This window comes from Lepisma saccharinum, chromosome 1 (assembly GCF_977018435.1).
Source record: "Lepisma saccharinum chromosome 1, izLepSacc3.1, whole genome shotgun sequence".
Classification (NCBI taxonomy): Eukaryota; Metazoa; Arthropoda; class Insecta; order Zygentoma; family Lepismatidae; genus Lepisma; species Lepisma saccharinum.
In genome coordinates this window covers 148,344,351-148,466,246 of record NC_139229.1, presented here as the reverse complement: position 1 = coordinate 148,466,246, position 121,896 = coordinate 148,344,351, and the positions used below count along the sequence as shown (strand labels likewise).

The 121,896-nt window shown below is 36.5% G+C and overlaps 4 protein-coding genes across 5 annotated transcripts; 2 read left to right on the top strand and 2 right to left on the bottom strand.

The window, feature by feature from the left end:
* Positions 1 to 239: 239 nt before the first annotated feature.
* Positions 240 to 20,517, bottom strand: LOC145989471 (uncharacterized). Its single transcript, XM_083124822.1, has 7 exons — positions 20,413 to 20,517; positions 13,857 to 13,943; positions 10,944 to 11,014; positions 9,530 to 9,782; positions 4,140 to 4,303; positions 3,162 to 3,401; positions 240 to 917 (listed from the first exon to the last, which is right to left on the bottom strand). The coding sequence occupies exons 1-7, from the start codon at positions 20,465 to 20,467 to the stop codon at positions 429 to 431; spliced, it is 1,359 nt and encodes a 452-aa protein (XP_082980948.1). The 5' UTR covers positions 20,468 to 20,517; the 3' UTR covers positions 240 to 428.
* A 244-nt stretch (positions 20,518 to 20,761) lies between these two features.
* On the top strand, positions 20,762 to 39,754 carry LOC146002452 (pentatricopeptide repeat-containing protein 2, mitochondrial-like). Its single transcript, XM_083140299.1, has 8 exons — positions 20,762 to 20,917; positions 22,021 to 22,252; positions 22,457 to 22,559; positions 27,094 to 27,288; positions 32,445 to 32,633; positions 34,427 to 34,537; positions 38,763 to 38,870; positions 39,040 to 39,754. Exons 1-8 carry the CDS (start codon positions 20,833 to 20,835, stop codon positions 39,268 to 39,270), a joined length of 1,254 nt encoding a protein of 417 aa, XP_082996425.1. The 5' UTR covers positions 20,762 to 20,832; the 3' UTR covers positions 39,271 to 39,754.
* A 2,816-nt stretch (positions 39,755 to 42,570) lies between these two features.
* Positions 42,571 to 88,860, bottom strand: Gbeta5 (guanine nucleotide-binding protein subunit beta-5). The gene is made up of 9 exons (XM_083140286.1): positions 88,117 to 88,860; positions 54,935 to 55,071; positions 52,638 to 52,756; positions 49,488 to 49,614; positions 48,951 to 49,094; positions 47,734 to 47,874; positions 46,541 to 46,637; positions 46,009 to 46,175; positions 42,571 to 45,249 (listed from the first exon to the last, which is right to left on the bottom strand). The coding sequence occupies exons 1-9, from the start codon at positions 88,238 to 88,240 to the stop codon at positions 45,238 to 45,240; spliced, it is 1,068 nt and encodes a 355-aa protein (XP_082996412.1). The 5' UTR covers positions 88,241 to 88,860; the 3' UTR covers positions 42,571 to 45,237.
* On the top strand, positions 88,753 to 118,748 carry Bsg (immunoglobulin domain-containing protein Bsg). 2 transcript variants are annotated; one of them, XM_083140264.1, is made up of 8 exons: positions 88,753 to 89,147; positions 92,618 to 92,908; positions 96,107 to 96,233; positions 98,184 to 98,356; positions 103,016 to 103,126; positions 103,945 to 104,121; positions 107,965 to 108,100; positions 113,395 to 113,493. In XM_083140264.1, the coding sequence occupies exons 1-8, from the start codon at positions 89,084 to 89,086 to the stop codon at positions 113,462 to 113,464; spliced, it is 1,149 nt and encodes a 382-aa protein (XP_082996390.1). In that variant the 5' UTR covers positions 88,753 to 89,083; the 3' UTR covers positions 113,465 to 113,493. The 2 variants fall into 2 exon arrangements, with proteins under 2 accessions (XP_082996390.1, XP_082996400.1); XM_083140274.1 differs by lacking the exon at positions 113,395 to 113,493 and adding an exon at positions 115,206 to 118,748 and having other exon boundaries at positions 88,785 to 89,147.
* The last annotated feature ends 3,148 nt before the right edge of the window (positions 118,749 to 121,896 follow it).

The window sequence follows — 121,896 nt, the reverse complement described above, 5'->3', positions numbered from 1 at the left end:
ACATTTAAAAAATTAAGTAAATGTGTCAAGGTGTTAACAATATGATCTGTCTGCATGGTTGCCTTATGTGAGTTTGTAAATTCATCTTCGATGCCCCTCGTATTTTAAAATGTGCTTCACAAAGCCCTGACAAAAGTTTGGAGACTAACCTAAATACTGGCATTTTTTCTTTCTTTTTTTAATAACTGATCATGGTATTCTGTAAGATAATCATTGCCAAGCATTACCTGAAACCACAATTAATATTCTAGTAAAGTTTAATACAACATACAAGCATTACAGCAGTTGAAGTAAATCTGCATGTGTACAGAAGATGTAAAAAAAAAACATCAACATAACTATTATATCTACAAAAAATGAGTCTGCTTTTTATAAAAAAAATCACAAGGGCTCTTACTACACATATTAAAAAAAATCACGGATCTTATTTAACTACTAGCACTCCTTCTAACATCTGGTGGCACATATGACAAATCGTCTTGAGTCTGTTTCTTTCCTTTGGTACTAGTACCCTGTTTCCTGGTACGTTTCTCTTGCTTCATCACCTTCAGTTTCAACTCTTCTTCATGATCAAAGAAGAACAAGTGCTCTTCTCTTTCAACCAATTCTTTCTTCTTCTCTTCAATCAACTTTAACTTTTCTTGTCTCTGGTATTCCTCAACCTCTTTCTTTAATTCATCTTCTCGCTGTTTCTCCCACAATGAATAAAGTTCAATTTGGCTCTCAATGTCCTTCTGCTCGTGTGCAGTAATACTCTGTTTCAACTTATTTATCAAAGCTTCGCGCAGGTCCTCTTCCTTAACAAGTCCACCATCTTCTAACTTCTTCATCAGAGATGAAAATTCTTCCTGTAGCTTTTCTTTTTGGTTATCTTCTTGGTTAGGTAGTTTGTTAAGGGCATCTTGAAAGATTGTCACCTGCAAGAGAAAAACAGTTTGCACTTCTTGTACTCAAATAAGAACAATATCAACTATTCTACGAGGGCCATTTGAAAAGTTCTAAGAATGACCCACAGATGGCTGCAGTAGTTTAGAACAATGCATGGCACTGGAAGATCCCACCATCCAAGGGAACGGTATCACCAGAGTGTCTTCCTTTGTTTGCATCGAAAGGCAGGAACAGCAGACCAGTAGTGCAGAATGGAGAAGATTGAGCACCATGCAGTGATAATGTATTTATTGAAAAAGGGAAATGTGGGCGACAGAAATTTATGCCGATAAGAAGGACACTTCAGAGACTCTGCTTCTTATTTGCCACTGTGTCAAAGTGGAATACAGAGTTTAAATGTGTCTGTGAGAGCTTAGAAGATGATGCACAAAGCACAAGCACAAAATCAGCAACAAAAATAGGAAAGATTGAAAAGACGTGATATGATGATGGAGAACCATCATCTGAAGGTGAATATATGTGAAATTGCTGAAGCTACAGGCAACTCAGGTGATTGGGTGTTTCATATTTTGATGGAAGAATTGTGGCTGAGAAAAATGTCTGCAAGATGGGTGTCGCGTCTTGACAGTCGATCATAAGTGAATGTGGATGCAAGTGTACAATGAATGTCTGGCTTGTTTAAGAACACAACAGAATTTTGTTTGCAGATTCAGAACTCCAGATGAAACGTAGATGCACTACCACGGCAGAGACAAAAGAACAATCAAAACAGTGAACAATCGTGATTCACCACCATCAAAGAAAGTGAAGATGGTCAAACCAGCAGAACAAAATCAATATTTTGATAAATTATCTCCCAACCGGACACAAATATTTGTGCAGAGACCAGAATTGAAGAAGGAAGAAAATCATCCTGTATCAGGACAAGCACGCCCACACATGTGTGTTGTTGCGATGACAAAAATCAAACAATTGAAGTATGTTTTGATGCCACATCCCCCTTATTCTCCTGATCTGGCACCCTCAGACTTTTATCTCTTCCCATAGCTTAAAAAAATTCCTTGGTGGAAAGAGATTTTCATCAGATGAAGATGTGAAAGCAGCAGGGGAGGAGAGGACTATTTGGCAAGCCTTTAGGAATCTGGGTTTCATGATGGGGTCATGGCGCTGGATGAAGTACATTGTTCTCAATGGAGACTATGTAGAAAAATAAAATCTAATTCATCAGGTAACTGTGTTTTTTCTTTGTCATTCTTAAAAGTCTTCAAACAACCCTCGTAGTTTGAAATCTTGATACGAATGCATAACTTTAGTGATAAAACAAGTTTTGAAAGTTACTGCATAGCCACCTGTTTCAAACTAAATTGATTTCTTTGTCACGACAGGTAATTAATACTTAGAACCGTGATTCTTAATTTTACAAATGCTGCAGACCTCTACAAATATCTTTTGTTGCCAAAGATCGCAGAAGTAAACAAAGTCCTATACACATCAATCAATGTTAATGAAGGCAGTGGTCATTCAAAATAAATCTGGCAACAAAAGCAGCAACAGTGGAAATACAGAACTAGATCTATACAATACTTTCACCATGTTTACTGCAGAAAACCATCCACATTATAAGTCCTAAAGTGCATCAAAAATTCATTTAAACTTGCTCATCAAGGCTTTTTTTTGTTATTATTTCATAATTTATTACAACTACTGTATTAATAATAATGAACAGTAAATCATAACCTAAAATTATTTTAGTGATATCAGGCTTAATACATTGACTTGTTTTATTGATGATGTGGACCTTCGTGAACTACATGAAGGGTTTTTCAGGGGTCTGTGAACTATAGGTTAAGTACTACTAACTTAGAACACGAATAAATACAGGTAACTGTTTTTGTTGTTGATCCATTAATTTTGGTGGCCGCTGCCCCCATCCTCATTGGAACTAACACCGGGGAATAGCAGACGACATGGGTGCAGGTAAGACAGATGACAACAGCACACTTAGTAATAGGCAGTGAACGAAAAAAGAAACAGAAGCATGCCAAATAACAGTGCAGAAAGTTTCAATGAGGATGTTGATGGTGACCACTGAAATTAATAGAACAACAACAAATACCAGTTTCGCGGATAAGTGAGTACATAAGTCCCCTTGCATTTATTTACTGCCGTGCCCCATTTCCAAAATTATGACTTAGAACATTAACTAACTAACTTAACATAACTAACCTATTAGAATTTTATGAATGAAATTAGGTATTAAAAAAATCTCTTACTCCTTCTTTGAATATGGGCTCCTTCTCCGAACTTGAAATGGCTTTTTCCAACACGGCCATTGCTTTATCCCATTTGTTGTAAAGACCCCATCCAGCAAGCTCATACGTCCTTCCGATGTCACATTTTTTCAGTGACCTTCCACCTGTGGCTAAAGTTTTCCCAATCAAATGCTGAGGATCTCTGAGGTCAAAGTGGTCATCAAAATATGGATTTCTAAGGAATTGCACCCTCACACGTACCTGATACGAAATAAATTTGCTAACAAGGATATTTGCATCATTTGGTCACCAATCTTGTAAAACTAAAGAGTGCACGCATAGCAGCATTTCATGATTACTTGGAAATGAATTTCTCCCTGCATGCAGAAGCATTAGCTACTTTCTTTTTGTTGAGTGATAAAGTTTGAACATTTCATTTTTCATTTTTCTGCTTTTAAAAATTCAACAAGTAATTTAATTTTCTGACAACACATAATTTAATTTTCTTAAATTTGATAATGCTCCTTCTCTGGTACAAATTCTCATCATCTCAATGCTACAAAGGTGTCTTGCTAAATTATTTTAACAATATCTACAGGTTTAAAAATCAAATATCATGGAGGCAACAATCAAGGTCCCTACAATCAGTTAACAAACAAAAACCTCTAAAATACAGTTACGACAGAACTTCATTCTAAATGCAGGAAAATATAAAATCAGGATTCTATTATTAAATTTAATTTTAATTTATTTTTCTCTTCCATCCTTATTTTATGTATACATTCTAAATACATTTACATATCATGGCTGGGATATATGCTTAACTCTTCATCTGTTTCTTGATTATTTTAGTTTTTAATTAAATTTGAATTGAAGAATTTTAAAAGTTAATATTGTGAAAAATTATTAGATTACAAGTGAACAACTAATATAAAAAAATGTACCACACAAAGTGCTGTGGGAAATTGTTTACTACCTGCTACATAGCAATTCTCCTACCTCTTCACCTGAATCTTCTTCTTCCGGACTCTCCTCTTCTTTCTCCCAGGGCTGTGGCTCTGGGTGAAGATGATACATATGGCAAGAGTAGAGAGAAAGATGTGTTGTGATTGGATGTTCCCAGTCTTCTTGTAGCATTTGGAGAATTCCAACCTTTGCTGCATCTGCAAGGTGAAAATGATTATTAAAATTAAGTCAAAATGCACATATTATGACAACACAAATATAACACAATAACATTTCATAGTTTTGAAAGATTATTGCAGGAAAATAAAACATCCAGTCAATTTTAAAGAAGATAAATTGAAGATTATAATTTTAAAGAAGATAAAGTGAAGATTATGGTTCAATCAAATATCTGTCTATATTTAGCCTCTTTGCCTTTTAAGCAAACACGAGATCTCCCTACCACTTTTGCAGTTTCCCCTATGAACATGCTACCGACAGAACAGAGTGGTTCTGTCACCCTGTGGACGAATATTCACTGATGATTGATATCATCTCGCTCCCCGTTGCTTAGACTCACTTCATGATAAATAAAAGTCATTAAGTACAACAAAGAACGATGATAACACCTGTTTTTAATTGTAAAAACTAGCACATAATATATCACAATAAAAACGTATTCATGTATACATTTACTCCATGTTCGTACATCCATATAACAAGGTCTTGTGGTCATGGTAACCCACACAGATTACAAACTTGGTTACCTTCTCTTTATAATTTGTATCCATCATCTTTCTCCCAGACTAAAAAAAAGAAAACAATAAAAATAAAAATTTGAACACTCCACAGACATATTTAATTACATAAATATCTATCGGGAGGTTTCCAATGTCGAGTATACCTCCTAAGTGTTCTGGGAGTATCTGTACCATCGTTGGACGGAGCAGAAGTAGTGTTTCTGCCTTCTGCCTGGACAAAAGGCGAAGAGTGTTACTGAACATCTGCGGAAGATAAACCATCACTCCAGCTTATGTCTTCTTTGGAAGAGTTGTCGCATCTATGACACATCCATCGAATGTGCACAATTTGAGTACCATCCAACATCTGTACTTCGTATAGACAAATAGCACCTATTCTGCGGTGTGCCACTCCCGGTGAAAAGGCAGTTCTCACAAATTTAGGGGATTGTACCCAGACTAAATCATTTTCTCTGTACTCTTCTTCTGGTTGCCTTCCCGGCTTCCTAGCCTTCAGAAATGGGAGCTTTATCACCTCGTATAATGTCTCCGCAACTATCCTCCATTGTCCACCAAGTTCTAGAGGTAAAAGCTAATACAGAAGCTGATGGAAGAGTTCTTTCTTCACCTAATCTTGAACTACACAACATCAGCAACAGTTCTGAAATTTTTATATCAAGTTGCAAGGGCATTAAGTGAGGATGTTGCTGAAGTATCTTGTAAAGATGATCCTTGACCGTTCTGACGTATCTCTCTGCCAACCCATTACTTGGACTGGGGTATGGGGGACTAGTCAAATGTTGTATGTCATACTGTTGACAGAAAGTCTGGAACTTAAGACTATTAAATGCAGGTCCACTGTCAAACGTCAATGTAGTATCCACCTTATAGTTTCAGAAGAATCGAGAGAATGCACGAGCCAAACATTCAAACAACGACTGGAAGCATCAACAATAATTAAGAATTTATGACCAGCTAAGAAGAAATTATCCACGTGTAGTCTTTCTCCTACAGAAGATGTGCTTTTCCATTTATTGTTCGGTCCCTTCCAAACCTTAGATTTGCAAGCCTGGCAGATATCACATTTCTGCATGAAAACAAATAAATCTCTGGACATTTTTGGCCACCAAAACTGTGAAGTGAGCATCTTTTTCATTGCATTTACTCCAGGATGATGTTTGTGGAATAGCTGTAATATAGTATTTCTAAGAGAACACGGAATTACTGGTTTGCCCATCGACATCACACAATTGGATTCATAGGAAAGAAACTGCCTTCTTTCATAAAAGGGTGCCAAACCTTCCTGTGCCAGTCCTAATGTTAATCGTTGAGGCCATCCATTCTGAATAAATGTAATTACTTGGTTGAGTAGAGAATCTTTACTCGTGTGTTTTGCTATTTCCTCTACTGAGATTGGTCCTCTTCTCTCGTCTATTTGCAAAACACTGAACAGCATCAATATCAATTGAAGAGTCTCTACTTAACATGTCCGCTACTGGAACTTTAGATGAGGATATAATGTTGTACTTGAATGCTGACAACAATAAAGACCAACGAACAAGTCTATTGGACGTATGTTTTAATACAGCTTTGTCTGGAGAAAATATGTATTTTATTGCAGTGGCATCAGATATTATGTCAAACTTCTGACCCAGTAGAAATTTATAAAACTTCTTGATACCAAATACTACACTCATTGCCTCACGTTCAACTTGAGCATATTTCTTCTCTGTTTCATTAAAGATAGAAGATGCACATGCAATAGTCTGCAGTTTACCATTAACTCGATGGCATAGATGAGCTCCACATCCATATGGTGATCCATCGAAAATAAGAACAATCTCTTTATTCGGATCAAATGGTACGATTGGTTCAATCTTCTTTATTCCCGAAATTATGTTGTGGAATTCATCTGAACAATCCTTTGACCAGTTAAATGTGACATTCTTCTTCAACAAATTAGTAATGTTAAATAATTTTGAGGCTAGGTTTCGAATAAATCTTTGACGAACATTTACCATACCCATAAATGATCTAACTTGAATCACATCCTTTGCTTCTGCATACTAAAGCTGTCTTAGGAGAGGGATTGATTCCTTTTTCACTTATTAAATATCCCAAATATTCAACATGTTGAGAAACAAAGATATATTCCTCTAAATTAGCTTTCAAATTGTGTGCTTGTAGTCTAGAGAGCACTAAACAAGATCTCTCGTAACATTCATTTTTCGTTCTTCCACCAATTATGACATGTTGAAGTAGAAAGCAACTCCTGGTGTTTCTCCAAGGATCTTTGCCAATGTCATTTGAAAAATATCTCCACTTATAGATATACCAATGCATAACCTTTAGATTCTAAATAAACAAATATGTGTGTTGACAATCGTAAGTTTCTGTGCTGAGTCTGATAACAGTAACTGAAGATAAGCCATCTTCAAATCAATGACTGAAAAATATGTACATCTGACAAGTTTAATGAAAATATCATCAGGCGTGCTGCAATAAAACTTTACATTCTCTGTCATTTTATTAATCGTAGAGGAATAGTCAACACATAATCTCAGCGAACCGTCCTTCTTCATTATTGTAACTAGTGGTGAAGCCCAATCCGAGTACGCAATTGGTTCCCACAATCCTGATTTAACTAATGCTCAGATTCGACTTTGGAACGTAAACCATAGGGAATATCATAAGCTTTTCTGAAGACAGCAACAGCTCCTCGTTTCAATGGAATGTCCGCTTTGAATGGTGTTATTGGCTTGGACATATCTCCGTCAAATAGTGAACTAAAATCTTGTTTGATTTGTATGCGTAATTCATCTGGCTTATCTAACTGTGTCGGGTTCATCTTATAACTCTGATAACTACTGATTAATTGATTTCTACACAAAGGATCAAATACATTCCACCACGATTGTCCGATTAAACGATTTTGTAGTTTTTCTGAACAAACGATAATTGGTAGGTGGTAAGTGCTGCCACCATACTCGACATCTAGGAATGCTTGACTGCAAACAGATAACATATTATTGCCTACACCTTTAATCATGATATTAGTAGTCTGAATAGGTATATTTGGAAAACATTTGTTGTACAAATCTGAATTAAAAGGCGTAACAGCCGATCCTGTATAATACAGCCATTAATGTTCAAATTTACCAAATAAGGCTTTGCAGTAACTACATGTACAGTGTTAGAAGATGAGTTACGATTGTTAGGACAAGGCCTAACCGGACCTAAATGATATAACAATAAAACATCTATGTTGCTTTGCGTTTTCTCTAATAACGAGTTATCATTACAAGCATTATCCTTTTGTAATAAGAAATCAAAAATTTTTTTCAATATTTTTATAAAACATATTTCTTTCATATAAATTGTAGAATTGTTTCCTGATATTTTCTTGTGAATACATTATAATCAGGGCTGAGCCGATACCGATACAGCCAGTGATATCGGTAAGTATTGGTTGAATTAGCTTCACAGATACCATCCGATACTAATGATCTTGATTGGCTAGAAAAACGGCCAAGAGAAACAACTCATTTGTCCTTTTCAAAGGTTTATTCACCCTTCCTTGTGACTTGGGTTCCAACACAAGAAGTTCCATGTAGATTTCAGAGAAATGTTGTACCCTTCTGGGAAGAAGATGACAAGATCAAAGGCAGGACTAAAGTGCTGCAACCAAACGTGACACTGAAGGTATGTAATCGCCTTGTGGTCAACGCTATGTGGAAATAGAAGAAGCAAATGATATCCAATTCTTGCTCACAAAGCTGTGGGGTAAGAATGTGGATGCTTTCAAAACCAGCATTATCATCATGCTGGGCTGATTCTGGAGTTATTGGGAAAGGGATGAATGTTACTGTAGGGAGGAAGGGTTGTGGAGTCCAACCCTTCTGTGTAAGTCTTTTGTGTGACTTCTGGCCAGTACCAACACTGCAGCGACTTGTTTCTATTGCAAATGACAGAGGGCATAAACAGAGCCAGCGAAATGAGTATTGTTATATATCTGTATTTGTATATATTTTTACGTCATTTTTCTCCCACTCCAGGTCAACCCAAACAAAGGAATGATGTTTACATGAAATTGATGCAGTAATAATCCACCCATATTTCAATGTAACTGCAACACTTTAAAAAGGCTGCCATATATCAATTTTTTTTTATTTTTTTTTTTTGTATCGTCTTGGTTTAGAAAGAAGTTTACATAAAATGTCGGAAGACATTTGAAAGTGGAATAATGCTACATGAGAATAATTTGGAAGTTATTTAATGTCATTAATGGAATGATGTGATGAGTCGTTATGACTCAGAAACTAACCTTTGTTATTTTAAAATGGTATTATACAAGTATCGGCATCGGCAAATGGTGATTATTGGTTCAGCCTTAATTATAATATTTATAACTATTCATTTTGTTTACATTAACTATATTCTTGAAGTGGATGGAAAATAAGTTGTCTGTTTTAGCACATAAATGTTATGCATTGATTCATAGATGGGATTAGATGGAATTGATGAAAGGACATGGACAAAGGAAAACCCATGCCCATGCTAAGACATGGACACACAACTTATGTTGGTTAGTTCTCATGAGTTGACTCGGCCACCAAATCAGTGAGTAAAACTCTATATACGTACAATAACAACATCAAATTAAATAAATAATATATAGTATCACATGAACACATTGTAATTTACCTCTGTAATTATTATTCTTTAAGAATGTGTCAATGAGGAGATTTGCACAATAATAGTCTGGGAATATTCCATAATTCAGTCTGTCATTGAGTATTCTCATCAGATCATCTGTGTAATCCAGATTCAGCATAGTTCGTATCACAGCATGAGGAGTGGAAGGCAGCATTTTCCCTGTGTTTTCACTCACCCTCAGCCGGTGCAATAGGTCATCCAATTCATCCATGTGGGTAAGGTCAGTTACTGCATTTGCAAACTGTAATTCAGTAAAAAACATAAACTTTGTAATCTGTGACTGTGAATTGTCGTATGCAAAACCTAATGAAAATCATTTTGAACAGTCTTGAAACAATTTTGCAATAGGCTGTAAGTATGTATCAGTATCAGAAAGTAACAGTTGAAATTTATTTACCGGTACCTGCCAATACTTTCCTGGCATTCTGGTCTTTCACAGACTCCGCAAAAATGACGTAGAAGCCTAATTATCCTGAAAATTTTGCAAAATTCAAAGTTTCTCTTTATTTTGCACCAGTTTTGTGTGAAAAAACTGAATTTTGTGATAACGTAACATGTACTTTCATATTTTCATGTAAATCATTTAAAGTTTCATTTAAAGTAAAAATCCTGATAAGTTGATGCATACATTATACACTAGTATTAATCTATATTTTGAACAACTTTTAATTATTACAATTTCCAAGCATCAGTGGGAATTGGTTAGAGTATCGTCATCGGTATTGGTTCAACCCTAGTTTGCAACTAAAATAAGCAAGGAACAAATATTCAATGCAGTTGTGTAGAGGACTGTTTAATTTTTGCATTCTAGCTGTGAATTTATCAGTTAACTTATATATAAGTAAGGGAAGGTATCAAGTTACATCTATATTAATATATTAATAGAGGTATCATCCTCAGTCAGTGATATTAAACTTGCTGGCGAGATTGCAAGTCCACCACTCAATATGCTCAGCCACTGAGGTGGTTATTTCATTTTCTTACACTCATGGAAACTGTAATACACTTCTTACCCATTCATTCAAATAATCTTGATTTACAATTAACATCTAACTTAATATTCTCTATTCACCACTTTCCCAAGTCTAGTTATTAAAAGAGTTCAAAATTGGACCTGCTAAGTCATTGAATATGCATTCATGCAGTGCCATTGAAATTTTATGAAATCAATTTTCGATTTTAATTACTGTAATCTCTTCTTTAGTTACAGTCTCAACCAGTACATGTGTGTGAACAACTGGTTTTAGTTAAGGGTCTCTAAATCCTAAATTTGCAAAATTTCAGAAAAAAGTACCAAATGCTGGATTCAATTCTTGTTGTCTGAATTCAAGTCTTGTATGCATTTTCTCTTATCAAAATTATAATTCAACATGTATAGTATACAATGATATTGAATACTCACCAAATCAATATCAATTGCACTTGGATTTCTTGTATCATTAATCTTACGATCCAGTTCATAATACATGTCATCTGAAAAGGAAACAATCAGCATTATTTAAAATCTCAAGGACAGCACTAAAAAACAGCAAACTCATTAAAGGGTACCATAAATATGCATAATAATAAACACTGTTCCACAAGCATGTATAAACATTGCATATGGGTTGATTGCAGAATAAAGACAATTAAAACAGCACACTATTTTTTTTGTGTTGTTCTGATTTTATGTAGCTTTTCTGCCCCTTTAGATTAATTGCAGCAGAGGAGAAGAATGATGTTTAGAATTGTATATGGTCTGACTTTCATACGCTGAATGTTTTTCACAAGGTGTACACAGGGCCGGCTCTACCGTACGTGCAACAACGTGCATTTGTACGGGGCGGTAAAATGCATAAAAAATAGAAGCTGCATTATTTGAGGAAGTATGGTCTTCTTGGGGTGGAGATAATTCAAATAAAATCTATTTGCATATGCAATATAAAGCAGAAACAGATAAGAAAAGCAAAGAGTAACTGCGAAAGAATGCGGTGCTGAAAGTTTATATTAGTTGTCCTCTTACAAAAGCAGCTATTATTTTTTTGTCTGTGAAAAAGGTGAGTGTGCGGTGCCAAGTTACAATGCTATCTATTGTTTGATCACGCACCAGTCTGCCGTCCCCGCCCCCTTTTATCGAGGTTTGAGTCAAACTGACGTGTCGCATTCGGTGGTCGGAAATGTATTGTTCTTTGACGTGTTGATTGCGAAAGGTGGTGATGATAGGTATTGCCGAATCATGTAAGATGGAATAGTAAGTACAAATATCCGCTGTTTTTGTCGTTGCTGGTTGCACCTCATTTACGATCTTGATGGTGTAATGATATTGCAGTTACTGTATGTCGTGTGTGAGAACGTGCGCACGTTTGAGTGTGACAGTGTATTGAGAGACGACTTATATATTTGTGCTGTCATTAAAACAACTGGTTTGTCAAGTCATCGTAAGAGATTTAAAAATTATTTGTTGCATTTGTAATTGTAAACTAAGGTATGTCTGATAAAAGGAAAAAAGTGGATTTTTTTTTCTTTCTCATTATTGATGTTGCAGTGAATTCTATTCAAGAAAGATTTCAACAACTGAAAGTTCACATTTCTCATTTTTATGTAATATAGCTAAATTAAAAAACTATGGACACAAGTGAGATTTTAAGAAAATGTTAAAAATTGGAGAAACGTTTAACACATGAGGAACACCGAGACATTGATGCCACTGAGTTATGCGATGAACTGAAGGTACTTCAGTGTTGCACTACATTATTGACAATTGTTTCGCTCCAAATGTAGCTGTAGCTTTCAGAATGCTGCTTACTCTGCCGGTAACAGTTGCAAGTAGTAACAGGTGAAAGTAGTTTTCGAAACTGAAGCTAATTAAAACTTATTTACGTTCCACAAAGGGCAAATCACAGTTAGAAGGACTTGCCATGATCTCAATTGAACATGAAATTGGCCAAAAATTAGACTATGGTTCTGTTAATCACGACTTTGCAAATAGAAAAGCTAGTAGAGTTCATTTGTAAGCTTTCCAACTTAAGGGGGGAAAAGGTACAAAGTGAATAGTGTAATCATGAAGAAATCGTGGTTTACGAGGCATACATAATTTTACATATATAGTTTATTGTAAACAGTGATGAAGTGAAGATATGTTACTTCATGTACAGTATAAATAGTCATGAAGAATAGTGAAACAAAACAGAAGAGCTGAGAGTTCTGCACGTCGGCAGAAACTATGGTGAGTAAATGCAACAGATATTTTATTATTATTAGGCTTATATACCGTATTTTTTTTATAAATAACTTATCTTCTTACATTATATATTACTTCATTTTATTACATTATATATTACTTTATTTTATTACATTATATATTACTTCATTTTATTATGTTAAAAATTGGTTATACCATGTGAAATTGCCACGGATAACAAGCTTAGTTGTTCATACATTACGTTTTCTTTGTACATATATTGGGGTGGTGGCGGCAAGTAAAATTGCTCGGGTTGGCAAAATTCCTAGGGCCAGGGCTGGGTGTACACAATACAATGTTAAATAAACTTGTGAGACTCTGAGAACATAATGTAGGCTCTTGCAGGTCATAGAAATGATTAATCTTTAAGATATTTTAATCACACAGTAGGTTGTGAAAATTATCATGCTTTAGTTTTTATGTTAAAAAAACATTGTACACAAAAGTGCAGCATTGAGGGCTTCTTAATATGGATTGTGAAGTGAAAGATGTAGTGAAATTGAAACTTAAGTGAATATAGGCCTCATCTTCATGTTAAAATGTAGTCCATCTTACCTATCTATATTTTCCCATCTGATAGCACTGGATTTTCCCATTGCATGTGGTAAGTTTTAAAAGTGTGGCAGCAGTTTTGAAACAAAGTTGTAAGGTGTATCATATATCCACATAAAGGTGACGTTTCGGAGAATACATCAATATATTACACCTTATGTAAGAATAACTGGAGTAACGAAATCATGCATTTTTAAAGAAAATCGAGTCATTTCTGACGCTCATATGCTGTGATGCTGCTGCAATGGCAGATGGGAGTTCAGCAGCCTCATGTGACTACAGCAGATCCATCCATTGGCTGCTGTTCCAGATTGGAATCAGAATCCAGTCGAATTAAACATATGCTGAAATTACTGCAATTATATCCTTAAGCTGACAACATTGCATAGCATACAACCACTCTATTTTTAACACTATTCATATTATCAGAAAGAAAAAGGTACAAGGGACTTGATGTATTTCAATACACAAGAATGACCAAAACACATTTAGAAAGTTTCAAAATTTCAAATATCTCGGAAATTATTTTCAACTACCACTTACTTAGGTTTAATTTCTGAAGAATAGGATTTTGCAAACGTTTCTCCCATACCTCTTGACATCTGTAGGCTTCAGATAAGAAATTTCTTCCTGAATGGACGAGAGAGAAAATAACATGTTAATCACAGCAAGTTGTAAAAAATTAGTCAAGTACTGCAGTTTCTTGAAGAGAAATAAAGAAAGTAAAGCAGTGCTCAACATTTCCAACCAAGTAGCAACTACAAACAGATCTCAGGGGAGGAGGGGTATATCTTAACAAATATGTTCATGAAGTTTCTTTGTAAAATTACATACTGTATTTCTTCCAATTCAAGATACTATTGAATGTAAGATGCACCTTATTTATTGCTTCAACTTTTGAAAAAAAATAATTTTCAATTTAAGGTGCACAGATGCACATAATACACCACTTTATTAGAAAAATACTGTAGTATTACATTTACCATTAGTATTTACATTTACCATTGGAACAATAACAGCACATTCATTATTGATCCGTCTCTTTTCCAAATTTTGCAAACGTTTCTCCCATACCTCTTGACATCTGTAGGCTTCAGATAAGAAATGGAAGTGGCCGCGGTGGCTCAGTCGGTAACGCGTCTGACTACCATGCTCAAGGTCCCGGGTTCGATCCCCGGGCGGTTCAAATCCGGGAACTTTTCTAACGGTGAAAGCGGCCCCGGCGCCCACCCAGCGTTGAATAACATGGGTACCTGGGGGAAACCCTGGGGGGTAAAGGCGGTCAGGGGCATGATGCTGATCACATCACCCTCACTCACGACCGGATCAAGTAAGTATGGGGCATTACCCCCACACCCCCTATACGCCTTCATGGCATGGTGCTATGCACAGGGGAAAACTTTACCTTTTTTTTTTTTTTTTACCTTTTCCAATATCACTACTGGTACTTTTAACATCGTTAGAATATCTGATTTGGGGAAGAGGTCAATCAACTTCACGGTTTCCAAATTCCTCAGCAGACAAAATACTTTTACGTTAAACGACATTATTCAAAATATGTAATGGTAAGGATATATGCTCACTTATTAAATTTAACACAATTGCATTCAAATTAGGATAAAAATATTCAACAATTTCTTCTGATTGTGAGATATACATTTAAGCCACATAATTACATATGTGACTGAATTGTTTATAAAAATCTGCCACGGTGGCTCAGTCGATAACGCATCTGACTAACATGCTAAAGGTCTCGGGTTCGATCCCCGGCCCGTTCAAATCTGGGAACTTTTCTAACGTTGGAAGCGGCCCCGGTGCCCACCCAGCGTCGAATGACATGGGTACCTGGGGGAAACCCTGGGGGGTAAAGGTGGTCAGGGGCGTGATGCTGATCACATCACCTCCCATTCACAACCGGATCAAGAAAGTGTGGGGTGTTACCCCCAAACCCCCTATATGCCTTCATGGTGTGGTGCTAAAGCACAATGGAACACTTTACCTTTCCTCTTTACCTATCAAAACTAGATAGTTTCACACTGGACCTACCACCACGTCAAATATTTTATTTAATATCAATGTAATTGCCCTGAAAATTGAGTTACATGTAGGTGCAAATTAAATTCATTTGCACATGATAGTGTATAGTACTGATGAGGGTAACGGTTCCGAATGTTTAATGATTTTGTCAAAGATTCATAGGAGAAAGATGGAAGTATTGTAGGAATGCCTGTTAAGTAAATTTAAACCTTGGTGAAATTAATTACCACTGCTTGGAGTTCTGAAAAGTCCTATTCATCGGCAAAAAGATTAGAAGATACCTTACGCCAGGGGTTCCCAAACTTTTTCGTTTCACAGTGCCCTTAGTGTTTCAAGATTTTGCCGGATTGCCAAGTCAAAATGTATGCCTATCTAATACTTGCAATGCTCAATTAGTGTGGCTAGGTTGCTTACCTTAAGTTGAAAAATAAACACATATTTCAAATTCAGAAACATTTTATGTGTAAAAAGTACTAAAAAAAATAAGTTTGGAACAATCATATCTAAAAACCATGTGTAGACTAAGAAGTAAGCGTCATTTCAGTGAAACTATTGGAACATAATGCAGCGTTTCTGTAAGCCAGCCGTGGCGCAGTGCACACTTTGGGAACCACTGTGTAATATATCAGTTTCCCCTCCACAAGGCATTCCACAGACATACGCCGACAGGAAGCTCAAATGTGTGTCGTGCTTGAGACCAGCACAAACATGATGAGATGATGAAAGCATTTAGGGAAATTATTGTAATGCTAAGAGTTTTTTTCTTTCTAAAACTGGCCTGCCTAACCTAACGACGAAATCCCTTCGCACCACTCACGTGACATAAATGACAGCAGCAGACCACAACCAAGACGACAGACAGTCGTCGCCAGCCGTGGCGCAGTGCACACTTTGGGAACCACTGTGTAATATATCAGTTTCCCCTCCACAAGGCATTCCACAGACATACGCCGACAGGAAGCTCAAATGTGTGTCGTGCTTGAGACCAGCACAAACATGATGAGATGTTGAAAGCATTTAGGGAAATTATTGTAATGCTAAGAGTTTTTTTCTTTCTAAAACTGGCCTGCCTAACCTAACGACGAAATCCCTTCGCACCACTCACGTGACATAAATGACAGCAGCAGACCACAACCAAGACGACAGACAGTAAATGAATGGCTGGTTGGAAGAGAACCATATAGGAGTATACGGATGTGAAAAACCATTCTCAAGCAGAGGCGCAACTATGATTTTTTGTCTGGGGGGGGGGGGGGGAGTACCAGGATGAACATACCAATAATAATAATAATAATAATAGTCATAATATGGTAGTAGTAGTAGTGGTGGTGGTAGTACTAGTAGTAACAAATACGTTATTACACTCGTAAATTATGCAAAAAGGGGGTAGAAGTTGATGCTAAAGCATTTGTGTTCGAACAAACGATATGAATTATTTTTTCAACACATTCAATTTCACATTAATAATGGAAAACAAACACACAAACTATTTTTGAAAGACAGAAAATGCTTGATAAATGCATTCCAAATATAATTCTTTTTTACATTAACATGTATAACTTTCATGCACGATATATGTTTCACATATATGCAACATGGAGAGACATGGACACTAAATTGTGTACATATTCAAAAGTTTCTTTAATAGGCCTACATATTATATACAACATATATTATGTAAATACATTACACAACAAATTAATCTATCTCACAATAAACCAACAGCAAAAGTTATATAAATTGTCTTTCAAATGTGCACGCTCCCTTTCCTTAAAACAATTGTCCATGCATTTAAAAGAAAATCAATTAAGACAAGTGTTATTTCTCTGTCGGCAAATTTACAATGCATTACAGAGAACATCGCTCGCAAGAAGATTTTTGCATACAATTTTTTTGCAGGCTGAAATCAATATTGATTTAATAGGACGCAAATAATCTCACAGGATGCCAATGCCTTCTCTTTTACAACTTTTGTGCCTCCCCAGTGGTATAGTGGTAATATCGTCGTCTTGTAATCAAGATGTCCCGAGTTCAATACCCGGTGGAGGCACATGACACAGTGGTTCGGATCCTACTTTAAACTGTAGGTCCAGTCCCGATTAGCCTTTCTGTGCATAAAGTGGACTTAAAACCAAAAATCAATCAATCAATCTTACAACTTATTTTCATTTAGACTGTTCAGTGCCCAGGGCTGACTCCAGCTACCCCCTAGCTATGGTCCTGAACTTGATAAGAGTGAGAAAAGGAGGCAATGCAAGCGAAACGAGCAAAAAATTTTTACGAAAAGTATTTTTATTTGCATTAAATTTGAAGTTGTGGGCGGTAATTTCCCCCTGCAGGTACACTCGGCCGTCAATGTTTGCCCCCCTAGAACTTATTTCAGTCCAAGGTTGGGGGGCAATGTCCCCCCTGTGGTTGCGCAACTGTTCTCAAGGAAACATGCACTAAGTAATCGATTGTTTTATGGTTCTTTTTAAATTCTCCTAGCAGGAAGACTAATTATCGTAGAATTTTGGCAATCACTGTCACACGAAATTAGAACCTTCCTTAAAGTAATGAGCACTGTTTGGATTTCGCAAAAAAGTTATTTATGTTGGAAAAAAACAACTTATAAATTATTTTATACAAGCATGCGCGCCTCCCATGGACAATGTATTTTCCGGGTAACACTTGCATCTCCAAACAACGCATTTCTTCATTTTTACAGGAGAAACTACTTACGGAAATGAGTTTCTGTAGCATTCTAAAAGTTCGTGGAGGTATTTTCTGTCATCGTTGAATCTGTTCGACCGGTAATTCATGCATTTTTGAAGAGAAATATATCTGCAATGCAGAATTGCCGTTGCTTTTGTTAGCTTCCTCTACGTAGATGACGTAGCCTCCTGCAGTGTTTCCAACCACACCATTGTTTCGCCAGAAGATGGTGAAACGAAATATACATTCCTGATCCGAAATTTTAACTATGTTTGCCTAACCTAACCTTGCCGTGAATGGTTTGTGGGGCTATGGGTGAATGATTTTTGGGGCTATGCAGTAATGGTGTGTGGGGCATTTTTCGGTTATAACCCCAAATTTTAACTATGTTTACCTAACCTAACTGTACCTAACCTAACCTTACCGTGAATGGGGTAACAGTTCGTTATATCGGAGACACATTTCTTCATTTTTACACAACAAACTACTTACGGAAATGAGTTTCTCTAACATTCGTCGAGGTATTTTCTTTCATCGTGGAATCTATTTGAACGGGGAATCATGTATTTTACAAGAGAAATATGTCACCGACACACAATTGCCATTGCTTTCCTATGTGAACCAGATGCTCCATACGTTTCATGACGTAACCTCCTGTCAGTGTTTCCAACTCCCCCTTTTTTTAAAATTATGCTTGCCTAACCTAATCAAACCTAACCTTATCGGAAATGGTTTGTGGGGCTATCCGTCAGCATTGGTAACACTGCATCCCGAAATTGGTAGTCAACGTGTGACCACCATATTGTGTGCTAAGGAAGCGAAAGAAGGAATAACAAAAACTACTCTCTATGTGTGTTTGTTTTCATGCAAAAAGCATAATGGCACCTTGAACTATGTTCCGCAATACACAATTCGGTAAATATGTGATATCGCCCGAACGAATTTCTTCAAATTTACAGGAGAAACTACTTACTGAAATCAGTTTTTGTAGCATTGTCGAAGTTCTTTGAGGTATTTTCTTTCGCGGAAGCTGAAAACTTCACCATAGAATGTTGCAGAACAAGAAATAATCACTTTTTATGTAAGGAACTTGCATTTTCTGACATTATGCCGTTGTTTCCATTATGTACCTGCAGATGGCGCAAGCGTTGAAAGTCACGGGGTCTTGCCAGTGTTTTAAAACGTGCCTTTTTCTTACGAGATTTTTTTTTTTTTTAACTATGCTTACCTAACCCAACCTTGCCGGAAATGGTCCGTGGGGCTATGGTGAATGTTTTTTGGGGCTATTGAGAATATTTTTGGGGGCTATCCGTCAATGGTTTGTGATGACATAATGAACACGAAAGTAGGTATTTTTAGGTGAAGAAGGTTGGAACACTGCATACACATTCCAAATTTACAAAACACAAGCACGATGCGTGATGATCCATGGCGAGTGCACGCCATATTGTCTGTTACCCAAGCGGAACAAGGACAAATAATGACTCGTAATATGAAAAGTTGACACTATTTTATGGAAAAAGGAATAACTTCACCTTAAAGAATCTTCCGCAATGCAGAATAGGTAAGTATCAATGCTAAAATGGTAAATGCTTACTATCCTTCGGACACCTGTGGGGCTATGCGTCAATGGTTTGTGGGGCTATGCGAGAATGGTGTGTGGGGCTACAAATATTTTTTTCGAAACCAATTTTTAACTATTGTAACCTATGCGTGGCCCTACCTAACCTAACCTTACCGGAAATAGTTCGTGGGGCTATGTACGAAATCTGTCCAAAGGATAGTAAACAAGTACCGCTAAAATTAACGAAATAATCGAGTGAGAGGTGTTCGGGCGATATCGCATATTTACCACCAATTTTTCACTATTGTAACCTATACGTGACCTACCTAACCTAACCTTACCGGAAATGGTTCGTGGGGCTATGTATGAATGGTTCGTGGGGCTATGCGTCAATGGTTTGTGGGGCTACGTAGGTATTTTTGGGTGCAGTGGGGTGGAAACACTGCATGCCGAGTACGATAGTGAAACTGTGACCGACATTTTGCGTGTTACCGAAGGCAAAACGAAACTAAGAAAACTTACTCGATATGTCGCAAATGGAGCTTATTTCCGTGAAATAATCGAAATGCCACCTTCAGCAATGTTTCTCAATGGAGAATACGTAAGTACGAATATTCAAATTAAATGAACTAGCAAATTTCAGCCGTTTGTCCGATACGAGAAATTTACCAAGTCCTCCCAGTTCGCGAAATGGTACTTGCACGAAACATGTTTTTTTTAATGTAGCTATATTCTTCTACGAAAATTTTCTAGCTGTGAACCAAACACAATATAAAAATCTTTTGGTTAACAATATAGACTTACTAATTACTAAACTTCCAACACATCTCTTCAAAACATAACGCGAGAACGAATACATTTCTCCTTCATTATCAGTTGCAGGCACGGGTCAATAATAGTGCTGTACAAAATACGAAGTCTTTCAATTTTGCTCAACGACTATGCTGTAAATATTACAAATACATTATATTCTTTTTTAAATGCAAATATCTCGGAATTATAATCTAATCTCTTCACACTCCGTATGCAGTTTATCTGTATACAGTCAAAGTCAACCAGTAACTATATTAGTTTTCTGAATGCAAAGTTTGTCAGAAACGACGAATGGAAAAGTATCGTCACAGTTATCGTCGTGACTGGTTTTGTAATCTGTGCTCTGCTGTACATAATCTGTAATACACCTTCCTTCACGATTCACGAAACAGCGAAACCGGTAAAGATAAGATGTTCGCACATGCGGTAAGGACTGAAATGTTTATACTTTCGCGTTGTGCAGCTAGTGGATATATCCGGTCAGGATTACAACAAGGTGAGGAAATCCCATGTCTTAATTTCGGAAAAGAAATCCTAGTAGCATGTAGATGACGGGTGGCCTAATCATGTTACCATGTACAGTGGATAAAAAAAATGAGCATGCGGCGGCCCAAATTTCGGTTGTTTAATTCCGAACTTATCCTTGGTTTGGACACACTGTACTTCTAACATAGATAGATTCGTAATCGTGTCTCTTCGCGAAGACTTTAAAATGGATAATCCATTATTAAAGTATCATCAGAGGTCGGTTTTAAATATTTAAATTCGCGGGTTCGAATCCCGGCCTGAGCATGGATGTTTACGAGTGTCCATTTATCAATTTCACTCATCCCCTTCGCAGAAAAGTGGCACAAGAGGCGAAGTAAAATAAAGCAAATCCATCAAATAAATAGTCAAACAATTATTTTACCATTTTATCTTACCTAAATCATATTTCCACAACCTTATTCTTCTATAATATTTCTTATTATGTTATTTATGTTTTCTGGTTATTTATTCGGTAAAATTTTGAAAGCCGGGAAACGGATTTCTTCAAATTTACAGGACAAAGTTCTTACGTAATTGAGTTTCTGTAGACTTGTGATAGGTCGTACAAGTGTTCTCTCTCATCAGTCAAGTTATTTCACCGTTCATTCATGTTTGTGAGTGTTAATGGAACCTAACCTAACAGGACTAACCAAACCTCATAGGCATACCTCGTCCCTGTGATGGTTCGTGAGGCTATCGTGAATTTTTGGGACTAAACATCAATGGTTTTTGGGGCTACACGTGGATGGTTGACGTTAGCCCCACGAACCATCACGGGGACGAGGTATGCCTACGCGGTTAAGTTATATTCCATTAGCACTCATTTTCACAGAAAAATTCCTACGGAAGGGGAAAAACAAGGAAGATTAATTATTTTCGTTGAAATAACTAAATCCCTTGTTAAACAATCTTTCGCAGTACAGAATAGGTAAGTACGAATGTCAACAATTACAAAATAAACGAGTTACAGAAGTTTCCAGTCTTTGAAAATTTTACCTAAACAGTAAATGTGTATTTGTATGTCAGTGTTGTTTTGAATTTCAAAAAATTTAGTTTTTGCTTACATTTCAGGAGTTCGAACACTGTTTAGCCAGGCAGCACTAGGAATTGAAAATTATGTTAAGACCCGGGAGAGAGTTCAAACCCAGTTCTTATCAATGGCAGAAAAGTTTCGCAACAAGATGAGTGAGTATGCAGAGGACAGCTCCAAAAACATGATTTTTACAGAGGACCTTAAGAATATGCTTCACATAGTCGAGTCCACAGATGAGGATATGGATTTAATAATGAGAATGATGAAAAGGTATGGTTATTATTACTGATGTTGAGGTTGGTTATGTGCTGTTCTGCATGAAATAGTAATTGTTATAGCCTTGATTCTTCATCAAAAGGAATAATAGAAAACAGAATTTTCAGGTTTTGTTGTGGAAATTGACATCTAATGGAAGCATTTAATACTTTTATTTTCATCACAATCTCTTCTGTAACAGTGTTTCTCTAATTACAGGTTCAGCCAACAGAACAAACAAGTGAGATTTGGGAGCTTTATTTTTGGTCCAGTTGTAATGAGGATGTTTCATTACCTCAACAAAGCAGATATTGCTCTTGAGGTTAGTGTTGAGTCTGTGATTTTTAGGAACTCATTCGGTTACTTCTTGCATTTTCTAAATCAGGGTGTGTACCAGTCAAGAATGTCAAGAAATGTTGCTTTTGGCCAATAATTTCACAGTATAGTGATTTTACATTGTACTGTGGTTTGATAAAATTGTATATTTGGAAATCTAAAATTGTATGGATTTGTGGTTAAAATTTTGGAGCGAATTTGCAATACCGGAACACTCCACGATTTTTGTAATATTTCGCATACTCACTAATTGAGGCCTCCTAATCACGAATTTGAAGTTAAAATTTGTGGGTCACGTGCAGAAATTGCAAAATAAGTGAAATTGAGTGGTCTGCGATCGGATTCTACCCTGGATTTCTCCACGAAAACAATGGTTATTGCAATATTTTGTTTTATAATGAAATGTATATATTCCTGATATTACTACGACCCCATATTTTAACTATGCTTCCCTAACCTAACCTAACCTAACCATGAATGGTTTGTGGGGCTTCCCTGTGCATTGTTCTACGACCCCAAATTTTAACTATGTTTGCCTGACCTTACCTTACCGGGAATGGTTCGTGGGGCTATTCATGAATAGTTTGTGGGCCAATTGCGATCACGGACCGATAAAAATGTTAGTTTCGTAGTACTGTAACGGCAAAATTTCCTCACTCAATTTAGCTTATTTTGCAATTTCTATACATGACCCCCAAATTTTAACTTCAAATTTGTGATCAGGAGGCCTCAATTAGTAAGTATGCGAAATATTACAAAAATCGAGGAGGGGTCTGGTATTGTAAATTCTTACCAAAATTTGTATGCTTTGTTTCTTCTATGCGTGAAGTTTTGTAAAAAATATTAGTCTAAATCTCTTGTTAAAGTATACCTTCAGTTTTCATCGTAACCGGCCTTGTGGTAGGGGATTTTCATTGAATAAAAATATCAATTTTCTTCATTTTGCAACTATACTTAAGTAGGGGTGATCAAATAAATGTTGAGAATGAAGAAGAAGAAAAAAGGCCACGAAAAATTCAAGAATTTTGCATGTTATTTTGGTAAATTTCCGTGGATGAGTTTAGTTCGTGCCTCACATAAATGGAACTCTTATCTGTGGGGTGAGGTGATGGAAATGTGTGTGTGTGATAACTGGGTCATCCATCTTCCTTGTGTAGATTTTGAAGTTGAAATTCCTAGCTGGGGGATACTTGATTGAGTTTAGAGATAGAAGTGGTGATTATACGGGGAATGCTTATGCAAATTATCCTAGCTGTTTTTCTGAAGAGGTTATCATCCCGCTGCGTTTCACCCTCCACACTTTGGGAGCTGAGCTTGTGTGTATGTAGGTGATATTTTTTCTGTCAGATTACATATTAAAGACGTCAGTATTCTATGGAAACGGGGTCATGCTAGCAGACAGGATGAAACCCCTCAATATTATCCCTTTCTCTTAATTCGTGCATAACTTTGCAGGGGGATGGGGGCAAATCCCCAGGTTTATTAAAATGTACACACATGCTTTGAAATGTAAAACCTTTTTATACGTTTGGAAACCTAAGGTATGCTGCTGCTTATCGTTACTTTAAAGACCTAAGTTTTATTCATATTTATATCCTGAGGTCCATCCTTTCCGGTACGCAGCGGACTAAAATTTTGTCTTCTGACATGAAAATTGGTACTATCGTAGTAACTCTGAATGTGATGCCTGGCCACAAGCATACAGAATTTTAAAAAAAATGCTATTTTTGAGGGCTGAAGCAGAAATGAAACGCCAAGGAAAGTTGTTCGCATTGACGTCCTCTGCACGCTGTGAAAGTTTCTCTAGTCCATAATGTCACCTTGTTGTTTAGCATCTCTTTTTTTTTTTTGCCACTTTTGGCTAATCATGACGATGAAGATAAATGACAAGATAAAATTCATGAAGTGACGCTCACAAAGAACACCCATGCCAAATCTGGGATTCGAACCCGGGAGCCCTGGTGTTGTAGCATGCTGTAATAACAACTAACACGGAGGGTGGAGACTGTATATGTGTATATACATGTAATTACTCCATAAAGTGTTATGCAGTCTTCACACATTGGTATTGTAAAATTATGAACATTCCATTTGGTTTTAGAAAATATCGTAGGGGACATTAATTTAGAAAATATATAGAATACAATGAAGGCAAAAATCGTATAGTTTACTTTTCATGCTCACAATCTCTCGCCTTTTGTGTGTCAAAGTCTTCAGTCACGTTATCGAAGTCAAATTTTGACACGTGGTGACTGTGGTGAGTGCTCTTAAAGATACATGTTGGTTCTCAAATCAGGGCCACCCGCAGGAGCCATTCTCAGGAGGACAGCAGCGGTCAGTGGGAGGAATGTGGGGTAACATTATCACTCCCGGTTAAGGAAATTCTCAAGAAAGCATTCCACACTAGGATAATTTGCATAGACATCCCCCAACCCATTGGATATTGGGCAATCTTGTCTCAAATACGTCTTGATTGATTTCAAAGAACAGAAGCCCCTTTCGCCACTCACTACTTTTATCGATGTTGTTAGACGATTTTTTTCTTTATTTTAAACTGCAAATGAATTATTTGATTAAAGCCACTTGCACTACTGCTTCAAACGATAATGACTTGAAACTTGTTAGCCCAGTGGCATAGTGGTAAAATCTGTAAACGTTCCTTCTCTAGGAGGGGTTTTGAGGAATGAAAATAAAGGATCTCCAGATCTTTATTTCGATTTCAGCTGTGGATGTGTTTCACACAAGAGGGAATATCGACCCAGGACAACTTTCCCTGTCACAGTCAGTTCTCTTCTTTTCTCAATTTAACACATCGTAAAACCCAAGTGCATGAGCCCAAACATGTGTACCCTAAAATTTGGGGTCTCCGTTTCACAGTGAATCACGTTATAGTTTCTGTACTCTCTCGGGCAATAGTTTATGGCAGGAAATCAGTTGAACGTTGTGGTCACACAAGAAATTCAACTGTGTTCCGTGGGACACAGCAGGCTTGCACCTTGCAGTCCACGTTTGACCATTCTGTTTCCTTTTTTCTGTACTTCGTAAGCTTATTTGAATCAAACTATCGCTAATATAGGTTTATCTTCTTTTCTTACGCAATCACGTTTGCACAAAAAATGAATGCAAATGAAAAATTCAATAGTACTTCTTTTGGAAGTGCGGTGACATGCATCGCTCACCCCTAACAGCAGGGGGATGTGGATTTTTATGTTCTTAGAAACAAACAAGAAAAAAAAAAAAGATAATCTGTGTGTGATTTGTTTCAGAAGAAGCTTTTTAACAAACACTGTATAAGGTTGTTCCTTAACTGGAAAACTGCAAAGTTCCGCAAGCCTGAATTCAGTTGGTGAAAAGATCTTGCCACACAGCATTGCTTAGGTATCATCAGCTTTTGTGGTTGTTTACTTAGATTTAGGCAGAATTCGGGCAGATGGATCTAGTAAAAATCGCTACTTTGCCACTGGCAACACTGCAACCAAACCACTGTTTGAAGGAGAATTAGACAGAAAAGAGAGATATTGTTCAGAAGGGGATTTAGAATAGGGTGGACAGATTTCCAAAATGCAATAAAAGACAGACTGGTTGCAAGCTGGTACAATTCGACAATATATTTAGGTATATTTTTCTATTTATTTCCTTACATCATACTAGTTAGTGACAAGTGTCCAGTTTTATTGAAATAAAAATGTTACACATTAGAAGTACTTATTTATTTATCACATAGGTATTTAAAACAAAAGTAATATCATACATTTGGAAACTGAAGGAACACACTAGCTTGTAGGGATGGGACCGATTAATCGGTACTCTGTCGGTATCGGCCGATACAGGCATATCGGTTTATTGGTAAAATTGCCGATTATTTTAATGATCCGATATATCGATAAATATCTTATAATTTAGTGCAAAATTCTGCCATTTTGTTGCAATTTTTATGGATAATCTCGATGCCTTAATTTTTAAAAAAGTAATTGTCTAAATATTCAACTTCTTTTGCATTGCAGTCACCTCGAAAGACACATTTATTAAGGAGATCACCATTTCTAATTTTATATCTGATCGGTATCGGTAAATGTTATATCGGTATTTCTTATCGGCCCATACCTACTAGCTTGTAGCTGCTAGAATCCAGAAGAAAAACTCTCTGCTAACTGGTGGAATCTACATGAAAATGTAATTTTCAAGTTCCAAGCGAGATAGCAAACATAAAAATCTGGAATGTATTGCTATCTGTACAAAGTTCACATTCAGTTAAAGGCAAAATTTTTTTTTTTTTCAAACATCAAAATCTGGAATATATTGCTATCTGTACAAAGTTCTTCATATTCAGTTAAAGGCAAAAATGTTTTTTTAAGATTTTTTTTTATTGGGTCATGTGGCATCTCGTTAGGCTAGAAGCATGACTTTGAGCTGCCACTGCTCACATAACTGTCGGGTACTCTGTGCACCACAGAGGAAAAATCTTTATCGTACTTACCTTCTATTTCCAGTACTATAATGAAGATGTCACTTTCTTTCAGGCATTCAAAGACCCCGAGTTGGATGGATTTTTTGACCAACTCAATAGTTTCCAGATTCTTCTAGATCTGCTCTACAGAAACGGGAGATACGATGACCTGTTGGATGTGTTTGAAGTAATCAAGGAGAAGCAACTACAAGGAACAAAGTATCCCAAGAATTCTGTGGTGCTGGCTGTAGCAGCTTGCTACAAAAAGGTTAGGTTACTTTTTGTGAGAAGAGTATTCTAATGTACAATAATATCCTGCATGTTCAATTGAACACACAAATCATTATTGAAATCTCTTACTAGGGACGTTCAATATATACGTTTCCCGTGCTATGAAATATTGTATAAAGCAATGCCATTAAAAAGAAGCACATGGTTGACAAGTGCCATCCTTCGTCTACAAGGAACAACAATCGATTCGTTATCAGACGTGAAGGCGCATGCGCTCAAGTGCGAAAAGTAAATGCTTGTTCGGAAAACGTGGGCTCGCGTCATAAGGAGTTCAGAAGCATGGATGGTGCATGCGTGTTGGAAAGTTGGAGTAATGAAGAAGTTCGTTCTGTCATTCGATATGAATGGGCGTGTGCCCGTTGGATTCCTCATCACCTGAGTCGCGATAATCGACTGATGAGAATAGGCTGCAGCCTTGAAGGTTTAATGCGATACCAGCAAGATGGCAATGCATTCCTCATGCGCATTGTGACAGGGGATGGGACATTTGTCCATCATTACATTCCCGAATTCAAGAGAACATCCATGGAGTGGAAGCACAAACAGACTCCTGTGAAGAAGAAGTTCAAGACGGATCGATCAGCTGGGAAGGTGCTTGTGACCGTTTTCTGGGATGCTAAGGGCATTCTGCTTATGGACTTTTTGGAACGAGGAAGAACAATTAATGCTGACCGTTATTGTCAAACATTGGATAAACTGAAAAACGCAATTCAACATAAGCGACCAGGTCTCCTGTCAGCTGGTGTCATTCTTCTTGACGATAACGCTTGGCCCCACTCAGCAGTGCAAACACAACACAAAATAGAAGAATTGGGGTGGGTACAGCTGCCCCAGCCTCCATACAGCCCCGATTTAGTGCCGAGTGGTTTCCATCTTTTTCCAGTGTTAAAGTCTGAATTGCAAGGTTACCGTTCCGAAACAGATGACGAAGTGAGGCGGAATGTGAGATTAGTGCCCAATAGCCAGAGCCCTGATTTTCTTGCAAAGGGTATGGACAAATTGGTGCAACAGTGAGACAAATGCCTGAATCTCTATGGGGATTATGTGGAGAAGTGAGGAAGGATCCTCCTACACATGTATGTGTAGTTTTCTAATGTATCTTAAAAATAAAATTTTTTACATCATACGGAAACTTATATATTTAACGACCCACGTATGTTCAACTGAAAGTAATAATAACTCTATGTTGGGAGGTACTATCTATGTCATCAGTGTTTCAAATGCAACAGATTCTAGCATGGTAATCATTTCCCATACATCTAAAACAGAGTAAGTGTAAGAAACAACCAAACCAGGGTAAGTTTGGTAGAGAGACCGAGAGTCAAGTCTTCATTTTCACTTAAATGTATGCAAAAGTATGAATGTTGGTTTACATCTCAAAAAAGAAAGGAACTGCTTTGAATTTTCACTGTAATAATAGCAAATCTATATTCAAATCAATTAATTGTAAATTTTGCTAATTTGTATTATAGGTAGATAGGTATGATTGTCACAATGAAAGTAGGAGTAAAGTAATGAAGGTTTACAAAACAGACTATAAAGTAGGTAATTTAAAGTTTACTTGTAATCAGTGTACTTCGTAGAAGTAGCATAATCACTGTGCATACTACAGAATAATAAAATTAGACATTCACACAACCTTACATGGTATAGAAAGAAAAGAGAACATGATGGAATCTTGATTTTTACATTTTCCAGTGGACCAAGGTGAAAAAACAAACTGTAGGAAAATGTGAAATCCACAAATATAAAGTCATGGTTTTACTCTGTATGTACTCCAACAAGAGGATTCTGGCTCTGTACCGGCCACATCCTCATGCCACTAAACCTGGTGTTGACAGTGATCTGCCTGGCATTTCCCCACTCATTTTGCCTCTCCCAATGAATGGGAATTTCCTGCATCTTTCATACATTCATCTCTGACTGCTCTCTCAAGCGAAGAAACACCAATGGTCATATACCAGCAACGGTTTTTAGAACTTCGGTCATGGTACTCCAATTTTAACTTGTTTTGTATGGATGGGTCGAAATCTGTCGAATCAATTGGATGCACCTTTGTTTTGGACTTTGAAAGTTACAGCTATGCTTTACATCCTGTGGGTTCGATATACACGGCAGAACTTTATGCAGTCCTAAAGACCGTGGACTTTGCCGACGTTCATGCTTTTCAATGATCCCTTCCATGCACCAATTCCATCAGTATGCTCCAGAGTCTGAAATTGCTGACTTGGAAACATCCTGTAGTGTAGTGCAACCTTCGCCGGCTTGTGTCCTTATCTGCCAGTGCTGATGTTCGTTTCTGCTGGGTCCCTAATTACGTGGGCATACAGGTGAACGAAGCAGCCGATGCTGCCGCCATGTCTGCTGGTACATACGACGATGTTCTCGTCCACCTTATGCCAGCTAGGGACTTTCAGAATGTTTTTCATTGTTGCCTTGACACTTGGCAGGAAGAGTGGGATGCGTTAACGGGGAACATGCTTCACGCTATTAAGCCCACCATGGGTGTATAGTGTTCCTTGTCCAGTCCCTCTTGTCGAGAAAGGTTCTTCTTACTTGATTGCGTATTGGACACAGCCATCTAATGCATGATTACTCGTTGCAAGGGCTGGACCCTCCAATGTATCATGTTTGTAACATAATTTTAAGTATTCGGCACATTCTTGTTCGGCAGACTTTAAATCTTCCGAACCATTTGTGTTCCCTGTTGGGGATGACGATCAAATTTTATTAAATGTTTTTAGCTTTTTGCAAAGAGCCAGACTCTTCCACTGTCTGTGAGAAAGCTTTTCGTTTATTCTTACTTTTTAATGTGTTGTGTTTTTCGTGTGCACATTCCTTTACAACCTTGCACTTTTATTTTTTTCCCAAGGGACTTTTTACACCCTTTGTTTTAAATTTTTAAGTAAGAATTTTATTTCATGTTAAGGTGAATAAAAAACGCGGTTGACAATTAATTAGACCATTTTAGTACTCACGTACGTATTCTAATAAATAAGAATTGTAGATAAGGGGATTTTTCCCTGTGTATATTGAAGGGTGCAAAATGGCCTAAAGTGCCGAAGCACCAAAAGAAAAAAAATCAATCACTGTATGTACAGTCACAGTCCATTAGCTTTCAGTGGAATTGTTACAACCCAGAAGCATCCGTGACTCTACCACATATTCTTATACAGAGTGTCTCATAAGTAATAGCACAAACTGACACAGGTGAAAGTACACGATAATAAAAGCATCATTGCATTTTGCAAACACGGAGTGCTTTACTCCTTGCATGGTCCGAAGTTTGCTCTTCGTTTACAAAACAGAACATTTCCGAGAGGTGGTACGGCTTGTACCCACACATTCGCACACATTATTAGCATTTTACCAACTAGGACGACATTTACAAACAGTAAAGTCAGTGTTGGCTTGTAATCACACATTCGCGATTATCTTGAAAACTGCTTGTTTGCAGACCCATGTTTACAAAGACTTTTTTGCTTCTATTATCGTGTACTTTCACCTGTGTCAGTTTGCGCTATTACTTTTGAGACACCCTGTATTATTTATCAGCATCTCCACTAACCTGGAAATCTAGAAAACTTGGAAGAAATCTTTTGTGGATATTGTTTCACTTGCCAGGATTTGGGAATGAAAATACCCCCCCTTTTTTTTCTGGATAAATGATTTTCGATATTTTTGTGATCCCTGAAGTGGTACAATTTAATTACTAATTTGTGCTCTCTCATCATGGTGACAAGAGCAGCCCATAATGACCCTGATGTCTGATACTGTATGAGGTGCCAAGCTGGCATTCAGTTACGAAGTGTGGCAGCCCGTGGTACAGATGCAGAGATGGTGGAGGAGTGTTCATGGACCTCGTACTTCAGTGGATGCCAACACCATCAGAAACTGGCATTCTGCATCTGCAAGTGACTAACACAGATCATCATCATGTAATTGCAGTTCATGGTCTTGGCATCCACTGAAATATGAGGTCCTTGAACATCCTGCCAGCATCTCTGCATCTGTACCATGGGCTGCCACACTTACTTAAAGTAAAATAAAGTAAAGTATTCCCCTGTGCATAGCACCACGCCATGAAGGCGTATAGGGGGTGTGGGGGTAACGCCCCACACTTTCTTGATCCGGTTGTGAATGGGGGTGATGTGATCAGCATCACGCTCCTGACCGCCTTTACCCCCCAGGGTTTCCCCCCAGGTACCCATGTTATTCGACGCTGGGTAGGCGCCGGGGCCGCTTCCACCGTTAGAAAAGTTCCCGGGTTTGAACCGGCCGGGGATCGAACCCGGGACCTTGAGCATGGTAGTCAGACGCGTTACCGACTGAGCCACCACGGCCATGCCACACTTACTTAGTAACTGAATACCAGCTTGGCACCTCATACAGTATCAGACCATATTGTACCACTTCAGGGATCACAATACATATTGTTTCGTGTAAATGCGGCACTACAAGTATTTTTCAATAGGAGTTACTTTCCAGCCACCCCACACATAGTATATAGGCTGCACTTGCAAAACTAATGCTGAGGCAGTTCTGTACCAATACATCAGTATTGGTTAAAAAAAATTCTGTTGAGTCTGGTATCTTGTAGGGTGTGTAAAGTGTCCAAATTTTATGGTGTCTCCAAAGTGGTTTCCTTGATTTAATTTATTATTTTTAATTCAATTTAATTTTTAATATTTTAAAGGAAATTATTTTCCTGTAGTTTACGATTATTACAAGCAAAAGAAAACAGTTTTTCTTTGCGACGTTTCAGGAGAACACATGTTCCTTTCATCAGACATTTATTTTCATTTTGGCTAAAGATACAGTTATAACAATGGTTAGTAATTTTTTAAACAAAAAGAATCCGTTATTTAATGGATGTTGTCAATGTTACATTGTTGTAATATAGCAACTTAACTGTGAAAAAAGCAGTCTGTTTTATTTTTATTTCAGATTTTTTTAAAATTATGAATCCCAAATATCATCAGGTAATTCAAATTCATCATTGTTTTCACAAAGTGTATAGAATTATTTTCCTGCAAGCAATGTGTACATACAAGAAAAACTTTTAAAGGAAAACTGAAGTAAATTGATATGCATTGTAGCAAATTAATACATAGAAACGTTTCATATTTTCAGAATACACCAGAAAGTTATAAGTATTCCATGGATTTATGGAAGGATCTACTTGAGGTAGGGCACATTCCAATGAGGAGAACAGTCACCTTCGTGGCAGGTTTGGCAATCAATCAAAATGATCCTCATTCAGCTCTTGAAATCATCTCTGCGGCAAGGCAACAAAATTACGTGTCCGTGAGGAATTTAAAGGTATGTGAATACTTCTTATTTCTGTGCACATGTATGTGCGGATGCACTGCTTTCATTGTGCAAACTGGATGCTTCCAAAGTGTTGAAACTGTATTGCAGTCTGTAAGAATTACTAGCAAACTAGAAAATAACAACATATTTTAATTTCAATGCTAGTACAGGTGTTTAAGTTAAATTTTCATCTATGTTGAATACCTAATTTTTAAAGTTTCTTGGGTTGGTATAATGTCAAGGATTAGTAAATTGTATGTAGATGTTTCAATTGATAAGTTTGAAATTTCTCAATTCACAAACACGTAAATAATTTGTATGCGAGAATCAATCAGTTTGAGCCCTTCTGAATATAAATTCCTAGTTACATCTGAGCTGGTAACAATTTCCTGTTTCCCCTTCTTTAATATCTTTGTTGTATGAGGTGTGACAAAAAAAACCAGATTGTGGCTGTATTACTAAAAATAATTAACTTGACGCATATTGCTTTTGCAGGGATAAACTACCATACCTGCCCTCCCTAGCACCGTCAATTGGACTCACCCGGGCCAGCCAGTCGTGAGATAAGCGTCACTGTGTTAACACGTATGTCAGTTCTTTGCCAGAAAATGACGGGCGTGAAAGTAGAACAAAGAGTTAACATCAAGTTTCTCGTGAAACTTCGAAAATCTGCTACTGAAACATTTCAAATGTTGAGGGAAGTTTATGATGAAGTGTGCATGTCAAGGACACAAGTTTTGAAGTGGCACAAAAGGTTTTTGGAGGGTAGGGAGAGTTGTGATGATGATGAATGACCAGGTCGCCCACGTTCTTCTGTGACTGAAAGAAACATTGAAAATGTTCGTCGTGTTGTGAGAAATGACCACATATTGAGTGTTAGAGCAATTGCCGAGTTTGTTAACTCAGACGCATCTTAACGGAAGAATTGCAAATGAGAAAAAATTGTGCGAAGGTGGTTCCCAAAGTGTTGTCACATGATCAATAACAGTGCCGAAAGGAATTGTGTATGGACATCGTGGAAAGGATTGACGACGACCCAAATTTGTTGGATTTGGTTGTAACTATCGACGAAACTTGGATTTTCACCTACGACCCAGAAACAGGAGTGACAATTCATGAAGTGGAAGTGCCATAATTCCCCTGACCCAAAAAGGCTCAAATGTCAAAGCCCAAATTTAAGGCAATGCTACTAGTGTTCTTTGAATTCGTGGGATAGTGATGATTGATTGGGTTCCTGACGGACAAACTGTAAATCAACATTACTACCTTCAGGTGTTGGGGAAACTTCGTGAAAAAGTTCGAAAGAAAAGGTCCCAGTTGTGGGAAAGTGGATGGATCTTGCATCAGGACAGGTCACCTGTCCACAAGGCACTATCCTTACAGCAATTTTTGGCTAGAAAAAAAATTGCAGTGTTCACCCATTGTACTTGCCTGACTTGGCACCTTGAGACTCTTTTTTGTTCCCGAAAATCAAATCTCAACTAAAAGAACACATTTTACCTCCGTTAATGAGGTTTAAAAAAAACTGAAAATGTACTAAAGGCCCTTACAGAAGATTACTTCCAGGGATGTTACAAACAATGGCAGCGAATGAAGAAGTGTGTTGAAGCAGAGGGGGACTACCTTGAAGGTGACACCACCGACAGGAACCAATAATGTAAGTATTCTGAGTTATTACTTTAATCAGGTTTTTTTTTTTGTCACACCTCGTATATGAGCATTTGCAAATCCATGGCATGCAAGAATGAAATAAAATAACTTTTTTTGACATTACTTATTTCCTGTGTTCTTTCTTTGATCAGATTGCTGCATTGGCTGATTTGGGACGACCAGAAGATGCACTTCCCATTCTTAGAACTAGCCTGGAGGTTGATATGCCAGAGCAAAGGAAACAAAGTGTCTTCCAAGATGTGGTAAGTAAAGGAAGTGTGCGACTTTTATAAAAGTAAAGAATTTTGTCAACAAACTTGAGACCACATACAGGTTATTGGGGTGTAAGCGGTGACCCTTTCGAAGACTCCAAACGTTAACCTCACTTGCACATAGTACATTCTGGACCTCAGTTTGCTGACTAATAAGTAATGAGTCTCTGACGTGTGTGTTGTCCATATGCGTTTGTTCCTTCATCTCCTTTGTCTTATCACAATTCATCCTCATCTTCGCAAATAGCCGACAAGGGCAGAAAAAGAAAGTAAAATAATCTATTATCAATCAATCAAACATACAGGTTAGTGACAGAGATCTGGTAGAGATACACCCTGAGTATTGAAAGAGGGTCATTCCACACCATTTCAACGAGGTCATGACACTCACCAGCTCTGATTTCGATGAAATTTGGTATACACCTTTCCTTTATGGTTGAAAGAAACCCCCTAATTGTTTTTCACTCTATCTCAAATGGTTTTCATTTTACATCACTTTGAAATGTCATCAAATCAGTGTTGTCTGTCACTCTTGAGACCCTCGACACAAGATACCCTTGCTTACATTTTATTTCTTTTCTCCTTAACCAATGATCACATCTCTTTGAAATTTTACACAAAGTTCAATGAAATAATGAGGATTTCAGAAAAAAAATACATCAACACTCAAAAAATTTTACAAATGCCTATAAAAAGACTAATAATGGATTTATAGCCTAATTTTTGTGATGGGAAAAGTAGGTTACGAAAATCTGAATTTTCATCATGTGGGTATGATGGAACCAAAAACCTTTGATGTTGAAAATCATTGCAAAGACATGCTCTTTATCTTCAAAAAATAATTATTTTTTTTTTCCTTCTAATGAAAATTTTACGTTTTTTTGGAAATTGCCTAAAATTTCAGGGTGAAATCGTACCAAATGGTCCAGCACTGGTCGCTCAACCATTTTTAAAAAAAAAAATCATTTGTTTGTCGTTGTAACCCCTGTACAAGGGTAGTTCATAACGGGCATTATTTTTCTAAAACTAGACTTCGTTTGAAAATGGCGGCCATTTTTGTTTCATGACTTGCAACATTTTTGGCCTATGCAGACAGTTGATAATTATGATAACTCAGCTAAGAAAAACTATGGAAATCTGGGGTAAAAAACTGGGATCCGAACAGTATGTGCCTGAAGTGGGTATCGAACCGGGGACCCCTTGATTACAAAACGTCGACGTAAACACTATGACATCAGGAAGACCTTTCCAACCAGACATATATTTTGGGCCCAAATTTTGAGAAAAATGGGCATTTTCAAAGAGCTGTAACTCAATGCGGAAACCAGTAACAGAGCTCAAATATTTTCTGCTGAAACTTTGTTTCCTCTAAAAAAAAATTATAGCTCTGATATTTCATTGCTTACCTACTAAAAATATATATATACTATACATTGATTTCTCTTCAAAATTGAATATCAGTCAGTTTTGACCCTAAATTTCAGCCATTTGCATTAGATGTGGTGAAAAAAGATACCGAACATAAAATGTAGCCTGAAATGTAGTGAAAACAATGTTTTTTACCCTAGATTTCTATAATTTTTCTTAGCTGAGTTATCATAATTATCGCAACTGTCTGCATAGGCCAAAAATGTTGCAAGTCATGAAACAAAAATGGCCGCCATTTTCAAACAAAGTCTAGTTTTAGAAAAATAATGCCTGTTTTGAACTACCCTTGTACAGGGATTACAACGACAAACAAATGAAATTTTTTAAAAATGGTTGAGCGACCAGTGCTGGACCATTTGGTACGATTTCACCCTGAAATTTTAGGCAATTTCCAAAAAACGTAAAATTTTTGTTAAAAAGAATAAAAAAACCAAAAATTTTATTTTTTGTGGAGGAAGAGCATGTATTTGCAATGATTTTCAACATCTAAAGGTTTTGGTTCCATCATACCCACATGATGAAAATTCAGATTTTCATAACCTAGTTTTCCCACCACAAAAATTAGGCTACAAATACATTATTAGTCTTTTTATAGGCATTTGTAAAATTTTTTGAATGCTGATGGATTTTTTTCTGAAATCCTCACTATTTCATTGAACTTTGTGTAAAATTTCAAAGACATGTGATCATTGGTTAAGGAGAAAAGAAATAAAATGTAAGCAATGGTACGAGGGGGTGCTGAAAAGTTCGTAGCCCAACCCAGAAGGAGTGCACGTGGAATGATGAAATTTTACAGTTATTCTACATACTCCCTCCGAAGTGCAATACACTTCCTTGCATGGTGCTCCAATTTTTGCGGACCAGTGAAAAAAATTCTGAAGGTTGTTCCACACACCACTGTTCCGTAGCGCTTATCACCTCCTTATCAGATCCAAAATGGCATCCTTTCAAGTGTTGTTTGAGTTTGTGGAATAAGAAATAGTCTGACGGAGCTAGATCTGGGGAATAAGGGGGATGATCTAGACATTGAAACCATAGAACATGCAATGTCAGTTGTGTTTGCAGTGCTCGATGGACAGGGGCATTGTCCTGCAAGAACAGAATTCCTTTTTTCAATTTTTCGCGGCGTTGCACTTTCAATTTGTCTTTCAATTTTGTGAGTAATGCAGAGTGATACTCTGCATTAAATGTTTGACCCTTGGGCAGGTAGTCTATGAGTACAACTCCATCCTTATCCCAGTAGAATGTTGCAAACACCTTCCCAGCTGACTTCTGCCTCTTGAACTTCTTGGGGCGAGGGGAACCTTGGTGCCGCCACTTCATTGACTGTTATTTCATTTCAGGATCGTAGTGGTACAACCATGTTTCATCCATGGTTAATATTCGTGACAGAAATTGGTCGGTATTGCGTTCAAAATGGGCAATGACTTCCCTTGATGTCCTCACTCTTTCACGCTTTTGATCTGCTGACAGATTTTTGGGAAACCATATTGCCGAGAGCTTGCGCATGTCCAAGTCATTATGAATTATGGTAGCAACGTGTTCCCGAGAAATGCCCATAATCTCTGCCACATGTTTTGCTGAGATTGTGCGATTTTCAAGAATAAGGTCATGAATTTCATCCACGATTTTGGGGACAGTCACTTCCTGCACGTGGAGCATCATCTGTTGAAAAATCGCCACGTTTAAAATGTGCCACCCACTTCTTCACAACTGCACATGATGGAGGAGAGTCCCATAGTGTTCCACTGATTTCCTCATGAATTTGCTTTGACGACTTTCCTTGGTGGAACAAAAATTTGATGACGGCTCTGATCTCGATGTTTGTGAAAATCGCTGGCTGGGCACACATGACCACTTCCGGGGTCTGAAAACCACAATACCAATTCCATTATTAATATGAAAATTTGCATGTGTACATACCAAGATAGGTTCTTTAAAACTGTAAAGTTTAATAATTCCCTGTGCACTCCTTCTGGGTTGGGCTACGAACTTTTCAGCACCCCCTCGTATCTTGTGTCGAGGGTCTTAAGAGTGACAGACAACACTGATTTGATGACATTTCAAAGTGCTGTAAAATTAAAACCGTTTGAGATAGTGAAAAAAAATTAGGGGGTTTCTTTCAACCATAAAGGAAAGGTGTATACCAAATTTAATCGAAATCGGAGTTGGTGGGTGTCAAAATCTTAGTTTTTGCGTTGATTTGATGTGGAATGACCCAAGAGCCAGTATCATTTCACATGTGCAATTTACATCCTGTGCAGGAGTCAAACAAATCTTTGTCATTAAATTAACCAAGCTTGTAATATTAATGTAGACAAAAGTCGCAAAATACATCTTCATTTTACTGAGTTGTCAGCCTTACCTACATCCTTCTTCAGGGATGGAAGTGTAGCTTAGCAAGAAATTGTTCCTAAATACATCTGAAAATTTGGAATACTTGAGAAAGGTACATGGTGTGACTTTTGTCCACGTTAATATTACATGTTGATGACATGTGGAACAAAATGTCAACAGAACGCTACTGTACTCTTTATCAGTATTAGTAGGTACCGATCCTTAGCCCATAATTGAGTGTATGCTTCTGTCATTTTGCACTTTTTAAAACTTAGATTAAAAGGTACAGTAACCACTGCAGAGAGACTTTTGAAATACATTATAGTTATTCTGTTCCAATGGTACATTATCCCTGCACCGCATTTTACTGCCACTTTGTATCAAGTTTTTCATGTGTGTGAATTTTTATTATTTTCGTTCCTAATCTGGTGCTAATCAACCTGTCTTTCAGTTGGACAAAGTAAGAGCTGCTGTAGAGACGCTAAACAACAAGGAGGCAACAAGAGAATTTGAACGGATCGAACAAGGCCTTTTGGAAATGCAACAAGTTAATATTGAGGTAAGGACATAAGGTGTTTTCTAAGATTATAAAGTAGCTTCATACTGTTTATTCTTTTCTTGTAAAATGGCATTATTTGCATTTCTGTCACATCCATACTTTAGTTCCATTCTTTCCTGACATAAAGCCTGTTTATATATCTCGTAATGTTTCTCTTACCTCTTTGAAGGAGACATTGGATGCCCACTTGTGCTCAGAAATCAGCGCGGTTAACTTCCTCCTGCCAAGAAGAAATCAAACAATGCTTGCAGCTAGTTTTAACCAAGACAGACCGCGAGGACCACAACAAACTTTCCAATCAGAAAGGGGACAATTCCGACCAGAAAGGGGACAGTTCCGACCAGAAAGGGCACAATTCCGACAATTCCAAAGACGACCAGGTTTGCATGAGTTGGAGTAGTATAAAAACACAATGTAGGTAGCACGTTAAAAAAAATGTGTGTGTTGTGCTCAGAACACCAGTGGAGCTTTCAAGTACTCTGTGCAGGGTGACCTGTTGACTTGAACTTAATGCTCTATTGAACTGAGTGATTAAATTAGTCTTCGAGATGGACCATGCCTCTCATATAAGAAATACGGTCAATTTTTTTGCAGGCTTATCAAAAAATTTGAGGTGCTTTACTAAAATCATTAGCATCAATTCGCATTTTCAGTGAAAAGGGTGCAAATTTGTGAATCTCATTTGCATAAATGCAACGTACCAGCGTACCAATGTAAGTTCTTTGAATGTGATGTGGACTTATGCAAAATCTAAACTTGAATGCAAAAGTATAGTGAAAATGCAATTTGTAAGGTCTGTAATAAATATTGGCGCCATGTATGTTCATGTATAAGTTACATATTAAAATGAAATCACTTTAAATAAAGTTTCGTTTGTTATGACTCATTTAGATTCTTGTAAATACGTATCGTATTTGCCAGTGTATAAGATGCACCAGCACATAAGACACCCCCTTTTTTCTGCACTATTTTGATAAAGAAAGCTTTATTATAATTAATTTACAGTATTTCAAATTACAAGTAATATGTAGGTCTACTTTCAACAAGGGAGCAGTTTCATCCCGAAACGTCACAGGAGCAACATTGATACTCGCAAAACATAAGTTATTAATATATTTATATTAAATTTGTGAGTAATTCACACAACTTTCATCATGAAAATAGATTAAGTAATCTAAATAGATTTTTTTTACATTTTATTCTTCGTCGAAATGAAGACATTAGTCTCCAGAGCTAAATGAAGAGTCACTTGAATGAAACCGATTCTAAATCAGAATCTGAGTTCCCATACAACAAATTGTCCTTTGTACCATCCAGTGCAATACTAATGCCACACTTCGAAAATAACTTAACCACTGTCTCACTTTTCACAACATCCCATGAAGCTTTGACCCATTCACAAACTTGTGAATGATAGGCCTCTTCCTTCTTCCGGATGGTGTGAATGAAGGTAATGAAAAACTGAATATTGGCATATAAGATGATACTCAGTTTTCAGGGCTATTTTTAAAGGGAAAAATTGCTTATATGCTGGCAAATATTCCTGTTGTGTTTTGTTTAGTGTTTCAAACCATTGTAGAGGAGAAATAATTCTTCAAAATTGGTTACCTTCTTCTAGTACGTGACATTAACAACAAGGTAGGCTTGTACTTAAGGAAGGGAGTCCCACCTCTGTTGCTGATTATGTACAAAGTGGACAAATAGAAAGTGTTGTTAAGCATCAAGCTGGAAATAAGAATGCATTCATAAATTCAAAATGATGACCTTCATTGTAAGGTGGAGGGCTCAGAAAGCAAGGAAGATATTTTGAAGTAGGGGAGGGAAGATTTTCGTACTTTTGGTAGGTTTTTGCTGCATTTTAATTCTTTTAGATTTTCTTGCTACATTTTGCTGCTTGACTGTTATTGCATGTATCAGTCATATTTATTTTCACCAAAAGTCTACAATGAAAAATCAACCTTGTACAGTAACAGACACGTCTGGGTTGTAATGAACCTATTGAAAGTCAATGGAGTAGTTACAATCCAGACGTGTCAGTGACGTACTTCACTTCACATGAAAAGAGAGATATGAGGCAACTTCTGGGAGTCTGGTCGCAGATAACAGCAGGGATGAGCAGGAATCTACAAGGGCTAGTCAAAAAAGAGTGAGAATTAATTTTTTTTATATCACACAAACTAAACATGAATGGTCAGAAGTCGCATATGGAAAATGGAGTCTGTTCGTGAGGAGCAGGATGCAGCTTTGAAATTTTGCGTCCGTCTGCAGAAATCCACCACGGAAGCGTAGGAAATGTTGCAGCAGGCATACGGTGAAGATGTTTCACAATCAACCTCATTTTGGTGGTTCAAACAGTTTGAGGAGGGCCATGTTTCAACCACAAAGCAGGGTGGTCCTGGTGCTCCGGCCACTCTGTGCACAGCTGCCATCATTGTTCGGGAAGATGGCCGAATAACAATAGATGAACTGGCAGATGTGTTACACATTTTCCATGGTAGTGCGTTCACCATTGTGCACAATCGCTTGCACGTGAGACTCGTATGTGCAAGGTGGGTGCCGAGATTGCTAACGCCTGAACAGAAGCAGGTGCGAGTAGAGGTATGTCAGGAGCTTCAGCATCTGGTAGCGGAGCATGGCAAGGCCTACCTGAATTCCATCATAACTGGTGACAAGAGTTGGCTTCACCACTACGATGCCGAAAGCAAATAGGCGATCACAGTCTGGAAATCACCCAGTTCTCTGACGCCAAAGCTGTCCCGTCTACGATTAAGACAATGGTGATTTCCTTCTTCTACTACTGTGGAATGATCTACCAATATGAGGTGCCCCCGGTTACTGGGCAGTATTATGTCACAGTTTTGAAAACCATGGCTGAACACATCCATCTGGTTGACGCCTACATCAAGATAATGCACGCCCTCACGTTTACAACGTTGTTGCCCATTATCTAGCTCGACAAAACATTGAATGTATCCCGCACCCTCCATACACCCCGGATCTTGTTCCATGTGACACTTATTTGTTCCCTCGTTTGAACTGCGGGGCAAGCGTTTCGACTCATCAAAGGTCGTTCTGAAGAAGGCGGAGGCAGTTCTGAAGACAGATTCCAGCATGTCTTCCAGGAGTGGCAGACACGTTGGACCAAGTGTATACAACTCGATGGGGACTACTTCGAAAAATACCATATCAACATATTGTGATGTGCGTATTACTCACAGCTAAATAATGAAGAACTTTTAAAAGATCTAAGACCAATTACTTACATTTGTGAGTACGATTTGTCGATCAAAACAACGTTTCAGAGGTCAAGTCTGCCTCCTCCTTCAGGTTAATGCGTATGTATCCTCAACTAGCACGTTCTTAACGTGACACCATTTTTGGTGCCTAAGATCATGCATTAACCTGAAGGAGGAGGCAGACTTGACCTCTGAAACGTTGTTTTGATCGACAAATTGTACTCACAAATGTAAGTAATTAGTCTTAGATCTTTTTAAAGTTCTTCATGCATTATCAGGAATTAAGATTAACTATTAATAAAAAGTGCCCCACATAAAACCGGTATGCCTGTACCAAACGATTCATACGATGTGTACCAGTTTTATGAGGGACACGCTGTATTATTTACTAGTTCTTATTACATGAGCATATACCAGGTGTGCCGGTTAATAATTCTTAATTGATCCGAAAGAAAACAAGTGTATCTGGGGAGAAAGGTAACAAATGCTTTATTCAAAATATGTGCCATCGCTAGCTATACATTGTGCCCATCTGTCCGTCAAATTGTGGATGCCCTTCCAGAAAAATCTTTCACATTTTGAGGTGATCCAGTCAGCAAGCCATTGTTCGACATCTTCGTAATTGTTGAAGTGTTGCTGGGAAAGTGAGTGAGACATCGATGAAAACAAGTGGTAGTCTGAAGGGGCTAAGTCTGGTAAGTATGGCAGGTGGGACAAGAATTCCCAGCCAAGTGCAGAAATGGTGTGTCTGACAACTTTCGCTGTGTGTGATGACGTTGTTGTGCTGCAAAATCACTTTTCCGTGTCTTTGTCACCCAATGTGGGTACTTTTCGATCAATGCATGGTTCAAATTGATGAGTTGTTGACGGTAGCGAACGCCATTCACTGTTTCACCTGGTTTCAGAATCTCATGGTACACCACACCCTTGTCATCCCACCAAATGCACAGTATTGTCTTCCTTCCGAAACGATTCGGTTTTGTGGTCGATGTTGAAGGTTGTCCTGGGTCAACCCATGACAGTCAGAATCCGATGCAAGAAAGACTTTCTTTCATGCCGAGAAAGCAACACTTCACACACTGTTTTTCGCTTTTCCATTTGTCTGTCATTCAGATGATGTGGGACCCATTTTCCTGCATTCTGGATCTTTCTCATGGCATGAAAACGATCAGATATCGTTTGGCGACCAACATTTAACTTCTCTACCAGTTGTTGTTGCGTTTGCGTATCGTCTTCGTTCAACAGTGCTTGCAATTTGGCGTCTTGGAATTTCTTTCAGCTGGCCCGGGTGATCTTTGTCTTTCAAGTCGAAGTCCCCACTTTTGAATCGTCGAAACCAACGCACGCAAGCGTCTTGCGTTAGGACATTGTCACCGTACGTTTTCACGAGGATACGATGGCTTTCACTTGTTTTTCTTTTGATTGAACAAGAAAAGCAGGACTCATGCTCCTTATTTGGTTTGAAGGTCAACATGTTTCCCACTCAAACCCAATATCACGATCACTCGCACTCGGTTGCACATCCACGGTATTTTGACAGGTACTGTCCTGGCAACACACTGACGTAACAGTTGAGTCTGCACCAACCCTTGCTTCCAGCGCCATCCAGCGACGAAATTAAGAATTTTTAACTGGCACAACTGGTAGTAGAACCCAGATTTTACATTTTTTTTTCCTTCATAAAACACGTCATCTGCCAAGGCCCAACATAATGAAATCTTAAAGTTTCCGTGGATTTTTTTTGAATATACTAACTACCACATGAAAAATTGATGAACATTTATTTACAATTACATGAAGAAATAGATATGAAACAAAGATCATTCTTTCTTTACTGGCACAGTCTCATTCAGTTAAAATAATCACCTTTTCTCAGTATTTAACATTTATAAAATATTTTTAAAGCTTCGTATAGAACATCACATTTTGGCTTATATTAATCTTTTATATTTAATACTACTCAATTATCAACATGAAATAAATGCATTTCTAAATGCTGTTAATATCAGCATAACTACCACAATACACTCTAAGAATGAATTCAAAAATTTTACTTTCATTAGGTTTGGCTTAGTGAAAATGTGAAGGTAATTCGTGATTTTTTTCTGATTGAAAGGTTTCAACCTCTCATTTAATAAGAAGGATCATTGCTGTACAGTTAATATTGTACTGTGATATTACGGAACTTGGTCCCTTGTGAGAATATGGTGATGGAAGAATACTGAATTTTCTTGAATACCTCCCACCTTAGAATGCACTGCTTCAAACCTTGATTTTGAATTACCATGAGAAGAGCTGAGTGGGTTCCATAACAATGTGGGATAAATAATGTTAACATCTGATTAGGATTTCTATACCTGTGTAACCACACACCCTCATTTTCTACCACAAATTTGGTACAATTTAGAATGTGCAGGGTACTCAAGTAAATCCATATTTGGGGTAAGAGATGTGAAGAGAAAATATTTTAAGCACATTGGACAAAGTTAGATGCCTCCACAGCTTACATAGGAATCACATCCTCTTTGGAAATAGTACATTTCAACAATTCGTGATGCAATTTACAGAGCAGTATCGAAATGAAAGTAAATTTTGTGAATTCTTACATAAATACATTTCTTTCCATCTTGAACAAACAACATTATAATCTATTTTAGTAACAATATAGTAATAATCTTGTTGGAAAACCATAGTTGTCTACATGCGTAGCTTCTTAACAAATCTAAGAGAAATTTGTGATATGCAGTGAATTTGTCATACTGTAAGACATGATAATTTCATTCCAATGTGTTTCCACATGCAAACATGAAAAATTGGTCTTTGTCCTTTCAGGAGAACGGTATCATAGTGTATTGTATTCACCTTACCAGTTATGTACCAACATATATTTCACGATCCATCAGAATCAGTTTAAATACAAAAAATTTACATCTTCTGACACCAGTTCCAATATGCCATTTCATAAATCAGAAATTGCATTCATCATATCCCTATGGTGTACGTACATGGTTGCCTTGTAATGAATGTAGCCAACTATGGTTAAGTTATGTGTAATAGTCTCAGCTGATGAACTCTTTCATCAGAAAGATGGTTGCAGATGGAGTTGTGATCAATATCTTTCCCACAAGAATTTATGCCCACACCTAAAAGCAAAAAATAAATTAATATTAAGGTTGCAAATTAGAAAAACAATAATTATAATATAATTTGATATAAATTGTTGCACAGAATAGAAATATGATTGAAAATTTTGAGGAAAATCAGATTCAGGGTTTGAATATGGTTCCCGGCAATACTGCTGTTAATTGGCTAACTTGTCAATGTGTGCATTCATCATAATTTCTATATCAATTAAGATTAGGACAGAACAATAGTTACTTTGTCTGTGAATTGGTTGATCAGTTAAACTGCCAATAATTTTACCAATCTGTTATATCTTTAGCCTGTAATTTGGTGTAAAATTTAGCCATTTGCTATTTTTATGTTTAGAACATATAATTCATAATAACATTCAAGGTCATTCTAAAAGCTTGTAACTATGGTTCAATGCCAGAATTTACTTTCTATTTTTTTTATTGTGCTACGTGCGGCATTATTGAAACATTTACGTATGTATTATTTATGAAGTATTGTGTTTTCAAATGCGCTATATATCAATATTATATATAAAATATACAGCTCCATTACATGACAATGGTCTTGTCCCTCCATCAGTATCCTGAGGTAAAACTAGGTTTTGAGATAAAAAAATAAAGATTAAAAGATATACAAATTTCATTACAGATAACAATCTTTTGTGAGAATTAATAATACAAATTTGAAAATATGGACAATATTGTGAAGGATTTGAATTCTAGTAACTTATTTTCAATTATATAACAAATTTTTACAGATAAACTTACTCTTAGAGTGTAATCCCAACTCCCTGTTGAGAAGGCAGTGCCATCTGGTGATACCTTTAGACATGAAACCCTGTTTTCATGCCCATACAGCATGGTAACTCGAATACATTTCAGTGTGTCCCATACGTTCACAGTGTAGTCATTATATCCAGCAAATAGCAGTCGACCTGAAAATGTTAAATGATGATAAATATGTGTTATGTGGTGATGTTAATTTTATTCCAAATGCATGTTTATTGTGTTAAACTAACATGTGTAAGTGAATGATAAGGACAATCTTGTTTCATTTGTGACAGAAATATGAAATTTGAAATTACACACTGCAATGTTAGTTTTAGAAGTTTTAAAAAGGTGGGAAGTACATTTTTATGTTATATTATCTATTAGAATGAACAATTTTTATTTTGTATAAATGGGAAATCTCCACATAAACATGTGGATATGTAACCTTAATTACCCCATTACATTTCTTGTTTCACATGATGTGGTATTTTTAAACTAGTTTGAAAATGCTTAAATAAAAACCACTTACCACTCACAGAGAAATCTACAGAATTCACTCCAAAGATTATACTTTCTTTACTGTATACTGCAACTTCCCTGTCAGCTCGAAGGTCAAACAGGCGACACTGAAAAAAGTATTAAATGTTCTTATTAATCAAAAGTAAGTGCAAGCTTACCTTAATCATATGCACAGAGTAATGTTCCAAACAACTCAACAGTAAAAGCCCTTCCACTCCATTCATATTTCTTCATAGAAAGGTGGTGAAACCAAAGCATTGCCCATTAAGATGAATGGATAAGAAGGGCTATGCCACCTTCCTTTTTTCCTACATCGTGAGCCCACATGATGAAAGAACCTACTTGGAAGGCAGGGATCATCACATGAACCCTTGAACCAATCAGGTTGGTCCAGTTTCCATGGTGACCGGAAAGTTTTGTGGTTTACTGCATTGCCAGACTTAAGCCTCAGAGCAACAGGTCAGGGTCAAGGTGAAACTAAGCCTAATGGTTGCAGTCGGTCTTCCATTCTCTGCCTTTCCCTGAACCACGAGCAAAGACTGCATGTGGACAGGCCAAAAATCAGGGATGTAGCAACACAGCTTTTTCTCACTTGTAAATTTCCATATCTGGAGATGAAAAGTATGAATAGGTTCTTTCGTTGTGAGGGATTTAGTGAAAGAGGGATGTCTGACCTTTCTAGGTGTAATTTCTGAGAATAAGTTAAACTGAATCTTGCTCCATATTTAATTGAAAAAAAAATATGCTGAAAATATACCATAATGTTAGTGAATCCACAGATCAATTGCGAAATGGTCAGCTAAGGATCTCACCATCAAAGATACTGGGTTTGAATCCAAACCTGGGCACAAGAGTAATTTGTGAGTCCCTTCATCACCTGCAGCTAATCATCATTTATCTTCACTGTCTTAATTAGTCAAAAATGGTAGGAAGGTAAAGTAAAATGTGAAAAATGCCAATATAATTTTGATTTTTACACATGCAATTAGAGGGCCTCCCCCATGGCGCAGTGGTAGCGTCATTGCCTTGTAATCAAGGGGTCCCGGGTTCGATACCCGGTGGAGGCACAAGTGTTTCGGATCCCACTTTAAACTGTAGGTCCAGTCCCGATTGGCCTTACTGTGCATAAAGTGGACTTAAAACACAAACTCAAAACAAGCAATTAGAATATTCAACTGCATTTTATCTTGTGATTTTACTTACTGTCGCGTCATCAGATCCTGTTGCTATGGCATCACCACTGGGATAAAATTTCACTGTGTTTATGTCTGACTCATGCCCCTCAAATGATTGTACACACTGACCAGTTCTCATGTCCCATATAAGAGCCATTCTGTCACAACTCTTAAATAAATAAAAAGAGAAAATTTATGACATTTAGTTACGGAATAAAATGAAAACTAACCCAAATATCATTTTACAGTTTACAAAACTAAAATGAAACTACCACACCAAAACAAAAAGTGATTTGAAGTCTCATGAAAATTGTTACAGTGTCCTAGAAAAGAAAAGGTTTTATTTGACTTGTAAAACAAACAAAAAATGCTTGGAAAAATTAAACGTGAACTCATTAGAATGAATTGTAAAACAAGTACAAAAGTTGTCAAGGAACAAATGCATGGATAATTTTTCTGTGTGCTCTTAGACATAGAGAGGTAAATATTTTCATCTTATTTATCACATAACTCTCTTCAGCAATGTATGGAATATATTGTGATGAAAGCACATTAAAGTTGGAAACTTTTCATGGACATTTTGTTCTTATTAACACTAATGTAAAGAAGATCAGAAAAAGGTTAGTCAGGCTACAGCTTTTACATATCTTATACCTTATGTGGGAACGAAATGTCAATAAAATAAAGAATCTTACTATATTAATTGATGTTCATATTCACTCTTTAGAGTTTGGATGTAGAGAAATACATGAAATGTCAATTTATCATACAATTAAAAATAAATGAATTTCTAATATTCATTTGACGTTATATGAAAGGAATTGTATTAATTGTTTATCAGTTTCTAATGATTCTTTCCCAGTGAATAACCAATCACATTTTGGAAAAGTTTTGAATAACATGATCTGTTTTTCCATTACAATAAGTTCAGTTTAATTATGCAATTATTTACATTTAAGCACTTGAAAACAGAGGCAGCAAAAAACCTAGTTGTACATCAAGCATCAAAGTTTTTATGTCTAAACTTAACAGTATTGTATTCATATATTTCTTTAATATGCCATGAAGAATTTCTTATGTATAAAGTTATATATTAAAAAATTAAATGTAAACTGCAATTAAAATTGAAAAATTGAATTGTCATTAAATGTAAACTGCAATTAAAATTGAATTGTCATTTTTTTTCTCATACAAGCACACCTAAAAAACACTGTGGCATTGTAGTTTAAATATTTGGAAACTTACGCCTGAGACAAAAGTGTTGCCAGTTTCGGAAGGTGCCAGATCCAATGCCATAACATCTCCACTGTGGCCATGGAAGCTTTGCAGCATTTGACCAGATTCCACATCCCAAAGTGCACATGTCGAATCTCCACTCCCAGTTAATATCTGGAAAGAATGCATAGTAGGATATAGAGCAGTCTTGCAATTAAGTTTAAAAATTCAATATGAAGTTTTATTGATAATATTTTGAAATTCATAAGGTAGAATGTTAAACTTAATCATTTATTACATAATTAGATTGACTTATGCAATCAATGGGTGCTTGGTTTGATCCCTGCTGGAGGCACATTGTATAGAGTTTGTTCACTTGAAACTGTAAGTTTATTCCTGATTAGCCTACCTGCAATATAGTGGACTTAAAGGAAACCATTATGTAATGGCTTGTTGCGAAGTTATACCTGCTCCTTACAAAATTCCTAGTAATGCTATTATTTAATCATTTGCAAGTGAGCAAACTTCCACCTCAACACAAATTCCATCTTTATACCCTCGACTTACCTGTTGGTCTGAATTAGGGAATGTACAGCAAGACATATAACTCGTATGTGTTCCTACAGTCTTCTTCTTTGTCGAAACATCCTCTTCAAGACTTAGTGGATAAACTGTTATTTTGTTGTCAAGACCCCTGAAACATTAAAAATTTTAAAATTACCTTCAATTAAAATTTACCATAAAAGTTTATCAAGTTCCAAGTATGAATATTGGAGTTTTGTAGCAGCAGCAGCTTTTATGTTGCAATTTGTCCCAAGTTTATAATGGAAACCTATTTTATGCACAAATGTTAAATGGGTTGATATAAACCACACTTGGTCTAACATGTTGTCCTTCCAACACTTGATGAACATTGACTCACCTGAGAACTTTCGTCAGCCCTTGTCAAACAAACCTGTCACCTACACATATGCTGAATAAAACAGCATCATGAACAACTTGAATGGAAATTCATACTCATGACCAGGGCTTGAAAAATCCCGGTCGCCATGGCGACGAAAAATTTCAACCTAGCGACTGTGATCTTATGCTGCAATATGTACGAAATTTTGATGATTCTAAGTTCAAATTGCAGTACAGCGTAAGTTAGCAAATTATTTTTTTTAATCAACGTTGTGAACATTCCAGAGAGTCAGTAATAATTTCTTACTCTTTGTCCCCTAACACCCCATTTCCTTTTTGCTCGAATGATTTAGCGATGTTTTGAATAACGTGATGCTCAGCTTCTTATACAGAGTGTTTCAAAAGTTGCACAACCCAAACTTTGAAAATGTATATCATGAAAACCATAAGAGATATTTACACCGGATTTTCTGCATTATAAAGTCTCATCCATTGAGATTTTTTTCAATGCTTAAAATTATCAGTTTTCTCCATACAGAAAATTTAGATAAATTAATAACTGGCGGAAGGCAGTGTTAAAATTTTTCCAGAAATGCACTTTTGAATGAGAAAAATACATAAGAAATTATCGAAGGGCTTGAATTAGATGACTGATGCCATGTCAATATGTCATTTGTGACCAATATTGATCATGTGCAACATTTGATGGATTTTTTATTGGCGATTTTATGGGTTGAGTAAAAAACGCCATTTTTGGGACACATATGGCAATACTAGCAGGTCGAAATATTGTCAACAGACGCACGCCACATGTGCCTAAGTATTGGCTATACATTTACATGAAAAATCATAAACCAAGATTTTGTGCCGAAATTGGACTCTTGAGAGAATCCTAGTCTGCCTCTGGTTACACTGAATTCTCTTCCCTCACTTTCGACGCTACTATGCCTGTTCTTTTAATTGATTCAGCATGGCGTATTCTTTGGAGCAGCACGTGTGCATTGCTGAAGAGTATTTTACTACTCATTCTTACACTCATGTGCAAGAGGTTTACAAAGACAAAATCCCCTGCTTCTGCTGTACCTCACAAAGCAACTGTTTTACGACTAGTCAAACACCAACAAATGATCCCACAAATTGTTAAGAGTTGGTATTATTATTGAAGATTAGGCACACAGAAGATGTACTACATATACATTTTCAGCGAAAAATGCAGGTTTGACCAGGACTCAAACCTGGGTCTCTGGCATACCGTACGATTTCTCTAACCACTGAGCTACTGAGCCGGCCTGGCATCGCCTGATTTCTCACTGTCGCTGTTTTACCTGTGTGGAATCGTTTCTGCCAGTGCTACCGCAACGGGATCTGTTGCCTTTGGAACACAGTAGACTTCGACATTGCCTGGTTCCTCCCAGCATAGAGATGTTAATGCATTTTTCGCTGAAAATTTCTATGTAGTACATTTCCTGTGTGTGCCTGATCTTCAATAATTAACATCTCTACGCTGGGAGGAATCAGGCAACGTCGAAGTCTACTGTATTTCAAAGGCAACAGATCCCGTTGCGGTAGCACTGGCAGAGAAGATTCCACGCATGTAAAACAGCAACAGCGAAAAATCAGGCAGGCTCAGTAGCTCAGTCGTTAGAGCAATGGCACGGTGTATCAGATCCCCGTGTTCGAGTCCTGGTCGCTGCATTTTTCGCTGAAAATTTTTACGTTTGTATACGTACATTGTTGAAAATCAATTCTCAGATGTTTTCAGCAAATTAACAATATTTCTTAAAATAATGTAATTGCTTTTATTTGGATACATTCTAACATAAATGTATTAACCCAGTGATAGCGTACATGATTAGTTTAGTGCAGAAAACCTGGTGTAAATACCTCTTACAGTTGTGCGAATTTTGAAATACACTGTTTCAATTGCTAGTCGGTAGTTTCCTGGTGCCTAGCTTTGAAGAAAATTTTTCGAGCACTTCTCATGACAAAAAAGCAGGCCTCAGTTTTCTCTGATAAGTGTGTGCAAAAGTTTGCTTGCTAGTATGACAAGTGCTTTAACAATGCTGATAAGTATATAGGGAAGTACCTTATGACAAAGGTTAATCAAACTTAAAGAATGGCCTATGTACAGTGGCTCATCCAGTAACTGAATTATCCGGTAGGGCTATGCTTCCTTTGGAAAGAAGTTTCCTAATCCAAAGGAAAAACAATGGACTGATGTCATGAATGTGTATTGAGGAAAGGGTGCAAGTCATGAGGTTTACATCTTTCAACATGTTTCAAACTGACCACACTGAGATGAGTAAATGACACAGCATGGTATGTACTGATTGTATGTTTTAAACATCACATGCATGTCTCCTGTTTAAATGCATTATACAGTACAGCAAACTTGTGAGCATGTGTTTCACATGTGGAAGCAAGTGGACATTAGGGAATAACAGTGGCCTGAAAAAAGTTTGAGAAACATCAACCTACATATTATATCTTTTGTATGCATTCAGGTCCATTTTTTAATTATGTATGCATTTTTTATATTTGTAAGTTTTTGTGATCCATTTTTAATTATATATGCATTTTTTGTAAATTTGAAAGTTCTCATGATCTATCTTTCACTCACACAGCATGAATTTTGTTATCCCTACATGCTGTTTACCTCTATGTGAATGAAACTAGGAAATGCCTAATTGAGCTTACACAGATGCACACGTAAATTAACAAACTGTAAACCAACCAAACATCCTACACATATATCGCCAAACTGCACTGAATCAAACCAAAAGAAGGAAAAACATATATTTATTCAAAACTTGCCCACAAGCGACCAGGTTTCCAGATGGAGCGTAGGCACATGCCATGACCCATGTGGTAGGCATTGTTATAGCGTGTTCCTTATTCGTTGTGAATGAGTCCCAAATGATCATTTTTCCATCCTGTAAGTTAGTGAAAGAAATTTGATTTTAGTAGTTACCCATCCACCTACAACAATATTATAATTTAGAATAAGTTTGAAGCTTTGAGATATTTTTGAGCTGTATAAAAATCATCCTAGCATTTCAAAAGTTCACTGAAAGTCATTTTGGAAATTTACATGTTCAAAGATTTGTAACTGGAAGTTAAGACTTGCAAAATCCCATGTTTAACCTACACATCATAAGTACTCAGCTTTTCACAAAGACAAAATTAGTCAGCCAGAATTTCCACTGTTGCCAGATTGCTTCCAATCATCTACTTGCAACTGAATTTCTTTGGGAGTTCATGGTAATGCATGTACTCTTTTACAGTCTGTCTTTGTAATATATGTAATACAAACTGTATCAATATTTGTTGGAAATTTGTAAAAATCAGGAATGACAATGGCTGTCTCCCTTTGGAGAGTGCAGTGATGCTTGAATAGGTAATGGTGCAGAGCTTCTTGGCACTCATTTGCTTTGCATTTTCCATATGTGGTACCAGAATACTTCTATCTAGCTGTCTTATTTTGTGGCTGTGGTTATACTTTAAGTTCTCACTCTGGCATATGCTAAGATTGATACAATTCTTGAGAAATGTTGTGTACATGATACCAAACAATACACTCATTGACAAAAAAATGAAGAACCTAGAAGGAGTGGTGAAAATAAAATGAAACTGTACCTGTTGACAAGTTATGTGACTGTATTGCAATGATTACAAATCATATCAAAAGGACAACAGAGTGTGCACTACGGGCATACTGCTGACCCCATGTCAGTAGGATGTGGCACCCCCCTCGGGTCTTGATACATGCACCGATTATATTTGGAATGGAGTCGTAGAGCCTTTGTATCCTCTCCCGAGGCAAGTCGGGAGTTGGGTCGGAGTTTATTTCTGATCTGATCCCTTACATGTTCTAGCAGGGACAGATCATGATGCAGGCAGTCCATAGACACATGTACCATGTGCGGATGAGTGTTATGTTGAAAGACTGCTCCAGGATGCTGTCTGAAGAGGGGTAACATGAGGATGCAGGATGTCCGTGACGTAGTGCTGTGCCATCAGAATCACCAGAACCACTGTCAGAGGTGATCTGAAGTCTTACCCAATGGCTCCCCACACCATGATGGCAGGGGTAATGCCGGTGTGTCTCCACACAACATTGAGAAGATGTGTCCTCTCCCCTGAACATGATGCAACGCCACTCGTCACTGTCGTCAGCAGTCCATGCCTCCTGGTTACAGCAATACTCCAAACACAGCCGTTTGTGTTCTGGTGTTAACGGCAGCCTCCGCATGGAATGGTGAACTTGTAGTCCAGCTGCTGCCAGTCTACGACCAATGCTGCAGGATGACACAGGGTGTTGTATAGAGTCCTGTACATGTGTCCGGATAGCAGATGCAGATGTGATGGGGTTTCCCTTGGTGTGACCAGTCTTGGTCAACCGGAACCTTCACTATGTCTGTAGGTGCCCTCACGTATCCATTGGTGCCAACTCTGGCCACTGTGACATCTGAATGCCCGAGATGCCTGGCAATTGCAGGATTCAACCAATCGGCCTCATGCAGACTCCCAATACGGCCCCTCTCGAACTCCGTCAAGTGCTGGTATCGCTGTCTGATGCATCTACAAGCCATTCTCTGTGTTGATCATCTTCTGTCACGGTGTTGACTGACTGTCTGATGCTCCACACACGCCTTATGAATGCTATCAGGCCTGATAACACTATCATGCGGTGGCACAACTAATGCACTGTGGTGGCCGTTCTAGATGTTACAAATCATTGCAACTCTAATCATTTACATACATATCGAAGGTACACACATGTATAAAATGGCATTCAAATTGGATCTTTCCTTCCGAGTGCTTAACTTTTTTTGTCAATGAGTGTATTAAATATTCACAAATTATGTGATGATACACTCCTCACAAAAACTTTGGAATATTGTTATATTTGACAATAGGTGATAGATATGGCCTTGGAATGCAACAACACATGGCATCTGTCTGGTGGACGTTCTCGTCTTTTCGCCGACATATGTCACCGTGCCTATCACCTATTGCCTAACTTTTCGTGAGGAATGTATCATCACATAATTTGTGAATTTGGTAATTGAAGAAAAATATGTGCAATATGTAAACTGTGGTACACCTACCTGTGACGATGAGACAATATGTCGTTTATCCTGTGACCAGTCCGAACAAAGAACTTTTGCTTGATGGCCTTTAAGTACTCGCCGGGCCTTGATGTTAAGGTTGGTGACATTTTCAAGACGTTGGGCAACTGTGGCAACTGCAATATTTATGAAAATGAAAATACAAAATTAATTATGTATGTATCTAATTTCTATATTTAATTAGATTTATACAGAGTGTATCACATACAAAGATAATTATTTGTTTTTAGCTTCTTTTGGGACAGTAAAATCATCATCAAATAAACTCTTTATGTTTTGCATTATAGTTATACATAACCCTGTTTGTCGTTACATCTCTTTATGATGAATATATAGCAGCTTCTTGATCTACACACTAAAAATAGTGCAACTTCTCTAAGTATTTTATAAGAATATTTTTGTTATGGACTGAAAGCAAGATAAAAAAAAGTAAAGTAAAGTGCTCCCCTGTGTTATGAACCATGCCATGAAGGCATATAGGGAGTGTGGGGTTAGAGCCCCACACTTTCTTGATCACAACCAAAGGTGGGGGTGATGTGATCAGCACCATGCCCCTGGCTGCCTTTACCCCCCAGAGTTTCCTCCAATTACCCACTTTATACGATGCTGGGTGGGTGCCGAAGCAGTTTGAACAGGTGGAAAAAATCCCGGTTCTCCCCCACCGGGGATCGAAACCGGGTCTCTCACATGGCAGTCAGATGCCCTATTGACTGAGCTACCATGGCAAGATATAGAATGTGAAATAAGGAAAGGAACAGATACAATTTTGTAACAAATTTATGTGGGACCTTAATCAAGAAAGAAATCATTCATGACTAGGGCTGAGCTGATACCGATGTATCGGTATCGGTAAGTATCGGTTGATATTTTTGCACCGATACTAGCTGATACCATTGTTTTTGAGTTGCTAGAAGCATGGCCAAAACCGAAATTTATTTCTTTTCAAAGGTTCGTTCACCTTTTCCAACTTACCTTTGGTTTTGAAAAAAAAATGAAAATAGTTGTGCATTTGTTAAATGAACCTGTAGTCAAGTTTTTGTGAACAGCAAGTATGTGACACAAAGATCCATACGCAGCTCAAACGTAACGTGAAGTTATACCCATAGGAGTTCGCTGCTTCTGTTTAGATCTCTCAAAGTTTACTAGGGTTTGTTCATACAGCCTCATGTAACAAAAACCCCAATGAGGTCCCGAAACCCAACGATGAAGCTGTGGGTAATCCTTCCACTTTCTTTGTTGTTTGCAGACACTCTCTCCTTAGAGACTTCCCACAGTCAAAAAAGTGGTGTACGTGTCTCAGACATAGTACATAGCATATTCCTGGAAATTCAAATACCTGGGCTAATCACCTTTTTCCTTTCCAAATTCAGACTTTTATTTTGTTTGTCCCAACCTGGATAACTGGGTTTCAGCAGGCATTTTTTTGGCACAGGGAATAATTTTCTTTGAACGACAGATGATGGCAGTTACTTTCTGGAAAGTGTAGTGATGGGTTTGGATTTCCTTCCATGCGAAGGGATAGAACTATGCATTTATTTGTTTGTTTTTTTAGAAATCATTTGCCGAAAGTGTATATATCGAAAGCAAAGTCACGTCGGAATATCACTGTACTGAAGTAAATCGCCTGATATAAAAGCAAGACACTGGTAAGTTTTCATTCTCTCCTTACATTTTGTTTACTAATATTTATTCTCTTGTTAAAGGACAAGAAGAGACGAGGTAGTGTTTTACATTACAGATTTACTGTTAGTTTTTGACTTCGTGTCCAGGGCTGGTAAATTGCTATCCACGGGTGATTTAATGTTAGTTTTGGAAGAGTGATACATTAGTTTTAGAGGAGGTTGAAGAGACATGATCTCGTTTTTCAACATTGCCAGGGGGGGGGGGGGGGCGATGACACGATCGCCTTGCTCTTTCTTAGCCTCTCGTCATATTTCTCTCATATTTGAAACATCTGATCAATTGTCACGTATCTATAAAAAAATCTGTAAAGTTGAGATGCATCGTTGCAAGAGGGACATCGTTTGGTGGATTTATTCATCGCCCCTTGTCAGAAATTCGTATGTACAAAATGTGATAATAATAATTACACACACACACACATATATGTATGCATGTATGTATGTATATGTATGTATGTGTGTATATATATATATATGTATGTGTGTGTGTGTGTATATATATATATATATATATATATATATAACCCAAAACACAGGAATAGGATCAGAAAAGGTGCCAGAAGGGCGGATAAACACTAATGATGAAGGAGACAGTAAACACTTACCACACGAAGAGAAATTATTCTATATTTCGCGATCTATGTCGCATTTTCAAGTTGAAGAAGAAAGATCGGTGTTACGAAGAGTGTGTGTGTGTGTGTGTGTGTGTGTGTATATATATATATATATATATATATATATATATATATAGCCTTTGTTATTTTAAATTGTAATTATAAAAGTATTGGCATCGGTATCAGTGAGAGTATCAGTATCAGTTTAAAGTGGTATCGACTCAGCCATATTCATGACTGCTTTAAAATAAGTTTTTTTTTTTTAATGGTATTCGCAAGCACTAGTAGTAGTGCACAGGATCTAGTCCAGATTGGAGATAGAGTTTGGACAGGACCATCCCTTCCAAACCTAGAGGCACATCAACTTTAATGCATAACTTTCTTTATCTATTGTTATGTCCTGTGACATTCATTGGTGTGGAGCTCAAGACAAGGGGGGTACACTCACTTCAATTGGTACTCTGGCAGTTTGTGTCTTTTTACAGCATATTTGTAGAAGATACAATTCAACTTTGTTGACCCTGACAAGCATCCCATATGTTACAGGCTACATGATCATGGGCACCCCTTCAAAATTAAGTCAAAATGTCATGCTGACGTGCCATTATAAAGAGAATGTAACCAAGAGTAATGAAAGAAGAAGCGATGGTGTAGGAAAAACGAAGTGAATTAAATAAGCAAGCAAGACAAATAAGAGTGTAAGGGAGAGAGAGAAGAAAGGAAATAAAAGGTTGAGAGAGAGAGAGAGGAAAAAAGAAGAAAATAAATTATTAACGAGAGAGACTGTAAAAGAAGGAAAAGAAAAGAAGATGAGAAAGAAAAACTAAAGATTGAGAGAGGAGAGAGCATAAATGATTTCAAGTATCATCTCCTCTATGAGGATGCCAGTTGAGTTACAAAAAATGCCTTTCTCAGCCTGAATGTACGCAACCACACTACATAGGTTCACAGCAACCACCATAGATTAACTTTGGTCATATATTTTAATTATCATAATTTCAATCTACGTACAAATAACCATTCCAAATTAATTGCATAATATAGTATTTTGTTTGTTTCCAAAGTCTCGAACAAGAAGAGAGTTTTCTCTTGATATTTACATAGTCCTGTCCAGTGGGGGACACACGGATGCATGACTATCCCAAAAGAGGTGACTAACAGACTAAGTATTATGAAAGCGATGACATAATTAGGCTATGTAACAAAAAAAGTTCAAGCAATATTTAATAGAAACCTGCCAGACAATACAAAATCACATCGGTCAAATCCAGGACATCTTAATTACAGTAATGTCAGTGCTATGATAATAATGTTAATTTACACCAGCAGGCAATTGTGGCGATATTTTTATTGGTTCCCCTGTAGAATTGAATAAGAGGATTCTATATACAGGGCCACAACAAGGGATGTAGATAGGGTATGTGGCCCAGACACCATGTTATGAAAGAAGAAATTGATCAGGAAGGCAGTGTGGGACATTTTTTATGGCAATCTTAATTTACCTTTATTAGGCTCGTTAGTTATGTGTTTGTGTAGATTTTCTGGCAGTCTGACATGAAGGTTGGATGAGGAAAGATCTAGTGTCTGGGGTATCTCCTCTCCTTGCCACCTCTAGCATCAAGAGAAGGCATGGAATGCTGGCAGGGAGGATGGTGGATGGTGCGAATGTCGGGTGAGTCAGTGAGATAGAAATGCAAATACCTAGAAAGAAAACAGAAAGTGTAAAATAAAGGGGGGGGCATTGAAATGGCTGACCCCTGCACACAAAATACACACTCGTTACTCCTATCCTTTCCCCTACTCACTTTTAATTGCCGTCGCTACTGGTCAGAAGTGCTTACTACTCAAATCGCTCTGCACAATGCCTTGTGGGAACAAAAGCATACTGACAAGTACGGTAACAAGTATCATGTGAGGCAAAAACTAGCAGCTGAGCCAGTACCATACAACTAGTCCATGTCCAACTGGAAAATCCAGCAGAAAATCTAGCCTCATGTGATTCAGGCATAAGTTTAACAAGTAGATCAGCCAACAACAAGCTTTGGTGCTTGAGGCCAAAGTGCTAGGCTTTTACGCAAAGACCCTGTGTTTAAGCATTGGAGCCCGGAAGGTTCCGTGCACGCAATTTTTTCTACGATTATGTCAAGTTTAAGTGTCCAGCTCAACTCCCTATGAAAATGTCTGCCTTGGAAATATGGGAGACTAAAGGCTAAAAAGGCCACATGTGAATGTGCTGATCCCACCTTGTTTCCAATGTCAACCACAAAGAGGTTTTTTGAAAATATATAACTATAAGGTGGCGCATGTAGGATTTTCCTAAGGGGGTACACGACAGTGAGGGAGATTTACGGCTTCCATCGGCATAACTTGGGGGCGCTCCCCCAAATTTTCAGGTTTATTAAAATTTGCAAGTACTTTTAACCTCCCGCACCCGAGGAGTAAAATAATAAAGATTAATTTTTATCATTTTCCGAATATTATTCAATAAAATGCCCTTGATGGTATTTATATGGGATGGAAAACTTTTCAATTGTGCCCCCCAACATCCCAAAGTCAGACGTCAAGTTATGCCCAGCGTAGGCGTTCTGTTTTAGGAATGTTGGGCAAAAACGGAAGATTATGGTCCTTACTACCACCACTCACGGGCATGCCACTGGCATCATGTATTTTTTGCTTGAAAGCTGATAAGAAAATTCACACTAACGCTAATAAAACAGTTGTGTCTATTTGCGATACCTTTACAATAATTGGGTGCCACTCAGGGACGTAGCTAGGCTGATGTGTTTGGTGGGGGACAAATTCGGATTTGGATATTAGCGCTCTCCATGGACGTCCGCAGGATTTTTTTCCAGGGAGAGGCAAGGAAGGTATTTTTTTCCCAGGAGGGGGCAAACAAGGCACATTTTCCCCAATAATAGTGTTGTTCCCTTAAAAAAAAACATTTCTTAAATTTTAATTTATCATAATCATGCAATATTCACACATACTATTGTGGCTGAAATGAAATTATATGTGAAAAATATATAATTTTTGGTTGACTTTCATTTTCCAGGTGGCCACGGCCCCCCTTGCCCCCTCCACTTTTCGGACGCCCATGGCGCTCTCGCCTTTGTTACGAGCGGTCCCGGGTTCGATTCCAGGCGGAGTCTCCCCAAAATTTCTGTTTTTGACCCAGCACCGTGAGGACAATGGGGAGCTACTTGAAAGGAAGTAGATAGCTCATGTCTCGAAAACCAGAAAACAGCAGTGATGGGGCTCGATGTGCTAACCACACATCACCCAATGAAAAAGCCTCTTTATAGGCCATGGTCCTGCTGTTGCGCCATGGAGTTTAGTTACACTAAATTATATACTGTACATCCCTGCAAACACAATAGCTAAAATTTTGGAACCGATTGTGATCCACAAAGAAAAAATACCCTGATACCGATAGTTATCTTTCTTCCAGTGGCGTGCCCAGAATTCTCGAAAAAAGGGAGGCGATTACGTATACTTTTTTAGTTGTCGTCCTCCTTTTGCCATTTTTTCCGTTGACGTTGCTTTTTGAAATACTAGCCCAAAAGCGGAAGCTGGGGGTATATGAATTCCATCAAACCCCTCCTTGGGCACGCCACTGTTTGCTACCAAAAGTAACACCATATTTTGTCATGCAATAAGAGCATTTAACAGTGGCGGCTGCTGCTTAGTCGATAACGTTGTGCAACCACCATTTTTTTAAATTTAAATCTGTATTATCAAGCCCAAAGTGTTGCGAATATTAGTATCTAATTTAATCCTGAAGAAAATTACTTCTCCAGCATTTCTTATTGTTGACTTGCGAGAGCCAAAATATCCTATCCCGAGATGATGTACTCGCCTCTTTATAGTTTATCTACCACTTCTATTGTCTTCGCACAAAATTGAATGATTGATGGCTTGATTGTTGATTGCATTTTTTGTTATTTATCGTCGTTTTCCTCTGTGATTTGTGTGGAATTCGATTTTATTTTTATTATTTAGCATCGTTTCTCTTCCTCTTTTGATAAATCGCGAGGATGAAGGGTGATTAAATGATGAAATATATGAAGGGGCATTCACAAAGAACGCCTATGCCCAGGCCTGGATTCGAACTCCGAAGCCCTGGCATCGTAGTAGGCTGCGCTAACCACCCCACCATGGAGGTCTGCTGTGGAATTCGTAACTTGTTCAGTTCGAGTGGGGGGGGGGTTCTAACAACTTATCTTGGAGCATCGGGCGGGCTATTACCTATATATATATTTTATACCATATAGTTCTCCTAGTACCAAAAATAACAAAGGGGTGGGGCTTCCCCCATCCCTTTCTTCAAATACCACCCTGTATTTGAGTTAGTTGCAACTTTGGGGATAAGTCGACGATTAATGAACCGGTGGACGGACTCGCATACATATCAATGGGATTCTAACCCAAGACTCCTTTCGGTCCTAGATTCGATTCCCAAGGTGTGGATATTTGTTTCGTTAATCAGACGCAGATTGGTATAGGGAGGCAGGCAGTGCCTTCATATAACCGTTATGTAACATGCGTGATAAGGACATGTGGCTATTACCAACACGGAAATGATTATATAGAATTACTACATTGTTCCTTGTGCTTTTTTCTGCCCACAAGGAAGCCTCTCACACGCATTAAAAATCACCGAAGTAGAAACGTTTCACCTTCACTGTCGAAGGTCATAATACCTCCTTTTCTTTCTTCTTTTTAACATATGGAATGATAACCGACCATCGCATATTCTTCATAGTTCTCTCAGACCCCTCTACCAAAGAATGAGAAGTGAAGCTGTATACATCTTGGAAAATAAACTGTCAAAATGTAAATGGCTGTGCAAGTTTAGGATTTTCCGAGTAGATAGCAGGCAGGTAAAATATTTATCGATATACGTAAAAAAATACATAAATAAAATAAAAATCCCACGGATTCAAAACACGGAAAGAAACTTGGCCTTCTGCATAACAATTAACTTGCAGTAAACCAAACCACCTCTGTGAGACTTCCTACCTTTTTCCCATCCACAGCAAGAACGAAGTAAATGTAAGCAAAGCCATGTGTCTTCTGAGAAATACTTCCTTTCCCATGTGTTAGTTCTGCTGTTATTTTGCCCGCACCATTAATTTCGCAGAAGCAGCATTCTCAAAATTCAGAAAGAAGCTAAATCAGGCTGTGATTTCCATACGCTTTGTATTCTAGTTCGATGTATCGGGAAGAAACACACTGCCTGGTCCCGATTAGCCTGAGCATACATTGCATCTGAAAGCAAAGCAACAATGTCGCATTGTATTCAAGGGCCTGAGTTCGATCCTCGGTGCAAGCACATTGCACAGTGGTTCGAATCGCACTTCCCTTCTCTGCCCAGTCCCTATTCGACCATATCTGAGCATTAGTATTTTATTATTTTGGTCTCGTCTCGATTTTTTAAACCATGCTCTCGGTCTCATCCCTAGCAATTATTCTTAGTTTCTAGAAACTACAGCGTGCTTGCCTCAATGGCGAAGAGGTCAGCGTAAAGTGCTACGATGTCAGAGAGGTTCCAGGTTCGAAATCTGAGTAAGGCATGGAGGATGTATCGTTATGCTTGTCTCATTGTCTATTTCATCAGTTCATCACGCACCTTCATCATTACGATTAACCCAAAAGATAGAAAATCAACGTAAAATAGCCGATATATAAAAAAAGAAGTGCTTCAAAGTAAGTCGTGAAATGACTCAAAGAAAATTAGATTTTTTTCCTTTTATTGTCTTTATTCGTATTTCATCCCTCTCTCTCTCTCTCTCTCTCTCTCTCTCTCTCTCTCTCTCTCTCTCTCTCTTGTGATTTCAAGAATAACAGAAATATACTGAAGGTCATAAATTGTCAATAAAAAAGGCAGTGGCGTGCACAAGGGGGAGTTGATGGGGTTATAATCCCCCCTTTTAGTCAAGTATTCATAAAAAAAATCGTCAAAAATAGGAAAATATAGGGTGACCAGACGTCCTCTTTTATCCGGACATTTCCTCCATTTTAGGTGTGTCCGGCGTCAGGGTGGATTTTTTAGAAATCGCTAAATGTCCTCCTTTTTCGGAAAGATTGATTGATCCATTGAGTTGGTGTTTTAAGTCCACTTATGCACAGTAAGGCTAATTGGGACTGGACCTACAGTTTAAAGTGGGATCCGAACCACTATGCGTCTCCACCAGGTATCGAACCCGGAGCCCCTTGATTATAATGCGACGACGCTACCATTGCCTCATCGGAGAGGCCCCTTTTTCGGAAAGAGTACAGCATCGACTATAGCGAATGTGCTGCACAGGGAATGTATCAATGCTAACGATCATCATTTGCTATTTTACATGGAGCGCATGATCACTTTTTCTGAACGTGTCATCAGTATTAGCTATATTACTTACTAACTTGTTGCTTCTCCTTCTGAGGGAGACCCAGATTGCCTGCGGGAACGCATACAGTATCTGCAGTTCTGTTTCGAGTCATACATACGCAATACAGAAATGCATACTGAGAATTTTGATTATTGAGTAATATTTACTTTTACGAGAGTATAAATTCAACAATGAAAGCTTGAAAATATTAACGTTTTAAGGATGGAAGAATCAAACATGAGGCAGAGTGTAAAATAGGCGTACGCAGGATTTTGTTTCGGAGGGGGCTGCAATTGCGTTCTGGTGGGGCGGAACGGGATACAGTATAAAATATATATCATAATTGCAGCTTTTAACTTTCGTTTTAAAAGTTGTGCAAATGCAAAATTTGTAATCGGGGCTCATTTTAAAAGATGTTTGCATTTACGTCTTTGGTTTTTCACAAGTCCATTGCTGTTTTCATTTGAAAACTTTGATTTTCTCAATATTTGTGGAGGGACTGCAGCCCCATCAGCCCCCTCCCCATCTGTGTCACATTTCCCTGTTGATGAAAGAGTGCCAGAAATGTTCGCATCATTAAAATGTTTCTTGTCCAAACCTAAACTACCTGAAATTTTAATTCAGTTTTTTTTTTTTCGGAAATAGGTTAAACGAAACTTACTTGTTTCATTTGTATTCTTCACATATGGGGATATTTCATTCCAAAATCCAAGAATTTGAAAAGGAACAAATTGTGTGCTTAAAATTATAGATACTCTTAGCTATGATTGTTAGATGTTAGAGAATTTATTAGAAGATTGCTTTCTGTGTTTAAAGGTAAGAGGAAATTATTGAAAGTGCTGAAAAAGATGGATTTGTTAAAGAGGTAGAACAATACATTTTGATTGTGAGTTTTGTGTGTTGAATATAAAGTTTTGATGAATTTGAATGTTTTAAGTGAAGGAATAAAACAAATCGGAAATACAGTGATGTTAAAAAATGTATGAAATATATATGATTTAAATTAAAGGAATTTATATTGATGATGTTAAGGTTTTTACTAATTTTGCATCTTAAAGCAGTTTGTTGGTGGTAATTCTGAATTAGAAAATGCAAATGAGAAATAGACTAAATATTTCCATTCAAGTTAGTCTGCCGAATGTCATTCAGAACTACTCAAAATATAGCAAAATATTTATTTTCTGTGCCGCGACAACTTAATACAAATGTTGAGAGAATTTTCTCACAAATAAGCAAGGTAACCTTAGCTTACCCGTGCGGTACGAGAAACTTACTTACCTGAGGGGCTCAAAAGCCCATACTTTGTTTTATCACTAAAATTCAAGAAACCGTCACTGATTCTCTTGTTGTTTATATAAGTACAGATGCCGGCGGAGTGGTTAACACATCACGCTACGCGCATCCATTCATCAATTTTATCATATCAACACTCATCTCCATCTTCGTAAATTAGCCAAAAGTGGCACGAAGTAAAATAAAGAAAATCAAACAAAATCAATCAACATAAGTACAGTTATTTAATAATTGTAATAATTACAAAAATTAACATCATAAATGAGAAAAATAACCACTTGTTGTATGATTGTCACACACACATTTTATACACTGAACCTCACAATAACAATATTATCTTTCTATAAATGTTTTTTTTCGTGTTTATGTAGTTACTGTTATTTATAAATAATAATAACTATAATAACTAACCATTTGTACACTGCCATTATCAATGGCACGAATAACATGCTTCCAAAAAAAAGGGGGGTTGCCTGATAGCCCAACCAAGTGAATTTTCCCTTTACGTTGCATTTTATGTCTTTATGAACAAATGTAATACCCAAATATTTTGAACACTTAAGGGAACAATGTAATTTATTTTCAATTTTTTTCCTAAAAATATTCAGTTGAAAAATCTAAGAAGTAGAGGTAGTGGTCCTGACAGCCTCCCCCCCTTTGGATAAGCTAAGGTTAAGGGTAAGTGTCATCTTTTTTTGGGCTTTGTCCTCCTTTTTAGCCATGCTCTGTCCTCTTTTTTGAATGTATGTGTCTGGTCACCCTAGGAAAATATGACAAAATGAGAGCGGACTACCAAGAAAAAGTATACATAACCCCCCTCCCTTTCGAAAATCCTGGGCACGTCACTGAAAAAGGTTACTTTTAAGACCACTTTTCTAGTCAGATGGGCTAATTGGAATCCGACTTATGGAGTGGAGCCCGAACCATTGCCTCTGTCGGGTATCGAACCCACGGACCCCTTAATTACAAATCATTTCATCGTAGCTTATTTTGTTGCATAACTTTTGTTTTGTTCGATATTGTTCATTTTGCGTCAGAAGCGGGGCTTACTGTTTATGTCGTCAAGACGTAATTTCGCTTTATTTCGTGAAGTTTCTCTGAAACCAAGTAACAATTTTACATATTAAGTTGGGAACAAAAATAGATGAAATGTGTAGTCACGTTATCGCCCAAGTGCTTTGACTTAATGAAAGAAATAAAAGATGGAGAAAGTGATAGAGGACACTGAAGATAAAATAAATTAGAATCAGGGGAAGAAAGAAAGAAAGAGATGGGTGAGAATCAGAAAGGAATGGAGAAAGAAAAGAAACATAGAGAAAGAAAGAAAAATAATTTGTTGGTTTTTTATGCACAAAGGCTTATCGGGGCTGGATCTACAGTTTAAAGTGGGATCCGAACCACTGTGCCTCCACGGGTATCGAACCCGGGAACCTTAGAAAGAAAGAGAGAGTAAAACAGAGCAGAATTTATCCAAAATCTTCCGTCTGGGGGAGAGGCGACTGCCCGGGGCACCGCCCTCGGGGGGCGCCAAACCGGAACGTGTCCCTTGATTAGCGCCGAAAGATTATTTCTGTGTCACTCCCTCTCGCTCTCTTCAGATTCACCTGGCGACCACTCGTCACGCGGGATCTGGCTGGTGTTTTTGATTATATAGGCTACTATATAGCATCTTATTTCCGGCTCGTGACATCCGTTCACATAAGCGTGCCTATTTGTTTAACTTTATTTAACTCAACTTTATACACAGAAAGGCTAATCGGGACTGGACCTACAGTTTAAAGTGAGATCCGAACCACTATGTGCCTCCACATGAGTGTGTGGCTATTTGTTGTTGACAAGAATTAATTGAAGTTACTCCTACATAACATAGTAATTAATAAGTATATTGCGAAAACAAGTAGGAATTGAAGCTAAGAGATTACTGTTATTTTGAGGCCATTATGTAGGTATTAAGCAAACACATACCTACAATCAACTTGTTCTTTAACGGTAACACTGAAGTATTTTTTTAGAAAGGGCTATTAAACGTAATTAAAATCGTAAATATATGACATGGTCATATTTTTCTTGAAGGAAGGTGGGAAGTAGGAAGACCACGTTAGAAAGATGGGGGGGGGGGGGAGTCATGGACGTCCGGAAGGGGGGGGGCACGGCCCGCCCTGGAAAATGAAAGTCAATCAAAAATTATATATTTCACAAATATAATTTCATTTCAGCCACAATAATATATGTTAATTATTGCATGAACATAATAAATACAAATTGAAGCAATGTTTTTTGAGGGGACAACACTATTTTGGGGGAAAATGTGTCTCTTTTGCCCCCCCCCGGAAAAAAATATCTTGCATTCCCCTCCCTAGAAAAATTCTGCGGACGCCCATGGGCAGAATGTAAAAGTAGGGAGGGCACCAGAAATCCAACTCGCCCAGTTGAAAATTTTATTTTGAGCCGCCCCTGGTTTGGGAGGTAGTATGTTCGTATTTAGGGAGTGTACGTATAAATTTATAGCGAAAATTGCCATAAATTGGGCCTTTTGTGAAAAAAATTAGGTGGCAGAGAATTCGGGTAGGGGTGTTTGTGGATAAATCAGTGGGCACAGAGGGAACAGAAGGTAGGAAGAAAGAGAATCTTAGAAGCCAGGACAACAGGAAGCAGGGCCCCACCTAAATATATTTGAACTCAGTGGCGTGCGGTGACATTTTCCGATGGGGAAGCAGATCCCGAAAAATTAGGAGAACCAAGAATTCATTGCTTCTACATGGTACGTTATAATGAAAAAATGAGAACTCTGCCTGGTGCTGTTTCTATAACGCCTCTAAGGGAAAGATAATGTTCTGGCGCAGTTGTTCATTTTTTCTAATTTCAGTTGGTCTGTTGTTAAACGCATTTAATGCAACAGACGAACGCGGATGATTGAAACAATTTTCAAGATTTTCACACATTGCAATATTCACAAGTCCACTTTGGCACCACGCAGTTCTTTCCGTAGTAAATAGTAAACAATGCCAACACTAAAGTTTTTGAAGCAAACAAAGAGAAATTCACCCGCCCGAAAAACAGTAACTTTTCACCTCGCAAAGCGCTTGAAAAAAGTGTGACCGCGGCCAGAGAGTTTTACCAACTCTATTTGGCGGATGTGTCCATGGACATGTTGGCTCTCTTAATAGACCGAACGCTCTGAAACGTTTATCTTCACATAGAATATGTCATCCGTATGTCAGCTATCATATTTTTGTGTTTTGAAACTTTATAGTTCATTTATGAATATAAATTTTAACTAGGATATGTTCATGGATGTCCGGAAAGGGGGGCAAGGGGGCCCACGGCCCCCCTGGAAAATGAATGTGGCAGCAGACACTACCAAGAAATAATGAGAAACCAAAAGTTAAAGAATTAATTTGTAACAGTTATGCTGTGTGCCACCACTGCTGGCCTTGCTCTACTAGAGTGCACGCGCATGTTTGAACTATACCCTTGAGTCCACCCGAACGAAATTATCTGCCTACGCTACTGGTGTGCGCAGGGGGAGCTGATGGGACGGCAGCCCCTCCAGAAATTTTGAGAAAATCAAAATTTTCAAATTAAAGCAGTAAAGAACTCCGAAAAAAAAAACAAAGTTGTAAATGCAAACTCACCTTAAAATGGCCCCCGATTGCCATCTTTGTCTTGAACAACTTTTTACGTTTCACACTTCGCTGCACTTCGGTGTGAAAGTTTCCTAAAACCCAGCACATTAGCGTCAATGGACAGCTCGTTGTCAACGCCTATAATCCTTACCTTAACTCGGTACCAGAAATACAGCGTTTTAAGTGCCCGTAGAGGTAGAGATTATTACGTAATTATCTGTTCAGTGGCATCATCAGGGGGAAATTGTTATAACCATGGCGGCATTCGCGGGGGGAAGGAGAGGAAGTCGAACGCCCCTCAGAAACCAAGAACAGCTATATCAAAAAATGCTCTTTTATAGCTTATAAAACCCTTTTCGAGCAGGCCTCATCTCCAGGAAGCTATCAACTCGGGTCAAGCTCCTGCACCTAACGACCTGTTGGGTGAGATGAGTCAAGGCAGGAGCTTAGAAAACCTTTTCCTGTTCCTCTAAAACTAGACAATAGTTAGGCTGGAGAGTTTAATGAACTAACCGATCTCTAACTACGCACTGGTAATGGTTACATTTGAGAGTTCATGTGAACTAACCGATCACTGAGAGTGAATAAAAATGCTCTTTTAGTCCAAATACGCGTTTTTGTATGGCATTTAGGCATGGACGTCTGCAGGATTTTTTCCAAGGAGGGGCAAACTAGGCATTTCTTTCTCAGAGGGGTACAAACCAAGTATATTTTCCCCAATAATGGTGTTGCCCCCTCAAAAAACACTCCTTCAGCTGATGTTATCATGTTCCTGCAACACCAATATAGTAATTTATAACATAAATTACTGTGCCTGAAATGAAATTATATGCCCGACTATATATAATTTTAAGTTAATAATAATTTTCCAGGAGGGGTGTGGCTCCTTGCCCCTCTTCGAACGTCCCCCTCAATTACTCTCTACCCCCTGCATCCTTACTCATTTTCGTCTGGCACCGCCACTTGGTGATAACCTCCCTTGATGTGCATTTTCTAAAAAATAATAAAAAATCATACACACGCGCAAGACGGGGAAATATAGCACTGACCACTAAAAAAATACTTTCCGAAATGTCTTTGCAAACCACTGTGTCTGCTGTTCCCCTTAGGTCTTCCTTCCACAACTTCATTTCAGTTAAAGTAAACTACCATTAATCCTCAAGATTTTTCCTTGTATCTGATTATTTAACGTCGCTCTTTTACCCATGTAGATCAATCGCGAATTCGACAATAATAAAATTAAAGAACAAACACACAGTACATCATCATCATTGGTCGAGATTCGAACCCACAACCCTCGGCGATAAAATCGTGAATCAACCACTCAACGTGAAAGGCCACCGAACCGGCCTAAACTTTCTAAACTGTCACAGACATGAATATCAACCCGCTCCCTCCCCCGGTTCCACCTGTCCCACTATCACTAACAGTTTCCACTGGGAGCGCTGTTTATCAAGGACGTATTTAGGGGGGTCCAGGGGGCCGGACTACCCTCGAAATACTTACAAAGGATTAAAATGAAATTATGAAAATATACTTGTTTAGCATTTGTTGTATAATCGTGGATTATTTATTTCTGTCGAACTTACTGGAAGGATTGGATTGGGATCATACGGCTATCGATGACAGTGCCAAAGAAGATTTATGTAAGTACAAGCGGTGGCTCAGTCGGTAACGCGTCTGACTACCATGCTAAAGGTCCCGGGTTCGATCCCCGGCCGGTTCAAATCCGGGAACTTTTCTAACGATGGAAGCGGCCCCGGCGTCCACCCAGCGTCGAATAACATGGGTACCTGGGGAAACCCTGGGGGGTAAAGGCGGTCAGGGGCGTGATGCTGATCACATCACCCCACTCACGACCGGATCAAGAAAGTGTGGGGCGTTACCCCCACACCCCCTATACGCCTTCATGGCGTGGTGCTATGCACAGGGGAACACTTTACCTTTACCTTTACCTTTACAAAGGGTCCCGGGTTCTTACTTCATATACTAATGTGCATAAAATGTTAATCAGGAACTTTACTTTTCGTTTGTCGTACAATTGATTTTATTTTTGACATTAATTTCCTAACCAGGACAGTTGTTTTGTACAAATTTTGGAGATCTTAAATACATATAAGCTAGATAATGATTTGTTTGTTTTGTTTGATTTGGAGTTTTAAGTCCACTCTATGCACAGTAAGTATAATCGGGACTGGACCTACAGTTTAAAGTGGGATCGGAACCACTATGTGCCTCCACCGGGAATATTTTTATTATTATTATTATTTTGATTTGAGTAGAAGAGGAATGCGCTAACGTCAATCGCTATTTAATATTCGCAATTCATTTGCACGTACTTAGAACTTATTTGCACGGGTTTTAATTAATTCGCATGTACTTAGAATTCATTTGCAAGTACTTAGAATACTTTACATTTATGTATTTGCATGTTTATAACTTTTTATGAATATATATTTATTTATTTTATGAAAAATATGTATATAGAAGGTAATTAGAGGTACTAAACGGTATGCATATGTTTTTATATTCATTACTGCAAAGTATGTAATGTATGAAACTATAATAATTAATGTTTATAATATTGAAAATAAGTTTTCTATGGTTTATGAACCGCTATGTACGGTGGTAATGGGTGTAGGTACAGGTCCAATTACGATTGGGGACGGTCCCGGTACTCGAACCCGCGATATGTAATGTTATTAATTAGTACTATGCAATAATTGCATTATATTATGAAACACGATGGTGCAACACGTTAGACAGAATACTGTATCCGAATCTCGACTCCGCTCTGATGCCAGACAGACAAGGGGAACTCCGCGCAGGTAGACGAGAAAGGAATTTTGGGGGAAGCGCGCTCAAGGTCAAATGACGTCACAACGTCAGAACAAAGAAGGAATCTGAATCACCAATCAGAGAACGCGTCGGTAGATTTTCAGAACCGGTTTTTTCAAGGTTAACCAGTACGCAATAACAGGGGAAAGCTATGCAATACTGTAGGGCAGGGGAGGTATTCAACCAGACAACAAAGAATGTCTGAGAATGCGCAGCAAGGGTCAAATCTCTGAAGCTATGCGGTTTCCGCCGCCAATTAATATTCCGCTCAGGTTTGCCTCCAAGGCACAGGACGCTTTAGCGCAGGTTTTTTTTATCTGTACTATGAAGAAGGGAGAGCTATTAGGGACGGGGCCTACAGTTTTCACCATTTGCTTTTATCACGGGGTAACGAACCTAGGACCCTTTGATTATTGATTTAGGTAGTAAATGTATGTTACTGTGTGCTATTTAACTTAATTTTGAGTTTATTTTTTACCAAATTTTGACTTTATGTCAAACATTTTCACAGCTTATCCTTATTTTTACAAAAATAACACTATTTGTACTATTCAAGCAACATTTTTTATTAAATTTTGCACTCACAAAGACATTTTTTACAACTTTTTAACTTATTATTTTACAACTTTATGTTAATTTTTACCAAAATAACACTATTTGTACTATTCAAGCAACATTTTTTATTAAATTTTGCACTCACAAAGACATTTTTTACAACTTTTTAACTTATTATTTACAATTTTGTACCTATTTTTAACCTAAATAACACTATTTATACTATTAAGGAAAGACTTCTAGTTATATTTTCGACACACAAAGTGTGTGTTCTCAACTTCTATCTGTTTATTTCACAAGTTTAGGCTTATTATTATTCAAATAACACAATTCAATCTGTTCAGGAAAGACTTTTAGTTACATTTTCGACACACTAAGTGTGTGTTCTCAACTTCTATCTGTTTATTAGGCTTATTATTACCAAAATAACACTATTTGTACTATTCAGGCAAAATTTTTTATTAAATTTTGCACTCACAAAAAACATTTTTCAATTTTTAATTTATTATTTTACAACTTTATGTTAATTTTTACCAAAATAACACTATTTGTACTATTCAGGCAACATTTTTTATTAAATTTTGGACTCGCAAAGACATTTTTTTACAACTTTTTAACTTATTATTTACAATTTTGTACCTATTTTTAACCTAAATAACACTATTTATACTATTAAGGAAAGACTTTTAGTTACATTTTCGACACACAAAGTGTGTGTTCTCAACTTCTATCTGTTTATTTCACAAGTTTAGGCTTATTATTACTCAAATAACACAATTCTATCTGTTCAGGAAAGATTTTTAGTTATATTTTCGACACACAGAGTGTGTGATCTCAATTTCTATCTGTTTATTTCACAAGTTTAGGCTTATTATTACCAAAATAATACAATTCAATCTGTTCAGGAAATACTTTTAGTCGCATTTTCCAACTTCTATCTGTTTATTTCACAAGTTTAGGCTTATTATTACTCAAATAACACAATTCTATCTGTTCAGGAAAGATTTTTAGTTACATTTTCGACACACACACACACACAAACATTCACAGACACACACACAGACACACCATCACACACAGACACACCATCACACACACACACAGAGAGAGAGAGAGAGAGAGAGAGAGAGAGAGAGAGAGAGAGAGAGAGAGAGAAGAGAGAGAGAGAGAGAGAGATTTTTTCCAAGTTTAGGTTTCTTTCCACTCAAATAACACAATTTAGATGTGTTTTGAATTATATTTTGGATGCAAAAGTATGTTTTGACAAGTTTTACCCTTTTATTTTACAAGTTTAGGCTTAATATTACTCAAATAACACAATTTAATCTAGTCAGGAAGGATTTGTTATTATGTTTTGGATGCACAAAGAGATGTTTTCAACTTTTTTACTGATTTTTTGCAGGGTACGTATTAATTTTTATTTATTTTGTTTTGTATACATTTACAAATTTTTAACTTAGAGTTTAGTATTTATTTAAATTTTTTCAAAAACACTAAAAAAAGTACTTTTAGGGTTTACTGATTTCCACTATGCTATTTTTGGTTCTGTATTTCTATATGTATTTATTTAGGTCCGGTTACGCCTGCTACGTAGGAAAGTTTGTTTATTTTAGAGTTTGCTGAGTATTTTGTTACTTTTATACTAGGTAAAGTTTCCAAAATATATCAGGTAGGGCTCCATCCATATACTTTTGTTTTTGCTGTTTGGAGATGATGCGATCAGCATCACTCTCCATCTGCTTTTTATTTTATGTACCCAATATTATTTTGAGGCTTAGTGAATTCTAGAGCCTATTTATGCAGGAGAGAGGGCTTGAAAATTTTGATTTCAGATAACCCACAACTATTTGTCAGAGTATTTTAAAGGATATTTTATATTTATTATGTGCCACTAGAATATCAAAGCTTGCTTAATTTTTATGTCTGTAACGCTGTTATTGTATTTCTAGCTAAGGCTTACTGGATAAAGTACACGAAATGTTTATCATTTCAACTATTTGCTTTTATACGAAGCCAAATTTTTAGTGTAACGAAAATTATGATGTGTCTATAAAGACTGAAATCCCTTTCCCGATGGGTCCATAACTGGACGCTTACGAACATTGTTTCTTTTATTTTAAAAAAATATAACCATTTATCAATATATTGACAATTCACAGGACAAGAAGAAGTTCTCAGACGACTGACTATATGGACCATAGGTCCACTTGCTAAATTTTTTTCTATGCTAGAAGAATAATTTAGCCTTATAGCCTTTTTCAAGGTATTTTAGAAGTATTACTGGGTGTTTTGGGTGCATCAACATTTGGGTTATTTCCATTTGGTTTATTATACGAGGCTACAATCACTATTTGAACACTGAAATCCTCTGATTGAAACTAAAAGCTTAGGCTGTAACTAGGGACTTAGCATGTATATCGACAATTTATAGGACAACACGAACCTTACAAAGGATTATAGGTGACGTAGGACCACACGCCAGAGCTTTGTTAATCTGCAAGAAGGAGTTGTAACTAATGCTATGAGGATATAATGTTAATTTTTCATTGTTTCACAAGGAGGCTATTTTTTACACAATCAATATTTGCTTTTTCAAGTAACTACATGTACCAGAAGCACACATGCCAACACTAACTAGATTTTGATTTATACTATCTCAGGTGCTAAATGTATCAAGAACACTGATTGTACATATTTTTGAGAATCCAACTATATCAGGATTTTTCTATGCAACTATATTTTTATTGACTGGCTTATTTAACAGATCAAACAGGAAGACTGCAAAATTTATTAAATGTATTTCTATAGTATAGGTGGTTTCAGAGATATAAAAAGAACAAATATAAGATTTTGCTGTTTTTGCTTCTGAGGCTAATCGCGACGCTAAGGGTAAATGGCGAGGAAATGTAACGGAGGAGAAACAGTCCCAAAAGTTATGGGCTGCATGTAAGTTAATACCACAGAGATAGTACAGCAGGTGTAGTTTCTACCACCAGAATTTTTCTATCATAATAATACTGGTTATGCTGTACTGTTAGCTAAAGATGCTGATATTTGAGAAACTCAAAAGCTTATTTGCAAAATTTTAAGATAAATAATAATCTGTTAGACTGTAAACATATTTTATATCCATTCTGCACAAGATCCGATGACAAAATTTAAAAATTGTAATCGCCCAGACAGGGACTCGAACCCTGGACAGATAGGTTAAAAGCCTAACGCTATACCAACTAAGCTATCTGGGCACAAGGTATTGTTTTCTTGAAAAATTAGTTATGTTAAGAAATATATTGAAACATTTGAGAACACTCTTGGTCTGGTTCGACAGAGAAGGAGACAACATTTCCAAATTTTTACAGACTGGGTGTATTTTTCCACTATAGAGGCCTTCACTATATGTAATTCGAAACGCTAAAGTTCAGCTAGCTTCCAAAATTGAGGTAAAGATTGTGTTTGGCGAGATTAACAAGTTACAATTATATCCAGTTACAGACAAATAAAGCTAAAACTCTTAGATTTACTGTACTAGCCAAGTTTTAGTAATATTTTCTTCACTTTAGTACAAATACCAAATAAATAGGTATATTTTATTTATAATTTGACAAAATGTACTAGTATTTAATTTACAAAGTTAGGTAAAAAGCAGTATTTTTTAAAAATATTGTTACTGCCTTCAAATTTTATGTTATTTAGCCACTAACAACTGATTTACACTGTTTGGCATTCTTTAAATAGGAAAAGAAGGAATTATTTGTTTATTATTTTTACTTTATATTTATATTTATTTAAGAAAACAATTCTACAGTTTAACTTAATTTTAACAAATTGTTACTAATTTATATATCAAAGTTATGTTATTTAGAGTGTATCAAGGCGTATAAAGTTAATATTTGTACTTATCAGTTCAACTAACAATTATATTTTACACACAAAAGATGATGTTTACAGTTAAATTACTTGAATCAGAGAATAATATTTTACAGTAATTGATTCATTCAGCACTAGTCAGTACTTTTATGCTTCAGAAAGTTTTCTTAATTTTCTATTACGCATGCTATTTTGGGCTATTTTTAAAATGTATTTCTAAGGCAAACTGGTTTAATTTGCTGCTTATAATGCAAAGTTGACATAGTTTTCGCACAATGCATTGTACATTTGTTATATTCTCTACTTACAATTCAAATATTATGCTTATTTAATGTATAAGTAACTAACTCTCTAGCTTTCTTAAACCCGAAGGTTCATGGCTGCAGCAACACATGCCTTTCATCTGTCCCTGTCCTGAGCAAGATCTATATACTCCTTTCCTTCCCTACCAATTTCCTTTTGGTCCATCTCTACATTATCCCTCCATCTTTGTTTTGGTCTTTCTATTGGTCTTTTACCATCAGGTTTCCCAACAAGAATCCTGTATACTCTTCTTTCCTCTCCCATTTGTACCACAGGATCTACACACCTAAGTCTTTTTGATTTAATCATTCTAATAATATCTGGACATGAATACAAATTATGTACTTCCAAATTATGTAACCTTCTCCACTCATCTGTCTCCTCATCTGTTTTAGGTCCAAATATTTTCCTAAGGATTTTATTTTCAAATACTCTCAATTTATGTTCCTTTTTCAATGTAAGGGACCAAGTTTATTTACTGTATTTAACTTTTATTTTTTGTAATTAACAAAAATTAAAAGCTTATACTGTAGTTATTATATCTTTTTCTATCAGCTTATTTTGAAATTAATATTATTAGGTATAGTCTTTGATTTATAACTATATTGCTTTTTTATCAATTTATCTAAGAGTACACGCAGACAAACACGTGTGTTCACACTTTTATGTAAATAGATATGCCATTTTTCAATATTTTAGTATGAAGATTGCACTTTAGCTATTTAAGCAAGGGTAGGAAAGGTAGGATTTCTGAGAATTTGTTGCAGGATTTTGTTGTCCAAGTATAGATGAGAACTGAGCTGGGAGACTGTTTTGAACCTTTTCATGAGAGTTTGCATGTGAACTGTATGCAAATTGAGCACTATTGACTGTGCATGCTTCTAAGTTTTGCTGTTATTTTACATCAAGTCTGTGAGACTGTAGTCAGTTTTCCCATTTCAAGTAGTTTTTATTGATTGTATTTGTATATGTTTTGGGGACTTAGCAGTTTTATGTTATGAGGCAGTTTGTTGTAGAATATTTTTACCGGATTGTTTTGAGATATTGAGTGTCTGCTGTTTTACTTGTAATTATTTTCCTTTTTGTGTTGTGTATTTGACTATATTTTGTCCAAGTTCGTAGTATTTAGAATAATTGTTATTGACTTGTAGATGTAGGGAGTAATAATCCTTTGCAAGATGCCCTATACTTTAGTCTGAACATTATTCGTAGTGTTCACTTTTGAACCCTTAGTATTCTTGTAGTATTATTAATGTAGAGGTAAATTAGGCTGAAATGTAGGCATTTTTCTGATAAATTATACTCACTTAGTTGTTTCAGCAGGTAGAAGTTGCATGATGGTTTACTGCTGATGATGTTAATTTGCTCTTCTTATGTACTACGTAGATGTACTAGATATATTGTGTTTGCAGTTTTATGTTTCTCTAAGGTTTCAGCTATGTAGTTTTTTAAACTGTGCTATGGCTTAACTATTGATTTCTTTTTCTGGATGCCATGTTGGTTCTGTGTATTCCTCTTGCTGCTTGAATTTGACTTAGGTTGTTTGCTTTCTTTCTTACATCCTTATTTGTTTATTTGTTCAGTATTTTTTTATTTTTCTTATTTTAATTACTTTAATTTTGCATTAACTAACATATTTTATTTTAACAACAAAATAATTTGCCCTAGTATAAAAACTTCTACTAACAAAAATGTACTATTATAATTTTTAATTTTAGAAAATTGTATTTTTAAAACTTTAATTTTGAAAAATTGATTTTTAATTACTTTAATTTTACATTAACTAACAAATATTACATTAACTAACACATTTTACATTAACAACAAAATAATTTGCCCTAGTATAAAAACTTCTAGTAACAAAAATGTACTATTATAACTTTTAATTTTAGAAAATTGTATTTTTAAAACTTTAACTTTGAAAAATTGAATTTTAACACACTTTGACTTTAACAATGTACTTTGAATTTTTTATGTAAAAGAATATTAAAAAAATAAAAAAATACTGAACAAATAAAGAAATAAGGATGTAAGAAAGAAAGCAAACAACCTAAGCCAAATTCAAGCAGCAAGAGGAATACACAGAACCAACATGGCATCCAGAAAAAGAAATCAATAGTTAAGCCATAGCACAGTTTAAAAAACTACATAGCTGAAACCTTAGAGAAACATAAAACTGCAAACACAATATATCTAGTACATCTACGTAGTACATAAGAAGAGCAAATTAACATCATCAGCAGTAAACCATCATGCAACTTCTACCTGCTGAAACAACTAAGTGAGTATAATTTATCAGAAAAATGCCTACATTTCAGCCTAATTTACCTCTACATTAATAATACTACAAGAATACTAAGGGTTCAAAAGTGAACACTACGAATAATGTTCAGACTAAAGTATAGGGCATCTTGCAAAGGATTATTACTCCCTACATCTACAAGTCAATAACAATTATTCTAAATACTACGAACTTGGACAAAATATAGTCAAATACACAACACAAAAAGGAAAATAATTACAAGTAAAACAGCAGACACTCAATATCTCAAAACAATCCGGTAAAAATATTCTACAACAAACTGCCTCATAACATAAAACTGCTAAGTCCCCAAAACATATACAAATACAATCAATAAAAACTACTTGAAATGGGAAAACTGACTACAGTCTCACAGACTTGATGTAAAATAACAGCAAAACTTAGAAGCATGCACAGTCAATAGTGCTCAATTTGCATACAGTTCACATGCAAACTCTCATGAAAAGGTTCAAAACAGTCTCCCAGCTCAGTTCTCATCTATACTTGGACAACAAAATCCTGCAACAAATTCTCAGAAATCCTACCTTTCCTACCCTTGCTTAAATAGCTAAAGTGCAATCTTCATACTAAAATATTGAAAAATGGCATATCTATTTACATAAAAGTGTGAACACACGTGTTTGTCTGCGTGTACTCTTAGATAAATTGATAAAAAAGCAATATAGTTATAAATCAAAGACTATACCTAATAATATTAATTTCAAAATAAGCTGATAGAAAAAGATATAATAACTACAGTATAAGCTTTTAATTTTTGTTAATTACAAAAAATAAAAGTTAAATACAGTAAATAAACTTGGTCCCTTACATTGAAAAAGGAACATAAATTGAGAGTATTTGAAAATAAAATCCTTAGGAAAATATTTGGACCTAAAACAGATGAGGAGACAGATGAGTGGAGAAGGTTACATAATTTGGAAGTACATAATTTGTATTCATGTCCAGATATTATTAGAATGATTAAATCAAAAAGACTTAGGTGTGTAGATCCTGTGGTACAAATGGGAGAGGAAAGAAGAGTATACAGGATTCTTGTTGGGAAACCTGATGGTAAAAGACCAATAGAAAGACCAAAACAAAGATGGAGGGATAATGTAGAGATGGACCAAAAGGAAATTGGTAGGGAAGGAAAGGAGTATATAGATCTTGCTCAGGACAGGGACAGATGAAAGGCATGTGTTGCTGCAGCCATGAACCTTCGGGTTTAAGAAAGCTAGAGAGTTAGTTACTTATACATTAAATAAGCATAATATTTGAATTGTAAGTAGAGAATATAACAAATGTACAATGCATTGTGCGAAAACTATGTCAACTTTGCATTATAAGCAGCAAATTAAACCAGTTTGCCTTAGAAATACATTTTAAAAATAGCCCAAAATAGCATGCGTAATAGAAAATTAAGAAAACTTTCTGAAGCATAAAAGTACTGACTAGTGCTGAATGAATCAATTACTGTAAAATATTATTCTCTGATTCAAGTAATTTAACTGTAAACATCATCTTTTGTGTGTAAAATATAATTGTTAGTTGAACTGATAAGTACAAATATTAACTTTATACGCCTTGATACACTCTAAATAACATAACTTTGATATATAAATTAGTAACAATTTGTTAAAATTAAGTTAAACTGTAGAATTGTTTTCTTAAATAAATATAAATATAAAGTAAAAATAATAAACAAATAATTCCTTCTTTTCCTATTTAAAGAATGCCAAACAGTGTAAATCAGTTGTTAGTGGCTAAATAACATAAAATTTGAAGGCAGTAACAATATTTTTAAAAAATACTGCTTTTTACCTAACTTTGTAAATTAAATACTAGTACATTTTGTCAAATTATAAATAAAATATACCTATTTATTTGGTATTTGTACTAAAGTGAAGAAAATATTACTAAAACTTGGCTAGTACAGTAAATCTAAGAGTTTTAGCTTTATTTGTCTGTAACTGGATATAATTGTAACTTGTTAATCTCGCCAAACACAATCTTTACCTCAATTTTGGAAGCTAGCTGAACTTTAGCGTTTCGAATTACATATAGTGAAGGCCTCTATAGTGGAAAAATACACCCAGTCTGTAAAAATTTGGAAATGTTGTCTCCTTCTCTGTCGAACCAGACCAAGAGTGTTCTCAAATGTTTCAATATATTTCTTAACATAACTAATTTTTCAAGAAAACAATACCTTGTGCCCAGATAGCTTAGTTGGTATAGCGTTAGGCTTTTAACCTATCTGTCCAGGGTTCGAGTCCCTGTCTGGGCGATTACAATTTTTAAATTTTGTCATCGGATCTTGTGCAGAATGGATATAAAATATGTTTACAGTCTAACAGATTATTATTTATCTTAAAATTTTGCAAATAAGCTTTTGAGTTTCTCAAATATCAGCATCTTTAGCTAACAGTACAGCATAACCAGTATTATTATGATAGAAAAATTCTGGTGGTAGAAACTACACCTGCTGTACTATCTCTGTGGTATTAACTTACATGCAGCCCATAACTTTTGGGACTGTTTCTCCTCCGTTACATTTCCTCGCCATTTACCCTTAGCGTCGCGATTAGCCTCAGAAGCAAAAACAGCAAAATCTTATATTTGTTCTTTTTATATCTCTGAAACCACCTATACTATAGAAATACATTTAATAAATTTTGCAGTCTTCCTGTTTGATCTGTTAAATAAGCCAGTCAATAAAAATATAGTTGCATAGAAAAATCCTGATATAGTTGGATTCTCAAAAATATGTACAATCAGTGTTCTTGATACATTTAGCACCTGAGATAGTATAAATCAAAATCTAGTTAGTGTTGGCATGTGTGCTTCTGGTACATGTAGTTACTTGAAAAAGCAAATATTGATTGTGTAAAAAATAGCCTCCTTGTGAAACAATGAAAAATTAACATTATATCCTCATAGCATTAGTTACAACTCCTTCTTGCAGATTAACAAAGCTCTGGCGTGTGGTCCTACGTCACCTATAATCCTTTGTAAGGTTCGTGTTGTCCTATAAATTGTCGATATACATGCTAAGTCCCTAGTTACAGCCTAAGCTTTTAGTTTCAATCAGAGGATTTCAGTGTTCAAATAGTGATTGTAGCCTCGTATAATAAACCAAATGGAAATAACCCAAATGTTGATGCACCCAAAACACCCAGTAATACTTCTAAAATACCTTGAAAAAGGCTATAAGGCTAAATTATTCTTCTAGCATAGAAAAAAATTTAGCAAGTGGACCTATGGTCCATATAGTCAGTCGTCTGAGAACTTCTTCTTGTCCTGTGAATTGTCAATATATTGATAAATGGTTATATTTTTTTAAAATAAAAGAAACAATGTTCGTAAGCGTCCAGTTATGGACCCATCGGGAAAGGGATTTCAGTCTTTATAGACACATCATAATTTTCGTTACACTAAAAATTTGGCTTCGTATAAAAGCAAATAGTTGAAATGATAAACATTTCGTGTACTTTATCCAGTAAGCCTTAGCTAGAAATACAATAACAGCGTTACAGACATAAAAATTAAGCAAGCTTTGATATTCTAGTGGCACATAATAAATATAAAATATCCTTTAAAATACTCTGACAAATAGTTGTGGGTTATCTGAAATCAAAATTTTCAAGCCCTCTCTCCTGCATAAATAGGCTCTAGAATTCACTAAGCCTCAAAATAATATTGGGTACATAAAATAAAAAGCAGATGGAGAGTGATGCTGATCGCATCATCTCCAAACAGCAAAAACAAAAGTATATGGATGGAGCCCTACCTGATATATTTTGGAAACTTTACCTAGTATAAAAGTAACAAAATACTCAGCAAACTCTAAAATAAACAAACTTTCCTACGTAGCAGGCGTAACCGGACCTAAATAAATACATATAGAAATACAGAACCAAAAATAGCATAGTGGAAATCAGTAAACCCTAAAAGTACTTTTTTTAGTGTTTTTGAAAAAATTTAAATAAATACTAAACTCTAAGTTAAAAATTTGTAAATGTATACAAAACAAAATAAATAAAAATTAATACGTACCCTGCAAAAAATCAGTAAAAAAGTTGAAAACATCTCTTTGTGCATCCAAAACATAATAACAAATCCTTCCTGACTAGATTAAATTGTGTTATTTGAGTAATATTAAGCCTAAACTTGTAAAATAAAAGGGTAAAACTTGTCAAAACATACTTTTGCATCCAAAATATAATTCAAAACACATCTAAATTGTGTTATTTGAGTGGAAAGAAACCTAAACTTGGAAAAAATCTCTCTCTCTCTCTCTCTCTTTCTCTCTCTCTCTCTCTCTCTCTCTCTCTCTCTCTCTCTCTCTCTCTCTCTCTCTCTGTGTGTGTGTGTGATGGTGTGTCTGTGTGTGATGGTGTGTCTGTGTGTGTGTCTGTGAATGTTTGTGTGTGTGTGTGTGTCGAAAATGTAACTAAAAATCTTTCCTGAACAGATAGAATTGTGTTATTTGAGTAATAATAAGCCTAAACTTGTGAAATAAACAGATAGAAGTTGGAAAATGCGACTAAAAGTATTTCCTGAACAGATTGAATTGTATTATTTTGGTAATAATAAGCCTAAACTTGTGAAATAAACAGATAGAAATTGAGATCACACACTCTGTGTGTCGAAAATATAACTAAAAATCTTTCCTGAACAGATAGAATTGTGTTATTTGAGTAATAATAAGCCTAAACTTGTGAAATAAACAGATAGAAGTTGAGAACACACACTTTGTGTGTCGAAAATGTAACTAAAAGTCTTTCCTTAATAGTATAAATAGTGTTATTTAGGTTAAAAATAGGTACAAAATTGTAAATAATAAGTTAAAAAGTTGTAAAAAAATGTCTTTGCGAGTCCAAAATTTAATAAAAAATGTTGCCTGAATAGTACAAATAGTGTTATTTTGGTAAAAATTAACATAAAGTTGTAAAATAATAAATTAAAAATTGAAAAATGTTTTTTGTGAGTGCAAAATTTAATAAAAAATTTTGCCTGAATAGTACAAATAGTGTTATTTTGGTAATAATAAGCCTAATAAACAGATAGAAGTTGAGAACACACACTTAGTGTGTCGAAAATGTAACTAAAAGTCTTTCCTGAACAGATTGAATTGTGTTATTTGAATAATAATAAGCCTAAACTTGTGAAATAAACAGATAGAAGTTGAGAACACACACTTTGTGTGTCGAAAATATAACTAGAAGTCTTTCCTTAATAGTATAAATAGTGTTATTTAGGTTAAAAATAGGTACAAAATTGTAAATAATAAGTTAAAAAGTTGTAAAAAATGTCTTTGTGAGTGCAAAATTTAATAAAAAATGTTGCTTGAATAGTACAAATAGTGTTATTTTGGTAAAAATTAACATAAAGTTGTAAAATAATAAGTTAAAAAGTTGTAAAAAATGTCTTTGTGAGTGCAAAATTTAATAAAAAATGTTGCTTGAATAGTACAAATAGTGTTATTTTTGTAAAAATAAGGATAAGCTGTGAAAATGTTTGACATAAAGTCAAAATTTGGTAAAAAATAAACTCAAAATTAAGTTAAATAGCACACAGTAACATACATTTACTACCTAAATCAATAATCAAAGGGTCCTAGGTTCGTTACCCCGTGATAAAAGAAAATGGTGAAAACTGTAGGCCCCGTCCCTAATAGCTCTCCCTTCTTCATAGTACAGATAAAAAAAACCTGCGCTAAAGCGTCCTGTGCCTTGGAGGCAAACCTGAGCGGAATATTAATTGGCGGCGGAAACCGCATAGCTTCAGAGATTTGACCCTTGCTGCGCATTCTCAGACATTCTTTGTTGTCTGGTTGAATACCTCCCCTGCCCTACAGTATTGCATAGCTTTCCCCTGTTATTGCGTACTGGTTAACCTTGAAAAAACCGGTTCTGAAAATCTACCGACGCGTTCTCTGATTGGTGATTCAGATTCCTTCTTTGTTCTGACGTTGTGACGTCATTTGACCTTGAGCGCGCTTCCCCCAAAATTCTTTTCTCGTCTACCTGCGCGGAGTTCCCCTTGTCTGTCTGGCATCAGAGCGGAGTCGAGATTCGGATACAGTATTCTGTCTAACGTGTTGCACCATCGTGTTTCATAATATAATGCAATTATTGCATAGTACTAATTAATAACATTACATATCGCGGGTTCGAGTACCGGGACCGTCCCCAATCGTAATTGGACCTGTACCTACACCCATTACCACCGTACATAGCGGTTCATAAACCATAGAAAACTTATTTTCAATATTATAAACATTAATTATTATAGTTTCATACATTACATACTTTGCAGTAATGAATATAAAAACATATGCATACCGTTTAGTACCTCTAATTACCTTCTATATACATATTTTTCATAAAATAAATAAATATATATTCATAAAAAGTTATAAACATGCAAATACATAAATGTAAAGTATTCTAAGTACTTGCAAATGAATTCTAAGTACATGCGAATTAATTAAAACCCGTGCAAATAAGTTCTAAGTACGTGCAAATGAATTGCGAATATTAAATAGCGATTGACGTTAGCGCATTCCTCTTCTACTGATTTGATTTATTTTGCTTCGCCTTTTGTGCCACTTTTGACTAATTTGCGAAGATGGGGATGAGTGATGATATGATGAAATTTATGAATGGACACTGACAAGCATCCATGCCCAGGCCAGGATTCGAACCCGGAACCCCTGGCGTCGTAGCGCGATGTGCTAACTATTCCGCGGGTGAAGTTCAGCATATACTGTTTCATTGCTGCGGGCATGGTGTTTCATCTTATCATCATTAATCTAAAGATAGATATTTTAATAGTAGATAGTACAATGCAATAGTCGTGTATACATTGAGCACATTTCTTCTGTAGCTACAACGAGGAAGAAGTAAGAAGTCAAAGTGTTGATGCACACATGTTATCCGGAAAGGGACACGAGAAAATCACAGCCTCCCTGAATAGTGAAATTAAGGTAAAATTGCATATGTTGCACTTATATGTAATTTAATTCAGAGACAATACACTCCATAAATCGTTATATGAACCCATAAGTGCCGACTCCATGGGGCTTGGGGGCTCGAGCCCCCCCAATGTTAACGATGTGGGGTCAGAGCCCCCAAATAATTTTGCTTAAGAGGATGTAATGTATTATTTTGCTTCTCTTGTAAAGTTTACTCTGAATTGTGCCACATGAACTTAACTTTAAATACACATTTCAAATGTTCTAGACCATCAACTTTAGGGGGACTATGACCAGAGACAGCAAAACACATGACTTATTACTAGGGACGTGAAGTTTTCGTTTTAACGATAACACCGAAAAGTTGAGGAAAGCAAAATAAAGTGTTTAAAATGTATTTAGGTAGGTAAAGGGGGCAAGTTTCCGGTGTTTTGGAATCGGGTAATAACGCAAATTATGCAATTTTTCAGAATAACACAGAATTTTACACCTTAACGCGAAATAAGCAATATTAACTGAGGATAACCCTTCTTCTGATCAAAAAGAACTACCTGAAGTGAAGAAGTGCTATTCTGTCGTTTCTAGTCTAGCTGGTGATAGTTCGATTCCAAAGAGATTGTCACGCTTCATTTATTGCAGTTTGGCACAGACATGACTGACAAGTGTTTAACCTCGTCCTGAAATAGAATTCGCTCGGGGGAGGGGGGGGGGTAATTTCCCAGAAGGGAAATTTCGTAGGAACGGAAAAATGTTCAATGAGAAGCACCTGCTGTGATTCGGAGGGGGAGGGGGAAGGCGTGTATGTGTGGGTACACGAAACAGTATTTCGAGGTCGCAGAGGGATTTTTTGGCATTGTTATGGAAATATGATGTGTATGATTGTGTTCAAAGATTTGGGTGTTATTATTCAATAAACATTTCATATTTAGTGTCTGATGAGATGAAATAGTTTTCCAAATGGAAGAAATTTGGTCATTTCTCATAAAGGCAAGCCATAATTTTGTTTGTCATTAAAACTAAAATTTGTCACAACTTTCCAGAACCAACACAATGTGAAAATCTTACGTAAAACCCGAAAAACTGCATGTAAAAATAACACCGATTTTAAATTAATAACACTGAATTTTGCCCTAAACCGCGGGAAAAAACACCGAATTGCTGTAAACAATAACATCGAAATTTAGGGGAAAATCAAACGAAAACTTCACGTCCCTATATAATTATGTTATGAGTATTTGTTAACATTTTTACTAAAAAGAGTTTCAAAAGACGGTGTGCATGAACTAGGGGAGTTGATGGGACGTTCGGGCTACAAATGGCTCTCGTATGACATTCAGAACGAGATCATTGATATATTAGGGAGATCTGTTTTGCGCTCCATGGTAGCAGATATTAAAAAGTCGGGAATATTTTGCTATTATGGTTGACGAAACTTGTGACATATCCATCCATGAACAATTGACTAGTGTTGCTCACGGGACGAGACGGGACAGGCTTTTAAAAATTCGAGACGAGACGAGATTGATCATGTGTCCCGAGACAAACGAATACTTTCGAGACGAGACAGCATTTCACAGCATTTCCACGAGACGAGACAGGCCAAAGTCTCGTCTCGTGGGCAACACTACAATTGACATTCTGCATACGAACTGTGAATGACAATTTTGATATTTCTGACGAATTCATTGGCTTTTACGAGATTCCGAACACTGAGGCCAAAACGTAAAAGGGGGAGGAAGTTCAGTGATGAGAGCCCCTCCCCCAATTAGTTTGACAAGTCGGCGCCCCTGTTGAGCCTAATAATTACAAGACTTGCAAGAATGCCAGAATTTCGAATTCACGGACTGTTTCTAGAGATCATCAGTCTCGGAAGAAAATTGTCCATTTAGAAAAATCCTACGGGTGACACGCCAACAAACGTGTTTTTAATAAGCAAAAACATTTACAACTTATATTAATAAGGATATAAAAAGTTGATTCATTTCGAAACTTCCTCGTCAAGATTAGCCAAAAGTGGAAGAAAAGCAACATTATTTTTTTTTAAAAAAATCAAATTAAGTGGTGGTTTAGTCGGCAGGGCGTTTGACTGCCACACAGGAGACCTGGGTTCGATTGCCAGGGATGATCTATGATCGGAATTTTCCAGCCTTGTCCCCGCATAAAAAACCGTATCTGGGGCTCACCTAGCTTCAAATCAATGAGGGCAACCCTGGGGGGGGGGGGGTTAAAGGCGGCCGGAGCGTGCTGCAGATCACATCACCTCCAAAAAATAGCCCACACCCCCTAAATGCACAGGGAAACTTTAACCTTTTCCTACCTTATTCATAAAAATGGAATAATGAATGATTTATTTTAACTCGTTTTTCTGCCACTTTTGGCTAATCGCTAAGATGAGGATTAATGGTGATAAGATGAAATTGATGAAAGCACAATAACACACATATATGGACGTCACTAAACACAAGTCGTAGCCAACGAAAAATACCTTCGTTGGCTACGACACAAGTCCTACAGAAGATTATGCTGACTGTGGGTCCAGGCGCCAGAGCTTCGTTAGTTACGTGAGTCCCACAAAAATGGAATAAGAACGAAGAGTAAGTGAACTGAATAAAGCTAATAGACACAAGTTTTTAAAATGTGAAAAAATGGTAACATCAAATGCATTAATTAAAGAAATTACATGCATTCATTCTTTGTGAATATTTGTCAACATTAGCAAGTATTTACTCACGGGCTACGTCATTGAGCTTCTGCCTTTCCTCTTCCAGCTTTGCTTTGAGGGTTTCGGCTTCTTTTGTAAGTGCTTCGATACTTTCTGCTGGGCACTCGATATTCAGTCCCCCATCTGAGGCCATTGTATTGTTTTCGTCACGAATTATAATTAAGCATAAAATGCCGATGTTTTAAGAGGAATATGACAGTTGAATGTTTTCGTCTAACGCGCACGCTCAGTCTTGGGCTGGTCGAAATTGCTGGTAGGGAGTAGACGTTCTTCCGGAATCATGAAACAGGAAACAGTAGAGAACGATCGAATACAATCTTAGTCAACTGCTACCATTTCTTTCCTTGATGTAGCATATTCTTATTAGGTGTTATTCTTAACACGAATAATAATCAGCCAGTCATATTTGCAAGTCAAACAACGTCCTTATTTATCACCTTGAATATCCATATTATCTATTATCTCGCATACTTCCGAGTTCCCCTCTAGTTGTGAATTACGTGGTCTCGAATATGGTGACATATAGCACAGCTGTGTTTTACCGTTCATTTAACGCCATCTGCGTCAGCTGTTAACAAATCAGCTGAACCCGAATCATATTGCTTTTTGCACAAGCATTCGACTGCCCTTGCCTAGAGCGAATGTTATGTAATCGATGGGAGTGTTCTTCACTTCGCAACTGATTTCAATAAAATTCATTCCGTATTCCCTTATTTTGGACTAGGACTCGCACAATAGAATGTGTATGAGAAAATGAAAAACAATAGATGCTGAAGGACAATGAAAGCAAAAATAGTTAAAAACAATAAACGTACAGGAACATTTGCGAACTGCGCGTGCTCCACATGACAGATAGGCGGGGTGAAGGACGGCAGGCCCGATAGATCGTCACAGATCGCCATTTTTGTCTGTATCGTGTAGACGGTGAGCTTGTAAGGAGTGTAAATAAGTTTGTTAGAAGACTTCACTTTGCACAATGGTTGTAAGGTTAACGTTATGTTCGACCATTCTTTTTTGGATGTTAATTTCAGAATGCACGCGTAAGTATATAGCTACTTGTTCCTGTCTTTGCTTATTGTGAAGTACATGTACTCTACACCACTTGCTATTATTATTCAATTATTAATACAATTTGACTTGTAATTCACACGGGTAACATTATTATAACGTACGACAAGTAACGTTAAATAATTTGATTAGATATATTCTTGATTGCTGACAAGGTTGATACGCTAAGTGACAACGGCTATAAATACTATTATAGTGTTTATGCAATAGCACATTTCGAATTTGCATGAACATGGAGGCCTTGGGGAGTTTGTTTATGCTGGCTGGTGGCTATGAATAAAGATAAAATTGAAGATTTTTTAAGGTTGGAGCATAAAACATAGAATCCATTGCCCGGCATGCGTTTCTCTAAAATAAATATGAGGTGTTATTGCACATCATCATCTGCTTTTGACCGATTACAACATATTATTAGGTAAAATAGTGTAGCAATTATGAGTTATTCTAATGTAATTTTATGGACAAAATAACATCGGGAAATAAAGAAAAGATTACTGGGAACTAGAAGGCCTGAGCAAAAAGAAAACTTACGGAAGAAATAGCTTTGATTAATATTGAATCATATTTCTTCACTGTGTGTGTGTATAAAATATAAATTTTAAGTCTGTGACGAGGATTCGTCATGAGAGGAATTGAGAAAGATTTTTTTTTTTAATATATTGTGGGCAAGTAGGATTAGTTGATACTGGGAACAACCAAGCTTTGCATCGTGATCTAAACAGTTCATTCGAGCAAGTCAATTGCCTGTTAACCTCATTTGAGCTCGAGGCTGTAAACATTGTTCATCACAACTGGATTTGCTTAGAGTAGCATTTTGCAACAGAATATCTTTGCTAAAAGTTTAACTTGCAAAGTAATTCTTTTTGATACTTCTATTGAATCCTGTCAGCATCTTGAAAAAGTGATTCTATCGAATATACAAGGTCAGATAAATATAGAAACATGGATTTAAATGACATGCAAGTTTGAGATTGCATATTATGGATGTAATATCTCAAATCTTTTAGAGCCATTCTCAGTCAGATGAATGTGCATTTATTTACTGCTATTACACTTTTGTTTAGGCACACTGCTCTTGAGGCATTAAAATTTCAATATCCGCCAAACGTCTGAAATTCATTTCGGTAAGTACTTTCTCCTGTAAAAATAAAGAATTACATTTGACGGTTTTCAAAATGTTACCACTTTTTTATTGCAGTTTTAATCTCTGAGAAACGTCTCAAATTCGTTTTTCTTATTTTTCACATTGGTACTTGCATATTCTGCATTGCTGAGGATTCGTGAAGGTGGCATTTGGCATTTTTCACGCAAATAATCTCAATTTTCGACATATCGAGTAATTCTTGTTTGTTCATTTTCACTTTGCGTTACACACAATATGGCGGAGAAATCTTGACTAGCATTGTCGATGATCAGTGGTTATGCAGTGTTGCAACCTTCTTCATCGAAAAATACCTACTTTCGTGTTACTGATTTTGTATTTTTTTCCAGGTTCGAAAACCCCACAAAACATGCACGGATAGCCCCACACACCATTCATAAATAACCCCACGAACCATGCACGTAGCCCTACACACCATTCATAAATAGCCCCACGAACCATGCATGGCAAGGTTAGGTTAGGCAAACATAGTTAAAATTGTTATTAAACATCAGAAAAATTAAAGATAATTCTGCAACGTTTACACAGTTACAAAACAGCGTGGTTAGAAACACTGCCTGGATGTTACGCCATCAAACGCATGCAACATTTGGTTCACGTAGTAGAAGGACATAGATGCAACAGCTTTCGTGTATCGGAGAGACATTAATCTTGAATAATACATGATTTACCAGCCAAATAAATTAAACTAAAAACACTTCCACGACCTTTGAAAAGTCTACGGAAAGTCAGTTCGGTAAGTACTTTCTCCTGTAAATTTGAAGAAATACGTTTCTCAGAGATTAAAACTTGACCGGATGTGGTGGAAGTTGGTTAACACATGTGGTTTTCATAATTAAGAGACACACTGGACAAGTATCAGTATATCCATACCTCAGTATCAACTCGGGCCTAATTTAATATTTATTCACATATTAAAGTATATAAGGGAGACACTGTGATCCAGTTAGTGGGACATCTGACTGCCACAGGTGACCCAGGTTTGATTCCCAGGATGATCCTAGTATCTACTAAATGGGGCTGCGTCCGGAAATCCTACACCCTCGATTTCTACCACATTTCAAATCTTTTCGTCCAAAATGAAGTTTCTTCCAAGAAAGGGTGTTCTTAACTAGTGCAGAAGGAAATTTTTAGAGATCTACGTGCTACGAAACTTAATTTTTGTAATATGAAAATTCCTTACGTACGTAACGTGATTACGGTTTTTCAGGGCTTCCATCATAGATTCCTGTCACAGGCGCATGTCTACACATTTTCTTTGGTACTTGTTTACTATCTTTCGGACAGATTTCGTACATAGCGCCACGAACCATTTTCGGTAAGTTTAGGTTAGGTAGGGCCACGCATAGGTTACAATAGTTAAAAATTGGTTTCGAAAAAAATATTCGTAGCCCCACACACCATTCTCGCATAGCCTCACAAACCATTGACGCATAGCCCTACAGGTGTCCGAAGGATAGTAAACATTTACCTTTTCTTTTTCTTAATAATGAATTGTGAATGTTTATTTTTTGGTACCTTCATAATGTTGGAGTGAATTGTCGAAAAATAGTGTTGGGCAGGTTCTAACATGCCTTTAAAGGGACTCTATAGAAAATGGTGGGTAGCCGGAGGGCCGTGGTAGTGGTAGGGGCGGTAGGTCAATTACCCCAGGGGCGGAGCCCGGAATCTCTGTGCAATTTGGGTCAATTTTTATGAAATTTTTTGTTTAGCCCTGAAAAAGGGACTGTTATATATCCATCGATACGGGTGCGGGTGGCTGCTACGAAACTGACATGGCCGCAAGTAGACTTCCACCTCGCAATTTTAAACGGCTGTATCTCCACTTTAAACAGCTGTACACTCGTAAATATTTGTTTCCACGCTCCATAATTTTGTTTTGCACAATTTGCAACACACAATCTTCCTAAAAAAATTTCACTACAGAAATCAAGGGTGTAGGATTTCCGGATGGACCCCTAAATGATACTTGGGGGTAAAGACAACTGGAGCATGGTGCTGATTGCATTACCTTAACTGTCAGAGATTGACAGCAGTGGCTGGTCGAAATTAGGTAAAGGGCTGGCTAATAGGGAAAAATGGGATAATAGAGAAAATTAGGTCAATAGTTACACACACTTATTATATGCCTGTGAACCATAATTTGTATACTTTAAAGGATATAAAGAATGTATTTGATATTCAGCTTTTAACATGCACACAGACAGACCATGCATTGAAATTGTTTAAGGAATGTGAAGTTATTCATAGTTCCCTGTTACCTTTTATCTTCTGTTATAGGCCCAGGAGTCAGTTCGGATTTTGACTATGTCCAGTATCAAGGTGACCGTGTGGTATTCGAGGGTAAAGGCTTTTCAATAAGATGTATTGTTAGTCAGTACGAAACAATTAAGTGGCAGAAGAATGCTACAGATATAATTGATGATGAGCTTGGGTATAAAATTTATTATTCAAGTTCCGGCAGTAGACTTGTCTCAGATCTTGTTGTAGCAAATGCAAAATCGTTTCATTCTGGAAGCTATCGGTGTGATACGTTGTCTAAGAAATCCCATCGAGTCTTTGTGCTGAGTGGTAAGATTTTTAATTTCTACAGGCATCGTGATGGATGAAATCTTTGACTTTTGAGAATGATAATGCTGGTTGTTTTCTCTTTTCTCCATAACACATACTCTCGTGTTCATTTCTTAATGGTTGCATATTCTTTCAGGTGCTTAGTAAATGTTGAAACAGTACAGTCATACTGATCTGTAGGGAGGTAGTCAGTTGTTTGTTAAAACATATTTTCTCGTGGATTTTATTATTTATGTGGTTCTGAATTTTCAACATATATTGCTTTTTCTACCTATCTGTTAATCACAACAGTGAGGGTGAATTTTGATTGGATGAAAGATGAATTTGTATCCTTATTTCAGGTTGCTTTTCTGCCTCTTAGGCTATTTGTGATTGAGATGAATGATGATTAGATGGAATTGATGAAGGGATAATCGTAAAGGAACACCTATGCCCACTCCAGGACTTGAAGCTGGCAATTTTGAGAGTCCAGCATCAAATGTTCTTTGCCACCAATGCAAAGAAAGGGGGTGAAGAAACACAAAAGGAAATGTTGCGACAATAGTGTAAAGAGGCATGCAAGCAACATAAAGTGAGAAAAATGGCAACGAGTGTAAAAGGAAATGTCCATGCCTTACCCACAATTCAAACCATTATGCTGACCACTGCAAAGGACCAACTTCCACATGATTGGAATGTTTCATTTTTCAAGTCTCTATGGATACACATTAGATTCTGAAAGCATATGACATCATTAGAAAATATTCTTTGTAACAGTTTTCAAGTGGAAATACCTTTTGGATCAGGTATATTGAGTTTCAAGTGTTCAAACATTTGAATTTTTGTTGTGTGTGATGAATGGAGTATTGATACTTCGTGAATAATAAATTAACATGCTCCTATGCATGATAATAAGATTGCTCTTGTATATCTGTACTAATATAAGAGTGTGGAAGTAATTGCAATTGTCGCAGTAGTCTGCTGTGCCAAGAAGACAAACCTAGGAATTAACATGCATGGATGTGACTTCTGTAGAATTAAATTGCTATGTTGTTTCATATATTAATTTAACTTTTATTTGGTGGTATTAACGAATATTTCCACAATATGATGAAAACAGGGTAGCACACTAGAGTTTTACATAAGATCCAGGCTATTTTGTGGCACCCCACGCTTGCTCTAGCAGAAACTGCAACACAACAATTTGTTGTGGCGTAGGAACAGTGATCATAGTGTCAAAATTGATAATTTTCAAGCCTCTTCTTCCCATCCTAGTTTCAGAGAAAGTTTGCAACACTTAGAATGTGCAAGGTTAAGTGCCTGTTCTACATTTAACCTTATACGTTTTACCTCTGCATATGAATGAGGGGGCAGGAATTTAAAGAAGGCAAGAACTGTACTTGAGTTGTCTTTTGTTCAATCATTGGTATGCCCAAGGGGTTGACAGTGTTATAACTCCTTCTCTGTTGACCAGTTTTTCCCTTTCAGAACAAGACTGCTATGGAAAATACACAACCCTCCCCACTTCAGTCATCCCCCCTCTACAAAATTCATTGTGCAGTTGATTACAAGGTCTTGTTTTAAAATTTAGTTCTGTGTTGGGTTCACTTAGCTAACAACTTGATTCATTGATTTACAAAACATAAATTTATTAAATTTTTTTGAAGTTTCATTCAACAAATCTGCAATTGAAATTACTAATTTATTATTATTATTGTGCATGCTATGTTGCTGAAAAGTGTGTTTTATTCCATGATTAGTTTTTGAAGGTCAATTATGCTTTAAATTTTAATGTAGTGTGTATATTTACTTACACTAAGTAAACTTTATGTACTTATTCTTCATGTGAAAATAAAAGAAGTACATCATAGTATTTATGTAGACACTAAGTTGGGTGTGTTAGTTTGTATTCAGATGCATTGAATGACATCTGACATTGTCTAGTGTGCAATAGTAAATTATGTTTCCCTCAGTGACCAAGGAGTTAGCATACATATGAAACCTAGGTAAGGCATGTATGTTTATTCTTGTCTTATTCTTTAACTGCCCCCTCCATTTACTTGTTGTGTGTTCAGCTATCAGTAGCGGGTGTACTGTACATGTGTACAGTAGTCAACAGTTTTAAGCGCCATTCAATGATCAAGCTTTTAGCACTAGAGTAAATTCCTGTATAATGGAACCTGCACAGTGATTCTGTACAGTGTCAAATTTAAATTACAAGTTGTGCAATATGCAAAAAAGCACATTGCCCTGGAAATCCTGAAACACCCTGATAAGGGGAAATCTAGAAAAAAATCCAAAATCTGGGAAAAGTCTCAGAATAACACTTTAATTTGCTATGACAGGCATTCATATATTAAAGAAGAAATATTTTAAAATAATATTTCCTGTTTAACTGGAACCATATTTCCACTTCAAAAAACGTAATAAATTAAAACTACAGAATGACTTAGAATTTGTTTTAAAATAACATGAAAAGTGAAAAAAAAGAACAAAGCCTGAATTACAGTAAAACCTCGTTAATCCGGACTAATGGGGGATAAGTTGACTGGTTTAGCGAAAGTCCAGATTAACTGAAATAACCTAAAAGAACAGTAGAAAGTGCATTAAAACACTGTGTATAGCAACAAAACAAATTTATTATGGTGTATTTAAAGGGCATAGGCCTAAATACACTGTATAGTACAGTAAAAATTCTGCGGGAAACAGAATTTCATTCAGTGGTTGACGACTGCCTTTTCTTTGGGAAGTTCTCTTGTTGACTTCTAGCCATTTTTTTTATTGTGCCTTTTTCCTGTTTGGATTAAGTGAAGTCCTGCTTATCAGGGTCCAGATTAACGGGGTTTTACTGTATGTGTATTTCAGTACAAATATCCTCATAGGAAAAATTGATTGTACTTCAGTGCCAAAAATTACTTACCCTAGTAAGTTGCCATGCTACAGTGTGTCTATTTGTGCTATATGCAAAAGCTTTGACAAGAAACTATTGTTGAATAAGAAATTTTTCCACATTATTTTGAATAATTGTCTAAATTTAATATGTTCCAGCACTTGCGTACTGTTAAGTGACACAGTGAACACACACAAAAAAAGAATTTCCTCTTTATGATTATTAAGAATGTCAGCACTACATTTATTCAATATTAAACTATCAGTGTTACCGTTGGTTCCACAAGTCCTCTTTGGAACAAGTTCTAATGCAATGTTTGTACCTTCTAGCTAATGCTGTTCAACCCAACTGTGATAGAGATGGAGAGGTTTGCATGAAATTAGTTCACTTCAACAAGGATTTGCAACTTCAGTGTAACGTTTCAGATTCTTCTCCTGAGCAGTATACGATTGGTTGGTAAGTATGCAGCCTTTGCTAGGTATGCAAAAATTTATTAAATATTTATTGAATCTCTGTATATAAACTTCCATAAAAAGTTTATCAGCTTGTGCCTTCTTGTAAGTGATATGATGATGATGAAACAAGAAGCTAGTGTTGTGAGCAGGGAGGATAAAAATCATGATTTTTATTTAAAAAAATATTTTTTGATGATTTTTTTATTTAAATTGATTAATTATTTTAAAACAAAGAACACGCTTAAAATTGCATGTCTGGTTTTTGGCACCATACATATAGATATATGTTTGTCTATACAAAAGGCTTTTTCTGGTAAGCGGCCCTGTAAAATATTTGAACAGTTTGATTAAAGCAAATAAAAAATTATATGTAAGTATAAATTTTTCTGTTTCTGATACTGTATATATGAACCTACTATGGATAGGTTTGTTGAATGAGTTAATGAAACTATAATATTTTTAGTAACTTTTCTTCCAGTGAAAATAAAACATTCTGGATGTACTCTATAATTGGAACTTAAAATATTTTTTAAAGTCGTCGTAGCTGAATTTAGCAAAATATCAGCTGCCATTTTTATTTACATTTAATGATGACACGATTTACCATTTAACTTGATTAGTATTTTGTATATTTTTCTGCACAAAAGGTTTGCTATTCTTGCCTGTAAGAATTATTGAATTTTAAATCAGATAAATTTACATATTAAATTTCCTTTCATGTGAACTTCACTACATATATTTTGTTTCCTTTCCTTTCTTAGAGCCTAATAAACACCATTAAATGATTAAGATATTAATGTACTTTCACCAAAAGTGATTCTGATATTAACAAAATCCGTATGTACATTATTCTATAAATTTTTATTTTAGGTGATTTAAATTAACCTGCTTTAAATCAATCCACCTTTGTTGTGGGTATATACCGTCAGAATCACAGTAGTCAAATGTGTTGCCAGTAAAGTAAACCACATACTTCATTAATGTGTTGACATTTGAATATTTTTTATGTAAATTTTGTGGACAAGAATACTTAACTATAAGAATATATGGACTCAATAGACTGTACTGAGTGTTAATTGTTGCTAATTTCATAAAGCCTAATGCAAAACAAATTTTCCTGCTATGGCTGAGCTGGTACCACTTCGAACTGATAAGATACTAATGTCACTACTCTTCCTGATTCTAACCAATACAAATACTTGAAAATTGTAACATTTCAAAGCTTATAAATTTTGATATATAATAACTTTTCCATGGTAACTATACCATACCAATATACCGGAGTTTTGCTACAAACTAAAATTTCACATCAGATAACCATTAAACCATTTAATCACAAAATTTATCCGTCCCCACACAATGTTGTTGACAAAATAATGAAAATTACACATTTTACATAATATCCAATGTATTAGGATTCACAAGTAATAAAACTCAATAATTGTCAGTATTTAAAAAAAAATGGCAGGGTGCTCAGTTCTTTCCATGTCTTTTCTATCCTTTGTGGAGTGATACTACAAATACTAGCAAATACTACAGACATTTTTGCCTTGAAGTCATCTGTAAGGTGGTTGTGCAAAGTATTGTTATTCATAAATCCATCTCAGGAAATTTGGTAGAAGTGAATTTGAGGTATCATGCAATCCAAGGAATAAGACCGTGATGAGAAATTCTCTTTCAAAAGCTGTTACACTCTCAAACTTTGCATACCACAAGAGAGGTGCACATGCTAATTAAGTGTCAGCACCATTTTCACTTTGGTCATATTACACAGAGACACAAGTGCACTATGTACAGTTCTGTTGCTATTTTGAGCTTTGTATGTTGATTATGGGAGCTGGTAAATTATCCCTATCCAAACAAATTTGTAATTTATGCTCATCTCTCTTTTATAAAAACTCTTGAATATCCTACTACGTGGTTTGCTTACCCACATTTCCCTTTCTTGTAGGTTCAAGAATAATGTCCCAGTTCCAACTGATGATACCAGCAAATATACAATAAAGAAGGATGAGAACTCGTTGGTTATCCACCATGCAACTGAATCAGATGCAGGGTATTATAAATGTCAAGTAAACCTCACAGCTGAAACCGAACCAGTGGAAATGAAAATCCTTGTTGCTAGTAAGTATCTAGCGGTCTTCCATGGAAAACATTTTCAAGACTTTTTGTATTATATTTTGTTCTCTCCCCCTCATAATATTTTATCACTTTTAAAAATTCTGTTAGAGCTGTGATGATTTAAAGTTTTTTTGTTTTTTTTGGTAGGATAGTTATAGATGTTAATATTAAGTATTCCATACTAACTAGACTATGGGCTTCCATGATAGTGGATTGACTAATGTTGTTGGCTTTTAATAAAGAGGCTGATCTATTGTGTCAGAGGGTTGATTGATTTAGTTTATTTTACTTCGCGTTTTGTGTCTCTTGGCTAATTTGCGAAGATGAGGATGAGTGATGAAAGGATGAAATTGATGAATGGACATTCACAAACAACCAAGCCCGACCAGGATTCGAACCCGGGACCCTTGGCGTCGCAGCACGATGTGCTAACCGCTCGGCCACAGGGTCGGGCTGTGTCAGAGGGGTTAGCACATGTTAATACACTAGGGGCAGGGTTGTTAAAGATCAAGGAATTGCAAGTAAATTGGTTCTGAACTGTAAAGAACCCTATTATCTTTTAAAGTAATTCAATTCAATCCCGGAATCTCTTTATGGATTAATTTAAATACAGTGTAGGTTTGGATTGAAGTTAAACGATGTACAACTTGGATTGAATTTATATTGTGCGAAAAAAAAAGTTCCGGTCCTGTTATGGAACCCAATAGAACCTATTAGAATTAACAACCCTGGCTAGGGGTCCCAGGTTCGAATCCTGCCCTGGGCATGTGTGTTCTTGGTGAGAGTCAGAGGCCTGCATAGTCGGGTTTTGCCTACCTGCTGCCCGCTTGCCCACGAGAACAGGTATACCTGGTCTCCGGCCCACGGCAACGAGTCCACTTGCATCTTTACCTGGGTTCCTCGTCTTCAAGGTGCTCTGCCCTTACAAGGTAACTGGGCATTCAGTGAGACCCGGGCACCTGCAAAACCTGCTGGAAGGAAACAGCCTTCCGGCAGCGTGTCGCTCCAGGCGTTTCTTAACTACGTGGACAGCTGCAGTCAGTGTTGCGTACTTACATAGCTCCTAAATCCTACGAAGTCCTAGCAGGAGCTCTCTCCTCCAAGGAGAATTTATATACTTAGCGATTTCACTTCCAGTGTAAGCAGTTTTTATCTTATTGCCAGGAAATGCATGCAATATTACAGCTCCATTTATTTAAATGAATGATCGAGCAAACAAAAATCTCCTCACTGAAAACTATTTGTTTTTTATTGCATAGTGTCTTAATCAGGCACGCAGTGGCATAACCAGAGGCAGGGTTCCTACGCATCCTGGAAAACCTGGAATTTAAAAATATTTCTTCCAGGCATTGAAATGTTATGAAATGTCACATTTTTTTCCAAGTTGTACCTGGAATTTTGGAGATTGTCCTGGAAATTCCTTTACCCCGTTTATTTGTATGAATTACAATAAGTATTCATTTAAAACAGGCCAGTGTCATGATAGTGGTTTATTTACTTATGTCATGTTGCTGTGTACTGTAGTCATAGTTTTGTGATAAGTTTTATTTTTGTGATGGAAGTGTAATGTATAGTGCCCCGCGTTTTTGTATTATTTTGTATCGCTCAGAGGTAGAAAATATGATGATAATAATAATGGTTAATAAAAGGGTTTGCTATCCTAAATATTCCAAGTTTTCTAAGGATATTATTCTTGTTTATTTGTAATATAAGATGGTGATTTTTTATAAACTTATTTATACTTGTATTTATTTTTTCTGTATTGTAAATTAAATAACCTTCATTATACTAAAAAATGAAAGGTGTGGAAAGGAGCAGGTGTAGGGGAGTTGGGAGCCTGCATTAAAAAAAATTTAGAACTTTGTTTTTAATAATAGAAAATATGTAATAATGTGTATTTTGCCATGCTTACTTTCTACACTTGTCCTGGAGCAATTATAGAAAATCCTTGAAAAGTCCCGGAAAAAAATGCATGATTTTGAGTAGGAACCCTGCAGAGGGGGTCAGGGGGCATTGCTCATCAATCTTGGATGGAAATTAAGTCTAGCGGAGGGGCAAACATTAAAGTACAAGAACAGGCTAGCAGAATTTAAGAGTATCAGGGCTAAAGGATTCTCAAGATGGAATTAGTTTTCATATTTTTCTTGCATTTTCCTTCCAGACGGCCAAGGGCACCTGCAGAGGGAGAACAGAGGGGTAATTGCAACCCCTTGATTTCAAATTTTATGAAAGTACAAATATATTATAATATATTATACAGTCTCATCAATGCCGTAGCAAGGGGGTAGCGGGAGTCGACCCTGGGCGCCGAACGATCTAAGTTTATTTATTGAGAAAATTTCAGATACAGCACGTAGCCATTTTACACTGAAATCAGTAACAATGAAAAGAACAAAAATAAAAATAGCAAAATAATACAAAATATTAATATAAATAAGTCAAGATAGCACAATTAAATATTATTTAGCAACATATGTTCTGATGGTTGACCGAAAGGCGTACTCTGTAGATAATACATCAGCACTTGATGGGAGGTGAGAAGTGAGAAAAGTTTTAAAACAGAGAATGCCATGGCAGCCCGTGATATTATTTGCTATTAATGTTGGTTTGTTATCAGATGCTTGAATTGATTATGGAATGTATTTAAATAATATATATGCTTTAAGGAAGCTTTGAATATGTACACAATTTAGTGTAACATATGTATTTCTTATTTTACGTCGTTCCATGTGAAGAGAAAATATTGTAGATGAAAATTTTACATGCCATATGTATGTACATTCGGAATGCATTTATCATGCACTTTCTTTCTTTCAAAAACAGTTTGTCTGCTTGTTTTCCATTATTAGCTAATGCGAAATTAACATGTTGAAAAAATATTTCAAATCCTCTGTTTCAACACAAATGCGTTAGAACAGACTTCTACCCCCTTTTTGCGTGATTTATGAGGGTAATAATGCCTTTGATGCTACTTTATTACTATTATTGTTATTGGCACGTTATACAGGTACTTGCCATTCCCCCCCCCCCCCCCCCCAAATGAGGATAACGGCAATGCCCCTGGTTCCTATCTGGCTACGGCCCTGGTGTTCGCAGTAGAACAGTGTGTTGTTCGAGTCGCGACCTCAGCGTCGAACGTGACATGTTTCGGTCCTGCCCTATATCCCTATATATATATTGGTTGTTTACGACATATACTTATGGATTCTGTGCCACGGAAAACCTATTTCAATGTGTGTGTGTTGGGGGGGGGGGGGGGTAGCAACATTCGTAAATCTCATTTCATTGGCGATGTGGCTTTCGAAGCTTTGAGTTCCCTTTGTAATTAGTGAAAATCTATTGCAGTTGGCAACACTGCAGACAGGTGTGCGACCGGTGCAGTTTCTACTCGAAGCAACTACATCATGCAGAGGGAGGGGCGTGCAGTTGATTGAATGAACGCACAGAGACCTACTAGGTATCTTAACGACTGCGGGTACCCGGCGGGGTTTCAATACCTGCCAAGAATGATCTGGGAAGATGGTCAGGCAAGATGCTCAAGCGAGTGTGTTGCGCAGGTTGCATGGCATTCCAGGAGTGATGTCTCGCGAACTGGTCTGCTCCAGGTCTTGTGCAGCCCTTTAGCGAGGGTCTCTTCAATTTCATCATATCATCGCTCATCCTTCACGATTAGCCAAACATGCCAAATAGTTCGTGGAGCCCGACCCTGTGGCCGAGTGGTTAGCACATCGCGCTGCGCCGCCAAGGGTCCCGGGTTCGACTCCGGTCGGGCTTGGTTGTTTGTGAATGTCCATTCAATTTCATCACTCATCCCCATCTTCGCAAATTAGCCAAGAGGCACAAAACGCTAAGTAAAATAAACAATCAATCAATAGTTCCTGGATTTGATTTATGGTGGAGAAACACAGCACAGTGATTCGAATGCCACTTTATATCTAGCCTGTCTAAGCAGGAGGAGGATTGAAACAAGCTTTTGGTAAGCATGCTACATCAATCTAAAAAAAAAAAGAATCCTATAAAATATCCATTGATTTATTCACTAGGTGATCAGAATATTAAAATAAACTGTCTTTTAATTGTGAATCAATCTACAAACAATGGCACTGAAAAAAAAATTAAATTCTTAGGATACTTTAACAGACAAAGCATCAGCTGATATCTCTATATTTGAATTAAGGCTTTCCAATGTGGATATATCTGTTGTCAGCTCTATACTGATGCTAATTGTTCTCAAGTTTTAAGGTGCTATCTTTGAATAATTCACTTCTCCCATTATAGCAGCTTGGCAGTATAATCGAGGGCAGGAATCAACATTAACGGGCTGTCTACGAGTAAACAAAAACAAATCGAATGGCACAATCAATTGTGAAACTTTAGCATAGCAACTTTCCAATTCGGTCTAAGTGTTACCGTAGGTGGGCAATTCAAGCTCATACGTGTAGCTTTTTTATTTCTTTCTTTTTGTGTGTCAGATATAATGTATCAAATAAAAGCACCCAATGACAAGAAAAAGAAGAGATCTTGACAAAGTAGAGGGTTTTCCAGATACATTGGATGAGCAACTGAGAGTAACTAACTAAAAAAAATTCCTTGCGAAGTTTCTTTTTTCAATTTTGTACCACTGGTTTTTGTCCCTGTTGTGATATATTTTATCTTTCTCAGCAAAACCTACAACAAAACTTCCCAAGAACACGAATCTGGTGGAAGGTGAGAAGTTGGAGCTCAACTGCAGTATAACAGGCTTCCCTGTACCAAATATAACCTGGGTTGTCGGTAAGTCAGGCTTTGAGTGATTTGAAATTAAGAATAAGCTAGTTGTAGTTTAAGTTTCCAATACTAGGATATAAAGTCAACTGAACCAACCGAACAAGAATGTATGCATGTGCGAGCACAAATATCCAAAATGGCGGCTATTTCCTTCACAGTAATATGCCTGTTTTCCTTCACAAGCTCTTCCACTGCGGCGATGTTTTTGTTTGTCACTATGTGGTGTGCCTGGCCCGGTCGAGGGGTGTATTACACAGAAGTTACGCCGCTTTTAAACTTTCTACACCACTTGTAGACTTGCTGCAGGGACACACGAATCACCGTACTGCGCTTTTATCCTGCAATGAATTTCAAGTGGTGTAACACCTTTACTACTAAAAAAAAACCCTTTATGCTGACGCTGCTTCTTCTATAGTGTTGCAGCATCATGTTGCCACCTGTTGATAATTCTTTCAACCACAAGGATAACTCCTGCCAACTTAACAAATCAATTGTACAAATTTTCGGAATATTATTGCACTTTTAAGGTTTTCATTTGTATCACCCTCGTAGAAATAATATGTAAAAATAACTAAAATATGTAAAATATGAGCCCAAATCTAATATATGTACAAATATGGAAAAATAAAACTGATTTTTTGTAGTCTACATGCCATGATGCGCAAAAATAGTACAAAATATAACTGATTGCAGCTTCATACATAAACATGTATTTACATATAAATCTGTTCTCTGTTCATAATTAATGGGTAAGCTGTAAAAACTTTTTAAGTAGAGTTTACATTAATATGTTGTTAACTTTCTATATTTTCTCTTTAATGTAGGAAATGAAACATATGAAGAGAGTCGAGACCGCGTTATTTTGAAGGAAAATGTCAATCATGTTCACAATGCCATCTTCATAATTGAGGAAGCAGTATTGGCAGACAGAGGAGATTTCAAATGCATGGCTGAAAACTTGGCTAACGCGAGCTCTACAACGACGTTTCTTAGAGTTAAAGGTAAACATAATTCAATTCTTTTCCTGTTGTCACATTCATAAGCTAGTTTCAGAAGCGTTGCCCTTTATATATATGTAAGCCCTGTCCTTTACAAGTTACTGAATTAACCGTGACAACAGAGTCAATATGATATTGAACAAATACGGATTTGACCCCCTTCTACTGGTGGGAGAGAGATGTCAAATTATTTTGAAACCCTAGACCATAAATTCACTGCTTCTTCATAATGGTTAAATGACAATGTTGCTCTAAAATATTATTTGATTGAACTATGCTAAAAATATATATTTATGTACAAACTCCATTCTTTCCCTACACAAAAATTTACTTTCCAATAACAATATCTGAGTATCAGCATTAATATAAACTTGGTTGGCACATAAAGTACTGTGAAAGATAGCTTAGTGGCAAAGACTTATCACTCTGTAGTAAAGAAGCCAGAATTTCAAATGTTTTAAGTCCTTTTATGCTCAGGTAAGCTAATCGCGATAGACCTTCAGTTTACTAGTGGGATCCAAACCATTGTGCAATGTCTCTCCACCGGGGATTGAACCATTGATTACAAGGCAACTGCATTACCAATGTGCCAATTGGGGAGCCCCAAGCCAATGGCCTTCAACCTGCAGGTTGCATGCGGTTCACTAAAGCCCACGATGGCTAATTTGCTTTTAAAATAATAACAACAACAACATTCAACATTGTTTCATTATGCTTCTTTGTGGTGTTGCAGTGACTGATCCCAGTACAGAATATAACAGTTCTGTGCAATGATTAACAATGCTGTTGTATTGTTTCATAAGAAAAGAGTACAGTAAGTGAATGTGTATTGAACTGCAGAACCCATGTAATTATTTGTAATGCTTTCGCGATTAGCCAAAAGTAGCAGAAAAGCGAAGTAAAGTAAACTAAATCAATCAATCATATTTGTAATGTTAGCACTGTCTCTTTGAACATGGCTGAAACAGTGCAGCCCATGCATTGGCATACCATAGAAAATATGCTGAAGATCACTGCCCAAGTGGTCCCGGTTTAACTTCTTGGTGGAGACACGTTGCATAGTGATTTGGATCCCACTGTAAACTATTATCTTCTATTCTGATTAGCCTATCTGAGCAAAAAGTGGACTTCTTTTCAATGTTTTTTTCTTTTAATTTAAAAATTTTACTCTTGTCTTGAAAAGTTTTCAGGACTAGTAAGTGAAGATGTGGAAACCTGCACTATAAAATCATCTCCCTCTACGACGCACTGTTTTAGAAGCGATATCGGGCAGAGCCACGCAGAGGGTGTGCGTGGCAACCACCCAATGGCAGGAGTGCAATGTTGTACAGTTAGGAAACTGCGGCGTGCGAGTTAAACGCAGTGTTCTGTATTTTTCTTGCACGCAAGAAGTTTTCATAAACTTTTAGGTTCATCATAAGATGGGGCACAACGTTTTGAACCTGACTGTCCAAGTCCCATGAATTTCCGTCGCCTATAGCCGGAGTTATCGTTTCTCGAAGAAACACGGGAAACAACACGTCTCTACACACACACACACAATGACCCTTTCGTTTTCCTTCCTTGTTCCGTCTGTTGTTTTTTTGTTGCCACCGTGTTGACCCTGATGAATTGTTGTGTCTTGGTAAAGCTATGGGTGTCAAATTCGGCTGAATATGCACCATGGCCTTTCATTGTCTTGTGTGTTCACAAACATTTCGAGTCTGGGTCAGTTTTGAGTTCAGCGTTTTCATAACAAGGGCGGTGTAAGATAATTTTACTCGTACGGCATGAAGAACAGTTGAGAGGATTCAATACAGCCCTTATTGATTTATTTATTTTACTTCGCTTTTTCTGCCACTTTTGGCTAATTTACGAAGATAGAGATGAGTGATGATATGATGATATTGATTCTAGTTTTTGGACTTTTAGCCACTGTTATTTTTTAAAGAGATTTATCTAAGTTTCGGAGGCTGAATCTGCATCCGCCTTCAGGGTAGCATGTAGTTTGTTAGGTCACATAATTGGTTGCCTAGGAGGATTATTCTTGGTGGCCTAGGCTCCACCGCGTCTGTCGGTCACAAGGAACTCTATATACAAAAAAATGCCAGGTAAGATTATGAGTGGCCCAGGCTCCACTTTGTCAGATGACCACATCAAGGTCACGATCAAAGCTTCGTGTGGCACCATTAGGTTTCCACCTTGATCTCCGGGGACTGGACCGCCCCAGATTGCATGTTGACGTAAAGCGGGGTTGGTGTGCAATGTGTATGAATAGTCTATAGAGACTATGTGTGTGGAGGAATTGTGTCCGAAGTCCAAAAACTAGAATGAATAAGTCACCACTGATTAACTACAAAGAACGATGAAATTGATTAATGGACACTCACAAATATCCATGCCCAGGTCTGGATTCAAACCCGGGACCCTTGGCATCCTAGCGCGATGTGCAATACAGCCCTTATGCTCGATAGGTATGCAATAGCGTGTGTGTTGCATGAGTGTTATTTAATGATGTCGCGCCGGCGCCATTGTGGAGTGGTTAGCATATCGCTCTACGATGCCAGGAGTCCCGGGTTCGAATCCTGGCCTGGACATGGATGTTTATGAACGTCCCTTCATCAATTTCATTATATCATCACTCATTCCCATCTTTGCAATTAGCCAAAAGTGACAGAAAAGCAAAGTAAAATAAATCAAATCAAATTAATAACATCTCTCTCGAAACCTAGTATGTACCAGTAGTACAGGCACCAAGGGTAAATACTCGTATTACGTTCACAAGACAGAAATCTTAGTTTTAAAGCTTATTCTTACTTCAAAGAATTGGCGTTCGCAAGACATGCGTGCTGAAACAGTGTTTTCTCAGAGCCGAGAACTTACGGCTAAAGCATGTGGTGTATGTGTGCATATTGTGTTGCGCATTATAAAACAGGGTAAAGTATCTACTACAGAAATTGGAGAATCCCTATTCAAATCTCCTAGGAAACATGCCAGAAAACAAAAACGAGAGCGATGATGATGATGACCTTGCAGTTCCCCTACAATAAATACGTACCTTCAAACTTCTTTCAGGTACGAGTTTCTCTTATATGCTGCTGTGATATGATATAATCCTGTGTAGAATTCTTCACTATATATTTCATTGTACTCAAATATCACGTGCATGTATTATACCCATAAAAAGCTGAATATTGGACACAGCGAATTATCTGTGTTTCCATTCCGCTAGCAGTTGGTTTGGCAACAGCGCGACAGCACTGGCTGCGTATTCTAAAAGTGTACGCCATATAGTACTACATTGCAATGCATTGGTGTTAACATTGCTTTGAGGGAGATAATTTTTGCTCAAGAATATAACTTTAATTTTTAGAAGAAAATCCATATCAGATTCAGAATTTGATACTGTGTTGGAACTACTAAATAAAGGCTTTAATTTTATTCAGTGAAGTGACTTTAAAAAAAGGATTAGGAAACATTCAGTGTTTTCTGCCAAGGGCAGGCCTTTCCTTGCAACCTCCATGCTGTTCGATCTTCATAGAAAACATTAATGATTTTTTTTATATAAAGAATTATGAGCAATGTGTTAGTTACGTTCAAGGAACTTAAACAAGTTTGATACTAACCTGTAAAAAATATACGCAAAATGTACATATGATAATGTTATTTTAATTCTTTTGTATTATTGAAGTGTTAAAGTATATTTTTTTTTAGTTCACTAAGCGATATGAATGATCTAATTTCAATGCACACTCTAAATATCAACTGTTCTATTTTATTTTGCCATTGTCAGTTTTAATGCTGCCTCCGATTCTGACTCTTTCTTTTTTCTTTCACTTGTGTATAGAATGATTGTTATTTTTGTAGACAAGTATGCTGCTCTATGGCCCTTCCTTGGAATCTGCGCTGAAGTTGCTGTACTCTGTGCCATCATCTTTATATATGAGAAAAAGAGGAACAAGGCTGAGATGGAGGAAAGTGACACCGACCAGAGCCCAGAGCAGTAAGTTACTTTTGCTTAATACCATGCAAGTAGAATCGGGTTCATGTTCTCGCCGCTGCTGCTGAAGCGTACTCCTGGTCCAGATTCTTATTCCATGTTCTTACCTAGCCCAGAGCTCTCCTTAACCTGTGGGGTGTTCTGCCCTTTCAGGGGATCTCTGAAAGGCTTGAAGATATATTTCAAGCTTTTGTATTTGTTGCAAAGTTAAGAAGAAAATAGACTGCAATATTAAATAAACTTAATGTAAAATGAAGTAGACATCTCGGTGGCCCTGCATGTTAAGTGGTCTACTTTTGATCTCGCCACTGAAGTTCCCAGGATGGACATGGGTGTTACTGGTGAGTGTCCCTACATCAATTTCATCTTCATTGTCACAATTAACCAAAATTGGCAGAAGAGCACAGCTTGCTAGGATGAAAAAGCATTTTTTAATGTATCAGTACCGGAAAGTATGAGTTGGAATTTATTGGGAATATATCAGACATTTTGGTCTTTCACGGAGTCAGCAAAAACGATATGCTACACTTTTGGGGGTTTGAATTATCCTGGAAAGTACACAAATTTTAGTTTCCATTATTTGCACCAGTATTGTGTTAAAAACAGGATTTTGTGATTGTGTAACATAAGTCATAGTAGTTTGGTGTAATTCTTTCAATATTTTAAATCAAAACTCGTAAATTGATAAATATAATTGTAGTGGAATACTTGCACACTAATATTAATTGATATTTTGAACAACTTATAATTTGGTACAGTTTTTAAGCATCAGTATTAGTTGGTGGCTACTCACCGGGAATTCCTTGAATTCTGGGAATTCTACGTGAAATTTTCTCCGTAGACGTGAAAAATTGCAACTTTTATTAATCAAAATTCCATTGAATTAATACATATTTATTAATGCCCTGAGGCAAGTTTTTCACAGCTTATCTTTTATTTTTATCGAGAAAGAGAATAAAGCTGCGCGGAAAATAAAACAGAATTCTCTCAATCCATGTACTTTGTTAGTGTCCTTTGCAAAACAATCTATCTGATAGATGAAACATTATTGCAAGATAAGATATCTTGAAATTGATTAGGTAAATTTCAGTTAGAAATTCTTAAACAATTAACAATTTTACTAGATTAGTAAATCCCGTAACATTTGTGACTTGTGCTTGTAGATATAATTCAAGTATGTGAAACTCCTCACTTTAAATATTTTAAACATTATTTACCGTTTAATTGAATTGAATCAGATTTTTTGGATACGTTGGAATCACACAGACCCTTAATTTTGTTAATAATATTGGTAGGGATGGGACCGATTAATCGGTACTCTATTGGTATCGGCCAATATAGGCGCAGCGGTGTATCGGTAAAATTAACGATTATTTTACCGATCCGATAAATGGATAAATATCTGATAATATAGTGCAAACTTCTGCCATTTTGTTGCAGCGATTTTTATGGATAATCTCCATGTCCTACTTTCTAAAAAAGTAAATGTCTAAATGTCCAACTTCTTTTTCACTGCAGTCACCTTGAAACACACATTTATTGAGGAGGTCAATGAACCTTTCAGGTTCTTCAATTTTCTTCAAATTTCTAATTTTATATCTGATCGCTAGAATATCGGTTATTGGTATCGGTAAATTTTATATCGGTATCGGCCAGAATTTCATATCGGCCCATCCCTAAATATTGGTGTGTGTAGGTGGCAAGGTTAACGTAAAGTTGAAATTGAGAAAACATCGGCTTGTAGCCTTGAATTTTTCTAAATTTGCATTGAAACCCAGGAATTATACTTGAATTTTATCATGTTCCCCGAGTGGCCACCCTGTGTTAGTATCAGTGGATACTAGTAACAGTATGGACATCAGTGTGGATATTGATTGAAATTGGTATCACGTTAGCTCTGCTTTTATATTTGTTTTTTTTTTATTTACATTGGAAATTGTTCAAATACAAAAATTCTTGATATAAACTATTAGCCCATCAGATTACTATTCTAACAGAGTGCGTTGTATAGGCTAATTATGAAAAAAAGATGCTTGATGAGCAGCTTTAAACAAATATTTGCTACACTTAAGAACTTAAATATTGAGTCCTTCAGGTTTGAGGGTTGGAAAGAAAGTAGTGGCAACTAGAGGTTTGCAAATGTGATCCATTGCCCACCAGACATAATGGGAAGAAATACCTGCCCTGTGCAGCTGTTGTTGTGAACCAACCCAACTTGCCCATGTGAAGGGGAAGATTTCAGGTGTCCCATCAGTACCCAGCATGGTTCAACATTGGATGGGCAGCTGATGGCCATCGCTGTCTACTGTACTGGGAGTACGGGCATCAGGAGCAGGGGCGGACAGGGAATACAGGAACACTTATTATACACATTGCAAATCTGGTACAGGCAAATATTGTTACAACTGATAATACAATGTTCGAATTATGAATGTCACTGTATGAAAAGGCTGCTCAGGAGAAATCTAAAATGTTAAATGTAAACGACTGTAGAGTGACTTCCCGTTTGATAGGTTTATTAATTTCAAACATAGGTTTATTAATTTCAAACAGGGAACATTATGTAGTGCTGGTAACCATGTTTTAATAGTTAAGCACAAATCTAGGTCACAATTACAATTACATGAAGGGCATAGGAAGCATTCTCAGCCTGTACTGTGGTGTACTATATAGTTTGGAGTGCCCATTTGAAAGGGCTTATCCATACCAGAAAATGACAAGTCTCTACTGTGGTTATAGCGTGGTCCTAAACCAAGCGAAATATCAACTCTAACTTTGTGTTTTATTAGAGACCAATTCAGTCTCTCTTATCTTGTGATTTTAAACAAGTCAGCCTAACATAGGCTACTTCATATTGATCGAATTACTGACAACCTTAAAACCTACGAAACAAAATTTTCCCCTTTACATTTTGTAATAAATACTTCAAAGGCGTCACAATTGATTAAAAAATCCATATTCTTTCTTCTTTCATAAATATGCAATTTAATTTGATTTTTCATTTAGCATCGTTTTCCTTCCACTTTTGGCTAATCGTGACGATGAGCATGAGTGATGATATGGTAACTGATGAAGGGACACTCGTAAGGAACACCTATGCCCAGGCTGGGATTCAAACCTGGAATCCCTAGCATCGTAGTGTGCTGTGCTAAGCACTCTGTCACGCATGTCGGCAAATTCGTAATTAAACATCCATATAATAAATGTTCTAGATTTGTTGGTAAGTAGGCTTAAACTAATAATGTCTTACGACCAGACAATTTTCTTAAGAGGATAGTTTTAAAGAAATATAATCAAATTCATAAGAATACTAAATCAATTATATTTTCTTTATTCAGTTTACCAATGTTCTAATTAACTATAGAAATGCAACGACACATTAAAAAAAGTTTTGAAAATGAAGTTTCCCCAAGCACCTGCATTAACCACTCCGCCCTTTTGCCAACCTTGCAAATTGTGATTCTTGTCGGTCCTTTGCGTATCCTGCTACTTACGCTTATACTTTATTTTGTGCTGGAACGGAGTTTAAAATAATCATGTCAAACACATAGTTTGTAACGCTGAATCTAATTATGTAGGTTTCATCAAGAATTCTGAACCATCTCTCCAGTTATTAAATAATTCCCTTAGCGCTGTGCCAAGAATAACCATGGCCCGCAGAGCCCACGCCTAAAGTCCCGGATGAACTGTGAATACCTGCTCCAGCATGAGCGTGACTCGTTAGTCGGCGACCGCAGTTGGAAGCACGTGGATCCTGCCCAGCAAAGAACCAAGCAGGGATAACGTCAGCCCTCGTCCGCCCAACATGCACCGTGCATCAAGGGCTTGGGTCCCAACATGTGCAAGGTTTGATAAGTGGACATTCCTTCTTGCAGTGAGTCATGCCCTCCTACGCAGATCTCTAGTGGAGTGGCAACACTGTCGTCACGTCGCGTATGATCGTCTTTCTCAAGGAAATGCGTTGCTGTTCCCAGTTCATCTAGAAGGAAGGCATACCTGTTCAACATGCTCATTGTAGCTAGTGCAGTGCATACAGACAGACTAATATGGAGCTGTGAAATGGTGTAAAATCAGACCGCTGCGCTGTGAAGGGATCCTTTTGAAGAGAGACCAATATGAATGAATTAACATTGGCAGAAATGGCAACGAAATGTCATGCTGGTGTCCGAAAAGCCTGTGTCATTGAAGCCTTGCCATATCTGATGGTGGCTTGTTAGGTATCAGTCTTCTGACAAGGACATTGTCAGTGTGGAGGATGCATCCTGGTCTCGAGGTGCATCCTGTGGACTATAATATGGCAATATGACACTCAGATATGTCAAGGCTTCAATGCCATACGGTTATCGAACACCCACATGACATTTTGTTGCATTTCTGCCATGCTCTAGCTCAATTTTAATCCATTAATGTTGCTCTCTCTTCGAAAGGATCCCTTCAAAGCGCAGTGGTCTGATTTCACAACACCACTTCAGAGGTCCGTATGTGTCCATCTGCAAGTAATGCACTAGCGACAATGAGTGCATTGAACAGCTATGCATTCCCTCTAGATGTACTGGGAACAGCAATGCTCTCTCATGTGTGACATGACGACAGCAGCGTTGCCAATAACATTCTTTCAAACCCTCGTATTTAAATGGGGTCAGTACATGGTGAGGAACTTTTCTCTTCATACAATCTGAAACTGGGTGAATGTCCAACCTTGCGTTTATCTGGGAAAGTCTAGCGGAACACAGTGTGGAATGGTGTTCACATGATTTAACACTTTTGTTTCCAGCCTCTTCGCCAGAACGATCGACATAGGGTGCTGCAAAATTAGATGTCTCAGTTTCGAACCATGTATAAGGCATGGAGTTTCCCATCATCTATATTCTTTCATTCCCTTTAATAGAACCGTTAAAAGTAAGTCTCTCGGATAAAGTTAGTAATCCACTTACGTGTATTTATTATCTATATCCTTATTTCGTCCTCATAGTAGTGATTAGCCCAAGAGGTAGAAAAGTGACTTAACCAAAATAAAAAGAAAGAAAAATGTGATTTGACTGTTTAGTCATCCATACTGAAATCAATTGTTTTCTGAATTTGTTTAATGTCTTCTCTTTACCGTATCATTGTCAGGAATGAGTAAACCCAGTATTGGTATAGTGTTACTAAAGTTCCCAATATGTGCTGTGTTTTATTGGTGCTTCAGGAGAAATGAATTCACTCTTTGTGTCCAGTGAGTAAATAATCTACCAAATTCAATTATGTAAAAAATGAACAGTCAGTTTCTCTCTCAGTAAGTTGAATACTATTTCCAGTAGGAATGAACAGATACCACCTTCAACCAATACCAATACTGATGTCTGTGCTCTTAACAAGTCCCACTGATACCAATACTTGACAATTGTAACAATTAAAAAGATGTTCAAAATAGTAATTGATGTCATTATGTAAGTATTTCACTGCAATTAGATATATCAGTTTACCAGAGTTTGCTTTGAAATAATGAAGAATTACATTGAAATATTAAAATAACTGTCATTTGATCACAAAATCATCTTTTTTCACACAATTCTGGTGTAAAATAAATGAAAACTTTAAATTTTGCATAATTTCCAGCAGGTGAATAAAAATGATTTTTATTTAAAAAATCATTTTGATGATTTTTTTTAATTTAAATTTTTTTTTTTAAAACACACTTTAAAAATTGCTTGTTAGGTTCTTGGCACCATGCATATAGTTATGTTTTTACATAAAGGCTTTCTATAGAAAATTGCCCTGTAAATGATTTGAACAGCTTGATTAGAGGAAATAAAAAATATATGTAAATATAAATTTTTCTGTTTCTGTTATTGTTGAGTGTGTTAATAAAACTATAATAATATCAGTAACTTTTCTTCCAGTGAAACAAAAACTTTCTGGATGTACTCTATTATCGTAACTTAAAATATTCTTATAGTCTTTGCAGCTGAATTTCGACAACTTTTTTAAACGATAGTTTGCAAAATATAAGCTGCCATGTTTATTTACAGTTTAATGATAATGACACTATTTACGGTTTAACATGATTAGTATTTTGTGTATTTTTCTACACAAAATGTTTGCCTGTAAAAATTATTGAATTTTAAATTAAGAGAAATTTAAGTGTGTTTACAGTTGACACATTAAATTTCCTTTCGTTCGAGCTTCGCACCATAAGTACGTATGTATTTTGTTCCCTTTCTTTTCCTTTCTTAGAGCCTAATAAACACCATTAAATGATTACAAGGTTAATGAACTTTCAGGAAAAGTGATTCTGAGATCTACAAATTTCTTATGTACATTATTCTATAAATTATTTATTTAGTCATTTAAATCAACCTGATTTAAATAGACCCACCTTGATTTCCAGGATATTTAGACTCCACAAAAGTGTAGTGTGGCATTTTTATGAACTCCACATAATATCCAAACTCTTATTTTTCTAAACTATTATTTATCAATTAATAAATTTCAGCTGATACTTTCTGATAGTGATACATCAACATAGGTACCTGAAATAGGAATTGTGGCTTTCCTGGCAACATGATTCATACAAGTGATCTCAGGTTAACAGCCAAGTTAACTAGATGTTAGCGTCCAACGTTTTGAGCGCATACATTACCCTCATCACCTTGATGATCATGATCAACGTATGCGCTCGAAACATTGGATGCTAACATTGAATTAACCTGACTGCTAACCTGAGAACACTTGTTTGAATAGTATCTGAATATTTGTAACCTTTCTACTCACTGATACTGTGCATCCACCAAAAAACATGACTGTCATTCGGAGCAATCAGATATTTTTACATTGTTCCTATCTTTTAGGGTCTTTGCAGGATGACATGGGTTATGACACATGGAAGTATAATTTTTATGTGCAACTTGTGACATGTATATTATTAAGTATAACAGATCATCATTAAAGGCCTCACAATCTTTGAGAACTTTCAGAGTTCAAGTCTTAACCAGAGTAGTAGCGTACAACTGTCTTGTCCATCCATGATAAGTCACATTTAAACCAGAGAAGTAGAAAATAGACATTAGGTAACTGAAATTATATTGAAATTAATTTAGCATGTATAAATATGTATGTTTCTTTGCAGAAAAAATACTCCAGACCATGGAAAGGACTCAGATGTTAGACAACGAAAGTAGTGAGCTATCGTTAAAAAATAGAAGTTCTGAAAGCTTGCCATCGTAGTTAGTTAAATTTTTCATTTCTCTTCATCGGTATTTGTAAGAAGAAGTATATTTTCAAATCAAATGTGCAGTGACTTTAGAAAATCTTAAGAACCATTCCACAATGGCAGCTGTGCGAGACCTTTTTAGTCAAAATTGAAACATGGACATGTTTGCTCAGATATGTAATGTTTTGTTGAGAAATTTGCATATAAGATGTATTACTTGAAGTGTGTAATGATTGCTGGAAACATCTGTGTATGTAACTCATGAGGAAGTGACAATAATTGAAACGAAGAATACAGGAAGATGTTGAGAAATAATTGAGGATTTAAGTTTGTGTCCAATCTTTCTGATACATATACTTATTGTGCACAATTTCACTTTTTATATTGTGTTTAAAAAATGACTATTAACAATGCAGAAAGTAAAAGCAACAACTAGATACTCTGCTTTGGTTTCAAGTGTTTAAAAAAATGATCTTTAAATGTAAACTAGTTATTCTAAATGCCATTTTTTAGTACTAGTCCCCTTGCTATTGCTTTCAAATAGTTTTCTGTGCACATTCGTATATTGTTTTTTAAGTGTTGGCAAATATTTAAGTTGTTCATAATTGACCAAGATGTAGCATGCTGTTTGTATCTTTGTACGAGGGTAAATTAAAAAGTAAAGACAGTTTCCTGTATTTACATAATCAAAAGGAAGAATACTTGGATTTTCTGTGTAACTCCCATGGACAATTTTAATGTTTACCCCCCCCCCCCCCTTCCCATCCTTTTATGTAATTTCTGTCATACTGCAGTGATCTTCTCTATCCAACTGTATGCAGTGAAACTAATGTGCGGCTGAATTATGAAAATGGTATTTAGGTAGCTTCGGAGATAACTAGTATATGGGTTTCTGTTGTAATTTTAAGCAAATCATTATTGGTTTGCTAGGTGCATTCCTTATTCATGCATCATTTATTTGCTGAACAAAGGGGCAAATTGATGAATTTGCCTTGTATCCTGTCAGAACCTGTCTCACATTTTTTTTAATAAGCTTTAATTTTTAAGGTTTTTCTTCCTCGTACAAAGCAATAAAGTTTTCTAGTACAAAACATACTCTCGGGTCTGTCAAGTTTCTTTGTCTGCACAATGCACACTGAGTTTCTTTATCAAAGAAATAGAGAATTCTAAAACTTTTTCCCAGAGGAAAAGAAGCTTCATGTGGAACTCCCGATATGTTTTGTACAATTAAAATGTTTTTACTGTTCGGCTGCAGTAGCCTTAAAAATGTGAAAGTGCCTTGACATTTTGATTTGCCCTCGTATTTTTTCTATGCAGTTTTGATGTATTTGAGTACATTGTCTTAAACAGCTAGCTTTGTACTGTTTAATGCTTTTAGTCATTATGTGTCAGTATTTTGTTGAGTACTGTTATATTTTGAGATATTTTGAGTGATTCTTAACATATTATAGTAGTGTAGGTTTAGTATATATGTTGTACTTTTTTTATCCCTCCAAATTATGGGGACTTAATGATGTTAATGAAATAAAGGAGCCAAATCAGTTGGGAAAGCATTGTAGAAATTTGGCCAAATAATAATAGAAAATTGAGAATCATGGTATTGATGTTACTTAAATATGTCAGATTATGGGGGGATTTATTGTAGTTTGATATTAAATTAAATATATGGTTTATCATAATGCAGTTTTGCAGCTCAAATATCATACTTAAATATGTTTGATAGGCTGTGTTAGGTTCTCAGCCTTCAATTTGATTGATTACTCTTCCATTGGTGGCAAGATTTAATTGGTTTATTTAATCATTATGCAACTGGAGAAGCCAATCATTTGGTCTACTTTGCCTCCAAATCCAAGTGTATGCAATGAGAATATTCAAACAGTTTGATATGGTGTAAAAGGTAAGACTAAGCGAACCAATGGGAAGAGACTTATTGTTATTACAGAACAGGGAATTATACATTTTGTCAGGGAGATGGTAAGGTCGGAGAGAACATGAACATTCTCTTCAGTTCCCAAAACACAAAGCTTTCTCATTTGCTGCAGGTATTCTCGTTAAATTGTGAGAATTTATGCACATCCTGCCAATGTGTCACATGTCACAATACATACTGTGTCAGCACTTTCCATGGTTAAGGAGAATAACTTCTGATAAAGGCATGAGTGAACTTGGCATATTCAATTCTGTTCATAGTTCATCTGAAAAATTCTTGCAGAGGCGGCATAATGTAAATTGATTCCTTTTTTTCTTCCTTATCAAAGAATATTGAAAATGTAGGTGGATAGTTTGCAGTGTATGGTTAGTTTTGTAGTGTGATAAAAAGTGCACCAAAATGGTGGATTGTATACTTACAATTCAGCAAGTAGTTTTAAGTAAGTTTATATATACTAATGTCCAAAATTAAAGCAACAAACGGAAATTTTTCCCCGCGTGTCCATTTGACCACATAATACTATCAGGTGATAGTAATATTTGTCGTCATAGACAACTATGACTAACTAACCTTAATGTGCCAGGATTTATAAAAAAAAAATCATGATAGCAACAGGTTAAACTTGGCAAATTTATCAAAAAAAAATCACACTAGGAAAGGATTTCTGTTTGTTGCTTTAATTTTGGACACTAGTGTATATGTTTTCATAGCATAAATTTTCTTTCAAGGGCTTTTCCAGGCATTGTGGGACACACTGGGTTCAATTCCCATGTTGGTTAATCCCAACGGAGGATTTTTCCCACAATGCCCCTGCATAGTGGTTCCAGGTTCTCTGCTGATTGCATGACCCCCACTATGGCCAAGGTGGAAAATGCAAACCTTTTCCCCACACAACCTGGGTACCTTCATGGCACTGTGCAATGAGCTTTTATTATGGTCATTTTATATAATCATATGTATAGATTTTTCTCCTAAAACTAAAAATAGCTTACGTTGTAAAACTATTGTGAAGACAGCTGACAATAGTTGCAGAAAAATTCTCTATACCCTCTGTCACAACATTCCATGGTTTTCAAATTTAAACAGAAATGACTGTACCAAGTTCACACATTCAATTTCTAAAGCTCTCTCGCCTTTTTCGTGACATTACATACAATTGTTAAATATTAACTTGGTGTGTGACACATGATATTTATATCTGCATGATCAAAAACAACAAAATAAAACATCCGTAAACTTAACTTGCAAGGAAAAAATGTATTTTGAGCTATGAACAAATATCAACTTATTTGTAGAAGTATTTTTGTTCTTAAATTGAAACACAATTTTTCATTATGGTTACTATTTATACCAAATATTTAGTATTAACTCAAGTGTTTTAGAGAGAAAAAGTTTTTGTTGTGACTTTCCCCCTGTTGATTCATGGTGAATAAGAAATTAGATTCTTTAAGGTTATATTTTATTATATGTTCATATGTATATATTAAAGTTACATTGTAAAAATTGTTTAATAAAAGAAGTGGAGTGTTGTTATTTGTATATTTTTCCCTACATTAGGAATAAGGATATTAAATTAGGCACCTGGAATGTTCTGATCCTTTGCTGGCCTGAGGCATTTCAGTCTACAATTAATGAGATAGTTCAGTATAAATTAGGTGTAGTAGCTGTCCAGGAAGTTAGATGACCAGAAGAAGGGAATTGTAAAACTAAAAATTATACTTTTTCCTATGGTGGTACCGAAAATCATAATTTTGGAACAGGTTTCTTCATAAAAGGTAAAAAAAAAGGTAAAGTGTTCCCCTGTGCATAACACCACGCCATGAAGGCGTATAGGGGGTGTGGGGGTAACGCCCCACACTTTCTTGATCCGGTCATGAGTGGGGGTGATGTGATCAGCATCACGCCCCTGACCGCCTTTACCCCCCAGGGTTTCCCCCAGGTACCCATGTTATTCGGCGCTGGGTGGGCGCCGGGGCCGCTTCCACCGTTAGAAAAGTTCCCGGATTTGAACCGGCCGGTGATCGAACCCGGGACCTTTAGCATGGTAGTCAGACGCGTTACCGACTGAGCCACTGTGGCCAGTGGTTTCTTCATAAATAATAGAATTATCTCTGCTCTTAAAACAGTAGAATTTATTAATGATAGGATATCGTATGCAGTTTTACAGAGTAGGTGGTGTAGAATTATTTTAATAAACATACATGCACCAACGGAAGATAAAGATGATAATACTAAAGATTATTTTTTATGCAGAGTTAGAACAGGTCTTTGATAAATTTTCCCAGTATGATATGAAAATTCTGTTAGGTGACTGTAATGCACAGATTGGTGAAGAAGAGACATTTAAACCCACGATTGGTAAAGAAAGTCTTCATGAATTAAGTAATGATAATGGTATAAGATTAATTACTTTTGCAATCTCAAAGAATTTAATTGTGAAAAGTACCGCTTTTAAACACAAAGATATCCATAAATATACCTGGTCTTCTCCAGATGGTAAAACTCGTAATCAGATAGATCATATTCACATTGATAAGAGAAGGCATACTAGTATAATTGATGTTTTTATGCAGAGTATAATTGATGTTCGTTCACATAGAGGTGCGGACTGTGCCAGTGACCATTATTTAGTAGTTGCTAAATTAAGAGAAAGACTCGCAGTGATAAATCATAAGCAACAAAATTTAAGTTATAAAATTTAATACAGGAAAATTTGCTGATGAAAGAATTAAGAAAGATTACCAAATGAAACTGTCAAATAGATCCGATGTTTGGAGGATTTAAATGATGATGAAAATGTAAATGAAACAGACGTAAAGAAGAATTGGGAGCACATACGTAATGCAACAGAATCAGCAGCTAAAGAAAGTATAGGATACCATAAACCAAGAAAGAGCAAGCCATGGTTTGATAACGAATGTCATAATCTAATAGAAATAAGAATCAGGCTAGACTTAGGAGGTTAAATAATTCGGATGATACAAATGTAAGCAATTATAATAGAATAAAGCGAGAAGTTAAGTGCAAGTTTCGAAGTTTTTTTTTTTTTTTTAAAAAAAATATGATTACTTGAAAAGCAAAATTAGTGAAATTGAAACAAACAACAAAAATATCAGATTTATATAAAGGTGTAAATGAATTTAGAAAGGGGTGGCAACCTAAAGTAAACTTAATAAAAGATAGACTGAGATTTTTTGGTTGATCCAAGTAATATTTTAAATAGATGGAAGAACTACTTTAATGACCTTTTAAATGTTCATGTAGGAGATAAATCAGAAGTAAATGAAGTTCACACAGCAGAACCTTTAGTTCCAGAACCTAACTTGACTGAAGTTAAAAATGCTATTAAAAGGCTAAAGAATAACAAAGCACCTGGCATTGATTTAATACCAGCTGAGAATTAAATATGGTGGAAATTCATTAATATGTCAAATTCATAAATTAATTTCTTTAATATGGAATAAAGAAGAAATCCCTCAACAGTGGAAAGAATCCATAATTGTTCCAGTGTTTAATAAAGGTGATAAAATGAACTGCAATAATTACCGTGGAATATATCTACTCTCAACAACATATAAAATATTATCTAACATTCTTTTAACAAGACTAACCCCCTATGCTAATGAAATTATAGGTGATTATCAATGTGGATTTAAAGGAACAGATCAAATTTTTCACATCAGACACACACACTTGAGAAAAGTAGGAATATAATCAGTGTCCATCAGCTATTCATTGATTTCAAAAAAGCATATGATTCGGTCAAAAGAAATAAATTATATAATATATTAGTCAAGTTTGGAATACCTAAGAAGCTTCTTAATATGATAAAAGTATGCACCAGTGAAACAAAGTAAAATTAATGTGTCCGACAAATTTACAATTCATGATGGGTTAAAACGAGGAGATGCATTATCTCCATTGCTCTTTAATTTTGCCTTAGAATATGCTGTTAGGAAGGTAAAAGAAACTAACGGAGGACTAAAATTAAATGGTGTGACTCAGTTGTTAGCATATGCAGATGATTTAGACTTATTAGGGGATGATATAAATACAATTAAGAAGAATGCTAAAATATTTTTCAAAGCAGCTAAAGAGAGAGGTTTGGAAGTTAACAAAGAGAAAACTAAATATATGCTTACAGGCCGAAACAAAGTGTTAGGTTAGGTAATAATCAAAATCTAATTATTGATAACTCGTTTGAACCAGTTTCCAATTCAAGTACTTAGGAATAATACTAACAAATGAAAATGATATTAAAGAGGAAATAAAAAGCAGTCTTAATTCAGGAAATGCATGTTACTTTTCTCTTCATAAACTTTTGTCTTCTCGTTTAATATCTAAGAAACTAAAAGTTAAAATATACAAAACAGTAATTTTGCCTGTATTATTATGTGGATGCGAAACTTGGTCGCTTACATTGAAAGAGGAACAGTGGTCCCTTACATTGAAAGAGGAACATAAATTGAGAGTATTTGAAAGTAAGATCCTTAGGAAAATATTTGGACCTAAAAGGGTCAACAGGTGAGTAGAGAAGGTTACATAATTTAGAACTACATAATTTGTATTCATGTCCAGATATTATTAGAATGATGAAATCAAGAAGACTTAGGTGGGCAGGCCATGTGGCACGAATGGGAGAGGAAAGAAGAGTTTACGGGATTCTTGTTGGGAAAC

What these genes read in the sequence shown, in the direction of transcription:
- Gbeta5 (XM_083140286.1), bottom strand. Translation starts at nt 88,240, where the DNA reads ATGGCCTCAGATGGGGGACTGAATATCGAGTGCCCAGCAGAAAGTATC. An exon ending in GAAGCTCAATGACGTAGCCC is followed by an intron (nt 55,072 to 88,116) that starts GTGAGTAAATAC and finishes TAAATATTGCAG; the next exon opens with TTGCCACAGTTGCCCAACGT. An exon ending in CAGGATCTGATGACGCGACA is followed by an intron (nt 46,638 to 47,733) that starts GTAAGTAAAATC and finishes TACTTTTTTCAG; the next exon opens with TGTCGCCTGTTTGACCTTCG.
- LOC145989471 (XM_083124822.1), bottom strand. Translation starts at nt 20,467, where the DNA reads ATGTATTCGTTCTCGCGTTATGTTTTGAAGAGATGTGTTGGAAGTTTA. An exon ending in AAGAAGATTCAGGTGAAGAG is followed by an intron (nt 3,402 to 4,139) that starts GTAGGAGAATTG and finishes ATTTCGTATCAG; the next exon opens with GTACGTGTGAGGGTGCAATT. An exon ending in AGCCCATATTCAAAGAAGGA is followed by an intron (nt 918 to 3,161) that starts GTAAGAGATTTT and finishes TTTCTCTTGCAG; the next exon opens with GTGACAATCTTTCAAGATGC.
- LOC146002452 (XM_083140299.1), top strand. Translation starts at nt 20,833, where the DNA reads ATGTTCGCACATGCGGTAAGGACTGAAATGTTTATACTTTCGCGTTGT. An exon ending in ATAATGAGAATGATGAAAAG is followed by an intron (nt 22,253 to 22,456) that starts GTATGGTTATTA and finishes CTCTAATTACAG; the next exon opens with GTTCAGCCAACAGAACAAAC. An exon ending in TGTCCGTGAGGAATTTAAAG is followed by an intron (nt 32,634 to 34,426) that starts GTATGTGAATAC and finishes TTCTTTGATCAG; the next exon opens with ATTGCTGCATTGGCTGATTT.
- Bsg (XM_083140264.1), top strand. Translation starts at nt 89,084, where the DNA reads ATGGTTGTAAGGTTAACGTTATGTTCGACCATTCTTTTTTGGATGTTA. An exon ending in GTTAATTTCAGAATGCACGC is followed by an intron (nt 89,148 to 92,617) that starts GTAAGTATATAG and finishes CTTCTGTTATAG; the next exon opens with GCCCAGGAGTCAGTTCGGAT. An exon ending in GACGTTTCTTAGAGTTAAAG is followed by an intron (nt 104,122 to 107,964) that starts GTAAACATAATT and finishes TTATTTTTGTAG; the next exon opens with ACAAGTATGCTGCTCTATGG.